The sequence below is a fragment of the Balaenoptera ricei genome, chromosome 1, assembly GCF_028023285.1.
Source record: "Balaenoptera ricei isolate mBalRic1 chromosome 1, mBalRic1.hap2, whole genome shotgun sequence".
Taxonomy (NCBI): domain Eukaryota; kingdom Metazoa; phylum Chordata; class Mammalia; order Artiodactyla; family Balaenopteridae; genus Balaenoptera; species Balaenoptera ricei.
In genome coordinates, this window is record NC_082639.1 from 152,233,308 (window position 1) to 152,374,090 (window position 140,783).

A 140,783-nucleotide genomic window follows, 5' to 3' on the forward strand; every position below is an offset into this window, starting at 1 on the left:
TGGCCCCGGGGGGTAAAGCCAGAAAGGAGTGGAGGCCAGGTGGAGCACTGCTGTTGGCGCTGAGCATGTGTGTGAGGTGGGGCTGCCCTTGACTGGACACTGGGTCTCAGACTGTGGCACAGCTGACATCACAGAATCCACTGTGAGGCTACGGCTGGGCTTCAGGACCTAGAAATTCAGAGAGAACACTGCATGCATTCTCAGATTGTATGGTTCTTTATTTAAATTGCAGTAAGGAAGCTGAAATGGGCTCTCCAGGGGTATTTCGCTGAGCCCTGGTCCCCTTTGCAGCTTCCAGCTCTAGGTCCTATTGATGGGCTTCAATGGTCACTGGCTCCATGGCCTCAGATGTCACACCACCAGTGATTTCCAGCCCCTGGCCAGTCTCTGCTGTCTCTATGATGGCCTCCATTCGGGTCCCTTCCACTGCCTTCGCCAGGATGTTCACACCTTTATCGCGTGATGAGCCCGCTGTCTTTCTAGTAAGACTGGCTCTGATATTCCTCAAGAAGGAGCTGATCCTGCTGAATATCTTGGTGGCGGAACCTGAACTCGCTGTAGATAAGCTCCTGCCCGGTTTGTGCGAGGTCCTGGGCTCGTTGGTGATGGGAGCACGGCTGACGCCTTTGTGACCAGTGCCCTGCTCGCTGCCCCCCGGGCTGCCGTGGCCTTTCTCCTTCTGGTCGTCTCTAGTGGCTCTACGGCCGCCTGAGCACCGGCCAGCTGCTTTTTGGATTATCTTGTTCCCCGCTGCCTTGTGGTGGCTTTCCACTGAACTGCAGAGCGAGGGGCTCCTAAGAGCTCTCTCCTCTTCCCACTGCTCCCTGCTCTCCCTTCTTCCCTTGCGGGCCTGGGACACCCTCTGTGAGCTGCCATCCTGTTCACTCACTTGGCCTTCCTGTGGCAAGGTTGAGATGAGGGTCCCCTCGTCCTCCTTGTCGGCTCTTCCTCTGACAGTCTCGCTGGTAGGTTCTGCTCCGACCGCAGTCCTGCCGGCCTCTGGGGAGAGGCTGGTGGACGTGCTGGAAGCGTACTGTGAATTGTCCGCAGCACCTGCCAGGGCCATTTTCCTGCTCCTCAGGGATGTTCCGGCAGTGCCCCCAGTGGCTATATTGGTTTTGCTTCCTCCTGGACCGTCGCTGGCTGTGGCCGCCGTGGCGGTGCTCTGCTCTTCATGGGCAGGAGACTTGATCACTGCCACGCTCAAAGCACCCGCTGCGGTGCCTCCTGCCACCCATGCTGTCTCCACCTTTGTCGTTGCCCGCAATGCTGACTCTTTGTCAAGCACCGTAGGCTTTGCTTTTGCAGTGGCCACATCGGGCACGGTACCGGGCTTGTGGGAGTCCAGTTGGATCCCCTCCCCCCCAGCAAACGCTGCAGACGTGGCCCCGGCCACCTCAGAGCGCACGTGGAGGCTCCGGATGCTGACCTGGTCCTGATCCCACTCTCCTTGGAAATCCTCCCCTGCCGGGCTCCGCCCGTCCTCCTCCTCGAACACAGGCATGCCGATCATGTCCCCGGCTGGAATGGCATAGGTGCTGCTGTGACTGTCCACTGGTGGTCGCAGGAGGTAAATCAGCTTTTCCCAGTAGGCAAAGAGGTCTTCCTGCGCGTCCAGAGGGGGACACAGCTGCAGGTAGCAGGAGCGGCCAGTGGCAAACTTCACGCGCAGCTGTTGTTTCTCACGATCGTGAGCGGAGATCCTCACGAACTTCAAGGGAAGGAGCCTGGTGAGCTCTAAGGTCTTTGCAGCCTTGTGGCTCTTCCCCTTGGTGGCCTGGGTGCGCTCAGCCTGCTCTTCACAGCCGGTGGCCCATCGGGCCAGCAGCATGATGTCTGGGAGTGGGAGGACGGGGCTGCTGGATGCGATGCCCACGGTCACCATGCAGACACAGTTGTGCACGTCGATCACGTCTCCCCTCTTCGTGATCTGGATAAAGTCGCTCTCGAATATCGGTGCGTACCTGAATATGTCGTATTCGCCCTTGTGCAATTGCTGCTGCAGCTTCCCCATGGTGGTGTTGAACAGGCCCACCCCGGTGCTGCTCTGGGCCGTGTGATACGGGAGCAGAGAGTCCCCAGTCATGGCTGTCTTTGATCACGACAGGCAGCGCGGTTAAGGCGGGCCCCTGGCTCTTCCCTCCCTCGGCTTCGTTGGCAGAAGAGCGAGCTGCGGTGCTCCTGCGTCACACAAGCAGCCCTACGGCAGGTCTTCCAAGCCCACCCCACTGGCCCCCACCTTTGCCTCAGGGTCTCCCAGAGGCAGGGGTGTGGGTAGGGGCACAGATGATCACAGCGGGGACGCTGTAGGGCGCCTGGACCCCAGGCTAAATCTCTTCAAGTTGTAGAGAGGTATGGTAGGCTCCCCCTCTGCCTTACCTCACTTCTGCTTCTGGGTTTTTATCTCCCCAAGAGGCTGTGAACTTCAGTCCTAGTGAGAGAAGTAACCACTTTCTCAGCCTAACCCCCTGGCACAGCCTATTTATCCTCTGATGCCCTTTGTGACCTATCACTGTCACACAGCCCTTTGCCTCATCCCCCAGCTGCCCCCTCAGGGCAGGGCCCCCATCCTCTCCCAAACACCCCATTGCCCCCGCGGAGGACAGGCCCATCCTGCCAGGGACTCAGGTGGGTACCAAAATAAAAATGTCTTCAACTGGGAAAATTTTGTGTGGGTCCTTTTTCTTTTCCTCCCCCAAATTCAGCTACTGGATGAAATCTATAGGAATGTAAGATGATGGGATAAATTTGAACCATTTAAGCTCGTGGTTTAATTGTATTGAATAACGTAGAGTTGGCAGTTGCGACCCTTAGTCTGTCCTTTCATAAAATCCCAGTAAACGTTGACGATGGTGATTTTTAATAATAACATTAAAAATTGCTTCTCCTAGGCACCATGCTGCGTTCTTCACGTATGTTTGTAAGAATCCACTGAGTTTGGTACTGTTAACTACTGTTCCCAGTTTACAGGTGAAGAAATTGAGGTTGTATCTCCTGTTTAGATTCCCAGAGCTAATGGTAGCAGAGGCACTATTTGAATGTAGGTCTACCTGATTCTAAAGCCTTTGTTCTGAACCACTACAGTACTTAGCCTCACAAAGAAAGCTTGGCCCAGCCAAATGTTTTCAAACTGGACTGATTTAACTACCTTTAAGAAGACCTATTTGGTGCATTATTAAAAGTTGCATAATTAATTCTATGTGTGTATATATGTTATGGAGAGAACCCAAGACAGCAATTGGGCTGATGTGGGTATTAAATTATCCAGGGGATCACTCAGATCCTCCCTTCCTTTATGCTTGTGCAAACAGCCTGTGTGTGGAAACCTAGTTATTCTTATGACATGTCCTCCCCCAGTGAAACGGGGGGTGAGTAGCCTGAGATGTAAGCTTTGATTCCAAGAGCCTGCCAGATGCTGTTCTGTAGTAACCTCCCTACCAGGCAGAAGTGGTTTGGAAGCCTTGACACCTGTGGGGAGCATGTACCATTAGACATCCTGCCTCATTGCCACTCCCACAGAGCTAGTCACAGAATAAGTGATTTCTAAATTGTGACTTGAAACTTCTGAGAAAGGCCCTTGCTCCCAACTCTCTTATCTCCAGTTTGATGTTATGCTTGAAATCCCACCATAGAGATTCATTCCTTGAGGATAAAGGCTATCTTTCTGTTAAAATACACACACCTGTCCCTCAACAGATGACTGGGTAAGCAAAATATGGTCTCTCCATACAGTGGAATATTATTCAACCATAAAAAGGAATGAAGTACTGATATATGTTACAACATGGATGAACTTTGAAAACATTATACTCAGTGAAAGAAGCCACATATTGTATGATTCTATTTATAGGAAATACCCAGAAGAGGCAAATCCATTGAGACAGATATTAGATTAGTGGTTGCCTAGGGCTGGAGGGAGCAGAGAATGGGGAGTACAGGATTTCCTTTTGTGGTGATGAAAAATTCTGGAACTAGATAGTGGTGATGGTTACACAGTATTGTGAATGTACTGAATGCTACTGAATTGTACACTCTAAAATTACAGTGGTGAATTTTATCACAGTCATACACACACACACACACACACACGCACACACACACACACACACACACACACACTCCTGCTCAGAACCTTTATAGTTAAAAAACATAGCTTTCAGCTTTAGAGAGGTCACCTGTGTGACCTTGGGCATGCTACCTAGCTCTCCACTTCGTCTGTAAAATGGGGATAATAACAGTTGCTGTTGAGGATTAAAAGAGATAATGCATGTAAAGTATTGAGCATATTGTCTCACTCAATAAATGTCAGCTATTATTGGTATTAGTTTCAACTGGCCCTTTAAGCTTCAGTGTGAATTCCTTCCTGACAGCGGTTTTCTGTAAGACAAATAGAGAAGCTTCTGGGGTTAGAGCCACCATGAGAACTCAGAAGGATCCTCATTGGACAGACCTGGCCTCCTCTGAGGTTTTTTCTCAGGCAAATCCATGTAAACGCTTTACTCCACGGAGAAACTGCTTGAACACAACCAAAGAGTATGGGATGCGGAAGAGAGGAAAAGCTTGGTGTGGGTTTGGGTTTCAGGGTTTCTTCAAAGCCCGTGGGAGAAATTTGGCTAAAGATGGAAAATAGCATTTTAGCTCCTGGCAGAAAGTGGAAGTTTCAACTCCAGAACCCCTGTCCTGGGCCAGAACCCTTTACAGCTCTTTATTCTGAAGTAGGTGTCAGGCCAGATCTCAGGGAAAGGCCAGGGGACAGGATGAGGGCAGGAGACAGGAGGGCGGGTGGGCTGTCCATGCCCTGCCACTGTGACATCACAACCCCAGCAGGTGGTGGCCCAAGGAAAGGACCTTGTCAAGCCAGGTGTCTGACTCTGGCAGAGATCCCATCCAAGTTTATTCTTTCACAGCCCCCAGTTTCCCTCTCTGTCGAACGTGAAACTAGATGAACTAAGCAAATTGATGGTAAGTACTTATTAATCCTTTTTTTTAAAGTATGGAGACATAAACTTGGTTACAGAAAACAAAACTATTTTTAATGCATTTGTTAAGAGAACTTACAGTTCCACTGATGATTTACATGCGTTTCCCAGATCAGTTTTTCTTGCCATTGCCACTTCCCCCTTCCTTCCTCTCTAATTCGTTGTTGTCCATGGCAGCTTTAAAACTGTCTTAAGTTTCATAACAGCTGATTGGTGGCTCATCCAGAAGGTAAATGCCAGGAAATTCATCCCCCTCCACTAAGACAAGGAAAATAGATTATCTCCTGAAAGAAGTGGTAAATGGTACTTCCCCCAGATGCTCTGTGCAGATTAGGAACTGCCCCTGATATGTAGTTAAAGCAGCAAAATTAGGATGCCTGTGTCACAGGTGACAGTTTAAAGGAACTATACATGAGTTCAAAGGAGCAGGCATGCTTCATGTGCATGAACATTCAAGGAAGCAAGGATCTCTCTGAAAAATGGCATTGGTGGCAGAGTAGCCAAATTTTATTCCCAGCCTGTGAGTGTTACATATGTGCACAGGGAAAGAGCAAGGGACCCTGGTTCTGTTCTAGACCTAAGGAATCATATGCTCTGGAGATTCCAGAAAATTAGGTGGACTATTTTCTTTGAATTATCACACCTATCCCGTCTAAAGTTATACTCTCTCTTCCTCCCCATCCTCACTGCCATTCTTTTCCAAATTTGAAATACCTATTTGCAACAATGAGACACAAACTTGGATGTTATAAGAGATGTAATTCAAGTGAACACGAGGAGTTCTGTGACATTGTAAGGTTCAAGTTGAGCAACAGGTGTACATTTTAGGCTTTTGTATATTCAGAGAAACTGGTAGTTGAGGTATTCAGATTTTATATCAAAATTCTATCTTTTTTTAATAAATGTATTTTATTTTTTTTTGGCTGTGTTGGGTCTTTGTTGCTCTGCACAGGCTTTCTCTAGTTGCGGCGAGCGGGGGCTACTCTTCATTGTGGTGCGCGGGCTTCTCATTGCGGTGGCTTCTCTTGTTGTGGAGCACGGGCTCTAGGCACATGGGCTTCAGTAGTTGTGGCTCTCAGGCTCTAGAGCGCAGGCTCAGTAGTTGTGGCGCACAGGCTTAGTTGTTCCGTGGCATGTGGGGTCTTCCTGGACCAGGGATTGAACCCGTGTCCCCTGCGTTGGCAGGCGGATTCTTAACCACTGCGCCACCAGGGAAGCCCCCAAAATTCTATCTTAATACCAAACAATCTAAAAGATATGCTTGCTGCTGTGCCCTAGGGTTTGTCAATGAGAAATTGAGCGTCAGAAACCACAGACTGAGGAACAGGATTGAAAGTCAAAAATCCCACCTAGTGGCACCCCAGAGAACAAAGAACAACACCTGAAGAATATTTAAAGCTCGAGACCACCCCCTACACCACCGTCTCCAAAGGAGAGGGGAGGGGAATGGTTAGATCTCAACAAACAACCAATTTAAAAGAACACAAACCAGCACAGCACTTAAGTTCACCATGTCTTGGTTCCAATATTTATTATATTGACAGGTTAGGAATACTAGGATAAATAAGTAATATCTTCTTTTACAGAAAATTGTAATGATACTACTGAGTAGGATTAAACACTCTGAGGATTTCACAGAAACGTCAGAATTTAAACAGACAGTAGCCAGAGTCCTCATGGCCAGTGTGAGTGACTGTCTCACAGCTATAAATGCTCTGGGCCCGATTTCTACAAACATCTGCATGACAGAAACAATGCCGTTAACATCTAATAATGCTAAAGCCTAGGCATCACCTGGCTTCAAACGCATCTCCGCTGATTGTGGTTTTCAACCGCAAGAAAAGGAAAATGGAATATTCTTTGGCTCTTCCGGCCTAGAAAAAATTCCTGACCTAAGTCACTGAGCAGAGAATCCTAACCCTTTGGAAGCTGGACTCTGTTTCTGCTTTCTTCCTATGACATTATAACTGAGTTTGCAACAGAGGACCTGCGTTAATGCTTGGGTGCCAAGGGGGAGAGGCCTTCTCTGTTGGCACAAAACTGCACTCAGTCCAGGCTGGCACAATTCTGTTCTCCCGGGGCTGACAAGCTCCTCTGGCCACCTGAATACTTTGCAAGACACTGCACGTGCTGATAGCCCCCCCAAATTCTCAGAAACCAGATCTGAGGAAAGTCACGAGAAAGTCACAGTGGTGGTGTACTGCGCAAACATCAGAAGAGCACAACGCCTAGTTTTGAAACGAACGCCTTGCACACGGTAATTCCTGTACAGAACAGCATATTTGCTAGAAAGCACAACCCTGGCCATCGCACAACTTCACAAAATGCCATTCTCACTCCACGTCCCCTACAAGTGACAGTGGCAGCGGCAGCAGAGGAGGTGGCCCCACCCCACCCACCCGAGGTACAGATGCTTCTTCTGCATGAATCCTAATGGTGGGAGGCCTGGTTTTTGCAGAATCCAGATGAAAGGCAGGCAGGACCCTAACCAGGGGCCATCTGGAGAATCCAAGGATGGCCAAGATGTTAAGGCCTAAATTCTGGAGTTGAGGAAAAAGATGCCCTTGTTGCCCTGGTCCAAAGTCCACTCTGGGGTAGAGTGGAAAGGCCCGGCTGAGTCACCGAGGGCCCTCCCGCCTTGATGGTTCTTTGCTGCTGGGATTCAAGAGGTGCACAGGAAGTCAGATCTCCAATGGCTTCAGGGTTTCGGATGTAAAAGGAGGATTCGATGAGGACTCCGCAGTTGCCCCATACCACGGCTGCTTAGCTCTGCAGTGTTCCCTCTTTTATCTGTTGGATAAAAAGGTTTCTCTCATCTTCTGGAGTCCTCCCGTTCTGAGCCCGGACAATGCATGTGGGCCGGTGCAGGTTGAGCATGTATATCAAATGCTGCTTCTCATTCTTGAGCTCCTCAATTTGGGCCTTCAGTTCGGCATTCACGCTCTCCAGCTTCTCTGACTCCTGGGGGGCAAGCAGCAGAGGGATTAGGAAGGGAAGCCACGGGCCAGTGAGGAACGGGGTGGCCTGCTGGTGGCCCCTGGGTGGCGAGGGGTAACAGCTGGGACGCGTCGGGGCTCATCAAGCTGGGAATGGCCGCTGGCTCCCTGCTACAGTGCCCCACAAAGCCGGGACAGCAGCATTAGGTTTGGGAGAATCCAGAGCCTGGAGAAGCCTTTGAACTTGGAGGCTCCTTCAGAGATGCCTTGAGTTTCCACTCAAGGTTGAGGCAGGTTGTGACCCTGATAGTAACGAAACAGCAATAGAAGCAACGGCAAAGAGATCTCCTTTGCACAAGTACAACAGCCCATGGGCAGGTCTTCTGGACCCGAAAGGGACCTGGGGACTGGAAGGCAATCCAGACTCATGGTGCTTAGTCTTCTGTGAGTCACTGATTTCACTGAGAAGCTCATCTCCCCAGAAAGAATGTACATAGCGATAAACAAAATGTCTTAATTTTCACTGACCCCCTGAAGCAATTGACAGAACCCTTGGGGACCTGTGGAACCTGGGTGAAGACTCTGCCCAGGCCTTTCTACACTCGGGAGAGGGGACACAGCCACTGGAAAGACCGCATCACGGCCTGCTCCACCTGCCCACAGATGCCGTTGCCACTGGTGCTTCTCCCTTCTGGAAGGGGAGCCGGCTGAATGCAGCTGGGAGCACAGACTATTGGATGCACCAAGGAGAAGGGCTGCAGAGTTAAGACCGAGAGAGGAATGCAAAGAAAGTGTAACCTCTGCCTGTAGATTAAGGAAATAGCTTGTTTGAAGAGATTAATTAAAGGCTTTTCACAGTGAGCCAAATGAGAGGTGGCAGCTTCCTTTTCTGAGGAAAATGGGCGAGTGAAGCCTCTTTCACTGGACTGACATATCCTGTCACCCGGAGGCTTCTGGACGTGTATGGACCGGCCGAGGGGGAATATGGGCACCAGATGATCTTGTGGTTTTTAATTCACACACCTGTTTCTTACACATCCAGAGTCACATTCATTGTGCTAACAGCTTTGCTACTTCGTCGTTCTGCAACTGGCATTTCTGCTACCAGCTACAATGCCCTTCCTGGGAAAGCACTTCTGGGCAGGGGCTTTCAAACTCCCCTTCCTCACGTGACATGAGGTTGGCGGGGAACAGGCGTGAGCAAGAGGAAGGAGCAAGGCACACAGGCACTCACTTTCTGCAGGCACTCTGTCTTCTCCTTCTTCTTGTTTCGGCACTTGGCAGCTGCAATCTTATTTCTTTCCCGTCGCCTCTTTTTCCTTTCATCTTCTTCAGGGGCTACCTGTAAAATTCAAGAGGCACAAGCTTAATGGGAGGCTAGAAATTCAATCCACCTCAAATACACTGCCTTTTATTTCCAGCTAAAACTGGCAAACCAGGGCAGCCCTAAAGAATTCGGGAGAAGTAAAGCCCTAGACTTTTGCATGAAACCTCTACATACACACACACACACACACACACACACTCAAGAATGAATAATGAAAAATCAAAGAACAGTTAAAATTATATTGGCAATATTAGTAAATTAAATTTATTTTACTTTTAAAAAGCATTTGGATTTTAAAATAGGAGTTTGATATTCAAAGTGATAACTATTGGTTATCAACTAGAGCAAGAAACAGATTTTGTTCAGTAAATATGTCCTTTCCCCTAGAACCAGGAATGACCTCAGGAATATCACCTTGCCACTCACTCCCCCTGCCTCTTCTTTGATTCATCTCTGTCTTCACCTGGAACATCATCGTAGCACCTCCTTCCTAAATTCAGGAGAAGCCCGTGCAGCTCCTGGAGAAGAGGAACCCAAGCCTATTCCCCAACCAGAGTGGCGTTATCAGCCCATGGCTTGGTGCCACCTGTGGGTGGAGAACTAGAACCGTCCATTGATTCATCCAAGAAGTTGATATTGATCTCTTCCTCTGTGCCCCACCCTGAGCCAGCCCTGCGATCCTCAGAGAACAAAACCCTGTCCTGCCTCACCATCTGGTCCTCTGTGAAGTTCACTCTGATCCTGACTTTGCCTAAGGACTGGGGGGGAACCAGCAAAGTCTGGCTTCTGGACTTGGCTCAGAGACCAGAGTCCAGTGGGAGTGAAGCACTCACAATGAGCAGAGTGGGTGATGGTTTAGGCCACTAATGTCAGAACTTTGTTCATGTCACTTGTCACTGCTCCAGACAGCAGGAAAGGCCATGGGAGCCTCACCGCAAATCCAAGAGATCCTGGGACGCCACGATCACCTCACCTCTGACTTTGGATTAGATGACACTGACTTAAGGTTGTTGGGCTGAGATGGAGGCTTTACAACATAGGGAAACAAAGCCCAAGGGGGAAATACAATGAGAGGCATTTCTACCTTTTATGTCTTGGATCCCAGAACCACACAGGCAGACATTGGGTTTAGACTAAACTACCTTTGAATCTCAGCTTCACTGCCTATTAGCTGTGAGACCTCGTGCAAGTTACTGTGCTCTTAGGAGCCTCAGTTTCCTCATTTGTAAAATGGGATCAATAATCTTACCTACCCAATAGGGTTGCGATGAGGGTCAAATTAGTTAATCTATGTACAGCCCTCTGCACAGGGTTTAGGTGCTATGGAAGCTTTAGTTATTATCATCATTAACCTCATCATCAATGTCTTCATTAAGAATTCCGCAAGTCTAGAATTTCCTTTGCAACTAACTCTACAGATATTTTTGGATGGGGGGAGGATTCAAAGTATTCTCATAAGAGGAAGTACTTGAAAGTAGAGCAAATCTCAGAGTCACAAACTGTCAGACATGGAAAAGCCTTTCTAAAGGCCATTTAGATCAATCCCCTCACTTTATTGATGTGCAAATGAGGCACAGAGTGGCCAAAAGTAATGTGCCGAGGGAGGCCCAGGAATCACCAGCTCATGGTCAGCAGACCAGTAGGCTACAACACTGGATGTAAAACCCAGGCCTGTGGCTCCCAGTCCTGTGTCCTCTCTTGGCCACAGCTGCCTCATTCCACCATGCTGCATTCCCAGAGGTGCCTGGGATCTGGGGAGGGGGCTCACGCTGCCCAGACACACAGGATGCCCGTGGGTTTCACAGGCTCAGCGCCTTAAGTTGAGAATTACAGCCACCAAGGAGACCAGAACATTCAGCTAGGTCATTTGGTGCATTCTCTACCCAGGAGAAAAATCTACTTGTTAAACTGACCTAAGATCAGAAGGTCACTTGATGAACAAAAAATCACAGTACGTGAGTTGGATGACTTTAAGGAGTGCTTACATGAAGCTGGATGCCTGCTTCTTCCTCTGGAGAACCCTCCAAATATCCCTCCCAAATGCTTTCCTTCCTTCCACGGCACCCCACTACTTCCACTGCATCCTGTAATTTCAAGATTTAATTAGAAAAAATTTTAAAAAATTTTTTCCTTGAGTGTCCCATGTTCCACCCTGCACTTTCCAATATTGGACTGGGCACCAGTGACTTGCCCTGAGGTTAACTGGGGTACAGCCAATGCCCCTAATGCTGTCTTAAGGATATAGCATCGTATAGTAGTCCTGCCTACCATTCACTGAATGCTAACACTCAGCCAGGCCCTCTGCTAGACCCTTAACAAATACCATCTCATTTAACCCTTAGATCAGTTCTATACAGGAGTCATTATTTACCCACCCACCCACTCCCCTCCCTTTTATAGAATCATAAAGATTCCTAACCAACTTCCTTTAAAACTCAGTTCTCTTCTGGCCAGGTCCACTACCTCTTGCCTAAAGGCAGTGATCATGCCGGTTAAGTGAGCTTGAAACACTCCCATCTTTCATCCGTGAGGGGGAGGCGACAAAACAGCTGAGACCTCAGCTCTGAAGTCCTCGAACCACCACAGCATTGCCAGCAACCACCTCCCAGACTTCTCACCATGCCTGTTACTCTGGGTGTCTTACAAAAGGTTGCCGAGTAGAGAACAGCACAAGCGTCAGAGACAGAAGTGAACTTGGAGCAGAACCTGTACCGAGGCTGTGAGCACGGCCGACTGGTCCTTGCTCCACAGCCTGGCCACCTGGGTTCTCGTAGTGATGAAAACAATCACCACACTCTCTGCTTCTTCAGAACAACTAGACACAGAAGGTGATCTCATACAGACAGACTCATGGCTTTCAATACCATCCATACGCTGATGGCTTCCAACTCTGTATCTCTGGTCCCGACTCTCCTCTCAGCTGCAGACCCACGTATCCAACTGCCTCCTTCACACCTCCACTGGGGCATTGAACAGGATGGACGCCTGCTCTTGTCCCACCCAATGTCCTGCAGTCCCAACCTCAGCAGCAAATAGGCTCTCCATCCTTACTGCTGGTCAGGCCAGAAATTTTGGGGTCACCATTGACTCCTATTTGGAGTCATACCCGATGTGTGACTCCGGGAAATCAGCTGTACCATCAAGACAGATCCAGAGGCTGACAACTTCTCAGCCCCTCACTGCCCTCATCCCGATGCAGACCCTCTGGTGTCGGTACCCTGCTTCTGCCCTCACTCCTACTGCCCATTCTCGACACAACAGCCAGGGTAATCATTTAAGAATATTAGGTTAGATCATGTCGCTCCTCTGCTCAGAAACCATCCCAGGGGCTCCCCACCTCACTCTGAGTACACGGCGTATCTTTACAATAGCCTACAAGACCCAACATGATCTGGCCCCCACCCGTGAGCTCAGCGCCTGCCTCACTCCCCACCCCACACGCCACCCCAGCCCCTTGGCCCTCCTTGCTCCTGGTCCTGTGCACTCACCACACCCCTCCCTCAGTGCCCTTATTCTTGATCTTTTGCCAGATACCCATATGGCCCTTATCCGCTCCTCCTTCGAGTCTCTGCTCAAAGGCCATTCTATCAGCGAAGCCTCCCCTGAACTCCTGGTTTAAAACAGCAACTCCACTCCTACCCCACTCCCCTGTCCCCCTTTGCTGCTTTATTTTTCTCCTTTGCCTGTCTCTCTTTTATGTATTTACTTATCTTGTGTGTTGTCTGTCTCCTCCCAGTGGAAGGTAAGCTCCCTGTGAGGGCAGTGATTTTGTTTTATTCATGGCTGAAGCCCCCTGCCTAGAGCATGCCTGGTGCATGGTAGGTGTGCAATAAGTAAGTGCAGAAAGGGCGCCCCCGGGAGAACCTACCTCGGCTTTGGTGACCGACATCTCAAGGGGTCTGCCGCTGATGGTGACTGACTCCAGCGCCGAGGACATCCGGTGGCAGAGGTGCTTGCTCTGGATGGCGAACCTCAGCTCTTCCTTGACAAAGGGTGTCAGGTTAGCAAAATCCTCAAACACCAGTGACCCAGGAGGGGACAGGCAGGGGACGATGGCAGAGGCACTGACTTCCGAGGCAGAGACCTGGCCTGGGTGTTGAAGCATCATTTTGCTGAAAGACACATCAAAACCCAAACTACTTCAGGGATTTGGGGGCATGGGATCAAGGACCCCCCGCACCTGTGACCTCCAATACCTGAGCCCCACCCCCAGAAGAAGGTCCCATTAGCCCTCGGCCTTCTGCTTTGTTTTCATTTCACACCATCCTCATCTTGAGTAAAACAGGTTCTTAAAGTACACAGCTCAGTGATGTGGATAAAATGCCTAGTTGAAGTTTATAAGGGGTGGCGTTTCAGGCTATTCTGAATTCACAAGAGTTATTAGTATTGGCTGGTGTGCATATATGCAAATGTAGCCTCAAACAGTGCTGAAAGAGGAAGAGCGTTAAAAAAAAATCAGTGAGACTATTATGTAACCCCATTTGCAGTCTCCTTTTCAAAAAAAAAAAAAAAAAAACTTGGAAGGTATCTGAAATCAAGTTAAATCTATCAGTGAGTGGAAGTAAAAGCAAGGAGTGGGGGACCCTTGAATTTAGCAAATATATCTCTGAAGCTTCCCCCTCGGGATGTTGGATCCAAGTCATTGAGAATGAGGACAGTAACGTCGCCCCAGTTTGGCTGGGGTGTGGGAATTCAGGTCACGAGGGACTAGAGTAGCCCTTTCTTAAGGTAAAGGTTGGGGAAGCAAAAGACCTCAGAGTAAAGAAGAGTGAGGAGCTCAGAACTTGGACCTCTTTTGGGGAGTGTTGTTCAGCCCTGTGATGTTTGGAAGGGCCTGGGCTGGGCTCAGAGGGGGCCTGGGACTGGCTCTGGCACTAAGGAGTGGTGTGACCCGAGCTCTCTGAGTCTCAGCCTTTATGTGACAAATGTCTGGGAGCTCCTACAGCACCGGGATGGAGTCTCCACTGTTGCTCTTTCCAGAGCCTGACCCAGCCCCTGGCACCGGCTTCTCCCAATGCCTGCTGACTGCTGGAGACTCTCCGACTGAATACATGAAATGAGGAAGGGGCGGTTAAATCAAATGGCCTCTGAGGTCCCATCTACCCCCTATCATTCTACAGCCCAGGGAAGACAAAGGGACAAAAAAAAAAAAGAAAAAGAAAAAGAAAAAGCAAGCAAGAAAGGGCAGAAATAGTAATGGTTCCATGGTTCCGGTTTGGAATAGCCCTCCATAAATCTCTTCCTGCTGTATACTCCCTCCAGCAGTGGCATCCCCCCTCATCCCTGCTTTCAGTTCTCCAGGGGCGATGAGTGTGGGGATTCTCAGGGCAGGCGATCCCCTTGGAGCATCCCTCTCAATCTGGGGACCTGAGGTCATTAGCTAAATCCAGACAGACAAGAAGCCCTTTGGCAAGTCGCTAACATTTCACAAGTGCCTCCTTCATTCCAGAAACCTTATGTGCCTTATCTCACTTAATCTTCATGAGAACCCAGTTAGGTCCTAGTCCCATTTTATGGATGAAGTAACTAAAATTTAGACAAGCTAAATAATTTGTCCAAAGTCATAGAGTTAGTATGAGGCAGCGTCAGGATTTGAAATTAAGTTTGACTCCAGAACTCATGCCCTTAATTTACAGAACATAGAATATTATTCTAAATTGTAAAAGCAAACAAAAAGCCAGAGCAAACTTTTCTTGAGGGTTGGGAGTAGGCATGGGGATGGGTGAGGGTCCTGGAACTGAAGTGATGGAGGTGAGACTAAGCAAAGAGCCATGGGGAAAATGTGAACTCTGTATTGAATTCCTGAGCTTTCTCTGCCTGGGTGCACACTCAGACTGCCGCCTGCATTCAGGGAGTATGTGTTACTGAATCTTTTATCCAGGAATTCCCAGTCTGGGGTCAGAACATCACGATTTGAGGCTCACTTCCTTATGCGTCATCATCTTACCTCCCAGAGCCTTCTCTTTCCTCTGTAAAAGAAGTCTAAAAACAACCACCCTATTTTCCCAGAGTTGTGCAAGGCATTGAAGAAATAATACCTGAATATGCCCTGGAAAATATAATGCAACTAGGAAATATGTTATTATTGGGCCTCCCAGGGATCTGTCCAGCCCAGGGCTGGCTCTCCAACAGATGCTCTGTGGGGTCCAGGTGGGTGGGTGGTTGGTCACTGTCTTTGATCCCAAACGCTTCTGAATACAACACCCTGACCTCTACATCCCCCTTAAGATCCAAGATACACTGATGGTGGCAAGAATTCCAGGCCAATGAACGCCACCATTGTTGACTATTCAGAGAAACCCAGGAAATGTATGTGATTCTCTTCCCAAAGCCCTATGTCATGAGTCAGAACTGATATTCTTCTATCAGTTGAATCCTGTAATCTTAGGATGCAGGGAGAAGACTTTTCCGATAAACTCTGAGAAACCAGCTTTCCAAAGCCAGAGGCTTAAGATTCTCCCATGCAATTGTGTTTTCCCTCCCTTTCCAACATTATTAAAAACCCAGTAGTTCAGGGATGGAATTCAGAGCTACCACTGGGCTGGCCTTTGTCTGAAGGACTGCATGGCTCCCTTCTACACAGGCAGTTTGAATTCCACCACAGTTGAGCGTAGTTCCATTTCACCTCCCAAGTTTATTAATGAGCTTTCAGGGCTTGGGGTCTGCTGTGTGGGATTTTTTCCCCCCTTCTTAGTGTAAAGTCAGCAGTCCTGATGAAAGAAACTGAAGAATGCCAGTGGTATGGAATGTTTTTAAGAAAAGCATTGCGTGGGCTTACTTGAGGATGGAAACAGGTTGTAAAAATGTTTAAAAGCCTTTCAGAAAGTAAAGCAGTTGTAACTGTAACGATTTGGGTTTTTCCTGCACTCAGCTGAAGTTCAGTTTCTTGAGATACTTTCTAGTTATTTGTTGCCTCATTTTCTTAAAATGTGATCAGCCTAGACTCAGGCTGTGCCCCTGCAAGAAAAATGAAGTTAAACTTTCAGTTTTTCAGAAAGTTGAGACCCTTGAACATCCCCCTTTGAAGAAAAAATTTTAGAGGCTTTTCTGAGCTGACTTTCTATACTGACCTTAAAATTGTCCAGACTTAATTACAAAGAACCTGCATTTTGCTTCTGCTTCATTATCTCTAATCAGAAATCGTGTCATATAATCGGTAGTTTCATCATTTTCAAGAAAGTGAAACTTTACTCATGTATTTCTTTAACTGGAAATTCAGCTCCCAGATTTTATTTCCTAGTAGCTGCTACTACCTTGAATTTTCACTTTTAATTTTCATTTCTTTCCACTAAGCACTGCTCATAAAACATCTTATAGTAAGTAGCCAGTTCTTTCACTAACTTCCTGTCTTGGTCTTTCTCCTAGCCCGCTGGAAGTGGGTATATAGACACTGCAGTTGTAGGTGTAAGGCTAGACATGAGGACAGAGATGACACTTGCAGGCCTATCACTACCACTCACACGCTGAGCACCTGCTGACATGCTTTCTGGACCTCAGTCACCTCATGTGTAAAATGAGACCAATACCGCCTGCCCCAGTTCCCTCCCAGGGCTGTCAGGAAGATCATATGAGATATGTGAAGGTGGATTTACACACATCCTGGGTAGCCATTATTACTGTGATTCCACTTTCCCCATTTCAGGGGGGACTCATAATGTTGCTGTCAATGAAGTTGAGCCCCATTAATCATGAATTAACCTGGAACCCTCAAGAAATTCAGGTCAGTTACAGCTTCTTTTGCACTTTGACCTCTGGGCTCTTGGTGCACCAAACCAATTCCACCCCACTATGTGCTGGCCCCAGCTTGTCTCCACTGGTCTTAAGTACTTGAGAAATGACCAGGTCTCACACATGAAACCATTTCCGGTTCCTGTCGTGTCCTGGCTGTGTACTTCCTCCTCCCCAGGCCGAGTAACACTTGGAACCACTGACCCTGTCCCATGCCCAGCCCATTTGAAAAGGGAAGAAATCATGAGCTCTATCCAATGGGATAGAACACCCAATATTGGAGTCGTCTAGGTCAGATCTTCATTTTGTAATTGAGTAATATGGGGTCCAGGAAGGTAAAGTGACTTGCCCAAGGCCATAAAGCTGGTGGGTGGCCCAGCCCAGGCCAAGCTGTTGACCATCCACCTGCTGCTCATTTTGCTTCGTCACCAACAGAGATTCAATGCCGCGAGGATCAACCAACGAGGCAAATGGAGAACAGAGCCATTGGTCAGGTAGATGAAGGGTCAATAGTCCTAGGAACCTGTACCCACCACAGAGGAGGCTTTGATAGGACTAAGACAGGGAGGGAGTATAGAAGAAAGAGGACAATGGGGAAAAAAGACCAAGAGGGGGAGAGAGAATGGTGGGGTTAAGATAGGAAGGATCTGGAGGCTCCAACAGCTGCCACAGGTGCTGGGTACTGTATATTATTCACACTGTGTGCCTCGAGTGCTGCCTGTGGTGTTACCTCTGAAACCACCCAGACAATAATAACTGCAAAACCCACCCCCACCCCAGTCTTCATCCAGGATATCCTCAAAGCAGTAGCATTATTCTACAAATGCTACATGCAAAACAAGGGGACAGTCATACCAATTTCTCCTTCATTTAAAGTTAAGAGACAGAGGCCCCAAACATGTGACTGTCACCCACACTGAAACAGGTGCATTAAGAGAGCACCCAGATTTTCTAGCACCCAATTTTTTTTTTTTTTTTTGGCTCCATCAAGGGATTAGCAACTCCTTTATTTGTAAGGAAGCATGTGCGATTTGGAAATGAAATTAGGGAAAACAAAATGGTTAGAAGGAAAGGAAGTGATTCGATCAGATGAAAAGAGGGTGGGCGGAGCAGAGAAGGAGAACCATTCCAGTGGAAAGAACGTGGGGAAGGGAAGAGATGCCCCACAGACAAGTCCCTTTTCCCCCACTGCCTCGGAGGCCGGCCAGTGACGTCCAAGCCCCTTCATTCAAGTCACTCAAGTCCCCTCATCGGTCCCTTGTCTTTCAATTACACCCCCCTAGAATCTGAAAACCTTCGCCCAGACAGGACCGTAATGGTTGTCCAGTCCGACCACCACCTCGTGCCCGCAAACAGGCAGAGGGGCCAGGAGTGTCTATATGCCCACATTTCCCAGCTGGGGATATTGAGTGAGGCCCAGGACATCAAGTGCAGTATAAGCTCTCAGGGTCCTGGCCCCAAGACCACAGAGACAGTCTCTCAATTATCTGAACTGGCTTCGCACTCTCGCTTCCCCCCACGGTGGGTCTCCCCGGATGGAAAGCAGAGAAATCCGCGAAACGCCAGAGGAAGAGCCAGAGCTTGTCACAGGTACGAGAGAAAAGCGTGTGAGAAACTTGGGACAGGAAGTCTCCGGCCCAGAAACTCGGCATCTGTGCCGGGAGCCCTCTCCGCCTTCTGCCCGAGGGCAGCCACATGAGCGCGCGCCACCTCCATAAACTCACCCAACTAACTTTCGCTCCGGGCTACCGGCGCTGACCTGCCGCCCGGCGCTCCGGGGCGGGCAGGGCGACCCCCAGCGGCGGCGCGCGCGACCCCGGCTCGCCCGTTCTTTCCCCATTCATTCCGTTCCGCCCCTGGGGCACCCCTTCCGCGAGCCCCGGCCTCCGCGCCTCTCAGGAGGGCTGGGCTCGCGAGTGGCAGTGCCCGCGCACCGAGCGAGGGATGGAGCCAGTCGGCGAGCCCGATAGGCTCGGACACCCTGAGCACCCACCACCCGTCGACCGCTCCCAGGGGGTAAGTAAACGCGAAGGCGGAGAGGAGCTGTGCTCCGACGCCAGTCGAGGAGCGGGAGCCCGACCTCTCGGTTGCCAGGAACATTTCGCGCCCCAGGTCAAAAGAGAAAGTTAGTTCTTTGCGATAAAGTTTCTAAAGCGCCGAGAAGCAGTGGTGGCTGGGAGAAGTTCAGCCAGAGTTCTTTCGAAGCCAGAGGCTGGGGGCAAGTGTCGGGGGTGCGCGCAGGGGTCGGCGACTGGTTACTAGAGGGGCGCAAAGAGAAGGAAAGCGAGCCACCCTTGCCGCGCTCACTCGGCTTCCAACGCTCACCTCCTGGCTCCACTCGGGGCGCCCAGGGTCCGGAGGGCGGGCGGGCTGGGTCGGGGTGGGGTCGGGCTGTTTGTCTGTGGGGCCGGCGGGCGAGCACAGAGGGCGCACAGCCGGCGCGCGGGCTGGCGGGTCCGCTGGAGCGGCGGCGCGGGAAGAGCGCTGGGCAGTGCGCGCCTCGCTGTGTGCGACTGTGGTTGGGAGCGCGTTGCATCACCCCTTTTATAGCCCTCGGGCTGGCGGCGCGCCCTTCTCCGGGTTACCAGTCCCAGGCTGACGTAATGCTATTAATAGCTTCCCCCGAGAACCAGCCGAACTAGGCTGGGCGAAAGCCGGGGTGGGGTGGGGGCCGGGGAGGAGGGGCCAAAGAGGAGGAGGGGAAAAGAGGGACCGGTGATGCAAGCTCGGGGAGGAGCCGGCCGGGGAGCGTTCTCCCGGCCTCGCACGCCGGGAGACACGCACCCGCCCGCCCTCTCTCTCCATATCAGGACCTTAGCCGCCCGGGCTGGCCGCCAGATGTGCGTACTCGCCGCTGCGTGTTCCAGGCATGAGCCAATGGTGCCCAAGCCAGCGGCATGACTCCACCGCGCTGGCATCTCTCCCTCCGCTAAGTTGGGGAGGGGGGAGTTTGGAGAGGCGGGTCCTGGCCGCTGCCCAGACTAGGTGAGGCTGGAAGCGAGCAGCGACCTTTCTCTAAAATGCGTGGTCATTTTCTGGCGCTTCGGAAAAATACTCCCTTCACAGTCAAAAGCCTCCTTCTCAAGTAGGGGACGGGATAGGAACAGAAGGATTATTCCCCAGTGTGGGAGAAGTGCTCAAAGGCACCCCTGCGGTGAACCCACACCGTTACCCGCCGGGGGTGACCTCTGTGGCGGGGACCGTAAGAAGTCTGAGTTAACCCAAGCGCGGAGAGCTCCGCGGGCGCTGTGCGCCCACGCCCGTAGCCCCGGCACACCCCACACGGGCGCACATGCGGAACCGTCTCCCGGCAGGTTGGGAACCCGACTGTGAGGCCAGGCCTAGTAGTAGGACCCTAGGGGGTTAGGATTTTTTTTAACAACCCCAAAGCGTTTGAAACTGACAGCGAAACGAACAAGCCCGTGAAAAGATGAGCGACCTGGAAAAATCAGAGGCAACTCAGAGAGGGGCTAAGAGTAAGGCTGAAGCCTAGAGGCCAGGGAGAGGAGTAGAGAGAAGGTGCTTTAGTCTCCGCAGGCGGGGCGGGGCGGGGCGGGGGTCTCCTCGCTCTCTGGCAATGTTGAGGGAAAACCCATCTTCGGCTTTTCCTGTGTTTTTCTGCGCCCAGAGAGGATTGGGCTGGGACCGGACGGCCTGGACTGGGGACGCACTAACTGCAGCGGAAATAAGGCCCCGCAGCAGAAATCCTTTTCGCCCTAAAGCCGGTGGCGGGAAGGGCGGGGTCTCGTGGCCCAGATTCGAGCCGAGGCTTCAGCAGAACTGGATTTGAACCTTAAAATCGATTTCCCAGTTCCGATTCCCCGACCTCAGCTGTCTAGTCTTCGAGAGCGGCAGAACCAGAGACCTTGTCAACTGCTCATGGACTAATACAGGTGAACGCGAGTGTGGCCGCCTGGGAGGGAGACCCGTGCGCGCCCGTGGAGTGTAGGGGCACCTGCTTCCACCTGCCTTTAGGGAGGGAGACGGCCCAAGGCCATAGTTTGGTAATTTGGGGTAGGAACTAGAAGGCTCTCAGAGCCCAGATCTCTCCCGCAGCCCCACCCCACCTGCAGCCCTCGGCTGTACATAACAGTCGTGAAGGAGGGGGGTTGTCTGTCTCTGTCTCTGTCTCTTGTCTCTCTCTGCCTTACACACACACAGGGTCCCGCACCCTCGGGGAACCTGTCCCTCTCCCCAGCCTCTCCGATTGCCCAGCAGCCTGGCATTAGATATCCTCAGAGTTACAGGTAAAACTGAGTCCCCCGCACCCAGGTTCCTCTCACCCGAATCCGAGCCTCACCGGGACACCCCCCCCCCCAAGCTTCGGGGCCCAGGACAACGCGGAGAGCCGCCTTGAAAGTCCCCCCGCCCCCGGCCCGTCCGGGAGCGCAGAGGTTCCACGTAGGATCCCGGGATGTTGCCCGGGACCTCACCGGGTTTCCAGCGAAGTCACACGGCCAGAGTGGGGCCGTTGTTTTTGCTTTACTTTTCACCCTGGTAACGGACCTCCTGGCCTCAGCCCACGCTCCTACACTCCGCCCTCCTAACCACGCACCTGCAGGTAAACCCCGGGCTGGCACGTAAACCCCGGGGCGTGTCGGCACAACCCCTAGAACACCGCGAGAGCAGAAGGAAAGGCGTTTGTAAATTTACATGAAAGTTATTTGGGGTTATCTACATATCTTTCCTATCTACTTGTCCGCTGCCCTCGAATAAATTGCACCATTACAAAGCGAAACATGGAGATGGGGGAGAACACTTGAAAGCTACCCCCGCCCCCCCCCCCTTTTTTCCTTTGTGAAATGCCTACAGGAATCTTTAACCAGTTTACATTTTAAACTAGGATTCCGTTAATAAACCCAAGCCAGATTTGTGGAGGTTTTGGTCCTGTAGTTAAGGGGAAATTCGGCTTCGGGCGTAGGTAAACAAACAGCCAGACCATCCTCCACAAAACAATGCACGAGAAGGGTAATTGAGACAGAGAAGTTCACAACCGCTGGTATTACCGTGGTACCTCCCGTTCCTCTTATTAAATCTGCTTCATTCTAATAATTCTTGGTTTTGAATCCCCAAGTCACACCTGGATAGAAATGCTGTCAGCTGTTCGCAGAAGTCTGAGCCTCGCTCTCCCACTGAAACTCTAAAAGCGATAAGAATCTTGACAGAGAAGTTAAGTCCACTCCCTTGTGAATGAGACTCTTATCCAAGGAAAACAAAAACGACCGCTGCCTGCCTCCCTGCCTGCAGCCCCCAGGAGAGCTGTGAAATCTGCCTAATCGAAGAGAGACTGGGAAAGAGCAGGGGAAGGGAACAGCCCCAAGGTGTGTGCCCCCGAGGCGTGATCAGTATGAGTTCTGTGCGTCCTCATTTCACCCTGACTTTGGACCCACCGTTGTCCAGCCTGCACACTCGGTATCATCTAGAGGAGGGGCAAGAAAAGCTTCCAAGACCAAACTGCTTCTCTACACAAAGGCAAAGAATGCCTCTCCCCTCCCTGAGAAGCAAGCCCTGGGTAGGGTTATTTCAGGGGTTAATCCTCAGTGAAAGAGGGTTAAGCAGAGACTTGAATATTGCTGAGGTTTTACTCTGGAGAACTGCCTGGGGAATCTACATTCAGACCAGCCCCAGTATGTTTTGCTGAGTGAGATAAGAATTGGAAACTTCATGTTGGGGCATGTGCAAAAGGAAGGGAAAAAAGTTAAAAGGGGAGGGGATGGAACTAGGCAGCTAAAAACAGCCCACTGTGGCAACCGAATCTCAACATCAAAACATTGCAGGGAGCCAAAAGAGAAAAAAAGAAGTTCAAGAGATATTTAAAGGTTTTAGCAGTTTCTTAGTCCAGGGAACAGTCCCTTCCCACTCCTTCCCCCACCCCCATTATTCTTCATCAAACCTCAAGATTGTATTTGCTCACAGATCTCTAGAGAGGCAAGTGAAACACAAGTTAAAATCAGTCAGGGTACTAGCAGCTCTATCCTCCTGGCTCAACCCACTTCACCCCAGAAAAGGTGTGGGGTAGATGTTTTTTCTTCTTTCTTCTGCTTTCCAAAGCGCACACTTTCTATAAAGTGAATTTGAATGTGGGGATTACTAATTTAAGAGTCTTCGTCCTCAGGAACATGGAGAAGCAATGTATAGTGGGCTCTGAAATGTGGAAGGTGGCGCTTTGATTCTGGATTCAGCACATAGTGGCTGTGTCATCTTGGATAAGTCATTTCACTCTCTGTGCCTAAGTTTCCTCAGCTGAAAAATGGCCCTTGTAAGAGCATCTAACACATAAGGATTCACTGAGGATAAGGCACACAGCCAGTCCTCAGTAGTGGTATCATGAATTATGAATCAAAGGAGGCATGCTAGGGATACCTGTGAAATCTCTCCCAGAGCCCATTCTGTCCCCCTAGTCAGTGGCAAAGAGTTGTGGATGAAGTTGAGCTACGTTCAGGAATGACCATCTTCAGGGGAGTGGGGATAGGACTCCATGAAGAAAACAATGAGAGCAATCCCCATTTTCCTTCCACACAACTCTGGCACACATCTGGGGCTCTCCTCAGTGCAGGGCGGACCAGTGCTAAGTGCCCCCCGCTAGGATTGGGGAGTGCGGGGTGGGCTGGGAGTGGGGGGGGGATCTGGGTTCTGGTCTGGTTCTGCCTTTGGTATTCCTGAGCAAAGGATCTTCCCCTCTCTAAGGCCCCACCTTTTCTGAAGTGAGGAGCCCTGGGCTGAGCTCTAAGGGTCTTGAACGGAGACCTTCTGCAGAAGCCATCCTACAAGTCCCTGGCAACCCCTCCTAAGAGAGCTGGAGGGAGAGAAGGCGTCAGGCGGAAGGCATTGGAGAGCACGAGGAACAGACTCATTTCAATCATCTCTCTTCCCCTCCAAAAACTAGAGTCAAGAAAAGTTGTCCAACTTTATTCTCAAACACAGCCTGTGGTCCTGACAACCTTCCTTTCTCCTCCTCCTCCTCCGCCACCTTCTTCTCCCTCTTTTGCTTCTCCTCCTCCTCCTTCTCCTCCTTCTCCTCCCCTCCCCCTCCTCCTCCTCCTCCTTCTTTGCCTTCTTCTCTCTTAACATTCCTAGGGAATTTTACCCATGGACTTGGTGCCTTGCTAGGTAGGAGGGGCTGTGAGAGGAGCACCCCAGGCAGAGAATGCATCTTTGGGGACCTTCTGGTGTGTAGTCCATCTTCTATGCCATAGACACCCACTTTGGACCATAGGACAAAAGCCCAGGTAGCAGCTTTTCCCATTTAAGAGTGGAGATCCTAGAGCCCTGGGGCATCCAATTCCCCGCAGCCAGGGCATTAGCAGGACTCAGGAGACCTGGGACCCGCTCGAAGTTTCCCCTCCAGCCAACGGAGTGACTTGGTGCAAGTCATAAACCCTTCATCTGTGTTCCAGTCCATAAACTTTATTTCATATTTAATATCGACTCCCCCCAAAGTGTTGTTGTAAGAAGCAATGAGATAACAGGTGTGAGAGTCATTTGAAAATAATTAAAAGACTCATACTTTTAAAGATTCCTTTGGGGGATTTAGTATAATTTTTTTTTTTATCATTATGAAAATTTGGGAAATGGGCAACAGAAAAAGATTACCTGTAATCTCAACACTGTTAGCATTCTGGTGTGTTTCCCTCTGGTCTTTTTTCTTATACATATGATTTTTAAAAACAGAGTTGTGATTGAGATTGCAAGCAGCTTTGAAATTTGCTCTTTTGCTTATTACTCTGAATTATATGTGGTCCTTATTACCATAATTTTTTCTTCTAAAAAATGTTCATTTTAGTGTGAAATGTAGCATACATACAGATGATTATAGAACATATATATTCATTTTAATAGTAAAACAAACTTCAAGAACCTACCATTCAAGTGAAGAAGTAGACCACCACCTCAAGTACTTAGAAGCCCACATGCGACCGTTTTGGATCACACCTGCCTCTCTCTACCAGCCAGAGGTCACCACTATCTTGACTTTTATTACCGTAAGTTTTATTAGGCTATGGTCGTGATATGATTTACTTAGTCATTCCCCTACTTTTAGCAGAGTGTTGCTAGCGTGCTGTACAAATTTAAATCTTTATTTTGGGTAGGGGCATCAAATTCCATCATTGCCCAGGTTGTTTACATGGAGTTAGAGAAAGGGTCTTGATATCTATCTTCAAGTGCTGCACGGGGCATAGTGGAAGATGGAAGGATCTCGAATGATCATGACTACCAGTGCATTTTCCTTGTTTCCTAACATCCAAACAAAGAACCCCTGCAGGCAGTTTTCTCATGAAGCATCTCCTTTAATCCTTCCTCTCTCTATTTTCCCATCCCCCTTTATTTTCTGTTTGTCCACCTTAGAACAGACAATCTAGTCTGTGGCAGGGGTGAGTAGTACAGAGGCAGAACAGCTGGAGCAACGCTTCTGCCTGTGCCCTCCGGGCAACTGCTCACTGTGGTTCAGGAGCAGCTCGGCTCTGGCATCTCTATGCCAACTCGGTGGCATGGACAGCACAGGTGGTATGGATGATGCCAGGTAGGTGGCCACTGGAGCAGGTTCCTAGAGTCTGGTGGTACTGATTCTCCGAACTACACAGCGTCAGAGCCAAAAGGACCCTGGAAATCAACTACTTCCATCAAAATGGGCATAAGCATGTACATGGGTACGCCATTGTGCACCAGAGCCAGGAGATAAATACAGGACATCTTGCTGGAGTGTCTGTCTTAATTAATACATGCTTTAAATATTGTTTTATGTTAAACAAATATGGATATGTTGAATTGACATATGTTAAATATGTCACACAAGAATTTTTAAGGAAAGGAAGAAGACATCAAATACATTTTGGGCTTGAGATGGGCTACCAAAAGTTATACTCCTAGGACCCTGGGGGGATTAGTCCCCTCTCTTCTGCCTTTAAGTGTAAAATAATATGAGCAAATGCTGTGGTGTAGCACTCACAGCGTTCCAGACTGTAGGCTAAGCCCTTTACATAGAGTTAATACCTGTAATCGTCATAACAATCCTACTAGGTAATTACTGTGGACATCTCCATTTTGTAGATGAGGAAACTGAGGCACAGAGAGGGTAAATAATTGCCAGAAGTTACACAGCTAGCGAGTGGCAGAGCAGGATTTGAGCTCAAGCAGTCTGGCTCCCAAGTCAGGGTGCTTGGCCACGACGCCTACTGTCTCTCAACAAATGCTCACAGGAAAACTTGGGGAGTTCTGACACAGTTCAGTGTGCTCACTGGATAGGTGGGGATGTTGAGCTCACAGAGGAAAAGTGGCTCTCCTACAATTCTCCAGAATCATAAATTCTTTTTATTTTATTGAAGTATAGTTGATTTACAATGTTGTGTTAATTTCTGCTGTACAGCAAAGTGATTTAGTTATACATGTATGTATATTCTTTTTCATATTCTTTTCCATTATGGTTTATCATGGGATTTTGAATATAGTTCCCTGCGCTATACAGTAGGACCTTGTTGTTTATCCATCCTATACATACTAGTTTGCATCTGCTAATCCCAAACTCCCAATCCTTCCCTCCCCCATTCCCCCCTCCTCCTTTGCAACCACAAGTCTGTTCCCTCTGTGAGTCTGTTTCTGTTTTGTAGATATGTTCATTTGTGTCGTATTTTAGATTCCACATGTAAGTGATATCATGTGGTATTTGTCTTTCTCTTTCTGAATTACTTCACTTAGTATGCAGAATCATAAATTCTTATACCAAGGGACTTCCCTGGTGGTCCAGTGGGTAAGACTCCATGCTCCCAGTGCAGGGGGCTTGGGTTCGATCCCTGGTGGGGGAACTAGATCCCGCATGCATGCCGCAAATAAGAAGCCTGAATGCTGCAACTAAAAGGTCCCTCATGCCACAACGAAGATCCTGCGTACCAAAACTAAGACCCAGCGCAGCCAAAATAAATAAATCTTTAAAAAAATAAATAAACAAAATAAATTCTTACACCAAAAGGAAGCTTAGCAGCAGACTTCTGAGCCCCCTGTTTGCCCTTTGCTCCAGAAGATGCTCCATTTGCTAAGATGGGGCCAAGGTGAAGAACAGGTGCTTGTGAGAGGGATGGACCACCTTTCAGGGGTGTCCTGTGCTCGTGGCTGACCACGTACAACACCCCTGGAGCTGAAAGGGTGAGTGGCAGAGGGGTGGGAGCCAGGGATGGCAGAAAGAACCTTGGATCTGCACTTTTTTCCTTCCTCATGCCTTACCCTTGAAGCTAACACATCATAAAGAACCCTGATACATCAGAAATGTCTAGAGACCAATGGAAAGCGCCATCTGTCAGGCCAACTTAATGACTGATTTTAAAACAAACAAAAAAATCAATGCGAGGCTAGGTCATATTTAGTAATTACTATTTACTGAGCACATGCTACATGCCAGGCACATGGTAAGCACTTTTAAAAATACCCAGTATCTTATTTCATCCTTGTAATAACCCGGTGAGGTAGGTATTATCATTTCAGTTTTACTGATGAGGAAACCAAAGCTCAGAAAGGTTAAGATAATTGCTCTTAGGCACTTGATTCAAACACAGGTCTGATTTCCTTCAAAACCTCTGTTAAGCTCTACTATCCCCCAAATCTTAGAGAGCTTTACACATGCTTACTTTCCTTTAGCCTTGCCTTCTTCTTGAAAAGGGGCACCCCCCTCCCTTTACCAAAGTCTTGTTGAATGCATGGAACCTTCTAGTATGCACCTTACCATACTCCTAAAGTCTCAGAAGACTCCCACGTGACAAATTCCAGATTCCTGTGCCCTCGTGATACTATCCTGTCTGCCAAATTTGCAATTATTCCATACTTTGCTTTAACCACAAACATAAGCCCTGCTATTGACTGAGTAAACCGAGTAGGGCTTTTTGGACTTTTATTCTGCTTCCCAAAATATGATGAACTGAAATCCTCTGATGATGAACTTGTACTTGAAACTGGAGTGGCTGAGGGTGGAGTGAGTCACTCCAGTGAGTTTATACCTACCAGTCAATCCTTCAAATTCTGTCCTGTTGCCAGATCCTGTGCTCAGCAGTGTGTTTAGACATCTTGGGGTTACAAGGGCAACATAAGAGCATCCTTTGCCCTTGAGGAGTTTAAAATCTTGTTTGGGTGGCAAACTAAGATGCATGAAACAGTATCCAGCACATAGCAGTCGCAATATGTATGTATATATATATATATATATATATATATATATATATATATATATATATTTCAGCAAGCATTTAATGGGCACCTACTCTGTGCTGGTATGTGCTGGGTGGTATGTTGGGAGTTGCAGATACACAGTGATGCTTCCCTGCCTGGAAGATGCTCACAGGGAGATAGACTAGCTCATAGGGAGATAGACTTTTGACAACAGGTAGGCTGATGTAATAAGGGCTAAAGTGGTGCAGGAAAGCTCTGCCCAGGAGAGCTGGCAAAGGCTGATAGACAAAGTGACTTTTGAGCTGGATGTTGAAGCTGAGCATTTTCTGGGCAGGGGAGGAGGGCAAGCATTCCAGGCATAGAGAGAAGCATATGCAGAGGCAATGGGTGCCAGAAAGTCAAGGACTGTGCCCTGCTCATCTCTACATTCATTCCCAGCTCCTTGCACTGTTCCAGACACATGCTTGGCCCACAGTAAGTGTGCATGCCATGAGTGAAAATACAGAATTGTGAAAACCTGTAGCAGGTCTGGAGAATGGTGAAGCAGCTGTTGAGCAGGTGTATGTGTGGAGGGGAGCAAGTGGGCAAGGAGCAGGCTGTGATAGGCCTTGAAGGTTGTAATAGTCAGTTTGAATTGTGTCCCAGGACAAAGGGGAGAGGTGGGCCACAGGGTCTTTCGGCAGCAGATGGACACAGCAGATGTTGTTTAGGAAAACTGCTGGTGCAGGGTTGAGGGGGGACTGGATGGGAGAGGAGGATGTGGGAGGAGGCGTCAGGAGGCTGCAGCACTGGTCAGGGGCGGCGATCAAAACCACGTGAACTGAGGAGATGGTGGTACCCCACTCCCATGTGTTGTTTATTCAAAATAAAAATTATCCATGAAACATAATGCTCTTATGTGTGCTGAGAGTAAAGTTTGTCCCCTTGATCTTGCAAAGTTCAAGATTTCTTTATTAAAGTCAAGCTTCTCCCATTTGAGGGGCTGTGCCTCACTTTACCTCATATATATATATATATATATATACACATATATATATATGTGTGTGTATATATATGTGTGTGTGTGTGTGTGTGGTGGTATTATAAATTGTGAAATTTTTTCACAGTTCTTCAATTCTCTGATCTTAAGCTCTGTGTCTACAATCGATGACGATGAAGATGATGATCATGATGGGGATATTACACTTTAAAAGCCCCTTTTCTCCTGTTGTCATTCCCTGTTGACCAAGGGTTCTACAGAAGAGACGTGTACCTGGTCGCATAAAAGTTAATCATGGAGGAAGCCCCATGTTATCTCCGTCAGCCTGGGACACACCTGCCTGGATAGACTATCTCTTTCCCTCAATTTCCAGCACATAGTCTTGGCCTCTGTTTCCTGATCTGAAAAGTTGCCATAGCCACATTGGATTACTGTGGGGAATAAATTCATTCACTTATTCATCAAATATTTATTGAGTGCCTGCTACATGCCAGGCATTGTTCAAGGTGCTAGGAAGACAGAAATGAGCATGGCAGACAAGGGCTCCACACTGGGCACTTAGCAGATACCTGAACATTTATTTATCCTCTTACATTTAATTTAAATTAAAGTTAAGTCTGGTGTGGAAACCCAAAAAGATTCTCAATTCAGAAGGACCAGTGTTGTCGCTTTCGCACTCTTTTAAAGAATTAGGGAAAAAATATTGACCTTTACCAGTTCATCGTCCGTGTGTTGGATGCAAGCCAACATCTTCTTTTCCCTTTCATTCTGGCCTTGAAAGGGGAGAGCCTGGGAGAATGGGGACCATGTACTTTCATTCTTACATATAAAGCTTTAGTTTTAATTTTCACATTCCCCACAGCACACTCCTGCATTGGCTCCACTTCATGTACTGACATGTAGAACTAAAAGGAAACGTAAAATGAAAATGAAACAATGTTCCACCTGAGTCACTGTGTTTCTCCTTTATCACCAAAGCAATGCACTCCCACACAATTGAGGCTTGTTCTATTTAGGTTTTAAAACGTCATCCTTGTAATTAAAGCGCACTATTATTGCTATAAAGTAAACAACTGGAAAACACGTTCTTAGAAACATCTTTCTGATTCATAAATATTTGGATGGTGAAGTCACAGAGGTGGAATGCTAACCTTGCTAACATGCTGATGATAAGGATCAGTAGACGCTAATATTACACAGTGAAAAGTTAGCCTTAGTCTAGAGCAGAAAAATAAGGTGGAAAATTGGGCAGTTATTTTTTTTTTTTTAAACTTTTAAATTTTATTTATTTATCTATTTATTTATTTATTTTTTGCTGAGTTGGGTCTTTTGTTGCTGCGCGCTGGCTTTCTCTAGTTGCAGCGAGCGGGGGCTACTCTTCGTTGTGTTGCGCGGGCTTCTCATTGCGGTGGCTTCTCTTGTTGTGGAGCACGGGATCTAGGCGCGTGGGCTTCAGTAGTTGTGGCACATGGGCTCAGTAGTTGTGGCTCACGGGCTCTACAGCACAGGCTCAGTAGTTGTGGCGCACGGGCTCTACAGCACAGGCTCAGTAGTTGTGGCGCACGGGCTCTACAGCACAGGCTCAGTAGTTGTGGCGCACGGGCTTAGTTGCTCCGCGGCATGTGGGATCTTCCCAGAGCAGGGCTCGAACCCGTGTCCCCTGCATTAGCAGGCGGATTCTTAACCACTGCGCCACCAGGGAAGCCCTGGGCAGTTATTTTGTAATGCTCAGTTGGAATCATATAGGTTTTAAAAAATAAATACTTTTTTCTAATGTTGTAATTCGCTTGTATTTATTAATTCATTTAAGGAGTATTTACTGAGTGCCAGCCTCCTGGCTTGACACACCAGGTCCTTCCCTGCCCCCCTTTCCAGCTCAGCTGGAGCCACTCCCCACCAGCACTACAAGCCCCAGCCACTTGAGGCGCTAATAGTTTCAGTTTCTCACTGAGCCTTTCACGTTGCTGCATTGTTGCCTGTGCTGATCCTTCTGCCTGGAATTTCCTCTTCCTCCCCACAACCCAGCCCTCTCCGCCTGGGAAATTGCAATTTTATTTTATCTTTCAAAATTCAGTTCCAAAGTCACTTTCTCATCTATGTAATTTTAGTCACAACCAGGATTAGCTATGTAATTTGTAATGTAAATGAAAACATGGATCCCCTTGTTCAAAAATGATTAAGAATTTCAAGCTGTTGACAGCAGCGCATTAAACCAAGTGTGGGGCCTTTAAAGAGTGGGACTGCAGATCACATGCTCATGGAGCCAGCCCTGGTCACGTCCTTTTCTGTGTTCCCATAATTCTTAGTCGATATTGTTGTATCTTGGCCATTCAACATCTATCCACCCCAATTTAGGTACTGGTTTCCCAGTGTTCCTCTGGGAAAGCCATTCCCCTCACACTCCTGGCCGATGTGCTTTGAGCGACCAGTTGGAAAACCATGCCAGGAGCCAGGGTGATTGGTCCAGGAATGGGCTTGGTATCCAGTCGAAGCCCAGGAGCTGCTGGAAGCATTTGGCTGGGGCTGCTGGAGACTCATTCCCTTTCCTGCTGGACTTGAATGTGTGAATGGGGGACGGGGGCAGGGAGCTGTGAGCCAGAGGTTGCTGGGGGAGTCACATGGAGCAGGAAATAAAGGGCAGAGCCAAGACATGAGAGGCTCTGCCGCAGGGGGGCCTGCAACCACTTTTCAGTTATCTGAGCTAGTAGATCACCCCTTTTCGCTTAAGCCATTTGGAAATGGGTTTTCTGACACTTGCAAACAAGAATCCTAGGGAATACACATCTATCTGGTCCTTATACATTTTTGTATGTGTTCCCTCACTGTTCTATGAGTTCCTTGGGAGCGAGAAGCTTGTTTTTTTCATCTTACCATCCCTGGGTCTTTGGGATAGTATTAAAATATCCTTTCAGTTTTAAAATAAATAGAATGATTGTGGTAGTGGATGGAAAAACAACAGTTGGTAACTTTATCTCCATTACCCCAATTTTTGTTGTGCAATAACTGGTCTTTAGCATCAAGATACTTGTGGGCCCCTGCCACGTTTTCATTCAGTTCAGTACATGCCAAGTCCAGGTGAGCAGGTGATAGGTTGGTAGGTAAATTCTGCTCACAGGAGCTGGCCACACTCTCTTCTTTCTCCTGAGGTGGGAGCCTGTGAGGGGCCTACAAAGCACATTCACACTCATTAGCTCCAGTGTATCCCATACAACCCTGAGAAGGGATCAGGACAGGGAGAGTTATCTCTGCTTTAGAGAATGGACGTTGAGAGAAGGGTCTGAGCAGTTTTGTCCAGACCATCGCTGTCCAATACGATAGCTACCTGCCGCATATGGCCATCGAGCACTTGAATGTGGTTAATCCAACTAGAGATGTGCTGGAAGTGTAAAATACAACTGGGTTTCGAAGCCTTAGGACAAAAAAAAAAAGAAAGAATGTAAAATAGCACATTAATAATTTTTACATTAATTACGTGTCAAAATGATATTTTGAATATATTGAGTTAAATAAAATATATTGTTAAAATGAATGTCACTGATTTAATTTTACTTTTATTAATGTGGCTACTAGAAATTTTAAAATTATATATGCGGCTCACATTTGTGGCTTGTATTTTATTTCTTCTGGATAGATGATCTAGTGCTAGCATCCTGGCTCATGCTCTGTTTCTATCTATAGACTCAAGCTCCCCTCTTCCCTCTGGCCACCCTCATCTGAGGTTCTTCTGCCCCACTGTTTCTGCTCTGTCTTTTCCCTCCATCCTTCCTCCCTAATAGGACAGAGTGTGTAAGAGGTAGACTGACGTTTTAAGCCTGATGCTTGTTGCTTTCTGCTAATTTATAAGGGCACAAAATAAGCACAACATCAACTTTGAACTTTGGAAAGTTTTCAAGGTTTTTTTAGTTCATATTCTCTGAATATTTACTTTGAAAAAATAACTTATCTGTATTTAATTTTAAAAGAAAAATAACAAATCCTAGCTGGGAAGTTGCAATAAAACATATTCCAATCCTTGCCAATCTTTAGTTAAATTAATGAAGCACGTAGGCTACCTGGAATGGGTCTTAGCCTCGTGCATCATTTCCCCAGCCCCCATATGCAAGGTCTGCTGGCCACCTGCTCTTCAGCCCCACTGAAACCTAAACTAGAGGAAATAATAGAATTCAACTGCGGGAAGAGGGCTAGATTAGACAGAAGGAAGACTTACTCTCGTGAGAGCTTAGCCATTAGAACAGGCTATCAAGGCTGTGTGGCTCTGAGTGGGTACCCATTTGTAGACTAACTGGAAATAGAGAGCTGTCTTGGGTAAAATCTGAGAGCTCAAGAATTCCTGGAGTGGCTATTCAGTGTCACAGATTGAGCAGGGACAATGGGGAGTTTAGAGAATCTACAGAACAAATAGACGACAGATCTAGGCTGAGGCTGGTGACTAATATAAATACACACACAGAGACATAGATATGTATGCTTAAGATCACTTGCAAGACTTGAGAACACTAATTTTAAAATGCCATATTATCAACGAGTGGATCAGGCTGGCAGCACCCGAACCCACTGATCTGTCTTAATATCCCTAGAAGTGGGACCCCCAGACACCACGTACCTCTTGCTGTGATGTAATAGGAAGCACATAGCCCATCAAGGGAAGTGAACTTGAATCTACTAATGCCCAAATCTGACCATTGGTTTTCAGTATAAGGGATAGAGGAAATGTTCAAACAATGCTATGAGGATGCAACCAGCAAAATCCAGAATGGGGGAATTCTGTGGGTCAAATTACCTTGTTGCTTCAACAAATAAATAGCATGAAAAAACAAAAAAGGAAGAATTATAATAGATTAAAAGAGACTGAAGACACATATCAACCAAATGGAACACATCGACCTTGTTCGGCTGCTGATTCAGTCAAACTGAAAATGACAGAGATAATTTTGGAAATGTGAACATAGGCTAGCTAATTAGATGATTGTTAAAATTATTGTTAATTTTGTTAGGTATGTTGTGATTATCATTTTAAAAGTCCTCATCAGTCTGAAAAAGGAATGAAATTCTGATACATGTTACAGCATGGATGAACCCTGAAAACATTATGCTAAGTGAAATAAGCCAGACACAAAAGGATGAATATTGTATGATTTCAATTATATGAGCTATGTAGAATAGGTAAATTCACAGGGACAAAAAGTAGAATAGAAGTTACCAGGGGCTACGGTGAAGGGAGAATGGGGAGTTATTGTTTAATGAATATGGAGTTTCAGTTTAGGATGGCAATGTTCTGGAGATGGATGGTGGTGATGGTTGCACAACAATGTGAATGCCACTGAATTGTACACTTAAAATGGATAAAATGGAAAATTTTATGTTTTGTACACTTTACCACAATTTTTTAAAGTACTTATCCATTAAAGATATACCCTGAGATACCTGTAATTTACTTTAAAATGCTCCTACCCTCCCCTCCCCCATTAAAAAATATGTGGAAAGATAGATAAAATAAGACTGACAAAATATCTATCATTGTTAAAGCTGGGTAATGGGTATGAGGATTTATATGTGCATGTTTGAAAAATTCCACAGTTAAAAAATTTTTTAGGGCTTCCCTGGTGGCGCAGTGGTTGAGAGTCTGCCTGCCAATGCAGGGGGCATGGGTTCGAGTCCTGGTCTGGGAAGATCCCACATGCCGCGGAGCGACTAGGCCCGTGAGCCACAACTACTGAGCCTGCGCGTCTGGAGCTTGTGCTCCGCAACAAGAGAGGCCGTGACAGTGAGAGGCCCGCGCACCGCGAGGAAGAGTGGCCCCCACTTGCTGCAACTAGAGAAAGCCCTTGCACAGAAACGAAGACCCAACACAGCCAAAAATAAATAAATAAATTCAAAATGCATTAAAAAAAATTTTTTTTTTAAATGCCTGGCTCTCAAGAGTAAATGAATACAGTGCAAATCTGTTGGCACATGTAACTGGGCCCAGCTGATTGGAAAGGCACTTGCAATGGACCGGGAGCAGGGCTGTGGAGAGCCTATTGTGCTGCATCCCCTGTGACTAATCCATAGGCCATCAGTGTCCAAGGAGTGCTTGCTTTTTTTTCAAAGCTGCATCCCTCAGTGACAATCTTTTCCTGACCTCTGCCGTTGGGGGAACACCTAATACCTTTCTCAGCCAGATTGATGAGTTTCTGGATTGTATTTTTTCCACAAGCATAAGCCAAGATATCACTTTAGATTTTTCCTTGCAATAGTGGCCTGGTGATAATTGCTGGGTGTAGTTAAAGAACCTCCATTGAGCAACAGGATGGTACCAGCTGGTAGGACCACTTGGGAGGGGCCCTCATTGCCTAAGGACCCTGAGGAGATTTCACTGGGGGAAGCTTCTTTAAAGAAAGTGAGTCTTAAAGACATACCCTTAAGACAATGGGGAAAGGCATTCCAGGTAGAGGAATCAAGATATTCAAAGGCATGGGAGCAGGGACCCAGAGGGAAAAAGAGGCTGGAAAAACTAGCTGGCATCAGATTGTGGATGCTCTTATATGTCTTGCCATGAATTTCAATCTTTCAATAAATTGAGAGCCTACTAAGGGGCATATTCTTTGCAAAGATGAGCACTTCCCCTTTCCCTCCTGACTAAGAAGTTTGATGGAGAAGAGGGATGATGAAGGGAAATGATTACCCACTGCACAACCTGAGACACCTGGCTGTGGGGTCCAAAGTGATTTGTTACACCTTGAGTCTCCAATCCTCCTTTAAACCCAGCTTTGCAGACGTGGGTGGGACCAGGGCAAGTAAGAGATACCTGCTTAGGTAATAAGATTCCAGACTATAAATAGGGCTTGGTACAGGGAACCAGGTCCATCATAAAGAAATGTTTCTCACTTTGTGCAGTCTCTCCTCTTTATCTAAGCAGTCAGCTCTCTCACCTTGTAGCCCTCAGTAAGAGCAATGAAAATACACGATCCTGTTCCCAGAATGTTGCCCAGATCCAATGCTAACTTCCTAAGTCTCTCAACAAGAGACCCATTAAGCTTATATTACCATTTAAAGAAGTGCCTGGAAAGTGTGCAATTTTTGAAGGAATAATAACACGTTATTATTTGCAACATAACAAATGTTGCAAAATGAACATTTGTAGTTTGGGCTCCTGTGTTCACACTGAATTCAACTTTTAAAAATGTGTGCACGAGATTAAAAATTTTCCAATAGTTTGGGAGTCTATTTAAAGAAAACCAACATTGTTCACCCCACACTCACGCCATTTTTCAGACACCACTACTTTCACCTGCCTGTTTTAAAAATTATTTTAAAAAATTATTTAGATTAAAAAAAAATTTCTTGGTCAGTTTAAGACATTGTCTATTGACTCATCTCCATAAAATATGAGGATGTTAGCTTCCTACTTCCCTGCCCCCAGCTTTCTGATTTATAATTTAGTTCTATTGGTTCCCTCTGTACCCTTATATGATATATCCTGTTTCTCTTCCATCTATGCACTACCTTTTAACTCCCCACTATGTGAGCTGAGGATATTAGCACAGTTCCCTTCTTTTCATCTCTCCCTTCTACTTCCCATTATCTGCCATTTGTGCCAGTACCTTTACTTCAGGAAGGAAAGCATCTACAATCAGCTCTGTCACCATCATTGTCATCCTTGCTTTGTGGGTAGTTTGATTTCGAGAGTGAAAAGCTAATAGACAGGGTTTGCATTATTATGACTATGTAAATTGGGATTACAGATCTTCCTCAACTTACGATGGGATTACATCTCAATAAACCCATCATAAGTTGAGAATATCGTTAAGTCAAAAATGCATTTAATACACCTAACCTACCAAATATCATAGCTTAGCCTCACCTCCCTGAAATGTGCTCAGAATACTTACATTAGCCTACAGTTGGGCAAAATCATCTAACACAAAGCTCATTTTATAATAAAGTATTGAATATCTCATGTAATTTGTTGAACACTGTACTGAAAGTGAAAAGCAGAATGGCTGTAAATGTGTCAGTTGTTTACCCTTGTGATCACGTGGCTGACTAGGAGCCGCGGCTCACTGCCAGGGCCCAGCATCTGGAGAGAGTATCATGCTGTGTATCACTAGCCTGAGAAAAGATCACAATTCAAAATTTGAAGTACGGTTTCTATGGAATGCATATCACTTTCAAATCATCATAAAATTGAAAAGTTGTCAAGTGGAACCAACGAAAGTCGGAACTGTCTGTACTGCGATGCCCAGGGGCAGGCTAGGATTGTATTTCCTTCTCTGCCAGGTCAAAATCACCACCTCTCTGCCACTAAAAGTAGAACATGCTTAGCAAAACCAGTCACCTGGATTTTCTCTTTTGCTCAAAATGATGCTATGTTTTAGTTGGCTGCAAATTGGGACAATAATTTTCTTTTTAAAAATATAACTATGTCTACATATTTTTGAAAAGGAAGCTTTGACCACCTATGAAGACTACTAAAATGTGGCATTGTATTGAGCATTTGAAGAAGAGATTATGCAGATGGTGGAAGAAGAGAACTAAATCCAAAATGTCCAGAGTTGGAATCAATAGATAACGTCCAAAAATGGAAAAATCAGGAAGTTAGCAGAATAAGCGTATTATTTATAAATACAGAGAAGAAATGGCTAAAAGAATGGAAAACAATTGCTTTCAAGGAGTGGAAATCAGGGATGGAGCTACCTGGTCTGGGAGACTGCTGTGTTTTTCATTTTGGAGCCTTGTAGTGTTGTTGGACTTTTAAAACTTTGTACAGGTATTACTTTGATAAGAATTACAATTAAATTTAAAAAGAGAGTAACTATCCCTTTCATCCCACTCTCAAGATAATCACTGCTGACCCAACCTAACAGCTGAGACTGAGGCATTAAAAAGAGGATGGGGGCTCTTTGTGTGTGGGTGAGCCTCATGGTCCGGTGGTAATGCCCCAGGGTGATGCGATGGGATTCTTCATTGGAAGACCTCAATGTTATATACCCTATCTTTTCTCTAACTTCCCTCTGATGGGGACTGATGGAAACCTGCCTGGTTGGGGGCTGTGAGCAGGGTAGGAAGTGGGCCGAGTGTCCCAAAGTTCAGAATGTGCAGAGTCTCATTTAAACCCCTCATTTTCATCCAAGTCCACACCCTGCCTGGAATCTTCATGTCCTGAGCCTCTCCAGTTTCAGTTTTCCTTCAAGAGAAGCTTCTCAGGGTGGGAGTGTAGTCCTCTGGCTACAGAGGGTAGGGTAAGCTACTTAGGGGGTCACCCTCTTGATTCAGATTTTTTTTTTTAACATCTTTATTGGAGTATAATTGCTTTACAGTGGTGTGTTAGTTTCTGCTTTATAACAAAGTGAATCAGCCATACATATACATATATCCCCATATCTCCTCCCTCTTGCGTCTCTCTCCCACCCTCCCTGTCCCACCCCTTGATTCAGATTTATAAGTAGTCCCCCTGGTTTCAGCCTCACCCCTCACCTCCTGCAGGTACTGGTGCCCCCAGATCCTGAGCCCCACAGGGCTCTGTAGAGAGAGCTCCATCCCCGGCCAACAGGCACCTCAGTTGGGCTCCTTCTGCTTTGCTAAATTAATTACATGTGCCCCAACCCATGCCTGCTTTCCATCTTCTACAATTCTGCTGATATCTCTCGTCTGTTATTATCTATCCTCCTGTCCTTTCTGTCCTTATAAGTTAATACTTTTTTTTTTTTATCCCTTTGGTGTTGTTTTCAAGGGGCTTGTGGAGAGAGAGATACATGGAGATACCCATGGTTTTTTTGGTTTTTTTTTTTTTTGGCTTCTAACAACAATCAGTTATTATCCCTTGCAAGTTTTCAGGGTTGGTGGAACTAGATAAGACAAGGAAGGGAAGTTCTAGACCAACTCACATATATGCAGACAGTTGAAGACTGGCTGTCTGGGTTGGGTTGGAGCCCCTGAGTGGGGCTCGCTTTCATGTGTCTTTTTTTTTAATGAGTGTGTGAATGAACGAATGGTTAATGCTCCATTTTAACTGAAGTTGCAATTGATTTTAAAACAGCGAGGCTGGATTTTATTTACCATTTTTTGCTCTCTGTTGTGAGCTCACATTCTGGGGTATTACCCTGTTAGCAATACTTTGTCCCTCGGCCAATGGCTACTTCCCTGAGCCGAGCCTGTAGGCTTCTAAACATGTGGGTTGGTCACAAGAGGCCAGGCTAGAGACTGTGGTTTGTGTCATGTAACCCACCCTTATGGCAGTAACCCTAACTTCTGCACAACTCCAGTTGAAGTCAGTTGTTTGGAATGCAAAACGTATTTTTCTATAGAAACAATATAATAAAGGAATATTTTAGCTCCCAGGCCAGCTTTCAAGAGTCATTTTTAAGCTCATAGTTATGAATATTCTTTATTTATTAATGTACTCATGTCTTAAATTTATTGAACACCAGTTATGTGTGATTTGAGCTTTATATTATTATAAGAGCCTATCAAACACAATCGTTTAAATACATCACTTTGCTCAATTATTAGCCTCCACTGTTTTTAACTTCCAAATGGTCATATCTTTTCTAAACATAATGCTCTTCATCTCTCCTTCCCCTGACTCACCCACCCCACCTTCAGAGAAAAAAGCGAAGCCTGTGTCAGAGTCAGTGCAAGTGTTTATTTGTCAGAGATGGAAAATCCCCAATGATTCTCGCTGCACCCAGAGGGCTCCTCTACCCAGGGAAGGGGCCTCCTAGAAAGTAATCATAATGCTTTCTCCAGGGCACTGCAGTGACTTGGGCGAAACTGGGAATTAGCTCTCCATCAACTGCCTTTGGGATTTCTAAGTCTGTAGCACTGACATGAACAAAAAGTCACTTTTTAAGGCTTATCACCGATAACTGTTGGTTATTTTTTGCTTTCCCATAAAATTCAAAGGTGATTGGAGCATGTTGCCAGTGCAGCACTTCATATGTTTATTTTCTTGTGCTCCGATTCACCCCTGGCTTGCAGAGAGCAACGCTCTCGCTCAAGAGGAGAGGGGACAAACTATTCCGCGGGGGACATTTGAAACTCTCACCAAACTAAGTTCTTTGGCACTTTCTCCAAGGTTATTCTGGGCAGGTGTATCATCCAAGATAGAAAACATACAGATACAGTCGTTTGTCTATGTGTTCTTTCACTCACCAAATACTCACTGAAGGCTTACTATGTGCCAGGCACCGTGCTCAGGGCTGCGGATGCCCTCCTGGATCTACCTCTGCACCATCGACTCTGTACCATGTCCCAAGAATAGTATTCCTTCCCACTGACCTCCCTCCCACCCCAGATAAAGCTCTACCAGCTTGGGAGAGAAGGGAGAATCAGGAGAGGGAGAAATGGTGGGAGCTGCCTGTGTGGGTCTCCCTCCATCTCCAGTCTGGCTCCGGGCTCAGAAGATCATAGAAACCCCATGAAAGTTTGAGTAACCTCAGAACAGAGGAGACTTGTATCCCCTACCACAAGTAACTTCCCAGAGAAGCCTGTGTGTGAGGGTAAAGAGGCATGGCTGAGTGACGCATCCAGGTGGATGGACCCAGAGCAGCCTCATGGCATGGTGCACAAAGAGTAGCCAAGACCCCCGCTGCCCACAGGTGGGACCCAGGAGAGTCGAGAGAGGCTGGAGAACCCAACAAGTTTGGGGAAAAGGAAGATGCAGAGGGCATGGGAAGCCACAACAAGACCTGGGTCATTTAGGAGGAAGTCAGGGGGACGAATGCCAATGATCAAAGGCTAAGGGGACCCTACACCTTAGCAAAACCATTATTTTGAGAAAGAGACCCAAGGCAGAATGCTGAATTTGACTGAATGGATAACCTGAAATGATTCCATAATCATTAATCTGGCCGAGTCCATCCCAAGAAGACTAGATTATGATTCCTGTGACAGAGAGATTAATAATTATACAATATAATTGATTACATTTTATGCATAAGAGTATGTAGCCTATGAAATTTGCTCCTGCTTCACAAACAAGTAAATTGAAAAATCACACATCTTCATAAATTCTCTGGGGGAAACAAACAGGTGGTAAAATAGAGGCTGAGAGGGAGGATCTATGTTGGATGTGTGGTGTGAGGAGGGCCCTTTAAAGAGGGCTCTCGGTAAGCTGAAGCCTGAAGGATGAGAAGGAGCCAGCCACGCAAAGAGGTATAAGAGGCAGAAGGAACAGCATGAGCCAAGGTCCTGAGGCAGGAAAGAGCTCTTCTGTTTGAGGAACTACAGGAAGTTCAGTGTGACAAGCATAGCGAGCAAGGGAGAGAGCAAAGATGAGTTTGGAGTGGTGGATAGGCAGGTGGATCCAGCAGGGCCTTTGGGTCCTTCTGTACTTAGCAGCCCCAAAGCCACCACAAACAGAAAAAGTCCTTCTTCAACCCCTGGTTTCATTCATAAGCCTCCCTCTTTCCCCACTATGCTTGTGGTCCTGCCTCACTACGGAGGCCCATCTCCCCTGTGCCTTTGGAGGCCTCCCTGGACCTCAGAACACACCTTCCCTTGTAGAGTTTTCTTCACCTCCTCCTGTTGGTTTCCAGCAGGTTGGAGAGGGGCCACCATTTGATGGTCAAAGGGCTTAAAAATGGGCAGATTCCTCAGTCTCCCTCCCAGGCACTCTCATGTAGGAGGCCTGGCTGGGGCCCTGCAATCTGCACAATTAACAGGCTCCCACAAGAGTTTGATGCAGGTGGCCTGGGAGTCACACCTGGAGAAACTCCAGGTGAAAGAGAGGAGTCAGATTTAGGCAGGAAGGAGACAGAGAGGGGCAACTTAAAGAATTTTTGACTCTAGGGCAATGTGATGGTTAATTTTGTTTGTCAACTTGACTGGGCTACAGGGTGCCCAGATATTTTGTCAAACATTACTCTGGATGTTTTTGGATTAGTTTAACATTTTAATCAATAGATTAATTGCCCTATTAATGTGGGTGGGCCTTATCCAATCAGTTGAAGGCCTTTGAGCTAAGACTTGAACTGACACATCAGCTCTTCCTGGGTTTCAAGCCTGCTGGCCTTCAGACTGGAACTATACCACCAGCTCTCCTGGGTCTCCAGCTTGCTGACTGCTGATCTGAGGACTTGCCAGCCTCCATAATTGTGTGACCCAATTCCTTACAATAAATCTATCTATCTATCTATCTATTATCTATTTATCTGTCTATCTATCATCTATCTACCTATCCATCTATCTATCTATCATCTGTCTATCTACTTTTGGTTCTGTTTCTCTTGAGAACCCCAACTAATACAGGTAGTAACAGCTGTTTTCTCTTTTCAGGATGCTCAGAACTTCGTAGTACAGTGGGGAAAACAATGCCTGATGGTAAAAGTTGTTAATAAATATTGTTATGAGAAATTGAGAAGTGCTATGTGAGATGGGTTCTTTGGGAGACTTTAAAAAACAGTTGTAGCTACTGTTTATGAGTACCCTCTCGTGGTGTTTTATCTCCTCCGCCTTGTAAATACTTATGTAACGTCTGGCTTTCTTTTAAGTATAATCTCCATGAGGGCAGAGATCCTGTCTGTTTCAGTCAACACTGAACCTGTGGGAGAGAGCCTGGCACACAGTAGGTGCTTGGTAAATACTTTCTGAGTGTGTCAGTCGATTTATTTCTCATCTTCACAACAACGCCACATGCTCGGTGCTGTGATTTCCATTTTTAAAAAAGCAAACTGACGCTCAGCTTGAGCGCTGTTACTCTCTGATTACAGTGCCCCAGCCCCGCCCCTTCCATCCATGTCCACCCTGCTCTGGGCCCTGGGAGGCTGACCTCTACAGACAGACAACCTGGGCTCCTGGCCAGGGAAGGAGAGGCCAAGGTTAGGACCTCTGTTCCAGGGTATGGCTCCGACAGTGGCTGCGTCCTCCAGGGCCACAGCTCCTTTTAGGCGGGCCCTGTTTTATGGTTCCAGCTTTCAACAGTAAAATATTCCCTCCTCTTCCCCTTCAGGCCTGGGGTGGTAATGGCTTCCTGCTATAACGGTCTCTCTGTATTTCATCCTCCCCTGTTGGTTGCCTTAATGCTGCCAAAGCCTCAGTTAAAATTCCCTCTATTAAACTCTCCTCAGTTAAACCCCTTTGTCTCTACCATCATTTTCCTGCTGGGATCCTGACTGATGAAGAGAAACTAGATAACAAAATCACACAGCTAAAAGGTGGTAGAGGCAGGATTTGAACCCAGGTGTGTCTAGCTTTGAAGCCTGTTTTCATTTTGTTATACTTCACGACCTTTCCTCTTCTCTCAGAAGTTGGTTAGAAATAAACCTGCTCCACGATATCCTATGATCTCTTCTAGAACAGTCCACAAGCCTGGCATTCTTTAGCCATCCCTCCTCCCAGAGAGAAAGACTGGTGGCATGGAAATAGGGCTTGGCCTTCTGCAGCCCCAGAGACCCGAATTTGTATCCAAGCTCTGCTAGGAGCTATGTGACTCTGAGCAAGGGGCTTGACTTCTCTGAGCCTCTGTTTCCTGGTTTGCAAAGTGGGGCCATACCACGGCACGCGGGAATGAGGAGTAAATAAATCAGTGTATTTATATCACGAGCTTGGTAAAGTTGGTGTCTCCTGTCCCTCCTCAGTTTGGGTCCTGTGGCAGCGCCTGAATACCTCCCTGAAATCACTCAGTCTCTTTTTTGGGTTAAAAAAAATTGCTGCTCAATCTCTGTGCAGGGAGAGCTGTCAGGGGTTCTGACTGCTAAAAAAATGTGGGCATGTTTCAGAAGGATGCTTCCAGAGTCCTCGGCTCAGGAGACAGATCTTTTCGCACAAGCTTTCTTTCAGCGTTTAGTTTAGTTTTGTTTTGTTTATAAAGTTTTTTTATTTAATTTATTTTATTTTTGGCTGTGTTGGGTCTTCGTTGCTGCGTGCGGGCTTTCTCTAGTTGCGGTGAGCGGGGGCTACTCTTCACTGAGGTGCACGGGCTTCTCACTGCGGTGGCTTCTCTTGTTGCAGAGCTCGGGCTCTAGGCGCGCGGGCTCAGTAGTTGTGGCTTGCAGGCTATAGAGCGCAGGCTCAGTAGTTGTGGCACACGGGCTTAGTTGCTCCGCGGCATGTGGGATCTTCCCGGACCGGGGCTCAAACCCGTGTGCCCTGCATTGGCAGGCGGATTCTTAACCACTGAGCCACTAGGGAAGCCCCAGGCATTTAGTTTTGACTCTCTCGTGACATGGTCCAAGGTGAATCTCATGACCAGTGTGTTTTTTCTCCAGCACTGACTGTGACTAAAATAGGGCCTTATGGGACCAGCCCAGAGATCCCTCCCCTTGGAGAATTTCTAGAGGTTGCACTGCTTTACAAGGGTGCAGTGGGTTTGAGATCCACTGGTTGGTGATCCTCGTCTCTTAATAAGCCTCACAACGTGTAATTGAAAACGCATTATTGCAAGCTCACTAATACAGAATTTGTGGAGTTTGGGGCAGAAGATAGCCAGCTTCTTTCCCAGAGATGGTGCAAAATGAGGGTTAAAAAAAAGTGAGGTGAGGTGGGTAAGGGCTGCCAGATAAAGTACAAGATGCCCAGGTTAATTTTATTTCAGACAAACAACAAATAGATTTTAGTATAAGTATGTCCCATGCAATATGTGGGATATACTTATACTAAAAATTCTTCATTTTTATCTCAAATTCTCATTTACTTGGGCATCATGTATTTTTATTTGCTAAATTGGGAAGCCCTATAGGTGGGGGGAAGAGAGATGTTTCACCAGCCTAGGAAAACATTGTTTTCTGGCTCCTCACACACGTTTTAGAAGCTCTCTTTTACTCAGAAATCACTGTGCTTTTTATAAATTGCTCCATTAAAAGATGACTCTGTATAACATTCTATTAGCTGAGTTCTAATGTCTATGTTCTTGAAAATAATAAAACTGTATTGCCTTAGGAATATGTAACCACAATATATTCCTTATCTAGAGGCCATGCATCTAGCAACTTCAAATATTAAAACACTGCCAAGCTTTCATTGTATATATGTGTAAGATAGTTCACATCCATGTATTAAGTATTCCTTGGGATACTAATTGTTTTATGCTTTAATTCTTATGGTTTGTATTTTCATAGCATAGGTCATATTTTGTTTATGCTGTTTATTTCCCTTAAGTCATTAATAATTATACCATAAAGTTTAATATTTATAGCAGGACACACATCTATGGAATCACAGTATTTTTTGCCTTTTAAAAGTAATGAATCAAAAAACAGCAACAATAACAACAGCAACAAAACAAACCTCCACGATGCCCAGAAGAGATGCCATGGCCTTTATGCACTTTTTCTCAGGGCACTGCTGAACTTTTTGTAGATATCTACTCAAAACTGAATTTTGTAGTCATTGTCTTTCTGCGTTCTTGTTTTTCATGTTTTCCACCTCGAGGGAACAGTGGGAAACAAACTAGGAAGGTGGCTGGGCTTTCCACTCGAGGCCGCACGCCACCAGCATCATGAGTAAGAGCAGAAGCCCCACGGAAACCCGAGACCAAGAACTCAAAGAGTATCACAGTCAGAGGGCATTTCCTGTCGGGGCCAGTAGACCCACACATTGTGTCGGCCCCTGCTGCCATCACTGAGTCACTGAGGCTTACGATAATGTTGCATGTCATTATGCAAAAATTAAATTATGTTCAGGTCAAAACTTTTGTCTTCCCATCTCCAGAAAGAGCACCATGACACTTCTAAAAATAGTATTATAGTTCTGAGGATTCTAGACAAATGTCACAGTTTTCTCAGAAAAGTGGAAGACTGCAAATGCGGGATAATTACTGGCTTTTAATGTGTTTGTCCTTAGTAATGAAAATAAAATACAATTATCATATTTACATACTAAACTGGAAATTGGGAAACAGTAGTGCAAAAAAGAGGATCCTCCCCTCAATAGATCTCAAAATCTGTGGAGAGGAGGGATACAGGTAAGTAATTGTATCATCAGGATAGCCAAGGTTACTTAGGTAACAAACAACTCTAAAAATCTCAATGCCTTAAAAACAATGACTTTGTTTCTCATTCACACTACATATCCGTAGGCTGGGGATTTGCTCTGTTATTCTCACTCTGAAATCTAGGCTGGTATAGCAAGACACCATCTGGGTAGAGCGTTGCCATCCAACCATGGATGTTTATTTTATAGAAGCGGAACTCTGGGTTTAAGATGATTGGGTAATTTAGCTAGGCAAGGAGCAGAGCCAAACTGAAACCAAGATCTTTTAACTCTTACACCAGTGGTCCTTCTCTTCTATAGATACAAGTTATCCTCTGAATTAGATGACCATGCTCCAGCGGGAGTGGGAGTAAACAAAGCTCCAGATTCAACTCCAAAGGTTTAATCATGTTTGCGACATATTAGTCACCATTCATTCATTCAGCTTACTATATGTTGGTATTATCTTACACACTCGGTATATAGTGGTGATCAAAATACATACAGTCCCTCTCCTAATGGAGCTTATGATTTTATGATGGGGAGGTACATGGAATTGAGTTTCCCAGGCTTGGGAAGAGAGGCTGAGGTTGCAGAGAGTTGCCTGGACTTTAATTGCTAGAAGTTGCAGGCCTAGGGGTATAGGAGGATGCAGACACAGCCTGCTGATTGGGAGTGAGTCAGTGATCGTATCTGCTGTGTCCCTATCATCACCATGTGGCAGCAACCCTGAAATGCCACCAGAAACTCTGGTTTGGGGTTGGGGAGCTGGAGGGCTAGGTGGGATAACTACAATACACTAGTGGAAGAAAAGGGAGGTATGAGTGAGGAAGAGAGAGAAAGAAAACAACAACAAAACAAACATGATTTCCATCTGAAATGAGCCTGCAACCCAAATTCCAAAATACACGGAGAAATCTAATGCTTAGAAAGACGACCAGCAAAGTTGATAATCAGGACAAGATTTTACTCCACGGTGAAACTAATTTTATAGATCAGCCTAACAAAGACTTTAGAATAAGTACATCTAAGGTGTCAAGAGAGAGGGATAAAAAAATATTAGAAATTATAAAACAAACTAGGTGAAAACAATACCAGGTTTATTATTTTTTTAAATATTTGTTTATTTGGCTGCGTTGGGTCTTAGTTGCAGCACACAGGATCTTCATTGCAATATGCAGGCTCTTTAGTTGCAGCATGCAGGATCTTTTCGTTGTGCCATGTGAGATCTAGTTCCCTGACCAGGGATCGAACCTGGGCCCCCTGCATTGGGAGCATGGAGTCTTAGCCACTGGACCACCAGGGAAGTCCCTATTATTTTTTCTTAAAGAGTCAACTAGAAATCTCAGAAATGAATAATACAATCACTGAAATTTAAGATGCCCTGAATGAGAAAATTTCTGGTATGAATAAAGTTGAAGAGCACAGTAGTGAGGTGGAAAGGGGTGCTAGGAACATGCCCAGAGTCCAGGCAGAGAAGAGAAAGTATTCAGAGATGTGGAGGATTGATTTAGAGGCACCGACTGACCATTATCTAAGGGGAATTCTGAAGGAAGAGAAAGGAGGGAAGGACAGTCAAGCAATATTTAAAGAGATCATTGCTAAGACGTTTTCAGAATTGAAGACTTCAAATCAAAGGTACATTTGGGTACCAAGCATGGAAATAAGAATAAATCCATACCTAAACAGATGGTAGCAAAATTGCAGAACATTAAGGAGAAAGATAATCCAAAGTTAACAGAGATAAAAGATGGATTCCCTACAAAGGAATGAAAATTAGTTTGATGGCAGCCTTCTCATGACAACAGTAGATTCTAGAAGACAGTGAGGATAATATGTTCAAAGTGCAGAGGGAAAGTAACTGTCAGTCCAGAATTCAATACCCTGACAAATAAAGACATTTCAGACATGCCAAGACCAAGAATTTACCAGTCATAGACTATCACTAAAAGAACTACTAAATTATATTTTAGCAAATATAGCTAACTATTGATTGTAAAAACAAAAACAAAAACAAAAACTTAAAAAAAAATATTTAAAAAGAGTGAAAGTACAACTCTGAAACAAAAATAACCTGATAGGAAGCAGGGTTCAACAGGTAACCAAAAAGTGCTGAAGCCTTTGTTGTGGTCAAGAGAACAATGGATACTAAATACCTTAAAAATATATTCAATAAATAAATAAGGATACTAAATACCTTAAAAATATATTCAATAAATAAATAAAGCGATTGACTTAAGAAACTAGCAACAGTAGAAAAATATAAACTAGAAATAAGAAAATAATAAATATAAGAGAAAAAAATTAAAGATATAGTATTTAGGGAAGATGAATAAAACCCAAAGTTGATTTTTTGAAACAACTTACAGAAATAGAGAAACCCTGAGCAAAATTTATCAAGAAAACAGAAACAACAACAACAACAAAACCCCACAAACAGAAAATTGGAATAAAAAGTGGTTAGAAATAGATTCAATGGAGATGTAAATATAAATAAAAGAATGCTATTAAAAACTTCATGGCAATAAATATGGAAATGTGGAAGAAATGGATAATTTATTTTTTAAGAAAAAATAAAATTTTGGTAATTTATTCAGATGAAATCAGAATAAAGCCTTAACCATTAAAGAAATTAAACTGTTAATCAAAAGGTTTCCTTCTTCCAAAGACACAAGGCCCAAATGGTTTTACCAGATCTTCAAAAAATAGATAAACACTGTTTAGAAACAAAAAAATAAACTGTTCCACAGAATGAGGGAAAAAAAGAAGAGGATTATCTAACTTATTTTTTGAGATACTGAAGTCAGACAAATACAAGTAAAGAAAATTATAATTTAATCTCACTTTTCATGTAAATACAAAATCTTAAGGAAAACATCATGACCAAATAGGACTTAATCTCAAATTGAAAGTATAATTCAAAATTAGAAAACCTACTAAAGACTAAAAGAGAAAAAAAGTTTCTCCTTTAAAAAAAAAAATTTTAGTGTCGTTTTGATAAATGCAGAAAAGACCATCCATGGAATGCAGAATTTATTCATGGTTAAAGAAAAATCTTTGCAAACTAGGTATAGAAGGCAACTTTCTTTACCTGACAAAGGCCATATACCAAAATTCTACAAACAAATATTATACCAACTGGTTATATTTTAGAGGCATTTCCATTAAAGTCAGGAATAACATAAGGATACCAGTTATAAGTCTGTATTTAGCATAGTGCTGAGGGTCCTGACTGATCTTCTTTGCAATAGCAAAGAAAGGAGAGAGACAGGGACTGGAAAGAGAAAGAAAACTGTTCTTGTTTGCAGAAAATGTGACTGTCTACATAAAGAATTCAAAAAAATTCACAGAGAAACTCTTAGCATTAAAAAGCATTCAGCTAGGACGCTAGATTAAAAAATCACACAAAAATCACTAGCACTCCTAGTAGTAGTCACTAATTCGAAAATATAATAGGAAAAAAAAAGAATTCTATTCACCATAGTAGAAATTATGTGGCACCTAGCATTAAATTTATTAAAATGAGTATAAGACCTCTATGAAGAAAACTATAAAAGTATTATTGAACAATATAAAGAAAGACCAAAATAAATTTAGAGAAATATCATGTCCACTGTTTAGAGTATTCAATAACATGAAAATGTCAATTTTCTCCATATAGATCTATGGGCTTACTGCAATTTTAATTTTAAAAATCCTCAAAAAGTGTGTTTATTTGTGTGTGATTCTTAATAATTCTGAAATTCATGTGAAAGGGACAAAAAGAGTCAAGATAATTCTGAAGAAGAAGAGGGTAGGGAGACTTGTCTTCTTAGATATTTACGTATTTTTAAAGACCATGCTGGTATTGACCTAGGGGACAGATATATAGATGAATGGAACAGAACAAAATCCCAGAAATAGCCTATACACATGAAGAAACTCTGTACAACGAAGGTAGCATCACAATGCAATTGGGGGGAAATGGTAGGACTTAGACAACTGGTTATCCATGTGGGAAGAAAGAGAAATCAGACTCCTACTCACCCAGCCATAAAGACTAAAGACCTACATGTGAAAGCAAGCTTGCAACTTTGAGAAGAAAATATAGGAAAGTACATTTATCATCACCAAGTAGGGAAAGATTTCTTATATAATATACAAACATACAAACAACCAAATAAGGGGTATATATTTAATTACATTAAGACAAAAGCTTATGCACAAGAAAAAAGACATGTAAACAAAATGGAAAGAAATTACACAACAGGAGAAGTTATTTGCAATGCATATAACCATAAATAGGAGATAATTTAAGATGCAGTAATTACACAAGCTTAATTCTTTCATCACAGGGCAATAACACTATTAATAAACAGAAATTAAAACAAAATAACAATTAAAGTATAAGAACATGGCAGTTAGAAGATAACTAATATGAGAACACCCCATATTAAAAGTTATGAAATGTTATTAAAGTATACTGAAAGGGGAAATTACAGTCTTCATGTTTTCATTATTTTCAAGGAAAGGAAAAATGAAAGTCTTCAACCCAAGGATTTATAACAACAATAAAATCCCTTAAAAATCAAGAGAAAGAAAAAGAATAAAGGCAAAACCAAAACTAAATGAATTAGAATATAGGAAAGTTTATAAAATTAATTCAAGAGCTTATTTAAAAAAAAATAAAATAGGCAAACTTTAGAGAAAGTAAAGAAGAAAAAAAACCTGTGAATAATAAAATTAGAAATATAAAAAAGGGATTCAACATCAGATGAGGAGGATATAGTTTAAAATAAGAGAACACTTAGCAAAATCATAAGTTATAAGTTTGAAAACATAGATGAAATGATCTTCTGGAAATACACACATTACAAAAATTAGAAGTATTAAACCTAAATACAGTAATCACAGCTGAAGAAACTAAGGGAAGAAAAGAGCAAAAGAAATCCCTCCAGAGGAAAAATGCCTAGGCCTAGAAAACTCTATAGGGAAAATCTTTCAACTCTTAATGAATACATAATTACTATGCTTTAATAATTACTTCAGAACATTGAAAAACTTTGAAAGTCTATTTAATTTACTTCACAGAGATAACCCTGATGTCAAAACCTGAAAAAGACAGCTCAAAAAAAGAAAATAATAAACCTATCTAAATTATGAACATAGAGAAGAAATCCAAACAGACAACAGAGTATCAAAAGAATATCCCCCAAAGGATTTAACTTAGAATGAAAAGGTTTTACATCTTAATATTTGAAAAAATCCAATAGTATAATATATCCACCAATTTAAAAAGAAAATCCAAATGAGATTCTCTCTCAATCCAAATGAGATCCAATGAGCTAGTCCTTATTAAAAAAATGATCATAAGTTTAAGAACTCCTTCTTAACATTAACAAAATATTTATTTCAAACAGTCAAAACCACCTGTGAGAATGAAATACTAAGGCAATATTATTAAAATCAGGAACAAAGCAGGGATACAGTTTATTGCCAACTTTATTTGATTTTTAACTGAAAGTTCTGACCAATTAAATAGTATACATACTGGCAGAAAACTGCTAAATATACAAAAGAGACACAAAAGTCAGTAGCTTTTCTGTATTGAAATGCTATCTAGTTAGAAAGTATAATAAAAAAAAATCAAACTACAATAGTAAAAATTAACAGTGATGACACGGAAAACCTCTATTAAATGCCTTGGAATAGCTTTAATGAGAATGTGAAGGATCCATATAACAAAAACTACAGAATGTTACTGACAAATACAGAAGAAAATTTGAATATTGTTCTGTGGCAACAGTGTCAGTATTTTTCAAATTAGTTTGTATCTCAATATACTTTCAACAAAAATCTCAATAAGATTCTTTTAGAATTTGACATTATCATTCTAATGTTTACTGAAAGAATAATTAGGTATAAACAGCAAAGAAAATGTTGAACATGAAAAGGAATGATGGGACAGTGGCCCTGCCAGGTATTAAACAATTTTAAGAAGCAAGTATCAATAAAACTGTGTGGAACTGCCACAAGAACATATGTATAAATGTTCAAATCAATCGCACATAATAGATATTCTGAAACAATATTATACACAAGAACTTAGTCTATGATAAGGAAAGCATCACAAATCAGTAGGGAAAAAAATTATTACTTAATAAACTATACTGGGTTAATTGGTTATTTAGAAAAAATAAATTTAGAGATTTACCTCAAATTATAATAAAAATAACTTTAGATGGATTAATAGGTGTAATTAGATATAAATACAAAACTATTAAAAAGACTAGAAGCACATGAAAAAATGTTCAGTAATTTTAGTCATCAAGGAAATGTAAATTAAAACTATAATAAGCTACCACTGCACACCCAACAGACAGACTAAAATAAAAACATGGACATCAAAAGTTGACGAGAACACAGGGACTTCCCTGGTGGCGCAGTGGTTGAGAGTCTGCCTGCCAATGCAGGGGACACGGGTTCGAGCCCTGGTCTGGGAAGATCCCACGTGCCGCGGAACAACTAGACCCGTGAGCCACAATTACTGAGTCGGCGCGTCTGGAGCCTGTGCTCCGCAGCAAGAGAGGCCGCGATAATGAGAGGCCCGCGCACTGTTATGAAGAGTGGCCCCCACTTGCCACAACTAGAGAAAGCCCTCGCACAGAAACGAAGACCCAACACAGCCAAAAATAAAGAAAGAAAGAAAGAAAGAAAGAATGCACCTGCCAATGCAGGGGACACAGGTTCGAGGCCTGCTCCGGGAAGATCCCACATGCCGCGGAGCAACTCACCACAGCTAGAGAAAGCCCGCGCGCAGCAATGAAGACCCAATGCAGCCAAAAATAAATAAATAAATAAATTTATAAAAAAAAAAAAGTTGGTGAGAATACAGAGCAACTTAAACTCTCTTGCATTGTTGGTGGGAGTAAAAAATGATACAACCACTTTGGAAAAAAGTCTGTCAGTTTCTTATAAAACTAAGTATATGTGTATTCTATGACTCAGCAATTCCACTCCTAGGTATTTCCCCCAAAGAAATGAAAGCATATGTCCACACTATGACTCAGCAATTCCACCTCTAGGTATTTGCCGGAAGGAACGGAAAGCGTATGTCCATAAAAGTACATGTACAAGAATGCTCATAATGGCCCCAAACTGGAAATAGTCCAGATGTCCATAAATAGAGGATTGATAAACAAACTGTAATATAGGCACATAATGAAATATTACTCTTGACAACCAAAAGAAACTTGAAACACACCAACACAGATGAATTTTTAAAATATTATGTTGAGTGTTAGAAACTTTACACCAAAGAGTTCATGCTGTATGATTCCATTTATATAAACTTCTAAAACAGGCAAAACTAATTGACAATGAAGAAACTAAACACTGTGGTTGCCTCTGGTGTAGAGTGGGAGTGAGGATTTATTGGGAAAGGACCCTCCGGAACTTTCTGGCATGATGCTAATTTCTCTCTATATATATACTTTAATAGCTTTATTTAGATATAATTCGCATGCCATACTATTCACCCACTTAAAGTGTACAGTCCATGATTAATATTATGTTAATATGTTAATATTAATGATTAATATATATTCATCAATATATGCAACCATCAGCTCAAAAAAACCCCGTACCCTTTGAATTTCTAAATTTTGGTAGGTTTATGCCTCTGTCATTTGTCAAGACTCACTGAACCATCCACTTAAGATTTGTGCATTTCACTGTAAATATGTAATATACGTAAACTTTACCTTTGAAAAAGGAAATACGAAACAATTTTCAAAGTTCTATGTGGAAAGGGTCATTCTTCAGAAAAGAAAATATTGATAGATTTGATTACTTTAAAACTAAAAACTTTTGTGTGTCAAAAAATATATAAATATAGCCAACATTAAAATACAAATATCAAGCCAGAGGATGATTTTTCTTTTTTAATATTAGAAAAGGAGGGTTTTGTCTATATATTTGTTACATGCATAAAACATTCTAAATCATTGCAAATATTAAGATACCAACAAATGTGTGGGCAACGGCTCTTAACAGAAAGTTTATAAATAGGAAATAAAACCTAACAAACAGGTGGAAATTTCATGTTTACAGAAATTAAGATTAAAATTAAAATTATATCAAGAGCAATATATATATATCAAAGGCCCTAGAAGTTGTATACTCTTTGATTTATTTTCCTTTGAGAAATATATTTCTTCTCCTTTGAAAAGAGATATTTAAAGTGAATAAGAATGGTTATGCACAAAGATTTAGCTACAAGAATATTTATTTAATAAATTTAATTTATTACAACACCATTTGTAATATTGACAAACCTGATATTACCCAAAAGTTTAATATAGAGTACTAATTAAATAAATTACAGTACAAAGATAATAAATTAACTCAGCACTCCTGTACAACTATTTAAAATGATGTTGTAAAATACTTAATGATGTGGAAATATGTTTAAACATATTGTAAACATCTTGAGTTTAAAAAAAAAGAAAAGAGGCCCAAACTTCCTTGATCCTGTTAGGCTAACCCATTCCCTTAATATCTGTGCTGTGGACACACAGGCATTTAGCTCCTGTCAACCTCCTCCCTTCTCTTCTTCCCCATTTCCCTTTGGAAGCTGTTCTGGGAAGAAGAAATAGGCTGGTATCAGAATTGAGGGAAAAAAACATTTTAAAAAATGAAAAGAGAAGGAGTATAAAACACTGTTTTGGTTGACCATTTTGTTTTAATTGGGAAAAAGTATATGTGTACATGTTAGAAACTGAAACAGTCAAAAAATGCAAATGATGAAAACTCCCTATCCAGTCCTAGGTGCCTTAGTTAGTTTTTCTTATCTTCTTCTAGATATATTTTTTAAGAAAGATATCTACGAAAAGGAACAAACAAAACACAAGAAAGAGGAAAGAAGGAAGGGAGGGAAGGAAAAATAGAGGGAGAGAAAAATAGAGGGAAGGAAGGGGAAAAGATATAAAGGGGGAATATGGGGAAAAATTAGAATGAGTTTATTCTATGAGGGGTCTAAACAGCTGAAGTTTATTTTAGAATATACGTTAAACATTTGGATCTCAAATGTTCAGCAACCTGCTACTAACTTAATAACACTATTACATGAATATTAAATTATTTACAAATATTTATAAAATAAATCAAGATCAAAAGTGAAGAGCCTTGGGCTTCCCTGGTGGCACAGTGGTTGAGAGTCTGCCTGCCAATGCAGGGGACACGGGTTCGAGCCCTGGTCTGGGAAGATCCCACATGCCGCAGAACAACTAGGCCCATGACCCACAATTACTGAGCCTGCGCGTCTGGAGCCTGTGCTCCACAACAAGAGAGGCCGCGATAGTGAGAGGCCCGCACACTGCGATGAAGAGTGGCCCCCACTTGCCGCAACTAGAGAAAGCCCTCGTACAGAAACGAAGACCCAGCACAGCCATAAATAAATAAATAAATAAATAATTAAAAAAAAAACAAAAAGTGAAGAGCCTTTTTACTTGAGATGCCTTAACGAATAGTGACTGTGTCATCCAAACCCAAATTAGGGTTCCTAGCCTGGCAAGCATTAGTGTACAGGAACAGTGGAGTAGAGCATGTGAAATCAAGACTGTCCTGGACTTGCAGCTCTGATAGAAAGAGCAATGGAAGTTCAGAACCTTAGAAGCGCTCCCAGCCTGGATTTACCCCACTGGAGAGCGTGTCTAGGGCAGAAGCACCAAATGACAGCCACTGGGAGCCCACATGTTTTCTTTCCTGGCATCATCTTCATATGTTAGGTATAGGACCACATATCCTGACTCTGTTTTACAACCATTTTGGATTGATTAGACATGAATGTATTGGTTTATATTTACTGTTTGAAGTAAGCCTAACAATATTATTTCAATGGGTGGGGAGAGGAGAGATCAGTCAATCCAGATAGTCCACCAAAAACATATCTGGGCTTCTCAGTTGAGGGCAGGTTAGGATTCTTAGTGTGTGTCTCTCCCTGGGGGCCACCCCGTTTTTTTCCATGATGCAAATGTAGAACATTCAAAGGTAGTGTAGTCAAGGGATGAGATTTGATAAAATTAATTTTTACTGCTTCATCAAAGACATTCCTGAGTGAACAGAAATATTTCTGTGTGTGATCAAGCTTGGTAGCTTAAAAATAATTAACAATTTATTTGCAAACAATTTATTTATAATTAGTTTAATACATGTTCTTTTTACATTAGGAAAAAAAAAAAAACCCTTACAGTATTGACCATTCACCATGAGAATGACAGTTGTTTAGAAACCGTTAGACAGTTTATGAGATGAGAAGGAATGCCTGGGGGGGGGGAAGCAACCTGGGAACCAGAACAGAAGGAAGGAGTTAACTTAGGGATGGAGGGAAGAGGGAAAAGAAGGAGACAAACGATCTAGAATCTGAAGCAGGAACGGAAAGAACAAGAGAACAGAGCTATCTTGAAGTCCTTATCAGAATTTGGAAATCTGTTCTCGCATGTAAAATCAAGTGAGTGTTTTTCCCATTAAAAAAAAAATAGCAGGGGGCTTCCCTGGTGGCGCAGTGGTTGAGAGTCTGCCTGCCAATGCAGGGGACACGGGTTCGAGCTCTGGTCTGGGAAGATCCCACATGCCGCGGAACAACTAGACCCGTGAGCCACAATTACTGAGTCTGCGCGTCTGGAGCCTGTGCTCCGCAGCAAGAGAGGCCGCGATAGTGAGAGGCCCGCGCACCGCGATGAAGAGCGGCCCCCGCTCGCCACAGCTAGAGAAAAGCCCTAGCACAGAAACGAAGACCCAACACAGCCATAAATTAACTAATTAGTTAATTAAAAAAAAAAAAAAAGCAGGATTAACCTTTCCTGATTTCTCCTTTTCTTTTGTAGCTTTCAGCATGTATCTGAGTGGAACTTTTATTTTTCAAGGGTTTATCCAGTCCAACTACTTATCTTTCACCTGCCATCACAATGTCCCAGACTAGGTTGACTTTATTGTTATTACACCTGCAGTGATGATTTCAGTTCAAGGTTCAGCAGGTGAAATTAAGCCTGACAATTCTCCTGATGTACCTCCAACATATAAACAAGTTAAATTTACTGCCATGTTTTTGAGTGAGCCTTTTTTAAAGGAGTTTCTGACTTCAGCGTTCTACTTCCATCTGATTTTAGCAGTTAGTCCCAAGGATGTGAGCAGTTATTTTTCCTTATTCGTGCTGTGCCTCAGTAGATGAGTCTCTAAGCATGGCCCCACTTGCTGAGCCCCCCAGCCCTGGGCAGAAGGAACTAAAGGCAAGAAGATAAAGTCAAGAAGACCAAATAAACAGAAGAACAGAGTTCTGATGTCCAAAGCTTTTGTCTCATTTATTAATTCTGCAGATACTTACTGAGCACTTACTATACACAAGCTCCAGGTTAGACACTGGGGGTACAGTGGTGGGCAGATACTGTTCCTACCCTCCCAGAGCTCAAGGCTCATCCTCTCAGGCAGGCAAAACAAGTGTTATTAATATTCCCATTATGAGACCAGGAAACAGAGGCAAGGGACAGACACAGCTTTGGAACAGGAATGGAGCTCAGCTTTTCTCTCCTGAGGTCTAAAAGTTGGCTAACGGTATTCAATGGCTCTCAAACTTTTCTCTTACTAATTAGACAACGGATCTTTAAGAAGGTATTCACCACCCACCATGGGCTTTTGCTCCCCATCTAAAATTCAGGAAATGATTTGTATCCCCATTCCTGTCTTAGAAGAAGTAGCCCATTTCTTCACACAACTTTAGACGATTATTATGATGATGATTAATACTGGCAATAAATCGGCTTTAAGAAATAAATTTGCTGAAATCTTTAAATCCATCTTTCTCTAGAGTTGGGTGTATAAAAACTAAGACTATGAAAAAGTTTGCTTTCATATAAAATGATCAGACATCCAGGTATTCAGATTAAAAAAATGCTAGCTCTGGATCCTTTCTCAGGGAACTCTGAGTTCACCTGCCTTTCAAGAAATCTGAATCCTTTCCAAAGAAGAGGAACCCAGAAAGAAAGGTTCTTTTCCTGAGAGCATTTTCTTATTCCTTCACTCCTTTCAGCTGTTAGCAGCAGCTGGTTCCCTCAGTGTGCTGAAATGCCCGCTGCCTTGTAAACATTCTCTCTAATACCGCGCATTACTCATAGTTTGAAAATCACTTTGACTCCTGAAACATAATTATGTTAATGTCAGATGAGTCAGCAGGGGGACAGCACGCTGCTCCTATGGCAGCCGCGCCTCCTCCCAGCCTCTCAGCGCCTGAGGCTTCAAAAACAAAAATTTCAAAAAGAGAGAAACGCCCTTTTGGTGGGAGAGAAGAGAAATCATGAATATGGCTCAAAGAACGGCTTCAAAGGAGTCGTCGATTTCATTTTCGCTGCAACATGAAAGGGAGAGTCGAAGTAAAATCGCCAACCCTAGGTTAATCCGTTTACGTGAAGAATAAACAGGAATTTGGAGAGTTTCTCTAGAAGAGCTGTGATTTTCCCGCAGGGATGAGTTGAGACAGGTCACTCTGGTGAATATACAGCCGTGATGTTATTTCCAGGGCTCCCCTTGGAGCTGTTTTCACACCCATAGGACGTGATCCCGGGCAGCCCAGGAGGTGCGCGGCGCAGGACTATGACCCTGGGGCATCCATAGGAAATGGGAGGGGGCTCATTCGTACGCGGATTCCAGACCCTGGCCCGGGTCCCCTCGGCCTCTTTGCTTTGGCGCTGTGCCCACCCCAGCAGCGCGACCCCTCAGAGAAGAGTTTGCAGCCACTCTCTTGGGCTGTTCTCAGCATCGCTTACGACCTCTCAATTGTTTTCCGTCCCCCAGCTGCTGGGACGCGAAGAGGAACCGAGTAGGACAGGGTTGGAGGTTTCAGGGCCTGGATTACCACACCGCCACCTCCCCCTTCTCCCAGACCCGGTCACAGTGCAACCTGCCAGTAACCCCAACCGACCCCTTCTCAGCCTGCCTTCCCCCTGGGAACTCAGGAAATCATTTAAATACATTTACATGGTGCCTCCCGAAGAGGCTTCCAGGTTCATTATCTCACCCATGTCTCATAAAAACCCCTATTTTTATTTTTTAACATCTTTATTGGAGTATAATTGCTTTACAATGGTGTGTTAGTTTCTGCTTTATAACAAAGTGAATCAGTTATACATATACATATGTTCCCATATCTCTTCCCTCTTGCATCTCCCTCCCTCCCACCCTCCCTATCCCACCCCTCTAGGTGGTCACAAAGCACAGAGCTGATCTCCCTGTGCTACGCGGTTGCTTCCCACTAAAAACCCCTATTTTATAAGTGGGGAAACTGAGGTTCAGAGAAGGGGTGTCCTTGTGCAAGGTCGCACAGCGCGTGGCAGAGCTACACACTCAGACAGTGGGGCCCTTTCTACTCCACCAACAACAGAACAGGGAATCCACACCTAGAGGACTGGAGAATGCCAGCTAGGGTTAAAGGACCCCCCCCCCCCCCGAGAGTACATACCTTTACAGACAAGAGGAGTAACCAAAATCTACAGAGAGGCAGTGACTTACCCAAGGTCACAGGCTCAGAAAGTGACAGAAGCAGCTGCCAAACAGGGTCTCCTGACCCCTGGTCCAGGGCTTTTTCTCTCCAGCCCCATTATTTCCTCACTCTGGACTTATTCCAGTTTAGACACAGGAAGAGTCCGCTCTCCACAGTTAACCTAGGCATCTACGCTGCTGATACAAAGCATTCTATCCCCAAAGAACAAGGCCGCGCAAGAGGCAGAGACGTCAAGGAGGAGAATTCACTGGAAGGAAGGGGTTAACCACATCCAGTGGCTTTCCATTATGGCATGACTGATCAGTACCCCAGATTAACTACGGCACTGATCAGTGGTACCCTCAAACCATGGCTTCATCCAGGCTCATTTCAAAGACTGAGACATCACTGCCTCAGTGGGCTGCTGATTTGGCCCCAGTGTAGTTATGTAACCTGGGAGGGTAAAATGCCTAATCCAACCTAGAGATTCTGCAGCACCCTAATTCCAGGGCTTTTAATCACCTACCCTCGGACCACTTCTTTGGGTGGCATATAGATATCATGTGATGGTGCGCGGAACTCACTTTCCCACTCCTCTCCAGGGTGGGGCTGACCCTGGCTGTGTTGGGTATCCCTCCAGCTAGAGGCTTCCTGACCAAATACCTTTTTCCCATGGCATTTCCCCTGCTTAGCCCCCAAAACAAAGAAAAGTCAAGACTCACATTTTGAGGTGGGTGCCGAAAATCCTTAGGAAGATGTGGAACACCCTATTCAGGGGAGAATTTCTCCACTTGTCATGTCTCCCTGTCTGGTCCCATCCAATTTATCCTTGAGGCATGGTTGGTCAAGAAAAGCTGACCCTGCCCCCTGCCCCCCAAAGCAACCAACAGCTGTTACTATATTGAGTGGCAATATGATGTCATATCATAGGTGACTAACCCATCGAGGCTTCCCTACGAGCCATCATCTAAATATGACAGCCTTCCATCATCCTGACCTTTTCACGGGAGAAAGCTGAGTGAGGGGCTTGATGCTGCGTCCCTGGGCTCAAGGCCACGTCTGGCATTCTGTGGCCAGCATCTGTGACTGAGCATGTGAGAACACACATGCCCACTCCCACACACAGATCCCCTTCCTAGTAGAAGGTCACTTTCACTCAAGACAGCTTTCCTCCACTGGCCTGACTTTGAAATTAGTAACCATCAGAATGTTTAATAATCATAATCATTAAGGGAGGAATTGGGGAGGGGTTGCATATATTTACTTGTATATCCCAAGTACTGGGTTAGACACTTTACATATAGTTTTTCATTTAATTTTCAAAATGCTCTGAGGAAGGCAGTACAATCCTGTGGAGTTAGAGAAACTGAGGTCAGAGGGGTTAAGAAACTTTCCCATAGTTACAGAGCTGGTCATGGTGGTGCTCAGATGCCAGCCCAAGTCTCTGTGACTCCAGTGTGGACTGAACTCTACATACAGAAGGGTGTTATCACCTCACCTGGATTAAAAAAAAAAAAAAGACTTTATTTTGTAGAGCAGTTATAGATTTATAGCAAAATTGAGCAGAAGTACAGAGAGTTCCCATGTGCCCCTTATCTGCCCTTACCCACACTCTCCCCAACTAGATGTACCAGAGTGGTACATTTGTTACAACTTACGAACCTACACTGACACATCATAATCCCCCAAATCCATAGTTTACATTACAATTCACTCTTGGGAATGTACATGCTGTGGGTTTGGACAAATGTATAAAGACACATTTCCATCGTTGGATATCATACGGAGTAGTTTCACTGCCCTAAAAATCCCCCGTGTTCCCCCTATTCATGCCTCCCTCCTCTCTAACCCTTTGCAAGCACTCACATTTTTACTGTCTTCAAAGCTTTGCCTTTTCCAGAATGTCATGTAGCTGGAATCATACAGTACATAGCCTCTTCAGGTTGGCTCCTTTGACTTAGTGATGTGCATTTAATGTTCCTCCATGTCTTTTCATGGCTCTATTTATTTATTTTTGGTACTGAATAATATTCCATTGTCTGATGTACCACAGTTTATTTGTCCATTCACCTGCTGGATCACCTGCAGTTAAAACTTCTACGGTGGTTCATATTAAAAATAGAGATAGCCGCAGGGCCTGGTCTTTCTCTTCTGGACCTCATACCTGCTTCCTCACTACTGCCACCCACACAGCACCTGTCAGGGGGTGCCACTTTGGCATTCCTTGTCTATGCATCATTTTGGCAGCCTGGGAACCAACTATTCCTCCAGGACTAGCACTAGGGCAATCTGAGGAGAGCTCACACGTGCACATCTGCCAAAAAAATCACACATTCCCTTTTCCCTCCATGCCAGTCATACTCTCGTGTTTGCCCTAGAGCCCCCAATACAGTCATTCCTAATATGTCTCACCAGTTACCACATGGGTTTTTTCTTTTTTTAATTCCAGCCATCCAACCACCCAAAAGTATTTATTGAGCACCTACTATATGTTGGTCCTAGATGGTAAGTCTTTAGAGGACATTGAATGTGATTATGTGAGTTTGTATGCAGAATCACACCCATCACAGCACCCCACTCCATTAATAAAGATTTTTGATGGGGTGTGTTTGTGTGTGTGAGTGTGGAGGTAAAAACAAAGACAAACATAGTGAGCAACTAAAAATAAGCCTGTGAGACCATCTGAATTAGCATCATCAAATTCTAATATATTTATTACATATAACATTATATTTATAAAATTATTATTATTATAAAACCCTTATATAGCCCTTTCTGTGTTTTGGTGCTTTTACATAGATGGTAAACCTACTTGTTGCCTGAAAAGGCTGTACAGGCTGAAATAAAAATAGATTAAAGAAAGTTTCAAATAAATTCTTGGAGGGCAGATCTATAACAAGTTATTAAAGTGGAGTTAGGAATAACCAGGGTGCATTCCTAACCAATGAGGATGATATCACGAAGGGTAAGTGCCATAATCTGGCCCAGCCATCTTAGTGGCTCCTCTGGAGGCTCGTGCTCCAGTGGGACAGAGCTCAGGGCTAACCTCACAGCCATTGCTAAGCAGTCACTATGGACTTGGGTCTACCCAGGGACCCCTGAACTTCCACTACCCTGGGAGCCTGCCCAATGGCTCCCTACCACGCCTCCTCCACCTCTGTCAGGCAAGAAGATGTGTTCCCTGTTTCTCCCCCCACAAAAGAAGCACTTTACTTTGTGTCATCCAGTGAGTCACTTGCACGGTTGGGAACAGACCCAGGATTCCTGCTCCTTTCTTTGCTAGGGCTGTTTGCTGGAGATCACAATCCTTCCACATTAGTGGCCAATTACATTTACGGCTCTTAACAACATTTAATGGGGCTTTGGGGATAGGAAAATGATGGGAAGTAAGGGCTGGGAGATAAAAAATCAAAACCTGAAATGACACACAAGATCTTGATTACGGAAGGTTTAAAAATGGCAGTCCATCTCATCATGTCATTCCATTGGGAAATGTTCCTAGGTTTGAGGAGGAATAACCCCCTCACCTATCTTGAGGCTGGATGGGAAGGAGAGGAAAGGAGAAGAGGAAGTAGTCAGAGGTCCTCAGAAATTGTATTCTCCAATTCTGCCCTACAATTTTATCTCTATTTATTTCAAGTCACTATTTGTCTTCCCTCCCATCATGTATATGACGTATTAGTTTCTCACGCACATTTGTGCTCACTGTTCCACCTGAGGCTCATAACAGAGGTGTGATCCATGAAAAGACCAGTGAGCTGGAAGTCAAGTGATTAGGACTCTACATAACAGGCAATGTGACCGCGGGCACGTCACCTCACCTGGACCTTAGTCCTCTAGTTGTAAAACAAGGGCTGGCCTGGTTGGCCTGAAGGTCCCATACTGCTCTAAGCTTCCTTATCTGTGCATCCAGCCCCAATACAGAGGGAGAAGCCACTGCCCACAGCTGAGGCTGCCTGTGGTTTTTTCCATCTCCTGCCAAGGCTGCGATGGGAGCACACACAAGGTGTTTGGTCACAGGCTCCAGAAAACCTGGAGAACAGGAAGAGCAGTGGGCAGTGACTTCAGCAGCATGATCAAGGGGAAAGGAGCAGGGGACACAAAGAGAAGAGAGCTTGGTGTTGGCTGGAGTCCTGGGATGAGGGGAGAGGGGTCAGTTCTAAATGTCACTGAGGGGTGAGCTGGGGGGAGGAAGGTACTCCTGGTAGATCTGGCAGGTGTGGCCTGAGGATGGGCTTGTGACACTCAGCCAAGGACCAATAATGATTGTCAGAAGGTAACAGTGGCTTCATTTCCAGTACACAGGCAGCATTATTTTGCTCAAAACTTTAAGAAGCTGTTGTCATCTCATTTGTTCTTGGCATGACTATACTGTTCCAATAGGAAATTTTCTGTTGCTTTATAGAGAGGGGATTATGATGCAGGAGAAACAAGGTGTTTCTTCTGCACTTGGGTAGAACTGGCCACTAGTGTGCCAGGCCAGGTTGCAGTAAGCAGGATGTCCTCTCTAGTTTCAAGAGAGAAAAAACAGTCAAGGGTAGGTGTGGCAGGGCTGGGACTAGGGTGCGGTGAGTGAGATGCCTAGGGCGAAAACCTCAAGGAGGCACTTGCTCTCAGGGTCCTGCAAGTACAGGACAGGCACCTGAGAGGGAGCGCCTTCTCACCAACCTTACTGTCTGCCAGGCCTTGAGGCCCAGCCCTCCTGCTCTGGGCATCTTCAGGAGGGGGTTACTTCTGAGTTACTTGTTCAGAAGCACTGGGATGCATTAAAGGGTGAAAGCTGTTCTATGGGACTCAATACACCCAGAACAAAACATACATTTCACAGCTCACCTTTATCACCAGAAACATTGACTTGGAGTCCAGCTGACTTGGAAGTGACTTTCAGTTTGCTAGTCTTTAGCTGTGTAACCTAGGGAAGCATACTTAACCCTGCTGTGCCTTGATTTCCTTCCTCATCCGTAAAATGGGAACAATAACATCCACCTCAGAGAGGAGACAGGGAGAGAGGATAACGAACATATCTGTCACATAGTAAACCTCAGTGAATTGTTAGCTCCCTGTGAGGATGTGACAGTACTGAATGATGAAGCACTGGACAGGGTTCCTACCTCTGGGAGCTTCCACAGGCAACATAAGCATAAAAGGAGGATTGGATACCAGTTCACAAATTTCACATCTAGAGTTTCTTGTTTCAGGTCACACAACTAATGAGAGAGTTTGGATACAGTCAAAAACAGTGACAAAAGGGCCAAGCTGGCCCAAGTTGATGAATTACATCAATAAACATTCAAACCACAGTCTTTCTCATCAGTAGAGGTGTTAAGCATATGGGCAGAGGCTATAAGCGAAGGGGTAGGAAGTCAAGGGCCACGGAAAACTTTCTGACTTTTGGGTCAAGATCAGATTCTGGTTAATCAAGGAGGGCTTCCAGGAGGAGGTTCTGGGGCTTCTGGGAGCCTCCGGTGAGGCTCAGTTGCTCTCGTTTTTTCATCCCTATCTCAACAATCAACTTTTCTCAGTACAAAGGGATATAAAAAGGGCTCCGACTCTACGGATGGGCGATTGGGGTCATCTCCCCACGTCTTTCACGATCTGAGGACTGGTCCCTTTAAGGCATCGAAACTCAGTGAACGTTCTACGGCTCGCCTAGCGGCCTTCCCGAGGCGCGCTTACGTCACCTTTCGGGGAAGCGGCTGACGTCAGCGCGTCCTCGGCGGGTGGGGGCGGAGCCGTGACTCACCGGGCAGCGGCCCTGGCCCCGCTGCGCAGAGTGCACGTGAGCGCGCGTCGCGCTCGTTTCTAATTTTAGCTCCGGCTGCCCTGGTGGGGTCCGGCGAGGTAAAGGCGGGCAGAAGGGACATGGGGGCTGGGGGCGCGGCTCTCCCGGTCCCTTGCTGCCCCGTTGTTGGTCCTCCTGGAGGACGGGTCCCGGCCCGAGCCGCTGGAACGCCGGCGCTTCCTTAGGCCAGGGCGAAGGGTCTTCTCCGCGTGCCAGCCCAGCCCTGAGCTCAGCGTAGGCGTTCAATAAACGAATTGGGGTTCCCTCCTGGATGCGACTCGGGACTTCCCAGAGAGGGCCAGGGTTCTGAAAAGTTACCTGGTGGATGGGGTGCGGTGTGGACTGAAGTCAGAAGAGGGCTCGGCGAGGGCTCTGGGCAGGCGGTGTGGACCGAGCCCATCGGGGCGTCGGTCCTAGGTGACCTCGGTGGGGCGGTCGCTCAGCCTTTCTGAGCGGGGCCCCGGGCTTGGCCAGCGTCGCCAACAGTGGTTTGGGGGGGCGGCCGGGCCCCCACTGAGCCGCCGTGTCTCAATAAGTGGCAGTGGTAGGGATGGTGCCTTCGGTGGTGTGAAGGCCGTCCAGGGGTCGGGCTAAGCACAGAGGCCTGAAGGTCACCGGTTGAGGAGCCAACGCCCATGATCAAAAACCCAGGCGCTGCATCCTGAGCCCTGGGAGTTACCGAGGTGACCTTCCAGGAATCAGATAAACGCTTCGTTTTAAAGAAAGCAGTGCCAGACGTCTTATAAAATCGACACTTTCCCGTTCTTTGGGGGCGGGGGGAGGCCGGGGGCGGGGAGGGAGTTCTGGAAAGAAGCTGTCAGCGTAAAGTGAACTACAATTTTGACTTTGCGGAGCGGTCTGCCGTATCACAGTGACCTGCTTTCTGTTGGTGTGGCATCCTCAGGTTTCACAGGGATTGTCTCTGTAGGCAGCTTATAAAACAGTGTTCAAGGAACCTTTGACCTTGTTAGGTGAAGGGTGTTAGATGTTACAAAAGAATATTAAATAGAATGATAAGCTGGGAATGTCAGATGGTAGTAGGGGAACATTTTCTAATTGTTGGATCATTCAAATTTATATTTCAAGTTTTTAAAGGCTATGACCTTAAAAATAAAAACCTTTTCGTATGCCCTTTTCTTAGAAAGAAATGGTGGAAAGTTGTGGAATAAAGGTAGCTTTTAGGATGATGACATGAATGAATGACAGAAATCCATAAATCAAATGTGTAGTTTTCATTTTTTTTTCCCAGAAATACCACATTGGCCTTGGTAAATTGGAGATTTTTCAGATATAAATATGGAAACTGCAAGAGTTTAGGGCATTATTCCTTACTCTGTATCCATCTTAACAGAGTTTAAAAAGGACTAACAGTTTACAATCCAACAACTGAATACATCCAGAGGTATGCGTAATGTTTTATATTCTATAGGAACAAAAGTCTCTCTGTCCTAATTTTGGGTAGTTGCTACCACATATTCCTCAGTGTAATGCGTATTTGGGGAGGAACTTAAATTGAGCAGGTGTGAATGATGATGAATCATGTTCTCAAACTGAGCTAATTCCCCTTTGTGTGGGTTATTGTTGTGTGTGTATATAATAGATTATAAGAACCTGAACGTAAAGTTTTCACGTTCAGAAATTAACGTTTTTAGTCTGGAAATTGAGTTCTTGCTTTAAAAATACTTAACCTTGGAATGGACCACCTGCACCCTGAAGACAGCCTGATAGCATTTCTGTGAAGTCTTCCCTTTCCCCAAGTTGTCCCTGCTTTCTTTGAGTCACATCTGTTATTCGGTTGTTCACTGTGCTGTGATTGTTCACTTACATGTTTCTCCCACTAGACTGAACTCTTGGGGCTATGAACTAGTATCTATCTTTGTATCTCTAGCATCTAGAATAGGGCTAGCATGTAGTAAGAGCTACAGTTTTGTTTCATTGAGTAAATGTGAGTTTTCCAAACCAGATTGCCCATTTTGGGAAGGGAGAGTTTTTTTTATAGTTGAGAGGACTGGGCAGTGGACCTATATTGCTGCTGTAGGGGACACAGTTCCCTTCTTTTCCAGGCCCACCTTAACCTCTCCCCCAGTCCCACCACCACCACCCATGAGGAAGGAGCCAAGGAAAATAAAACCAATGACCAGACTCTTAAGTTATTTTGGGATCTCAGTACTGTGCTGTAGTTTTAGATTCAAGATGATAGAACTTTGTCTGCTCTCCAGGCCAGAACTAATCCACACACCGCCATTAGTCAGGTTCTTTTCACAGAGGAGTTGGCCAGTCTTTACTCTTTTAAAAAATGGGAATTTCAGAACCTCAGCTGCATCTGTGGATAGTTAAGACTGGTTGCTAAATGAAATGTTTACATTTGAAATGGAAGCAGTTTCTGCACAATGATATTTCATGCTTATCCTGAGAAAAGATTTAAGAATATAAAATGAAGATATTCTCTTCCTTAAAATTGTCAAAGGGAGGGGATTTTTACAGTAAAGCGTTACTAGCCAAAACTCTTAGTAAACTGGAATTGATGCCACACTTAATTTTATGAAAGGCTGACTGCAAAATAAATTGCTATGAGAGATTTAGTTTTGAAAATACATCGTGCATTACAGTAATATTTTCTGTAAAAACTCAGTACCACTGCAACATCCTAAATCAGAAGGGCCACATTTTTACATCCACTGTGTTTAAGTCAAGAAAAAGTGATGTATATTTGGAAGATTTTTTAACAAGATTTTAATTAGGGTTTTAGAAAGTGGTTCAGCTGAATTTTCCCATACAAAGAGTTACATGAGAGAGATGAAACAGAGAAGTAGCTTTCGTGAAAATAGGGGAGAACACTAGAAGGAAAGAACAAGGGACTCTTTGCTGTTGACTAGGTAAAGCTTTGACAATTCCTACACACGTTCCTACCACCCTCACCAAAAATATATCTTTAGGTCCTGTTTTACCTGCATTTTTTCCTCAAAAGAGAGCCTTCTATAATAATAATAAAAATAATGTCGACAACAACTTCCATTTATTGATCACTATGTGTCAGATACTGTGCTCAATGCTTTGTGAAATTATTTCAGTTAATCCTTGTTACGATCCTGTGCTAAATGGATTTTTAATTATTTCCATTTTATAGGCTCAGGGAGGTTAAAGGGCTTGCTTAAGGTCACACAGTTATTAAGAAGCAGCCATGATTTGAACCCAGGTTGTATTAGGGTTCTGCAAAGAAACAGAACCAATAGGATGTGGATATATGTGTGTGTATATATAATATATACATATATAGAGAGATTTATTATGAGGATATAAGGAATTGGCTTATTTGCTTATGGAGGTTGGCAAGTCCCAAAATCTGCAGGGTGAGTTGCAATCTGGAGACCCAGGAAAGCCAAAGGTATCATTCCATTCTGGGTCCAAAAGGCGGGAAAAAGCCAATGTTCCAGTTTGAAGGCCATGAGGCAGGAAGAATTCCCTCTTAGGAGGAGAGTCAGCCTTTTTGTCTCTTCAGGCCTTCAACTGACTGAGGGCCACCTACATTATACAGGGCAATCTACTTTAGTCATTTACCAATTTGTGTTAATCTCATTGAAAACCCACCTCACAGAAACGCCCAAAATAATATTTGACCAAATATCTGGTTAATAAATAAATTATCATTCAGATCCATTTGATTTCCAAAGCTCATGCTTTTAATGTTATTTCACAATGTCTTCCTCCTACTCTAGGTTTCGCATAGTAGCTTTAACCCTGGATCTTTTCCCCCCTCACCTGGAATGTCTATCAAAGTTCACCCCACTCATACCAGATGAACATACCTAATTAGTGCAGGTGTTTGAATATCAGTAACCAACTCAGAATCCCTTTCCCAATAGCACACACAACACAGCCATTTTCTTCCTTAGAATAACTTACCAGCCTCCTAATTATACTCCAAGCATTCTGATTTTCTATGCGTGTAACTCTTTGAACTAATTCCCACCACACTAGCAAGTCTTACCTGACTCCTTGTTCATCCTCTTCCTTGACATCTTTGAAGACACCAAGCCCTGATGGTACAGCCCAGCGAGCCCATAAGCTTCCCTTCTCTCAGCTCCCTCCTTAGGACCAACCTTTCTTATCGTTTACTCTTGACTCCTGCCATCATTGTCACTGTCACTTTAGAACTCTAACCTCTCTACCCCTCCCCCCAAAAGAAGGAACTCACTGCAGGGATTTCACTTTGTTGAGTCTTGTGAACCCACATCCCAGAGATTGCTTATTTAAAAGTACTTCCATGATCTATGTACTTTTAATAAATACTGTTTATTAAATTTATTTACTTGGTTACCATTTTGGAAAGAATAAAAATTCTTAGAGTAATTTTTGCCTAATTGGCACTGTTCTCCTGCATCCTAGGACACCTTATACAGTTATCATGGATATCATTATGCCAATCCTTCAGCATTTTTTCATGAACAGTTTCAGAGCATTTGTTTTTAGCAAGTTAATTGTCCTTTAATATCCAGAACATAGTCATTCCTAACAAAGTAATGCTTTGCATACTTTCTGTCTCAGAGATATTTATGCTGTTTTTCATTGTTACATATTATTAAAGATGAAAACATTAGAAAACATTCAGAAAAACACATGGACAAAATCAGATTTTTATTGACATTCAAGAGATATAGTCAAGCCTGACAAGCTTTTAAACTGAAAATTTTAAGATAGATTTTGGAAGATGAGCTTCTTTGAGAGAGAGCAATTGTTACAGAGAGTTGTCACATATTATCACTTAAGGGATAGTTCATTCTTCCAAAAGTTAATTTACCAAGCACAACACACTTAAAAGGGTATTTTTATCAAAGCCACAAACAAAAACACATTCCTCTCCCATATTAGAAAAAAATCAGGTATGTATTTTTTGATTGACAAATGACATCTGCAACAGATATATTACTTTAATCAAGGCAAGAGAACTCTTCCTGTTAAACAGTATATTTCTTCTAGGGTTTCCAGAGCTTGGAATTACATTACCTCTCCTAATTTAAATTGACTTGGTGGCCTTTGGTATGTCTGGGAGAATAAAAACAGAGGGTATTAAAGTAGGAATCATAAAAATCTGAGAAGTTTGATGTGTAATTTGGTACTATTTTTACAAGCCAAATTCCAGTGGCAGGGAAGTGACTTTGGTCTCTAAAACAATTCTGAGGCTGGGTCCTTTGTAAATAGTTTCTTGGGTGTATTTGCTTCTATTGAAGCCTTAATAAAGAAGAGACATCACTTAATTACCCTTTCCTGTGTTCTTAATAGTGTTTTTTTTAAACCCAGTTTTGTTGAAAACAATCATTTCTTTTTCTTTGCCTTTTTTGGAAGCTGAGCTACAATTATGTTTTAGAACGCAGTTGAATCTATCAAGTAATGAAGCTAGCTGGTAATTTTTTGTCCTTAAGTATTAAATGAGGAGTTTTCAGCATACTATGTAAGCAGGATTTATGGTAGTATTCTGGAAGTTTAAATCTTTGAAATTTTTAACAGACTTAGATTGTTATTTTCTGAGATTTTTTAAAAAATAACATTGCTTTAACAACATTTTGGTTAAAGTAAGTGTTTTGCAATCCAAATCCTTATTTTTAAAAAATATAACATTTTAATATCCTATTTTAAAATATTGATATATTTATTGAATTATATAATATTGGATTATTAACATTATAAATAAATACAAAAAATTACTAGACCTCCTTCACTTATAAAAATAAAATTGGTCTTGTACCTAAATTGTAAATTGTGTTTTAAATTTTGTTTTATTTTTAGCTGGGTAGTTAAGAGTTCAGGCTTTTTTTTTTAAGTCGGGTGTGTACTGAGGTAATTTACATGTAGTAAAATTCATCATTTTAGGTATAAAATCTATGAATTTTGACAAACACAGTCATATAATCATTTCCACAATAAAGGCAGAACATTTCCACCACCCCAGAAAGCTGACTTGTGCCTCGTTGTAGTCAGTCCTTTTCCTGAAAATAGAATTTTAAATTAAATTAATGAAATAAGACTTTAAAAAACATAGCTGGTACACTGGTTTTGGGGCCATTATTGTAAGCTGGATGATAACTTTAGTGGGAAGGAAAATATAATGGAAACAAACCTAAGATTTTGAATATAACTCTAAAATGATTGGGTAGAAGTGTTACAAACAAAACATAAAGGCTTGATTTTATTGTGTTTTAGTCCATCTCCCTGATGTATGTTTACTTTTCTTCACCCTATGTCCATCTCCCCAAATATCCTGATGTGCCTAAATCCTTAAGACATTTTCTCTTGCTAGCTTGTATTTTAGTCTTTTCAGTGAATATTAAAAGTGGAATATTGTTTCTGCCAACCTGAAATAAGCAACGGCAAGGACCATGTCATCTTCATTTGTTTATTACCATCTCTTCCATAGAAAAGAAGCTGAAATATTTGTTAAATGGATGAAATTTTACTTTCACTTGGATGGTTTCAAGCTGAGCAGAGAGTGATCTGAGAATGACTTGGATTTTCTCAAGTAAATTTTGAGAGTATTGTTAATACTAGATTAAAACTTAAAACTCATTTAAAAACCTAGGTTTTAGAGTTGGATCTAAATTTGAATACTGCCTTTGTCATTTAGCTATGAAACTTCAGGCAAATTCATTTCTCTTAACATTGATTTTCCTATCTATAAAAATCAGAATAAAAAAATGAAACAAAATGCGTGTCTCATTAAAACTCTATGAGGGAGAATTTGAGATTAAAGCACTTGGCACAGTGTCTTGCTCATAGCCCAATTCTATTTATTTATTTATTTATTTATCTATCTACCTATCTATCTATGGCTGTGTCGGGTCTTCGTTTCTGTGCGAGGGCTTTCTCTCGTTGCGGCGAGCGGGGGCCACTCTTCCTTGCGGTGCGCGGGCCTCTCACTATCACGGCCCCTCCCGTTGCGGAGCACAGGCTCCAGACGCGCAGGCTCAGTCATTGTGGCTCACGGGCCCAGCCGCTCCACGGCATGTGGGATCCTCCCAGACCAGGGCTCGAACCCGTGTCCCCTGCATTGGCAGGCAGATTCTCAACCACCGCGCCACCAGGGAAGCCCTAGCCCAATTCTTTTAAAAAAATTTTTAATTGAGGTATAGTTGACTATAGTTGTGTTAGTTTCAGGTGTACAGTGAAGTGATTTAGCCATATGTACATTCTTTTTCGGATTCTTTTCCACTATAGGTTATTGCAAGATATTGAATATAGTTCCCTGTGCTATACAGTAGGTCCTTGTTTATTTATTTTAAATATCTTTTAAAAATATTTATTTATTTATTTGGCTGCACTGGTCTTTGTTGTGGCATGCGGGATCTAGTTCTCTGACCAGGGATCAAACCAGGGCCCCCTGTGCTGGGAGCGTGGAGTCTTAGCCACTGGACCACCAGGAAAGTCCCTATCTATTTTATATATAATAGTGTGTGTCTGTTAATCCCAAAGTCCTAATTTATCCCTCGACTACCTTCCCCTTTGGTAACCATAAGTTTGTTTTCTGTGTCTGTGAGTCTGTTTTTGTTTTGTAAATAAGTTCATTTGTATCATATTTTACATTCCACATATAAGTGATATCATGTAATATTTGTCTTTCTCTGTTTGACTTACTTCACTAAGTATGATTATCTCTAGGTTCATTCATGGTGCTGCAAATGGCACTATTTCCTTCTTTTTATGGCTGAGTAATATTCCATTGTGTGTGTGTGTGTATGTGAATATATATATATATATACACACACACCACATCTTCTTTATCCATTCATCTGTTAATGGACATTTGGTTTGTTTCCATGTCTTGGCTATTGTAAATAGTGCTGCTATGAACATTGGGGTGCATGCATCTTTTCGAATTAGAGTTTTTGTCCTTTCCAGATATATGCCCTGGAGTGGAATTGCTGGATCATATAGTAACTCTATTTTTCGTTTTTTAAGGAAGCTCCATACTGTTCTCCATAGTGGCTGCACCAATTTACATTCCCACCAATACAGTGTAGGAGGGTTCCCTTTTCTCCACACCCTTTCCAGCACTTATTGTTTATAGACTTTCATGATGGCCATTCTGACTGGTGTGAGGTGATAACCTCATTGTAGTTTTGATTTGCATTTCTCTGATAATTAGCGATGTTGAGCCCAATTCTTTATAGTTGAAATCTTCAGAAGTTATTTTTAAGTCAGATATTACAGCTGTCCGTGTAGAGGAGAGAATTGTCTTTAAGAATGCAGATGCAGGGACTTCCCTGGTGGTCCAGTGGTAAAGAATCTGCCTTCCAATGCAGGGGATGTGGGTTCTGTCCCTGGTCGGGGAACTAAGATCCCACATGCCGTGGGGCAACTAAGCCCGCATGCCAAAACTGCTGAGGTTGCGTGCCTCAACAAGAGAGCCCGCGTGCCACAGACTACAGAGCCCACACGCTCTGGAGCCCGTGCACCACAACTACAGAGCCCACACGCCCTGGAGCCCACACGCAGAACTACAGAGCCCACGTGCCTTGGAGCCTGTGTGCCACAACTAGAGAGAGAGAACCTGCACGCCACAACTAGAGAGAAGCCTGTGCACCTCAACAGGAGATCCCACGTGCCTCAACGAGGATCCTGCACGCTGCAACTAAGACCCAACACAGCCAAAAAAATAAAATACATAAAAGCTTAAAAAAAATGCAGATTCAGGGACTTCCCTGGAGGTCTAATGGTAAAGAATCCGCCTTCCAATGCAGGGGACGGGGGTTCAATCCCTGGTTGGGGAACTAAGATCCCGCATGCCGTGGGGCAACTAAGCCCATGTGCCACAACTACTGAGCTCGCACGCCTCAACTAGAGAGCCCGCGTGCTGCAAACTACAGAGCCCACGCACCCTGGAGCGTACGTACCACAACTACAGAGCCCACGCACCTCAAGGAAAGATCCCGCATGCCTCAATGAAGACCCTGCGTGCCACAACTAACAGTGCAGCCAAAAAAAAAAATTAATTTTTTTAAAAAAAGAATGCAGATGCAGGTGGCTGGATCTGACCTATGGGCTCAAGGGAATAATTACTCTCCTAATTTGTCTTTTGGTTAATTACGGGTCTTCATTTTTTGGATTTTTCTCAGAGAGAGGAAAGAAAGGAGAGTGGCAACGGAGAAGAGAAAGGAAACAAGATGGGGAAATTGAGAAAGGGAGAGATGTTTATTGTATGATGAATGAATGAGTCAACGGAACAAAATACCAAAAAAGTTAGTAATATTGTCCTGTATATGCCATCTTGTCACATGACATCTATAATAAAAAAGAGAAAAGAGTAAGGAAGTTAAACAACATAGAAAAATAGGTATCCAAATGTTTTGGAAAAATAAAGCCAGAACTCTAATGTTTCTTTTCATACAGTGTTAATTTTTATATATTACATAGTATTAAGGTTCAGATAAGTGGTTCAGAGTTATTTCTCTGTTCTGATAATTTAATCGGTGTGATAGTATTAGAGTAGCTAAATTATGAACATAATGAAACAAACAAAAAAGCCACGTTTCCTTGCCCAATTAGCACATAAAAAAGAATTTTCTGTGACCAGCTAAACTATCAAGTGTGAAGGTAGAATAAGATAATTTCAAATAAGCAAGACCTCAAAAAATTACTTCTCATTTCCCTTTGTCTCAGGAAGCTACTGGAGGGGGTGCTCTATCAAAATGAGGGAATAAACCAAGAGGAAGCGAAGAAGTGCTGGAACCAGAAACTCCAACTAATGTTATAAAGGAATAGAGGTAATTTTCAAATATTTTCATAATATGGAAGATTGAAATAAAAAATTGAAGGAGTACAAGTGAAAGAAAAAAATAGCCAAGAAAATAGAAGCTAGAAATAAGAAAAAGAGAAGTATATACTCTGAGCTTGTGCAATTTCAAGACTGGGATGGCAAATCTGGCCCTTAAATTTCCCAGCATCCAAAGCAAAAGGGAAAACATGGTCAGTTGCAAGTTGCATAATGTCCTTAAGATAAAAACAAAGCAGTTGTTTCCCAAATGACTTATTGTGGATCTTATGAAAAGCATCCTTTGCTCTCAATTTTGCAATAGAATATTGTGTTTCACGTGACTGTTTCTTATAGTATACCTATGACTCCAAACATTATTAAGTAAAGGCAGTTCTGTAAGGAATAAATAATGCTTTCTGAGGTGAACCAAGGGCATGTGAATGGCTAGTCAGGTTACTATTAATTGGTTCCCCATTAAACTTCCTGGGACGCTAGAAGGAAGTTGGCAAGTTAGTCTCTCTTTTATCCTGAACAACTGAGCTCTTGCCCCACACTGCCTCCTCGAAGCAAAGCATGCTCTTTTAACTGCACTTGCCCTGGTTTGGAGGCAGTTTAGCAACTGGTTACTGGAGCACATTCATTTGGGGTCTCATGCCCCACCCCAAATGGCTCTTCAGAGTATGCCTTCCTACCTTAATTTCTGAGAGAAGTTTTGGTGAATACAATTTTCTCTAATGCATTACATTTCCAATAATGTCTTAGTACCTTTAGACTGGATCTTCTGGCCCATCCATTAATCTAACTCTAAATACAATCTACATAGAAAACTTTCTGATGGCCCTGTTCCTGCAACAGGTAATATTCAGGTTATCAAGTCTCTCAAGCAGTCTTCCATAAGCATTTATTTCCTGCAGTCACGCTTATATTAATAATTAAGATTGCATTTAGTTAGAAGCTATAAAGTTTGGACAACTAACTAGAATTTTCGGTTATCTGTCACATATCATTCCCTAACCACTGATGAGAATTTACTGTACCACTTGTATAGTTCTCAATTTTGAAAAATTCAACCCTTTATCTTTTCATTTGATATACTTTCCATTAATTATAATTCTTAATGAAAAATCAAGTATAATTTTTATAATTCATTGAGTGTTTGCCATTATTTAACATGTAGTTCACTGGTTGTTGACCAAGCATTGGGAAGAAATATATTTTTTATTTTTTATTGAAGTATAGTTAATTTACAATGTGTGTTAGTTTCAGGTGTACAGCAAAGTGATTCAGTTATATATGTATATATATTCTTTTTCATATTCTTTTCCCTTATATTTTATTACAAGATACTGAATATAGTTCCCTGTGCTATACAGTAGGACCTTGTTGTTTATCTGTTTCATACATAGTAGCTCACATCTGCCAATTCCAAACTCCTAATTTATCCCACCCCTTTCCCCTTTGGTAACCATAAGTTTGTTTTCTATGTCTGTGAGTCTATTTTTGCTCTGTAAATAAGTTCATTTGTATCATATTTTAGATTCCACATATAAGTAATATCATATGATATTTGCCTTTGTCTGAGTTACTTCACTTAATATGATAATACATAGGCCATTCATGTTGCTGCAAATCGCATTATTTCATTCTTTTTTCTGGCTGAGTATTATATATATCTATATATCTATATATATATATATCACATCTTCTTTATCCATTCATCTGTCAATGGACATTTAGGTTGCTTCCATGTCTTGACTATTGTAAATAGTGCTGCTATGAACATTGGGGTGCATGTATCTTTTTAATTAGAGTTTTTTTCCAGATATATGCCCAGGAGTGGTAATGCTGGATCGTAGGGTAACTCTATTTTTGGTTTTTAAGGAAGCTCCTTACTGGTTTCCAGTGTGGCTGCACCAATTTACATTCCTGCCAATAGTGTAGGAAGGTTCCCTTTTCTCCACACCCTCTCCAGCATTAATTATTTGTAGACTTTTTGATGGCCATTCTGACTGGTGTGAGGTGATACCGCATTGTAGTTTTGATTTGCATTTCTCTAATAGCGATATTGAGCATCTTTTCAAGTGTCTGTTGGCCATCTGTATGTCTTCTTTGGAGAAATGTCTATTTAGGTATTCTGACAAGTTTTTTCTTTTCTTTTTTTTTAATCAGTCATCAATTTTATACACATCAGTGTATACATGTCAATCCCAATCGCCCAATTCAGCACACCACCATCCCCACCCCACTGTGGCTTTCCCCCCTTGGTGTCCATACTGTAGTTCTCTACATCTGTGTCTCAACTTCTGCCCTGCAAACCGGTTCATCTGTACCATTTTTCTAGGTTCCACATACATGCGTTAATATACAATATTTGTTTTTCTCTTTCTGACTTACTTCACCGTGTATGACGGTCTCTAGATCTGTCCACGTCTCAACAAATGACTCAATTTCGTTCCTTTTTATGGCTGAGTAATATTCCATTGTATATATGTACCACAACTTCTTTATCCATTCACTGCCCAGTTTTTGATTGGGTTGTTTGTTTTATTGATATTAAGCAGTATGAATTGTTTGCATATTTTGGAAATTAATCCCTTGTTCACATCATTTGCAAATATTTTCTCCCAGTCTATAGGTTATCTTTTCATTTTGTCTATGATTTCCTTTGCTGAGCAAAAGCTTTTAAGTTGAATTAGGTTCCATTTGTTTATTTTTGTTTTTATTTCCATTACTTTAGGAGATGGATCCAAAAAAATATTTCTGTGATTTATGTCAAAGAGTGTTCTGCCTATGTTTTCCTCTAGGAGTCTTATAGTATCTGGTATTACATTTATGTCTTTTTAAAAAAATTTTATTTATTTTATTTATTTATTTTTGGCTGCGTTGGGCCTCGTTGCTGCACTGGGTCTTTGTTGCTGTGTGTGAGCTTTCTCTAGTTGCGGCGAGCAGGGGCTGCTCTTCATTGTGGTGTGCGGGCTACTCTTCGTTGTGGTGTGCAGGCTTCTCATTGCAGTGGCTTCTCTTTTTGCGTAGCATGGGCTCTAAGTACACGGGCTTCAGTAGTTGTGGCATGTGGGCTCAGTAGTTGTGGCTCGTGGGCTCTAGAGCGCAGGCTCAGTAGTTCTGGTGCACGGGCTTAGTTGCTCCGCGGCATGTGGGATCTTCCCGGACCAGGGATCAAACCCATGTACCCTGCACTGGCAGGCGGATTCTTAACCACTGCACAACCAGGGAAGTCCACGTTTAGGTCTTTAATCCATTTGAGTTTATTTTTGTATATGATGTTAGAGAATGTTCTAATTTCATTCTTTTACATATAGATGTTTAGTTTTCTATTTGTAGACTTTTTAATGATGGCCATTCTGACCTGTGTGAGGTGATAATTCATTGTAGTTTTGATTTGCATAAGAAATATATTTTTAAAATAGATTTTGAACTAACCTTTAGAAAGATAAATTTTTGTGCTATTATCTCTTTTGTGTCCAGTAGAATATGTTTATTTACACATAAATAGCTAAATCACTGACATTCTAAAATTCAAAACCTTAAAAGTAGATTTCTGTTTGTATAGTATTATTAACTGTTCTTTTCCAGGAAACTTATTAATAAGATTATTTTTCAAAGTAATAAACTGCCTGCCTGCCACTTCCAGGCCCGTTATTTCTATGCTAGCATTTCTATTGTCTTTAGGAGAGTCTAGAAATATTTGAAATTGAAGCCTGGAAAATGCCACGGTAGTCCGATAGTGTCCTTGGTAACATTTTTATTCTCACCTGAAGTAAATTACTATATATTAAATGAAGACTCAATGAAATAATATTTCTTCACAGTTATGTCTACATTTAGCATTGCTATAAAAACATATCTAACCAGTTTTTTTTATTTTTCATGACTACTATTAATTTTTGGCTCTCTTTAAAAATAGAAAAATGTTTTTCTCAAATTTAATATGACTTATAAACAATGGTCTCTGAAGTACTGATTGACATATTCCTGTAAATATAACTCATAAATTTAGAAATAATCTTTGTAAGTGAGAAAATGTCACAGATTTTAAAGCGTTTTTTCCTTTGTAAAGTTTTCCCCAAATTTAGCAAACTATTTTGACTTCAGAAAAACCTATACATTAAAAATTTTCAGGAGTGACATCAGCAAGATGGCAAAGTAGGAAGCCCTGGCCCCTTCTTCCCCTGCAAACAAACACACCAATTCAGCAACAGTTCATGAACAAATTCACCTTGTGAGAAATCCAGAAATTAAATGAAAGGCTCTTGTACCCTGGGTGAGTGCAAAACCAGGCTCACCTAAGCCAATAGGGAGATTCAGGACACCCTCTCACCATCGTCCCTGCCCCCAGCATAGTGCCATATAATCAGGAAGAGACCCCATAGCTCCCAGCTTCTCCCAGGAAAGGGAAGGCATTGGTTTGTGTATCCAGCACCCCAGCTTTTCAAAGGGGGCTCCCCAGAGGACTGGCTTCTGTTTTGCAAGTCTTGGAACTCTAGGGGGTCTGGTACAGTCTAGCCACCCGAGGGAGAATGGAGACAGAGGCTTGGGCTCTAGATGTCATAGATCCTTTTTCCTGCTCAGCATAGAGTGAACAGATGAAAAATTCTAGCTCTCATCTACCCCTTGGGGAGGGAAAGAGTAGATCCATATGTCCAGAGCACCAACTTCTCTGGGGTTGACCAAAGAACTAGAATCTGTCTTGCCAGTCTTGGAACTCTCATAGATCTGATGCAGTCTAGCTGCTTAGGGGAGAATGGAGATAGGCTGTGGTTTGGGCTAATAGATACAATTGCTACCCCTGGCACAGCACAGAGCAAGTGGACAAAGCTGTAACTTCCTGCTTCTTCTTGGAGAGGGAAAGCAGTGGTACAGGTCCCCAGAATCTCTGGAAGGGCTGACTGATGGGAGTCTTCTCTTGTACAGGGCCAGTCCATGAGGACTGGGAGAGGTGCCTGCTTTGTCTATGCACGTACACCAATATAGAGAGACAAGGAAAATGAAGACTTAGGCAAAGGTTTTCCAAACAAAGGAGCAAGATAAATCTCCAGAAACCAACCCTAATTAAATGGAGTTATATATTTACCTGACAGAGAATCCAAAATAACTTTCATAAAGATGCTTACTGAGGTCAAGAGAAAAGTGCATGAACAACGTGAGAGTTTCAACAAAGACGCAGAAAATATTTGAAAGTACCAAACAGAAATCATGGAACAGAAGACACAATGATTGAACTAAAAAATTCACTAGAGGGGTTCAGGAGCAGAAGAAAGGATCAACAAACTCAAAGACAAGTCATTATTGGAAATAATTCAGCCAGAGGAGAAAAAAAGGAAGAATGAAAGAGAGTGAAGAAAGCTTAAGGGGCTTAGGGGACTTATAGGATAATCAAATAGATTAATATACACATTATGAGAGTCCCAGAAAGAGAAGAGATGGGGAGAGAAAGGACCAGAAAGCTTATTAAAAGAAATAATATCTGAAAACTTCCCAAATTTGGGGAAGGAAATGGATGTCCAGATCCAAGAAGCACCCCGCCCCCCAAAAAAGATTAAGATAAACCCAAAGAAATCCACACTGAGACACATTGTAATCAAATTGTCAAAAGTCAGAGACAAAGAGAATTTTGAAAGCAATAAGAAAAAAGTAACTTGTCGCATATGAGACTATCAGTGGATTTTTCAGCAGAAACCTTTCAGGCCAGAAGAGAGTAGAATGATATATTCAAAATGCTGAAAGAAAAAAAAAAAGCCAACCAAGAATACTCTGTTCAGCAAAACTGTTCTTTAGAAATGAAGGAGAGATAAAGATTTTCCCAAATAAAAGCTGAGGGAACTCATGACTTCTAGACCTACCTTACAAGAAATGCTAAAGGGAATTCTTCAAGTTGAAATGAAAGTGTGCTAAATAGCAACATAATAGCATAAGAAAGTATGAAACTTTGGTAAAGATAAATGTAAATAATAATAAATAAAGATGAATAGATATAAATTGTGACAACAATAACATAAAGTGTGTGGGGGGGAGATGTTCAAGTATGCAGTTTTTGTATGTGATTGAACTTAAGTTGTTATCACCTTTATTTTTTTATTTTTTAACTTTTTTGTTCTGACAGAAATATTTTCCTCATAAAGTGTGAATAGTAGTATGCTACTGTGATTTAAAAAAATTTTTTTATTAGATCTTTATTGGAGTATAATTGCTTCACAATACTGTGTTAGTTTCTGTTGCACAACAGAGCAAATCAGCCATATGCATACACATGTCCCCATATCCCCTCCCTCTTGAGCCTCCCTCCCATCCCCCCATCCCACCCCTCTAGGTCATGGCAAAACACTGAGCCGATCTCACTGTGCTATGCTGCTGCTTCCCACCAGCCAACTATTTTACATTCAGTAGTGTATATATGTCGATGCTACTCTCACTTTGCCCCAGCTTCCCCCTCCCACGCCATGTCCTCAAGTCCATTCTCTATGTCTACCTCTTTATTTCTGCCCTGCAACTAGGTTCATCAGTACCACTTTTTTTTTTTTTTAGATTCCATATATATGCATTGGCATATGGTATTTGTTTTTCTCTTTCTGACTTACTTCACTCTGTATGACAGACTCTACGTCCATCTACCTCACTACAAATAACTCAATTTCGTTACTTTTTATGGCTGAGTAGTATTCCATTGTATATATGTGCCACATCTTCTTTATCCATTCATCTGTCGATGGACATTTAGGTTGCTTCCATGTCCTGGCTATTGTAAATAGAGCTGCAATGAACATTGTGGGACATGTCTCTTTTTGAATTATGTTTTTTTCTGGGTATATGCCCAGTAGTGGGATTGCTGGGTCGTATGGTAGTTCTATTTTTAGTTTTTTAAGGAACCTCCATACTGTTTTCCATAGTGGTTGTATCAATTTACATTCCCACCAACAGTGCAAGAGGGTTCCCTTTTCACTACACCCTTTCCAGCATTTATTGTTTCTAGATTTTTTGATAATGGCCATTCTAACTGGTGTGAGGTGATAACTCATTGTAGTTTTGATTTGCATTTCTCTAATAAGTAGTGATGTTGAGCATCTTTTCATGTCCCTCATGGCCATCTGTATGTCTTCCTTGGTGAAATGTCTATTTAGGTCTTCTGCCCGTTTTTTAACTGGATTGTTTGTTTTATTGATATTGAGCTCAATGAGCTGTTTGTATATTTTGGAGATTAATCCTTTGTCTGTTGTTTCATTTGCAAATATTTTCTCCCATTCTGAGGGTTGTCTTTTTCTCTTGTTTATGGTTTCCTTTGCTGTGCAAAAGCTTTTAAGTTTAATTAAGTCCCATTTGTTTATTTTTGTTTTTATTTCCATTACTCTAGGAGGTGGGTCAAAAAAGATCTTGCTGTGGTTTATGTCAAAGAGGGTTTTTCCTATGTTTTCCTCTAAGAGTTTTATAGTGTCTGGTCTTACATTTGTCTTTAATCCATTTGGAGTTTATTTTTGTGTATGGTGTTAGGTAGTGTCCTAATTTCATTCTTTTACATGTAGCCGTCCAGTTTTCCCAGCACCACTTATTGAAGAGGCTGTCTTTTCTCCATTGTATGTTCTTGCCTCCTTTGTCGTAAATTAGGTGACCATATGTGCATGGGTTTATCTCTGGGCATTCTATGCCTTACCATTGATCCATATTTCTGTTTTTGTGCCAGTACCATACTGTCTTGATTACTGTAGCTTTGTGGTATAGTATGAAGTCAGGGAGCCTGATTCCTCTAACTCCGTTTTTCTTTCTCAAGATTGCTTTGGCTATTCGGTGTCTTTTGTGTTTCCATACGAATTGTAAATTTTTTTGTTCTAATTCTGTGAAGAATGCCATTGGTAATTTTTTTTTTAATAAATTTATTTATTTATTTTTGGCTGTGTTGGGTCTTTGTTTCTGTGCGAGGGCTTTCTCTAGTTGCGGCGAGCGAGGGCCACTCTTCATCGCAGCGCGTGGGCCTCTCACTATCGCGGCCTCTCTTGTTGCGGAGCACAGGCTCCAGACGCGCGGGCTCAGTAGTTGTGACTCACGGGCCCAGTTGCTCCGCGGCATGTGGGATCTTCCCAGACCAGGGCTCGAACCCGTGTCCCCTGCATTGGCAGGCAGATTCTCAACCACTGCGCCACCTGGGAAGCCCGCCGTTGGTAATTTGATAGGGATTGCACTGAATCTGTAGAGTGCATTAGGTAGTATAGTCATTTTCACAGTATTGATTCTTCCAATCCAAGAACATGGTATATTTCTCCATCTCTTTATGTCATCTTTGATTTCTTTCATCAGTGTTTTATAGTTTTCTGAGTACAAGTCTTTCACCCTCTTAGGCAGGTTTATTCCTAGGTATTTTATTCTTTTTGTTGCAATGGTAAATGGGAATGTTTCCTTACTTTCTCTTTCTGATTTTTCCTTGTTGGTGTATAGGAATGCCAGAGATGTATGTGCATTAATTTTGTATTCTGCAACCTTACCAAATTCATTGATTAGTTCTAGTAGTTTTCTGGTGGCATCTTTAGGATTTTCTATGTATACTATCATGTCACCAGCAAACAGTGACAGTTTTACTTCTTCTTTTCCAATTTGTATTCCTTTTATTTCTTTTTCTTCTCTGATTGCTGTGGCTAGGACTTCCAAAACTATGTTGAATAAGAGTGGCAGAGTGGACATCCTTGTCTTGTTCCTGATCTTAGTAGAAATGCATGCAGTTTTTCATCATTGAGTATGATGCTTGCTATGGGTTTGTCATATATGGCCTTTATTATGTTGAGGTAGGTTCCCTCTATGCCCATTTTCTGGAGAGTTTTTATCATAAATGAGTGTGGAATTTTGTCAAAAGCATTTCTGCATCTATTGAGATGATCATATGGTTTTTATTCCTTAATTTGTTAATGTGGTGTATCACATTGATTGATTTGCGTATATTGAAGAATCCTTGCATCCCTGGGATAAATCCCACTTGATCATGGTGTATGATCCTTTTAATGTGCTGTTGGATTCTGTTTGCTAGTATTTTGTTCAGGATTTTTGCATCTGTGTTCATCAGTGATATTGGTCTATAATTTTCTTTTTTTGTGATATCTTTGTCTGGTTTTGGTATCAGGGTGATGGTGGCTTTGTAGAATGAATTTTGGAGTGTTCCTCCTCTGAAATTTTTTGGAAGAGTTTGAGAAGGATTGGTGTTAGCTCTTCTCTAAATGTTTGATAGAATTCGGCTGTGAAGCCATCTGGTTCTGGACTTTTGTTTGTTGGAAGATTTTAAATAACAGTTTTGATTTCATTACTTGTGATAGGTCTGTTTATATTTTCTAATTCTTCCTGGTTCAGTCTTGGAAAACTGTACCTTTCCAAGAATTTGTCCATTTTTTCATGGTTGTCCATTTTATTGGCATATAGTTGTTTGTAGTAGTCTCTTAGAATCCTTTGTATTTCTGCAGTGTCAGTTGTGATTTCTCCTTTTTCATTTCTAATTTTATTGATTTGCATCCTCTCCATTTTCTTCTTGATGAGTCTGACGAAGGGTTTATCAGTTTTGTTTATCTTCTCAAAGAGCCAGCTTTTACTTTATTGAACTTTGCTCTTGTTTTCTTTGTGTGTATTTCATTTATTTCTGCTCTGATCTTTATGATTTCTTTCCTGCTACTGACTTTGGGTTTTCCTTGTTCTTCTTTCTCTAGTTGTTCTAAGTATAAGCTTAGATTGTTTATTTGAGATTTTTCTTGTTTCTTGAGGTGAGATTGAATTGCTATAAATTTCCCTCTTAGAACTGCTTTTGCTGCGTCCCATAGGTTTTGGGTCATTATGTTCTCGTTTTCATTTATTTCTATGCATTTTTTATTTCTTCTTTGATTTCTTTAGTGATCTCTTGGTTATTTAGTAGTGCACTGTTTAGCCTCCATGTATTTGTGTTTTTTACGGTTTTTTTCCTGTAATTGAGTTCCAATCTCATAGCGTTGTGGTCAGAAAAGATGCTTGATACGATTTCATTTTTCTTCAATTTTCCGAGGCTTGATTTGTGACCCAATGTGTGATCTATCCTGGAGAATGTTCCGTGTGCACTTCAGAAGAAAGTATATTCTGCCACTTTTGGGTGGAATATTCAATAAATATCAATTAAATCTATTGGGTCTAGTGTGTCATTTAAATCTTGTGTTTCCTTATTTATTTTCTGTTTGGATGATCTGTCCATTGGTGTAAGTGGGGTGTTAAAGTCCCCTACTATTATTGTGTTACTGTCGACTTCTCCTTTCATGGTTGTTAGCATTTGCCTTATGTATTGAGGTGCTCCTATGTTGGGTGCATAAACATTTATAACTGTTATATATATATAAATATATAAATATTATAATATATTAATATATATATTGTATATATAATATAAACATATATTTCTACTTAGATTGATCCCTTGATCACTATGCAGTGTCCCTCCTTATCTCTTGTAACAGTCTTTATTTTAAAGTCTATTTTATCTAATACGAGTATTGCTACTCCAGCTTTCTTTTGATTTCCATTTGCATGGAATATCTTTTTCCATCCCTTCACTTTCAGTCTGTATGTTTCCCTAGGTCTGAAGTGGGTCTCTTGTAGACAGCACTTATATGGGCCTTGTTTTTGTATCCATTCAGCCAGTCTCTGTCTTTTGGTTGAGGCATTTAATCCGTTTACATTCAAGGTTATTATTGGTATGTATGTTTCTATTACCATTTTCTTAATTGTTTTGGGTTTGTTTTTGTGGATCTTTTTCTTCTCTTGTGTTTCCCACCTAGAGAAGTTTCTCTAGCATTTATTGTAAAGCTGGTTTGGTGGTGCTAAATTCTCTTAGCTTTTGCTTGTCTGAAAAGCTTTTGACTTCTCCATCGAATCTGAATGAGATCCTTGCTGGGTAGGGTAATCTTGGTTGTAGGTTTTTCTCTTTCATCACTTTAAGTATATCCTGCCACTCCCTTCTGGCCTGCAGAGTTTCCACTGAAAAATCAGCTGATAACCTTATGGGGATTCCTTTTTATGTTATTTGTTGTTTTTCCCTTGCTGCTTTTAATATTTTTTCTTTGTGTTTAATTTTTGTTAGTTTGATTAATATGTGTCTTGGTGTGTTTTTCCTAGGGTTTCTCCTGTATGGGACTCCTTGTGCTTCCTGGACTTGGGTGACTATTTCCTTTCCCATGTTAGGGAAGTTTTCCACTATAATCTCTTTAAATATTTTCTCAGGCCCTTTCTTTTTCTCTTCTTCTTCTGGGACCCCTATAATTTGAATGTTGGTGCATTAAGTGCTTTCCCAGAGGTCTCTGAGATTGTCTTCAATTCTTTTCATTCTTTTTTCTTTATTCTGCTCCTTGGCAGTTATTTCCACCATTTTGTCTTCCAGCTCACTTATTCATTCTTCTGCCTCAGTTATTCTGTTACTGATTTCTTCTAGTGTATTTTTCATTTCAGTTATTATGTTGTTCATCTCTGTTTTTCTTTAGTTCTTCTAGATCTTTGTTAAACATTTCTTGTATTTTCTTAATCCAGGTCTCCATTCTATTTCCGAGATTCTGGATCATCTTTGCTATCATTACTCTGAATTCTTTTTTCACGTAGATTGCCTATTTCCTCTTCATTTATTTGGTCTTGTAGGTTTTTACCTTGCTCCTTCATCTGTGACTTTTTTTTTTTGTTTATGAGTGGGATTATGTTCCTGTCTTACTGATTGTTTGGCCTGAGGCTTCCAACACTGGAGTTTGTAGGCTGTTGGATAGAGGTGGGTCTTGGTGCTGAGATGAGGAACTCTGCGAGACCTCACTCTGATGAATATTCCCTGGGGTCTGAGGTTCTCTGTTAGTCCAGTGGTTTGGACTCGGAGTTTCCACTGCAGGAGCTTCGGCCTGACCCCTGGCTTGTGAGCCAAGGTCCTGCAAACTGTGTGGGGTGGCCAAAAAATAAATAAATAAAAAATAAAAGAGAGCAATAACAAAGTAAAAAATAAAATTAGGCTAGGAAACTAACAGATATGTTAGAAAGAATATAAAAATAAAAATATAGATGAATCAACAACTGGAAGGTACATCAGTACCACAATAGTAAGAAAGAGGAGGGAAAAGAAAAAATAATTGGGGGGGGGGGAAGGGCTTGGCTGTGGAGGGTGGGGCCTAAGCAAGGGCAAGTTTTGGGCAGTGGGAGGGGCCTATGCTTAGGACCCACAGGGCTGGAAAAGGCCCTGGGGGCTGTGGAGGGTGGGACTTAGGCTCAAGGAACAGAAGGGGCCCAGGTGTGCCCCCCACCCCTGGTCTCAGAGGGCAGGGGACCTCACCTGGGAGCCCAGCAGGCTTCCTGGGTTCGAGTGGGCAGGGCAAACACCCTCCTCTCCTCTCCTGCTCCTCCGGTCTGGGAGGGCCCCTCCTGCCTGCCTCTCCTGATCTCCCCGGCCTCCCTTCTATACCCTCAGGACCAGTGTGGCCAGAGGGGAGGGCCTTGGAGGTCAGGGGACTGGCCTGGTAGCTCAGCAGGCTCCCCGGGCCCCAGTGGGTGGTGCAGATGCCCTCTGCTCCTCTCTCACTTCTCCCAGATGGCTCCTCGCACCTGCCTCTCCTGATCTCCCTGGCCTTCCTATTATGCCCCCAAGGATCCACTGTAAGATATTTTATGTAAGCGCCAAGGTAACTACACACAGATAAAAAATTCCTATAGAAGTTACAGAAAAAAAGAGAAAAGAATCATGGCATAGCAATACAAAAAATCCAAATACAAAGGAATACAAAAAGAGAGGAAAAAACAGACAAAAGAATTACAGGACTAACAGCTAACAAATGGCAATAATATATTTTCCCCTGTTAATAATTATTTTAAATGTAAATGGCACAGAGTAGCTAAATGCATTAAAAAAAAGAAAGACTCAGCTATGTCTGTGTACAAGAAACTCACTTTAAGGCTGAAAATGAAGGGAAGGAAAGAGTATTCCATGCAAATGGTAACCAAAAGAGGGTGGTGGTGGTGGTGGAGGGGTGCTATACATATATCAGAAAAAATAGACTTTAAGTCAACTGTCACAAGAGACAAAGGACATTATATAATGATTAAAGGGTCAATCCACTAGGAAGATATAACAATTATAAATATATATGCATCCAACATCAGAGCACCTTACTATATAAAGAAAACATTGGCAGAAATGAAGGGAGAAATAAACAGCAATACAGTAATCACAGGAGACTTCAATATCCCATTTTCAATAATGGATAGAACATCCAGATAGAAAATCAGTAAGGAAACAGAAGAGTTGAACAACACTATGACAAATGAAACTAATAGACATATGCAGAACATTCGACCCAAAGCAGCAGAATACACATTCTTAAGTGCACAGAGATCTTTCTCCAGGATAGATCACATGTTAGGTCACAAAACAAGTCTTAGCAAATTTAAGAAAATTGAAATTGTATCAAGTTTCCTTTCTGACCACAATCGAATGAAACCAGCAATCAACAGTGGAAGGAAAACTGGAAAATTCACAAATACAAGTTTCCCTCCCTATCTGACACTATAGTGTTCCTATGAAACCTTTTGTAAGCCAAAATGGTGTAAAGTGAAGAAGCAGTTACCTTAGGACAAATCTTGCTAATGGATGCACAAAATAAATTAAGATAGAGCACAGATGCTCACAGGCACAGTTCAAAGCTGTGGTGGCTTGATGTCAAGATGCTGAGTAAAGTTTCCAGGGAAGAAGCTTTGTGGTGCCTCTCTCACTGCTTGGGATGCGCACTGCCTCTGTAATGGCTCACTGAAAAACAAATGCTGAATGCTATTTTCACTTGTTACGTTTTTTTGTTTTTGTAAAAGTGAAAACCCCCTTCAGATTTCTTTAGGTTAGTGAAAACAAGTACTAATGTAAGTCTTTCTTAAAAGTGAAGTGGTGTAAAGCGAACTTTCAAAAAGTTGGGGATACCTGTATGTGGAAATTAAACAGCACATTCTTGGACAGCCATTTGGCCAAAAAAGAAACCAAAAAAGGAAATTAGAAATACCTCAAGATAAACAAAAATGAAAATAATATACCAAAACTTATGGGATGCAGCAAAAGAAATACTAAGAGGGAAGTTCATAGTGACAAATACTTACATTAAAAAAGAAGAAAGATCTCAAATAAAAACCTAACTACACTTCAAGGAGCTAGAAAAAGAATAACAGACTAAGCCCAAAGTCAGCATAAAGAAAGAAATAAAATTTTTAGCAGAAATAAACAAAAGAGAAAATAGATAAACAAGAGAAAAGTCAGTGAAACTAAGAGTTGGTTTTGTTTAAAAGATAAAATTGATGAATCCTCAGACTAAGAAGAAAAAAGAGAAGAGTCAAATAGATAAAATCAGAAATGAAAGAAGAGACATTACAATTAATGCTACAGAAATAAAAAGGACTATAAGAAACTACTATGAACAATTATGTGCCAACAAACTGGATTACCCAGAAGACATGGATAAATTCCTGGAAACATACAATATACCAAGACTACGTAATGAAGAAATAAAAAGTCTGAACAAACTTGTGACTGGTATGGAGATTGAATCAGTAATCAAAAACTTTCCAACAAGTTTGGTTTCACTGGTGAATTCTACCAAACTTTTTTTTTTTTTACAGCATAAATTCCTTTTATTTATTTATTTTTATATCTTTATTGGAGTATAATTGCTTCACAACGTTGTGTTAGTTTCTGTTGTACAACAAAGTGAATCAGCTATAAGTATACATATATCCCCATATCTCCTCCCCCTTGTGTCTCCCTCCCACCCTTCCTATCCCACTTCTCTAGGTTGTCACAAAGCATCGAGCTGATCTCCCTGTGCTATGTGGCTGCTTCCCACTAGCCATCCATTTTACATTTGGTAGTGTATATATGTCAGTGCTACTCTCTCACTTCGTCCCAGCTTCCCCTTCCCCCACCGTGTCCTCAAGTCCGTTCTCTACGTCTGCATCTTTATTCCTGCCCTGCCTCTAGGTTCATCAGTACCGTTTTTTTTAGATTCCATATATGTGTGTTAGCATACTGTATTTGTTTTTCTCTTTCTGACTTACTTCACTCTGTATGACAGACTCTAGGTCCATCCACCTCACTACAAAAGACTCAGTTTCATTTCTTTTTATGGCTGAGTAATATTCCATTGTGTATATGTGCCACATCTTCTTTAATCCATTCATCTGTTGATGGACACTTAGGTTGCTTCCATGTCCTGGCTATTGTAAATAGCGCTGCAATGAACATTGTGGTACATGACTCTTTTTGAATTACGGTTTTCTCAGGGTATATGCCCAGTAGTGGGATTGCTGGGTCGTATGGTAGTTCTATTTTTAGTTTTTTAAGGAACCTCCAGACTGTTCTCCATAGTGGTTGTATCAATTTACATTCCGACCAACAGTGCAGGAAGGTTCTCTTTTCTCCACTCCCTCTCCAGCATTTACTGTTTGTAGATTTTTTGATGATGGCTATTCTGACCTGCGTGAGGTGATACCTCATTGTAGTTTTGATTTGCATTTCTCTAATGATTAGTGATGTTGAGTATCTTTTCATGTGTTTGTTGGCAGTCTGTATGTCTTCTTTGGAGAAATGTCTATTTAGGTCTTCTGCCCATTTTTTAACTGGATTGTTTGTTTTATTGATATTGAGCTGCATGAGCTGCTTGTATATTTTGGAGATTAATCCTTTGTCGGTTGCTTCATTTGCAAATATTTTCTCCCATTCTGAGGGTTGTCTTTTTGTCTTGTTTATGGTTTCCTTTGCTGTGGAAAAGCTTTTAAGTTTCATTAGGTCCCATTTGTTTATTTTTGATCTTATTTCTATTACTGTAGGAGGTGGGTCAAAAAAGATCTTGCTGTGATTTATGTCAAAGAGTGTTCTGCCTAGGTTTTCCTCTAAGAGTTTGATAGTGTCTGGCCTTACATTTAGGTCTCTAATCCATTTTGAGTTTATTTTTGTGTATGGTGTTAGGAAGTGTTCTAATTTCATTCTTTTACATATAGCTGTCCAGTTTTCCCAGCTCCACTTATTGAAGAGGCTGTCTTTTCTCCCTTTTATATTCTTGCCTCCTTTGTCAAAGATAAGGCGACCATATGTGCATGGGTTTATCTCTGGGCTTTCTATCCTGTTCCACTGATCTATATTTCTGTTTTTGTGCCAGTACCATAGTGTCTTAATTGCTGTAGCTTTGTAGTATAGTCTGAAGTCAGGGAGCCTGATTCCTCCAGCTCCGTTTTTCTTTCTCAAGATTGCTTTGGCTATTCAAGGTCTTTTGTGTTTCTGTAGAAAATGTAAAATTTTTTGTTTTAGTTCTGTGAAAAATGCCATTCGTAGTTTGATAGGGATTGCATTGAATCTGTAGATTGCTTTGGGTAGTGTAGTCATTTTCACAGTGTTGATTCTTCCAATCCAAGAACATGGTATATCTTTCCATTTGTTTGTATCATCTTTGATTTCTTTCATCAGGGTCTTATAGTTTTCTGCATACAGGTCTTCTGCCTCCTTAGGCAGGTTTATTCCTGGGTATTCTTTTTGTTACAGTGGTAAATGGGAGTGTTTCCTTGATTTCTCTTTCTGATTTTTCATTGTTAGTGTATAGGAATGCAAGAGATATCTGTGCATTAATTTTGTATCCTGCTACTTTACCAGATTCATTGATTAGCTCTAGTAGTTTTCTGGGTACCAAACATTTAAAGAAGAATTAATACCAGTCCTTCACAAACTCTCCCCAAAACTGAAGATTAGGGAACACTTCCAAATTCATTTTGTGAGGCCAACATCACCCTGATGCCAAAGGCAGATGAAGATACCACAAGAAAAAAAAAAAAAAACTAAATGAAATATCCCTAATGAATATAGATGCAAAAAATCCTCAATAAAATACTAGCAAATCAATCCAGCAGCACAGAAATAAATCTATGCATATACAGTGAACTGAATTTGACAAGGATACCAAGAATATACCATGGCGAAAGGATAGTCTTTTCAACAAATGGTGCTGGTAAAACTGCCTATCCACATGCAAAAGAATGAAATTGGACCCGTCTCTTACACCATACACAAAAATCAACTCAAAATGAATTAAATACTTAAATGTAGGACCCCAAACTGTAAAACATCTAGAAGAAAACAGAGGCAGAAATCTTCATGACACTGGTCTTGGCAGTGATTTCATAGATATGACACTAAAAGCACAGGCAGCAAAAACATACATACATGCATACATAAAACTACATCAAACTAAAAACTTATGCACAGCAAAGGAAACAATCAACAGAGTAAAAAGGCAGCCTACAGAATGGGAGAAAATATTTGCATACCATATATCTGATAAGAGGTTAATCTGCAAAATATATGTGATAGTTAATTGTGTCAACTTGACTGGGACAAGAGATGCCCAGATAGCTGGTAAAGCATCATTTCTGGGTGTGTCTGTGTGGGTGTTTCCGGAGGAAATTAGTATTAGAATCAGTAGAGTGAGTAAAGAAAATCTACCCTCACCAATGTGGGCAGGCATCACCCAATCCATGGAGGGCCTGAATAGAGCAAAATGTGGAGGAAGGGTGAATTCTCTTTCTTCTTGAGCTGGGACATCCATTTTCTCCTGCCCTTGGACATCAGAGCTCCTGGTTCTTAGACCTTTGGACTCATACTGAATTATACACCAGCTTTACTGGTTCTCCAACTTGCAGGGGGCAGATTGTGGGACTTCTTGGCTTCCATAATCATGTGAGCCAATTCCTATAATAAATCTCCTCATATGTATCTATCTGTATTTGTATCTATATCTGTATCTATATACTATTGGTGCTGTTTCCCTGGAGAATCCTGACTAATACAATATATAAGGAACTCCTACAACTCAATAGTAAAAAACTAATAACCTGATTAAAAAATAGGCTGAGGATTCGAATAAACATTTTTCCAAAGAAGCCATAAAAATAGCCAACAGACATGAAAAAATGCTCGATGTCACTAACCATTAGGGAAATACAAATCGAAACTACAATGAGCTATCACTTCACACCTTTCAGAATGGTTATCATTTAAAAAAACAAAAGACAAATGTTGGTGAGGATGTGAAGAAATTGGAACCTTTGCATACTATTTGTGGGAATGCCAAATGGTGCAGCTGCTGTGGAAAACAGTATGGAGGGTCCTCAAAAAATTCCCAATAGAACTACCATATGATCCAGCAATCCCACTTCTGGGTATCCAAAAGAATTGAAATCAAGATATCAAAGAGCTATAAGCACTCCAATGTTCATTGTAGCACTATTCACAGTAGCCAAGATGTGGAAACAACCTAAACTTGTTCATCGACAGATAGATGTGATACATACATACACATGTAATGGAATACTATTCAGCCTTGAAAGAAATTCTGCAATCTGCAGCAACATGGATGAACCTTGAGAACATTATGCTAAGTGAAATGTCAGTCACAGAAACACAAATATTGCATGATTTCACTAATATGAGTTATCTAAAATAGACTTACAGAATCAAAGAGTGGAGTGGTGGTTGTCAGGGGTTGGGAAAAAGGGGAAATGAGGAGTTATTTATCAACAGGCATAAAGTTTGTTAAGCAAGATGAATAGGTTCTAGAGATCCTCTGTACAATAGTGTACCTATAGTCATCAATAACGTACACTTAAAATTTTGTTAAGAGCACAGGTCTCATGTTGTGTTCTTACCACAATAAAAATTTTAAACGACTTTTTAAATGTAATTTTCAGTTGTTGGAATCTTGTATTTTCTCCATCAAAAAGTTCTGAAGCTCTCTGCTATATAAAAATTAGCACTTAAATCAGTAGAGAAACTAGTTAACTTGGATGTAAGGAGAAAATCTATAGCCATAGGTGCTTATAGCTAATAACTGACTCATTGCTCTCCACAATCCCATCAAATTCATAAGTATATAATAACACTTCAGTTAAACTAGCTAAAGGCTCTCTTGTATGTCATCTACTTATGGGCAGAACCAATAATATTCTTTGTTCAACTGACTTAAGTTTCTCAGTGTTAAATTCATTTTGTGAATGGAATAGAAATAAAATATTCTTAAACATTTTAGAAACTGGTAAATTGAAAAACTGTTCAAGTACAATGCTTTTTCAGATCTTTGCTTTCTAAAAATCAACGGACCAGCTACCTGAAATGTTAGCATGTGGTACCAAATCTGCCTGCTGCCTCTACTTCTCTTCTCTCCTAGATGGTGAGCTCCTTAAGTGAGAAGTTGTGTTTTTTCACATTTGAAACCTTAGAGCTTAGGAAACAGAGATAGCACCCAGTAAATTCTTGAGTGAATTTGGTTGACCAACAAATAGCTACAAAAGGTGAATTATTATCACCAGTATTTTGGAATGAATCAAATAAGGCTCTCTACTCTTATCCTTGCTCCTACAATCTCTATTTCATAGCCTTGAATAAGCATGGTTTGATTTTGCCTGGATGCTTGGTGTGTGTGTGTGTGTGTGTGTGTGTGTGTGTGTGTGTGTGCGTGCATGTGTGTGTGTGTAACATGAATGTTTCAATGAGGTACCCACTTTTACACACCCACCCTCTCTTCCATCTCTAGTTTAGGATCTTTCTGATACATAGTTTATATGTCCATTGAATATTTTCCCCAAGTAAAGATATATGATTCCTTTATATTGAATTTACAATTTCATACAATTAATTAGTAGAGGGAAAAGATAATCATAAACTACTTATTTATTTATTTATTTGGCTGCACTGGGTCTTAGTTGTGGCACGTGGGATCTTGCTTGCAGCATGCGGGTTCTTTAGTTGTGGCATGCAAACTCTTAGTTGCGACATGTGGGATCTAGTTCCCTGACCAGGGATTGAACCCAGGCCCCCTGCATTGGGAGTGTGGAGCCTTAGCCACTGGACCACCAGGGAAGTCCCTAAAACTACTTTTAAAAGGGGACATTGGCATAGGATGGAGCATATATCAGACTGCTAGCAATAAACATTCTAAGGGAGTAGGGGAAGGAGTACAACCTGGGCATGGACTTGGGAGACCTGGATTCTGGTACTGGTGCCCCTCTGACTAGATCTGAGATCTATACTGGTGCCTGGGTCCCTGTTTGTGTCCTCATCTGGAAAATGAGGGGGCTCAGTGACCTTTAAGATTCCTTCCAATTCTGTGGTTCTATGCTTCAAATGACTTTTAAATAACAGAGTACTTGATTTGCCAAAACTTAAGCCTTAAGCCTTTTTTGCTTGGCTCTATTGTGCCTTTACCACATCATTGTGATGTAAACATGAGTTTTCAGAGTTTCCATTTTTCAGTTGGGAGTCTGAGCCGGGTGACTTTGGGTCATATGATAGATTGCCTAACCTCATTTTAGGCGGTTTCCTTAGATCATCATATGTTTAGGAGGAAAACAAGCTAGTCTCATCAAGACAAGAGAGCTTATTCTACCCACTGTTATGTTGGTCTCATCAGTTATTCCCTAACTTTTTCAGCCAGATTAAATTGAGTAATCCCACTTTTCACATTTCCCCCCAGCCTCTCTTGTTTGCAGTGTCCTTTAGAACAACTGCAAAGTAAAAATCCCTGTCCATGCTTCATGGTATAAGGTCCTATCATTACTCCCTTTTTCCTCTGCAAGGAACTCCCAAGTTTTGTTCCCTTTCCAATAATAGAGCACTCTTCTGGATTCTTGATGTTTACCCACCTCTTCTCCACCCTGAACACTGGATGACTACTCCTTCCATCAGCATTTTAAAAGCTTTGAGGGACAGATCACTAGGTAAAACACAAGGACACCAAACATTGCCCAACTACCTACATATGTTAATCCTGGTTTTTCAAATAGAAGAATGAATGCATGTGCAAACAAATTCAGACAGTGGAAGAAGTCTTCTTTTCACTCCAGACCCTGAGTACTTCTTTCCAGAAGTAAGGCTTTTGAGTTTTTTGCCATAATTTCTATTTTTCAAATAAAACACACATTATTTTTGTTTTGAGCTACTTTCTCTAAGTGAAAATTACTAGCCTGTTTCTTTTGAGCAGTAAACACACACCTGATATATTACCATTGTTTAACACTTTTACATGCTCTACTTTAATTTTTAAGATGAATAATAGATAAAAATCAAAATTATATTAGAAATGAAAAAGGATGAGAGGACACCAAACTGAAAGCAAAGCTTGGTTTTGGTACAGGCTTTACACCTTGAACCAAATAGTTTATAGGAGCTGTCCACTCAGAAATCATATAATTCTGTGACTTTCTACTCTGACACCAACATTTAAATAATAGAATCCTTCAGAATCACAGTGATCCATGTGAGTCTTCTCTTAATGAAAGGGAGGTATGAAGCTTTTTTTTGGAGAGTCTAACATACCCCAGATCTAGTGCTAATAATGAGACATAATTACCTCATTTAGCTTTTTTTTTTCATTTAATAATGCAATTCAGTCACTCTAAGTTTCAGGTTTTAAAAGGGCTCAGACTTTCTATACCTCATTTAGTTTTTAAAGAACTTTAGGAGATAAGCTTGTTCTATGTGTGATGAAATATCTTCAAGATAAATTATGTTTAAAAAAAAAAGATAAAATACAGATGAGTGTGAATGACATGTTCCCATTAATCTTTTGTGTGTGTGTGTGTGTGTGTGTGTGTGTGTTTTTTAAAGTAGGTCCTTGTATATGCCTAAAAAAATTCTGGAAAGCTACACAAGAAAATGTTAACAATAGTTAATTCTGATAAATTTACTGGGGGTTAGGAATAAAGAAAAAGATTTTTACTTGTCATTTTATATTCTTTTGTACTTTTTTTGAAAACCAAGGGCAGGTATTAATCTAGTTCTTATATCCCCTTTAGGAGAAAAGAAATAAGAGGAAAATTTGAAGAGCTAAGGGAATCAGTATTTGTAGTACAACTCATTTTATTGTTTTCTTCATGTGAAGAAAATATTAAAGTAGAAGAAAAGATGGTTGCCTAAGTACAGATAAACCCATAAGGTTTTCTTATAGAGGGGTGAGAGGGGAGAGCCTAGGTTGTCTGCTCTGCCTTTGGAATCTAACTTCCAGTTTTTGGCAGATGCAGCCCAGAGGTAATTGGAAGTGGGTGAAACAAAGGCTTGCATGTGCAAGTATGATGCAGTCACAGTGATTCAGTTCTTGTTGCACAATGTAAGATTCATTCATTTCTTTATTATTCTTTGCTTTGATGTGTAAAATGTGTTTTGCATTTGAATAAAATGCCCTCAAGTATAAGAAAAAATTCTGAACCCCTACATGGTATTCATAATCTAAGCCAACTCTAAAACACAAAGATAATAATCCAGATATAGAGTTGTCTGAGAGACGTAGTATGTGATGTTTACTTTAAATAAAATGGCAGTCCCCTCTTTAGTCCCAGGCAAGAGAGGTCTCTGCCCTGGATCCTGGGCTTCAGAGGGCCTTGCAAACACACACACACACACTGTACTATAGGATACATGGGTACCTCTATCTCAGGATCTGGTGCTCAGCACAACATGGACTAGCCTATAACCCTAAATATCTACTCTAGTAACTAACACAACTCAGGTCCCAGGGAAACACCTCATCACATCTCCTGCTAGAAGTTTTGTAAACTACACTGCCACCAACATCAGAGTCAGACATTCTGCTGGGTATGAGGAGGATTTGAGTGGAAGCAGTAAGTTCATTAGGTAATAGAAAAGAAAAAATTCACTTGTCAAATCCTTCTCAGATACCACGAATACAATAGATTCTTCCATGAAGAAGCACCCTTTCTTCCCCTTCCAGATCCTGAGTCCTTCTTTCCAGAGGTAATGCTTTTGAGTTTTTTGCCACAATTTCTATTTTTCAGGTAAGCCATATACAACTATTTACATAGCATTTATATTATATTTGGTATTATAAGTAATCTAGAGATGATTTAAAGTACATGGGAGGATTTACATAGATTATGTGCAAATACTACACCAATTTATATTAAGGGACTTGAGCATCTGTGAACTTTGGTATCTGTGGGCAGTCCTGGCCCATGGATACTGAGGGACGACTATATGTATTTTATTACTCATCCAACATTGTCAGCTCATCAACAGAATACCTAGGCATATCCAATAATAAGGAAATGCTGTTGTCTTTCATATTTTGCCCATATGAAAACCACAGATTTCACCTACTTTTTCAACTTGGGTGTTGGATTAGTCAGCTTGGGTTGTCATAAGATACCACAGACTAGATGGCTTAGACCAGGGGGGTCCCCAACCCCCGGGCCAGGACCAGTACCTATTAGGAACTGGGCCTCACGGCAGGAGGTGAGCAGCGGGCAAGTGAGTGAAGCTTCATCTGTATTTACAGCCGCTCCCCATCGCTCACATCACCGCCTGAGCTCCGCCTCCTGTCAGATCAGCTGACAGCATTAGATTCTCATAGGAGCGTGAATCCTACTGTGAACTGCACATGCGAGGGATCTAGGTTCCTTATGAGAATCTAATGCCTGACTATCTGAGGTGGAGCTGAGGCGGTGATGCTAACGCGGGAGAGTGGCTGCAAGTACAGATTATCATTAGCAGAGAGGTCTGACTGCACAGAGACCATAATAAATCAATTGCTTGCAGACTCATATCAAAACCCTATCAGTGAGTAGCAAGTGACAATTAAGCTGCATCTTACGGAGTAGACTGGACATAAGCAACACTTCGGGTGTCACTGTCTCCCATCACTCCCAGATGGGACCATCTAGTTGCAGGAAAACAAGCTCAGGGCTCCCATTGATTTTGCATTATTGTGAGTTGTGTAATTATTTCATTATATATTACAATATAATAATAATAGAAATAAATGCGCTTGAATCATCCTGAAACCATCCACCCCCCGCCCCAAGTCTGTGGAAAAATTGTCTTCCACGAAACTGGTCCCTGGTGCCAAAAAGGTTGGGGACCGCTGGCTTATACAACAGACATTTACTTTTTCATGGTTTTGGAGGCTGGAAGTCCAAGATCAAGGTGCCACAGGGTTGGTTTCTGGTGAGGCTTCTCTTCTTGGCTTGCATATAGCTGCCTCCTTGCTGTGTCCTCACATGGCCTTTCCTCTGTGTACTTGCAGAAAGAGATTTCTGGTGTCTCTTCCTCTTATAAGGACACCAGTCTTACCGGATTAGGACCTTTTTGACCTATTTAACTTTAATTACCTCCTTAAAGGTCCTGTCTCCAAATGCAGTCTTATTGAGGGTTAGGGCTTCAACATATGAATTTAGTGGGGGACACAATTCAGTCCATAATAGGTGTTATGAAGGTGTATTTGTCAAGGTAAAAATTTGGAACATGCTTTAGTTAACAGTTTTTTAATTTATATACCTTTTACATAGTTAGACATATGGCATGTGGTCCTCCGTTTGTACTTTTGGACCCTGCAAATGTAAGGGGCAGGCCTACAACAAAGAATATGCTACAATTTGTGCCTAAAAATGGCTTCCATCAAACCTAGCCCAAGGGGTATTTCCAGAAGAATTTGTCAATGAATAAAGCTGTCTTTCAAAGGGATGAGCTATATTATGATGTAGGTAAGAGGGCTCCAAGGGAAATCCCTTTAAGATAAATACATGCATATCAAAAAATATAGGAAAAAAAAATATAGGAAAACTACAAAACTTTCAGTGGAAAAACGAGTTGGAAACCATAAAAGGTAACTTCATTTGCTAAACACAGACTGTGTAAGGAACTGAAACACGAAGGAAAAGGCACCAAAAGTGGAACTTAGGTCAAATCCACCAAGAAGAGGAATGAGGCAGAGCAGTGCTGAAGACTCAGAGTGATAAAAGCAGAAACCCCCAAACAGGAAATGAAAGTCAAATGACAAAAGATAAAGGGAAATTAAGAATTCTTTATATAAGGAACTAGAGGAATAAAAAGGAAAATATCGCCTTATTTGGTGCTGGAGGGGGAAATGCACACTTACTAGCCTAGTCAACACAGAGCTGCCGAGGGAGTCAGTACTGCTCCATGGAAACAGGCAGGCCTCCTGGCTCCCAAGAGGCCTCCCAGCCTGGCATTTGTTACGGGGAATTATCTCCAAAAGCCCCAGTTTCCGGAATTGTAAGTTGAAGGTAGTAACAGTGGTTCCTGAAAGATCAAATCAGACAGTGTTCATAAGGTACTAAGCATAATACTGGTTCCTAATAAATGCTGGCTATGTGGTAGCTGTTATTAATGTCATTACAAACTTATTACTCCAATTTTTTATTCTTTCCTCATGCTATTATTTATTACAGATAATAGTATGGTAGTTATATGACCTTGAAATACACAGGTAACTACCGTCCCACTAGATAAGGCCATCATTTGTAATAATCTGTTTTCATCAACACCCTTGACAATGAGCCATTAGTGACAAACTTTACTAACTCAAATTTATAAAAATGGAACAGAGCAGCTTAAGCAATATTGCCAATGTGATACAGTAAATCAGTGACTTAGCTGAATACAAGACTTGCATCTCAGGATCCTGTACTCTAGCTAGGATGGCCTGCTAGGATAAAAACAGCTACTTAGTTATTTTACATTCTTATTTATAAGCAATATCATGAAGCATAATCTCAACAATGATTTAGACTGATTTAATTATAGAAAAATCTATATTTGCCTGGTGGTATTAAATATTTCTTAAAAGGAATGCCTAAAGCACCATTTATATTTGCAAACTAAGGACAGCCAACATTGAAGGCACAGAAGCATTTAATAACTAATTATTAAATATTATAACAAAAAGTATTATTACAAATTTTTCACAAGTTGATACACTTATTAAAAAAACCTCCTGATCTTCCATACCTATCACACTAGAAATGTATATGTTTTATATATTTGGCCTTATTTTCTGCCCCTCCATAATACTAATATAAATACTAGTGATATTAATAGCTAATTTTATTCCTTTTTCCTTACACCTTCCCTCCCTTGAAGATCTCCAGCTTTCACTTATAAGACATTACATAGAAGAAGGATATAAATTGGTGAAGAGTCTACAGAGTGAACATTTATCCATCCCAAATACCATAGTAGGGACCAGAAAGGCCAGACAACTAGAGGCAGTAAACATCCAGACTAGGGGTTCCCAGATTTAGGGTTCAGGGCTCAATAAATTTTCAAAAAATTGGGGGGATGGGCATCGAGATGCCACCATCTAATTTGCCAAGTAAGGACATTTAAAACAGCAACTACTACCATATACTAACATTCTTTACTAATAGAAAAAATGTGAACTTTAAGAAAAACCAGGTAGGTCGGACAAAAACATCAGAGTAAAGGCAATTAACAAGAAATGATAAGTGATAACCCTAAATCTTTTTCTCATTTTGTTGGAGACCAGTGAAAATGAACTGGCCTAATTCTGTGGACTGGTCTCTGAGAGCTGCTCCAGAGACTTCTAAAGAATCATTTGGGGGCCAAATAAGTGTAAAATACAAACATAACCAGAGGACATTTATTGAGGGGTCACGCTGTTCCAAACCCTGTGCTAAGGAGAGATGACCTACTGCGGTGTTTGCGTAGAGGGGCCTGCCCCTGCTGCTTTCTGATTCAAATCACCAGGAAACCATTACGACCCAAAAGATCTCACTGCTCAGCTGGTGTTTCCAAAAACATGATCTCTATATGAAATTTTTTTTTCTTTTTTTTTTTAAACATCTTTATTGGAGTATAATTGCTTTACATTGTGTTAGTTTCTGCTGTATTCTATATGAAATTTTAAAACTCCAGTATAACAAAGACTTGAGCGGCTCTTTGGAGGCCATTGCAGCAGGATCTAGCCACAACTAGGATTCAAAGTTCTTTCACAAAGGGACAGAAGGTTACCAGACTTTTTACCACAAGCTTCTGTGCTGTGACAAAGCACTGCTTTGACCAGTGTACTGGCCCTGGTCTGAGACCACAAGAGCCAGCCAGTTATGACAAATCAAAAATAGCCCCATAATCTAAATCAAGACACATGGAGAATGATCCCCCTGAGTCACCCAGACCCATTTGTTACATACTTTATTTTTGGATAACTTTAGTGGGTATAGAAAGTGTTTCATTTGCTGGTTTTTCCTCTTCAAATAAGAGTACAAAGAAAGGAACTAAGTCGTGTGGTTTTGTTTAACTTACGAAGAAGGTTGCATCTAGTATGGATGATGTGATTCCTCAGCTTTGGAGAGCCCATGGCTAATTGGTTGGGATGATGTGTCTCTCTGGACTCCCTAAACTGCCAGAAAGATTTTGGCTCATAATCTGTTGCATAAGAAAATTTTGTTCCCAGGAATACGTGTTTATCATTCCAAGATCTTTGTTGCCTTTCAGAGTGAGAAAACACAAGTAAATGAGAATGTTGATGTGGAACAGAATGTAGTAGAGAGCTTGTTTGCCTTATTTAGGCTTATTTCCTATTTGAGATTTGAGTTAGTTGTATAAGTGTTTATAATTTGCATTGTAAATCTTTTTTTTTTAATAAATTTATTTATTTTTATTTATTTATTTTTGGCTGTATTGGGTCTTCATTGCTGTGCGCGGGCTTCTCTAGCTGGCGGCAAGCGGGGGCTACTCTTCGTTGCAGTGTGTGGGCTTCTCACTGCGGTGGCTTCTCTTGTTGTGGAGCACGGGCTCTAGGCATGCAGGCTTCAGTAGTTGTGGCTCACGGGCTCAGTAGTTGTGGCATGTGGGCTCAGTAGTTGTGGCGCATGGGCTTAGTTGCTCCATGGCATGTGGGATCTTCCTGGAGCAGGGCTCGAACCCATGTCTCCTGCATTGGCAGGTGGATTCTTAACCACTGCGCCACCAGGGAATTCCCTGTAAATCTTCTAAATGTTTCATTTTAGCAAATGTATTATTATCCTTGTCCTTAAAAATGATTTCCGTGTTTCTTCACCATCATCTGGTCTTCCTCCCACTCCAACACATATCCTATAGTTCTTCTTCCATTCACTGCTGGTCAGCCTTCTCTTTGTTCTTGTAAAATGCCAAGATCCTTCTCACCTTAGAGCCTTTGCGTTCGCTGTTTCCTCTGCCTGCAGTGCTCTCCCTATCATCTCTACATAGCTGGTTCCTTAAATCTCCGTTCAAAATACTTCCTTGGAAAAGCCTTCCCTGACCACCTTGGCTGAAATAACCCATCCCTATCAGTCACTCTCTAGTGCATTGCCTTATGTTATTATCTTTACAGCTCTTATGAATGTCTGAAAAGATCTTGCTCACTTATTTGTTAGCTTACAGTTTACCTTCTCTAGAATGAAAGCCTGTGAGAATAGGGAGATTGTCTTGTTCGTTCCTCTAGCTCAGCCCTGGAATAGTGTCTGGCACATAGCAGCACTCAATAAATATTTGTTGAATGAATGAACGAAAGGATAGAAGAATTCACCAGCTTTTTCATATTTTGTGACCTTTATCCTGGAGAGTTCATGACTCAATGGCACAAAGGCTAAAGTACGTTCCTCAGTTCTCTTGATAATTGTATCAGTAAATATAGGCCAAATGACTGATGATGTCAGTTGTCTGGCATGGCTGTCTGTGATTGGTCATATCACTAAACAGTTGTCACATCTTCACTTCACTGAAATTATATGCTCAGTCTGAGAGAGCAATCAGATAAGAACACAAATAAAACTTTAATATAAAAAGGAAAGATTAGATACTGTGATTTAGGATAGATAAAGACTTCTTTTTTTGGTCGCAGCTTGCGGGATCTTAGTTCCCTGACTAGGGATGGAACCCATGCCTCCTGCAGTGGAAGCATGGAGTCCTAACCACTGGACTACCAGGAAAGTCCCAAGACTTCTTAAAATAAAAATATCTAATTTAAATCAACAGGTAACCTGAATACTATTTGTAGAAAAAAACCCACTGAAAGCAAAAGGCCCATTCTTTTTCATTTGTAAAATATTGATATGGAAGTTCCAATCAGTTAGAAAGGTAAGAAAAGGAAATAAATGATATAACTATTTTAAAGTAGAGACAAAATTATCTTTATAGATAACAATTATCTACCAGGAAAACTTAAGATAATTTTTTAAAAGGACTAATAATGGAGTTCAGTGAGGTACAGTTAAGAAATTATAAGCAGAAATAGTTATTTAGGAAACATGAAGAAAAAAATAGCTAAAGAATGTTATAGATATTACTAGACTAGCTACAGTTTTTTTCTTTTCCTAGTGTCCAAACATGGCATTAATCTTAGACTGCAGAATATGACTGTGGATTTTAATATAATATTGTGTTTCCTATGAAAAAGCATAACTTATCACTTGTCATTCTGCTAACATTTATACTTCTACTCTATTTATAGTTCTGTACCAAGAACTATGTAGAAAATAAAGGTAAAGGAAGAAAACATGGTCCCTGTTCTTGAAGACTTTATAATCATGTTGGAAAGAAATAATGTACACATGTGAAACTACTAGAAAATTTCTTCTGGTAACATTTATTTAGTAAGTACTTATTCAGCACCTGTAATGAGAAGGTCCCTTTGCAAGTTGTATGTGGATCAGTGGGTGGACTTACCATAATTATGATTAGAACTCAATCATTGCCATCTGTGCAAGCCATTAGGGGGAATAAGGCACAAACCTTTATAATGATAAAGCAATTAAGCTGAATCTTGAAAGAGGAAGGAAGGCTTTCAGTGAATAGAGATAGACCAGATGGCATTCCAAGTGGAGGGCATGACTTTGGGTAAGAAGAGAAAGTATAGGACGTGTTTGTGAACACTGAGCACGCCTGTTTGGCTGGAGCACAGGCCGACAGGAAAGGCAACTGGCAGGTAAGACCAGAAGGAGAGATTGGAGTTCAGGTCTCAGGATGGGGGTCTTGCATTCCTAATTGCAGAGTTTAGATTATAATTTTTGAGCCTTCAAATATTTCCAAATAAGGAAGCAACCTTACAGCTCTGTTATAGGAATATTTGTCTGATGGCAGCATATGGGTTGAATCGAAGCATAAAGAGACAGAGGATGGAGGGTCTGTTAGGAAGCTTTGGAAAGATAAAAGAATAAATAAAATTTTAACGTATAAAGGAAAAGTTAGACATGATTTAGGATAGACAAATACTTCTTTAAAGTATCTACTTTAAACTAACAGCTAACATGATAATTACCAGTAGAAAAAAATATAATACTAAAGGCAAGAAGCCCATTTTTCCCATTTAAAAAATATTGATCTGGAAGTTCTAACCAGACCTGAATTAGTCTGGAGTAGACCTGAGAGACACTGCAGAGGTGATACTGAAGGACTTTGGCACCCAGAACAGTGCCTGGCTTTTAATAGGTATTCACTAAAAATTCATCAAATGAATGCTTTTCTGTCCTCCCTTTGTAAGTTCTCAGGGGTAAGACCAATTGCCTCTCTCTCTCTCTCTCTTTCTCTCTCTTCTTTATTTTTTCCACACTACACCCCCCAGAGTCTGGCATTCAATGAATGCCACCTCCTTAGAGATGTTGCCTCATTAGAGGTGTGTCCTTAATGAATGTCACTTCATTAGGTATGGGATTGAGAGAGATGGAGGAGTGCAGAAGTATTCAGTTTTGAACTTATTTCAATGTTAGTGGCATGTTTTCTTTCACAAATATTAATAGGGAATTTAGGAGAAGGGGCTGGTTTGGGGGAGATGATTTGTAAACTTTTAAACTGATGCATTTGAAAGGCTAGGAGAATTATTTAGATGATGCGATCCAGTAGATGGTTGAAAATATGAAGATAGAACTCTGTAAATAAGTTGGACTAGGGGTAAAGATCTGGGACTATCTGCATAGAGATGGTAATTGAAACAGTAGGAGTATTTGAGACCACCAGAAAGGAGGTATACAAAAGGAAGAGAAACTGAGTTGAGGACAAATCTTGGGACATAACTGTGTTTCAAATGAGGCAAAAGAGGAGCCAACTGAGGAGATAAAAGTAAGTTAGAGTTGGGAGGCAAACTGTATTCCAATTGCTCCACAAAGGAAGAAAATTTTCGAGAGTAGTTCACAGCTGCATCAAATTCATTAGGAAGATTAGTGAGGATAGAATTCAAGAAAAGCTGTTACATCTGGCAGTTAGAGTGAGCATTTCAGCATCTGCATATGTGTGGAGGGAGTATAGGAAACAAAATCAGATTAGAATGGACAAGGTATGAGATAAAGGGAGTAAAGATTACTCTCTCAAGAAATTTGGTGGGAAAGGGAGGGAGGAGAGAGAAAAGATAGAGGTGTTTGACTAGTTTCTTTGTAGATGCCCCACCATTAAGTGAATAACTTGCCCAAATTTTCAAACTACACACCAGTGCTGTTTAGCGTCTATCTGTCTATAAAGTCCCGTGATATAGTCTGTCGCCAGCAAATAGTTGCTGCTGACCTCCTGGAGCAGCAGCATGGCCTGGGCTCCGTGGAAGAAGACGCCAAAGTGTAAATATAAGCACGGCAAGAGATAGCAGGTTGAGAGAAACTACATATGAAGCAGCAAAGAACCATACAAAGAGCAGAGCCAGAAGTAATCAGCTTGGTTCCTTAACGTCACTGACCCCGTGTTCTGTGCCAGGCACTGGGATCTGGTTAAGGGATGAGTCTGGAGGGCGAGTACAGTCTCTGCTTCATGGTGGGATGAGTCTACTAATAGCTTCTAACCTGGAATAGTGAGGGGCTGGAATAGGGAGAGGTGTCCCTAAGCTGAATTTGAAGGTTGGCTTTAATGAGTCAGAGGGAGGAAGAGAAGGCAACTTTCAACCTGTGGGACCCACTTGAAGACAACACAAGCACAAGGACTGCCTTCCTGTGGGCCAGTGAAATCCCCTCCTGACTGCAGTGGATGTGGAGGGTTTAAAGGCGCATGAGATTACAAAGGTGATCCTGAAAGGTATTCATTGACTGTGAATAGCTACCCCTCCTTAAAGCCTGAAGAAAATGTTTCTTTTCTGCTTGTTTTTGTCTCTCCCCCACTATTTCTCTGAGTTGAAAGCAGAACTGTTCTTCTTTGTCATGGTCACACCACTGGTTACGAAAAACATTTTCTGCCAAAATAAAAAATAAATACGTGTTCACAATCTATGATCTTCACGTGAAAGTCCCTCCCAAGATGAGGCAGTGCTTGGCCATTCACCTTTTTGGAATAGGAAGAAGGAAGAGCTCACCATAGTCATCAGAATCCACCCACTCTTTTACCCACAAACTGCAAGGAGGGTACAACAGCCTGCCCAGATGCCCTGTTATCTTTTGTCATCTTTGTCATGAGACCAAGACAGTGCTCCTTGAAGACCCACGTGATTCAAAGAAGTTGGTTGAACTTTATCCTTCTTAATACCACTTGATATCAGACCCTTTTCTTAAGAGCCATTTCATTTTTAATATTAGGGTTAAGCAAAGTGACTTCTAAGATCCCTTCCAAGTTTAAAAGACATTAAAGGCTGGGTGTTAACTAGTGAACTCTCTCGAGGGGCACTACTAGCTTGTTTACTCCACTAAGATAAGTCTAAAATACAGGGACACGAGGCTTCCAAAATTCAGGAGAGCATGGTTGTAAGGAAGTGACTGTATAATGTTCTACCACAGGCCCTATTTCCTCAGGATAAACGAGGAGCAGAGATGTCCACTGAGACTGAGGACTGTGGGTCTAGGCAGTAATTTAGAGGACTCACGGGAGTTCTTTCACCTGTGATATTCCAGAATGACATCCTTGAGCTTAATGCAATACTTTGCACATCTTGTTTGATTAAAAGTTTACCAATGAACACAAATTTTCAGGAAAGTTCTGAAGGCTTGGAAACTGTGTAATTAGTATGAGATATTCAGTGAAGAGTGGCAAAGAATCCTGTCATCCAATCAGTCTTTAATATCTGTGAAATGGATGTGCTAACAGCTGCTGTCTAGAAAATCACAACCATTCCAATGAAGGTGCCAGGTTAATGAGTTTTGAAGAATCCACAGCATGACATTTCTATTCAGTATGGATCAGGTAACTAACTTTTGGGATTTCTCTGGGGTCATATGGGACTTTTAGTGTATAAACTCAAGGGGTGGATCTAGGAAAAGGCCTAATGTCCAGGAGCAAAAACAACATAGTCTTCTTAGGCATCTCAGCATAATCATCTCAGCTCTGGAGAAGGGACTAGCTAGGCGGATGTGTGTTTCTGGTCTTCAGTTTTACCCAAAAATTTGTATCACATAAGACTGTAGAGCCCATCTGGCTGGAGTCTCTCCCTTGCTGGCTGGAATGGCACGCTGCAGGAATGGTGGGTGAACCCTCAGGAGGAGCTGAGGGTCCTCCTGAGCCAACAGCTCGCAAAAAAACTAAAGCTCTCAGTTCTATAACTGCAAGGAATGGCTGTCTGCAACCACATGAGTGGTCGGAGAAGCAGATCCCTCTCCAGTCAAACCTTCAGATGAGAGCCCAGCCCTGGCTGACACCTTGGCTGTAGCCTGTGATACCATAAGCAGAGAACCAAGTCAAGCCATGCCCTGACTCCTGACTCACAGAAACTGTGAGATACATGCGTGTGGTTGGATGCTGCTAAGTCTGCAGTTATGTTGTTACACAGCCATAGAAAACTAATACAGATTCCCCCGATGTCTGCTGAACCTCCTCCCTCAGGCCTACGTTGACACTAGAGCCCCCCAGGGTATGCCCAAGGGGATTATGGAGAGAGAAATAACGGGGGAGGGGAGGGGGCAGGTGAGAGAAGGGAAGCAATAAAGGTTAGTCACCCACTCAGCTTTTCTAAAATGGAATGGGTTAGAGCATACTTTGCTGAGGCTGTGAGAACAGCCTTGTTTCACCTCAGGATTACACTGAGCTCCAGGCCATGACTAACTGCTCCTCTGACCCCAGTCTACAGAGGCTTATCTCCATCTACTCCCCAACAGAGAATTAGGAACCTAAGATCACCCAGTTCAGGAAAGGCTAATATGTAACACTTATATCACCACTTTCTAATGCAGCACCCGTGGCAGACATAACTAATCAATCACGGTCCTTCCAACTGAGCCCCTTCACAGAGGACCACAGAGAAGATGGGATTTACTCAAGGTCACCCAGCAAGTCACTGAATGATCTAAGGCAAGAACCCAAAATAATAAAACAAACAAAAAAAAGAAAAAGAAAAACAAAATAAAATAAAATGATTTTTTGAAATTAAAAGATAAGACAAGAAAAAAATTTTTGTATCCAAGACTCAAAAGCAAATGGTGCAGTTGTGCTCTGGTGATGCACACCCTGGAGACAGAGAAAGATTTCTTTTGGCATCATTGTTTCTGGCAGCTATGGGCTCATGGCTCAGGTAGGCAGGTTGCTGTCAATGAGATGAACCAAAACCATACATTTTGTGAAAAGTGGTGTCTGTTCCTGAGTATCATCTAGATTCCCTTAGCAGAGGCTAAAGCCAGGAAGAATTCTCACTTTCATTTACAATGGGGCATTTTCTGATTCCTCTACTTTTTTTCTTCCTCCTTTTAAGTTAAGTGTACCACAAAATATTTGGCAAGAGTCAGCTGTAGTGTAGGGACCCACAGAGCTCTCACTCACTGTGTGTTACAGGTTTCTCACAGGCTCTCTCTCCATGCCTTACAGAGAAAGCAGGACCAGGGAGAGGGCCTTCCACCCTCCACCCTACCCAGTCGCCACTGGAGACCTTACCCCTCCCCGTTCCAGACTACCTGCTGACCTTGTGTTGTTTATTTTCTCCTCCCAATTGGTGCTTGAAGCTTACTTTAATTCAGTTTCACCTGGATACAAATGTTAATGGGACTACAGCCCTATTTCTAGACATGAGAACTTGAATCTTTCACTCTGTCCAGATCTCGAACATAAGAACCAATGGAGATGTGGCAGGGGAACAGTTTGCTCTGAGTGAAGCTTTCCTTGTTCTCTTAGAAGAAGGTGACTCTTGGGTTTGCTCTGGCCACCTGATCAAGTCTGGAGTTCCAGGGTTTCACCTTGCCACCTATTTCAGTGTGAGCTTGATAAATCCACGTGAATTCTGAGAGATTACCGTATTTCTAAGATACTCAGTTACTACCAGTGTAAAAGGGGGAATAATGTTCCTCCTCTTCTGGGGTTGTTATGAGAATCATGAGCTAAGGTATTGGAAAGTGCCTGACACAGTGCTTCTCAAGAGTTTGGCTTTTGTCAGCTTTTCTTTGAGCTTCTGAAAGCACTCTTTCTCCTGAAAAATGCTTGAGGATGCCAGTTCAGAGTGACACATTCTCTTAGTATCATGAGGAGTACAGTTAATGGGAAATGACTTCAGTTTACTGCGTCTGCTAGTAATCCTGTGATGCCATCGCAAAACAAAAAGCACATGACTACTCGTAAGCCTGTGGTACCTGAAAAAGAAATTGGATTTGACTCAGAAAATCAGGCTGTACAGCTAATCGCTCTGATCCAATAATGCGGCCCTGCAGAATGGCATCATCAGCCCTGGGACACAGAGAGGAGGAGGGAGGGCGAGCAGGGAGAGTAAGCACTCAGGGAAGGGAAGCAGCTGCCCGGTTCTCCAGACACACAAGCCAATGAAAAATTCATAAGGAGATGTTTTATATCCAATGTCTGATACCACTGCTGGGTCACAAGCTGATCTGAGCCAATCAATAGTATTCATCATCCTGAAAGGAACTAGTGATTGCATGTTTATGAGAACTGGGATGTTTTCCAAGCCAAGGCCAGTTTCTGGTTACTTGGAATGTGTCACCCTTAGAAATATAGAACTTATTTTGAAAATGGAACCCAAGACCTTTTAAAAAATTATTCAGAGAAGAGGAGGAGAGGTACTTTTCAAATCTAGGGGGAAAATGTTTAAATTCATTTTTAAGTCAACTGAAGGACTAGTTTTTAAATTGAAGCTACTTTTTTGTTTCAATCTTTGGTGGACAATCTTTATATATGATTCCTTTTTACTTAGATCTAGAATTTTTTCTTTTTCTTTTTTTGGCTGCGCCGTGCATGGCATGCAAGATCTTAGTTCCCCGACCAGCGATTGAACCCGTGCCCCCTGCAGTAGAAGCACGGAGTCTTAACCACCAGACCGCCAGGGAAGTCCCTAGAACTAGAATTTTTAAAATAACACTTTAGCGTACGTGTTAAACTCCTCCAAATACAAGTGGAAATGTATGAGAGTGAAATCATAAAAAGAAAAATAAATGGAGTCAACTTTATCATTATGCATCACTAAGTTCCAGGTTGGTTTGATTTTAAAAAGCTTTTAAAGATCATAGAACTTCAACTTGAGTTTCAGAGTTTGCTTTTTACACAGGCAATGATTTAAAGGCAGAGGGAGGTAGAGACAGCAAGATGAGTCTTAAAGGTTATGTGCTCAGAAGTCTGCTGAGGATTTCAGGGGAAACCACACCACAGTCTGGTTAGATGGGAAAAGCACTGAGAAAACCAGGGCTTCCAGGTGTGGCTAAATTAGAGCCCTCCCTGAGGTCTTCAAAGTAGATCCTATTAAACACCATCCCCCCACGCTCACTCACAGGTGCATTAAACATCAGGAGCTCACAAATGGAAAGCCTTGGAAAATCAACTTGTGAAGGAGGAAGGTAGGAAATGAAGGTCAGAATGGGATAAGGCTTTCATCCTCTCCCTGGTGATCGTGTCAGGAAAGAAGCTGTGCCCTTGCATCTGTGTAAATAAATAAGATTTCTTTTAATAGCTGTGAAAATAACAGAAGACCATTGTAAGACACAGAAAAAAAAAGTAAAAAATAAGACAAGAAAAATCATCCATAATCCTACTGTCCTGAAAAGTCTATTTAACAAGATGGAGTATTTTCTTCCAGGCTGTTATATCTCTCTAGATATAGATATAGATAAAAAGATATAGTACATTGGAATTTTACTGTAAATAGTTTTATATCCTGAGTTTTCAATGCATATTTATTTTGTAATCATTTTCACATGTCAGAATTTTCAGATGTGGTATCTCATTGTTCAGTTAGGAATCTGTTAAAAGGATGTGCCATGCATTTGCAAGCCCCAAGAGTCAGTTCATGCAGGCATTTATAGCCTGCCCATCTCTGTGCATTGAACCCTTACTTGACTGTTTAGTTCTGATGCCACCTACACTGAAGCCTGCCCCTTTCCCCACTTACCAATTATGTGACTTTGGGAAGCTTCTTAACTAAGCTTCAGTCTCCTCACCTATAAATGGGGATAATTTTATAGAGTATTAATATAATGATCGAGTAAAAGAATATATGTGTTAGTTTCCTCCCCTCTACCCTTTCTTGGTTTTCAGGCTTCTCCCAGAAGCAGCTATAGAGTAGTGTTTAAGAGCTTGTGCAAGTAACCTAGGCTCTCTGTGCCTCAATTTCTTCACATGTATTTTGGGAATAATGGTACCCATCTCTGCATTCATAGGTTTTTAGGGAGGATTAAATTAGGTGATCAACATAAGGCACTTTGTGCCTGCACAAGTAGGAGCACAATAAATGTTGCTTCTTCCTTTATAATCTTACAGGGTCTTTCACGAACGTCACTTCATTGTTTTCACCAGAGCATGAGCTCCTCTATGGCGTCACAGTGGACGGTAAGTTTCCCCTGTGGGCTGCCTCTTGGTGTCACTGTCCAGTGAGCCTCCAAGCAACCCAGAACCCAGGGCTGGGCCCCTCCTCACTGTAGCCACACCTTGCAGACTTCCCTAGCAACCCCTGCTTGTCCGGTACCGGAACAGAGGAGCCCTTTGGAGGGAGTGGCTTGAGAGGGAGAGACCACCTTAATCGCAGATCAGCATCCAGGTATTAGCCGGAGGGAAGAAAGTCTGGCTATGAGAGAACTTCCTGAGAATTGACTGAGTCAATTTTCAGAAAAGGCCCTGAGAGAGAGATAACCTCAGGGAAAGGCCCTAGCGACTTTCTCTTCTTCTTGGGCCTTTCTTGGGGGAGGTCTCTTTCTGACAGGAGGTGGTAACAACCTTGCTTTGGTGCCACCAGGCAGGATCACAGTGAGAGGATAGAATTCACCCAGAAACCAGGGTGTGGTAGCAGTCTTGGAGGGTGTCTGCCCTGCCCCCAGCCTGCATGTTGTACTCTAGCAGAGGTTCTCAAAGCGTGGTCCCCAGCAGCAGCATCACCTGGGAACACGTGAGAAATGCAAGTTCTCCGTCCTGCCCCGGACCTGCTCAGTCAGAAACTGGGGGATGGGCTTCCTAGCAATGAGTGGTTTCATGAGCCCCACAGGTGATTCTGATACACTCTCAGGTTCAAGACCCACTGCCCCACGGGGATTGATGGGGAGAGGAGAGGAAGTCTGGACGGATTCCTCTTTCCCAGGCCCTCTCTGAGGACTGGCTAAGTTCCTGCCCGACATTCTTATCTCCACTTCTTTTGTTTGCTTGAGCTGATTTCAGCAGATTTCTGAACTAAAGAGTTTTGAGTAATAAAGCAGGGGTCATTCAAAGAAAAACCGTAAGAGAAGCAAAGCTTTGAGGTGCCTATGCCCCCTGCTTCAGCATCCCCCGTTTTGGGTGCCCCAAAGCCGCTGATCAGGAAGCCTGGTCGTGACTAGTGCCCGCTGTCCCTTCTTTCTGGGCAGAGAGACAGACCATGCCAAAGTGCTTTGTCCCTCAGAATTCTGCCCAACGGAAAAATCAGGTATGGGCACAAATACTTATGTACAAAGATGTTCATCACAGTATTATTTATACAGGACAAAATGGAAGGGTGGAACAACCCAAATAGCCAGGAGTGGAGGTCGAACCAATTATGGCATGTCCGTATAACGGAATATTATGCAGCCACAGAAAATGACGTTTTTATAAAACACTTGGTGTCAAGGGGGAAATGGTATCAAATAATGTTAAGTGATAAAAGATGAATACAAAACAGTATGTACGGACTAAACACACATACATGCATAGAAAAAAATCTAGAGGTAAACACAGAATGTTAACAGTGGTTATCATCTCTGGGTAATAGTAGCGTAGAGTCTTTTTATGTTTTTCTTTATACTATTTGGTATTTTCCAATTTTCCACAGTGAACATGTATTACTTTTACAAATAGGAAAAAACGCAATGACAGTGTGTGAACTTGGTTGGTCATTTTACCCCTGCAAGTCTCCGTTTCTTATACTTCCGTGGCACCTGCCTAGGAACCCTCACCCTGCCCCCCGCACCCAGGGGAGAGAGTGTGATTATTGGCAGCTCCTCCCCGACAAAATATATTCTTCTTTAATCTCCACTTTCACCATATTGTTTATCAAGAATCAGATGGATCTAAGAGCTGTGTCATTTCTTTCCCATCCTCTGACCACCTTACTTTGGTGACAGCAGTGACTAGCTACATTGTCATAACTGGAACAGGCTCAGATGTGACCATGCCAGGCCCAGACTGCAAACAGATCTGGCAGAAAAGGAAAAGAAGCAAGGCACGAGTGGGCCATTAGTGCACAGGGGAAATGGAAAGAGGTTCAGCTGCGCCACTGGGGCTGGTCTGAGTCGGCCACAGGCAGCTCTGCCATGGTGCCCTGGGGACAGAGCAAGCTCTGGCAGCCAGTGATCCTTGGAGGTCAGCTGGCCCAGCCGTAGGCAGATTCAGGAAACCAGAAAATAATACAACAGCCCAGTACAACACCTTGCGTATAGGGGATACTCAATAAATATCTGCTGAGTGGAGGAATAAATGAAACTTCCTCACAGACTCTGGTGATCAAGACCCTCCATCAGAGGATGCCCTCAGGGCCAGGGGTCTGGGCATAGACAAGCTTGCAGGGAAAGGGGGCTGGGGAGAGAGCTCGGCTATGCATAGAGAAATGGTGCCGGTGGGGAAAACAGGAGCCTTAGAATCCAACCCAGATTTGAATCCCACCTCTATCACTAAGCGACTGGGTAGTCCAGGGCAGTTTACCTAACCTTCCTGGCCTCACTTCTTCGCTGGCTACCTGGGGATAACTCTCCCCACCCTGAAGGACTGTTTTTGGATGTTTCCATGAGATAATGGAAGGCATGTGAAGGACTGTTACAGGTGTGCTCCCGGGGCTCATCCTGAGAGCAGACTAAAGCAGGAGCTCTCCTGTGCTCCAGGAGCCACGGGCTCTCCAGGAACATGGGCAGGTCGCTGGCACCAGGCACCAGCTCTAACTGGCCACAGAGGCCACAGCGTCTGCACTGCCTGGTTCAGAGGCTGGCCAGGTCCAGGCCTGGAGAAGGATCCAGCAATGCACTGGGGAAGAGGGACGCTGGGACGCCGGGAAACGAAGAGGGGGCTGGCTCCTGAGGCCAAAAGAGTAGGAAACAGAGTAAGGTGAGGGCGTGGGCACCCAGCAGGATCCTCAGGCAGAGGATATAAATTTGGTTTTCTCTTTCTCAAGGGCAGATTTGGAATCTTGTTTACTTGAGGTGACTTGTCTCCATGAGGAATTTGTACAGCTCTTTGTTGGGTGTGCTTAAAGGCCACTCAGACCTCCTCCTAGGTACATGCTGTTTTCGGAATGGCTTCCTAATGTCATAGCAAAGACCTGAGGCAGGTTGTCTTCAGAGATGAGAGGTACTTACCCCCACACACGCAGTCCTTCTTCTCACACCCACTGGCTCTTCTTCCCGGAGCTTTCTTGTTGCCAAGTCCTGCCCTCACATCTCTGGGTTTATCCTTGGAAAGCACACTGTATTCATTGTTACCTGGCTAATCCACCAACCCTGTCATTCCCGCCTACATCTTGGGCAAGATATGCCGGCGCAGCACTTCCCACTCTCTCGTGGCTGCCTTCTGACATAGCCTGTACCAGACCGTGAGCTTCCTCAGCGTGGGGGTCGTGTCTTATCATCTGTCTGCCCTTTGCAGATCTTAGCGCAGTGCCTGTTGCACAGCAGGCGCTCGACATCGGCTGGGTGAAATAAAGAGCAAAGGGGTGTAGCAGACACTGTGGATCGGCTGCCCAAAAGCCTTTCTCGACCTTCTTCCCTTGGTTTCTTCTACTGAGGGGTTGGAAACAAAATGCATACTCAATTTTCCCAGCTACCCTTACAGCAAGGGGTGGCCATGTGAAACAGTTCTGGCCAATGAGATGTAAGTGCATGTCTTCAAGGAAAGCTTTCTCTCCAGAATAAGAGGCAAACCTCTCTAAGAGAAAGGCTTTGATCCTTTTTCCCTTCCCTTTTCTTTGTACCTGGAATGCAGACATGACACCTGGAGGTGCAGTAGCTATCTTGCAACCATGAGGCAACAAGCAACATTCAGAAGGGCCAAGTGAAAAAGAATGAAGTATTATGATTCTTGATGGCATCACTGATGACCATTATTGCTAGGCTGACCAACCTCATGGTTTGTTTGGGACTGAGGGGTATCTAGAGATGCAGGACTTTTGATGCTAAAACAGGAATGGTCCTGGACAAATCTGGACTTTGGTCCCCTATCCTATTCTACCCTAGCCCTGGACTGCTTATTTACAGAGACTTTTTATTATATAGTGAGAAAAATAAGCCCTGTTTACATCAGACATTGTAGTCAAGTTTTTCTGTTATTTGTAGTCAAAAGCGTTCCAGTGGGTGCACGTGAAAGTTGGTATCTCTAAGATTCAACAAACAGACATGCACAGAGTTGCAGGTCATTAAGTGCTAGCTGCCTTCACAGAGGTTATCTCAGTTGAGTTTCATTATGATTCTTCATGGTAGGTTTTGTTATACCCATTTACAGATGAAAAAACTGAGGCACCCAGAAGTTTAGCCCACCTGGAATCCAAGTCCTGTACATTAATGCCATGCCCTTTTCCCCCATAGCCACTCTGGCTCATTTTCTTTTAACTCAATATGTGATTACTTAATGTTATTCTAGGAGTGGGCATCCTTCTTTTTGAATGAATGAAGTCACTGTGAGATGCAGTATTGCCTTCTCTTTATGGTTTATTTCTGGATAAGTCAAAAAATCCTGGTGATTCGACTTGTTTCTCCATCATTACTGTTAATGAATAAGAGAGAATTGGTTTGCATAGATTTAAAGAAGTTTTTAAAATTATTCTTGAGTGACTCAAAAGGTACAAAGGGGAATGTAGTAAAAAAGTCTCCTTTCCACCCCTGTTGCTTTATAGATGAATATTAGCAAAACTTCCATCAGTTTTAAATTGATGGTTTTGAATGTGGACCATAATGAATAGTCCCTTAAATTTGTATTCAGCTTTTGAGATTACAAAATACTTTCAAAGGCACAGTCTCGTTTTCTCTTTCCAGCTGAGTGGGGAAGTTTTCTTTAGACTCCATTCCCAGTCACAGCTCCTGGCAGATCTTCGTCCCCACCCCACCCCCTGCCCTGCCCTATCCCCAGGGGCCAAGACTTCCCTCTGGGTCCCTTGCCCCTTTTGTAGGCTATCTGCCTACGACCGAGGCCACACCCTGGCTGGTGCTGAGTCTGCTGGGGCCTCCTGGGTACTACCGTAGGCTCTTGATGTGTTCTTTGTATCGCTCACTGCACCTGGAAGAGGCCTCTCCCAGAAGATGCTCTGAAAACGCTGTTGATGGGCCCGCCGACTGGCCAACCTGCTCTTGCACATGTGTAGCCTGTGAAATACCCTCTTCAATCAGCACATCTGACTTATTTTCTCTGACAGTTTGCATATTTATTTATAGCTTGCCCCTTATTAAGAGTAATGCTTATGAAGTCTGTAATATCATGGGAAGATGTTATTACATTAATTGAAAAAACATAATATATCTATATCTATGTATACCTACATCTATATATATCATATAATAAGACTCTCATTACAAAGTCTAGGTATAGAACAATTTCTGGAAATAACTCAATTTTTCCTCCCTCTCAGCTCAACTGTACCTCTTCCCCCAAATTTCCTCATCTCAGTTGGGATCCGCCAGTTCCCAAGCCAGGCTCCTTAGCGTTCTCATCCTCGATTCCTTGCCTCCACCCCCATGACCAGCACAACTGGCCACCTGTCAATCACAGCTGTCACTAAGTCCTGTCCATTCTCCTCCTTAGCTCTCCCAAATCTCTCTGCTTTTCTCCATCCCCACAGCCGCCTCCCTAGTTCAGCCCTCACCATCTCATACCCAAGTTTCGGAAACATCCTTAAAACTAGGCTCCTGCCTTCTAAATCTTTCTCTACCTTGATCCATTCTCCACATTTCAGTCGGGGTCCCTTTTCTTTAAAAAAAGAAAAAAAAGGAGTCTTGCAACACACCGTGCTTACAGGTCTGATTGTGTCCCATTGTCCTCAGGAAACCGTTGACTTCCCTTCACAGTCTGGCTTCTGCTCACTTCCCCAGCCCCTCGCTTGCCTTTCCAGACGCTGCCCACCGCCCACTAGCTGTTTCTGAACCCCTCGCCTCCAGGTCCCGCACGGCTGCTCTGTACTCTGTGCACCCTCCCCTGGGCTGACTCCTGCTGATGCCTCAGGTCTCAGCCTCACCAACTTTCTAGAAATAAGGTTAAGACAGAAAAAGTCAACCAAGTTAGCTGAATAATGATCCTGGGTTTTCCTCATGATGTATATAATGACCCAGTCAATCCATCAACCATTCATTCATCGAAGAATCATTAATTCCGCTCAGATTTATTAGACGTAATACATCTAATGTGGCCCAGGGCACCACTGGTTCTAGGTGTCAGCCCACATGTCTCTTTCTGCAGGTTCGTTCATTCAGTCAATCTGCATTTCCATCTTTCATTTGTATTTACTCAACAGATGGCCATGCAAAAATGAACAGAAGGGTCCTCAAGGGTCATGATGGGGTGGAGAACACAGGCTTACAAACACATCATCATGCAGCGTGGTCAGTGCCATGAAGAGGAAGGCAAAGCACTGCGGAAGAGCAGAGACAGTCTCACAGCAGAAGTAAGGCTAAGTTGACAGGTCTTAACAGGAAGATAGGGCATGAGAGATCAGGGGACAAGGAATCAAGAGAGGGAGCTTCTTTCCAGAAGAGGAAATAGCAGGTACAAGGCTTAGAGAGTCATTGAAACCTGGCTGTGCCAGGACCCAGGTAGTGTGTGCAGAACGACTAGGGTGCTGGGAAACATGCACGCCCTACCTCCTGCCTGCTGCTGGCACCTCTTCCTCCCTCAGAATGGAGGCACTTTCTCCTTCCTCCTTCTCCAAGTCCTATCCAGTCGCAACCCACTCAAGACCTACTTCCTTCATGAAGAAGCCTTGTTGGACTGTGAACCAAAAAGATAGGCATTTGATTCCATTCTGTTTTGTACATTGCCACTTAAAGATTTCATAACAAATCTCAGCTTCCTACCAAATTGTAAAGTCCTTGAAGAGAGGGACTATGATTTATACTTATTCTTAAATGCCTCTGGGCATGCAGGCAAGAAACCTAGAGCTTCTCTGTGAGAGCTCATTGAAGCAACCCTCCAGGCCTGGAAAGGCAGCCCTAACCTCAAGCAGTTACTGGTGAGTCTCTTAATACATACCTTCCGTCTTCATTCATCATCTGCTGTGATGCCGATTATAGGCTTGTGCTGAGGGCTGATTAGATGCCATTAGCGTGCTTTTATGATTCTTGGAGAAGAGGTAAGTAACGATGCTACCAGGAACTTAGGGGGATTCCCATTAGAAGTCCCTAGTTCTAATCAACCTTTGAATTTACTGTTAATTAACTTCTCACCCATGGGAAATAAAAAGTGTCATCTGTGAAGCCCTGAACTTGTAGGTAGAAGAACCAGGTCTTTTTGTTCCATCTCTACCATGAATCAGCCTTGTGACCTTTGACAAATCACCTATGCAATTTTTAACCTCAGTTTCCCCCATCTTTAAAATGGGAATAATAATACCTCACAGGGTTATAACTGCTCTCACAGGGCTATTGTAAAGATTAATTGTGGTAATGGATGTGAACTTGATTGGTAATATGTCATTTAAAAATCAGAGAGCACTTTTATCTTTATTATAAGTGAAAGTTCTCTTCCCTCTGTTTCATTCTCAGCATTCACAATCCAGACATAATCTCTCCACAGGGAAGTAAGTGAACTGTACTGATCTTTTAAAATATTTATTCATTTATTTATTTGTTTGGCTGCGCTGAGTCTTAGTTGTGTCGCACGGGTCTTAGAGTGCACGAGCTCAGTAGTTGCAGCGCACGGGCTCTCATAGTAGTCATGGCGTGCAGGCTCCAGAGTGTGCGGGCTCAGTGCTTGTGGCACGCAGGCTCTCTAGTTGTGGCGCACGGGCTCTAGAGCGTGCGAACTCAGTAGTTGCAGTGTGCAGTCTTAGTTGCCCCACGGTATGTGGGATCTTAGTTCCCTGACCAGGGATCAAACTTGCGTCCCTTGCATTGGAAGGCAGATTCTTAACCACTGGACCACGAGGGAATTCCCTGAACTGTACTGATTTTAAGGAGAGAGTGTGTCTTTCATCTCGTATCTAGGAGATCTACTGTAACCACCTTCTCAGGCCACGATAGATGTTGGGATAGTTGTGTCTGCCTTACTTGGGATTGTAGGTCCTCAGGGCAGGCGTGCTGCACACCATGTGAGCTGCCCTATCACGCTCAGACCACAGTGGAATGGCACCCACTAAGGAAGCTGCCCAGGCTCAGCTCTTGGAACATTAGTTTTTCCCAGGGAGAATTCTCTATGCCAGGCTGTCCTCTTCCAAAAGACAGTTCTGCTTAGATTTGTCAGGGAAGGTGGTTAAGAAATACAAACAACAAAAGTGGGCCCCAAACCTAAGACCCTAAATGAGAAGGGGAGGAGGGGACTCTGGAGGGAGAGACAGTCACGTCTACACAGCCGGCACTAATCTAACCAGTAATCAGAGGCCTGGACTCAAAGCCTGTCTCTGATACAAACTGACTGTGTGACTTTGGGAAACTCACCCAACCTCTCTGAGTCTCTAAAGTTATACCCTGTAAAATGAGCATAGTAATGCCTATCTTTTGGTGTTATTTAAGGATTAAATTTGTATGAGTTTTACCAAATGGAAAGTGCCATGTGACTATGAGCTGACTATAAATTTATCTGCCTAAAGGAATCATTCACAATAACCCAAATGAATTGTGGGTCTCTAGGCCTCCATGAGGTTGTCCATTAAGGGGCTTTAAATGCGATTCTAAGAACCACCTCAAGGTCTGAAAAGGCATCTGTTGCAGATGAGGGGTGTGCCCTGAAAGCCAGTTGGTTTCCACAAGAAGCCGAAGGCCACCCCCGGCTGCCTTTGTTCCCTGTACACAGCCCCTCCCTGGAAGAGCACAGTTGCATCCCCTCATGCCTACCTGCACTCCATGCTTTATGGTTCCTAAGGCCCTTCCACTCTTTTATTCTTCCAATAAACCTGTTAGGTTAGCAGAGCAGATACACCCTCTCTTCGCCCACATGCACTTTTTATGGATCACTTGCCTGAGGCCCCAAAGCTCAAAAGGATAGTTCCTCTGCAGCCTGGAACCCCCAGCTTGGAGGGTCAGCTGGGATTTGAATCCAGGTTTCTAACAGCCTTGCTGCCCATAGCCCAAGCCATGAGCCCAAGTTTAACAAAAGCCCTAGGGGCCGCAGTCTTGAGGGTAAACAGACCCCCTACATTAACATAGAGTTCCTTGGCAACCCTTGCTAGACCTGGGCACCTGCTTCCACCCACGGGTTTTTATTTTCTTGCATTTGTTTCCCAGGGAACCAGCAGGCGCTTGCTCTCCCAGCTTTGGTCCTTTCTCCCCCGAGTGTAATTGGGAGCGCCCTGCTGGCCTTGCGCTGCATGAATGGGCTTCCTCAGGCAAGCGGACAGTGCCTGAAGCCCTGCCAGCATGTGGGCCCTCCTCTGCAGCACCGCACTCAGATGCGATTAGCCCCGAGCGTCACAATGCTTGGCAACAGTTCCGGGAGGCAGCGAGGCCTTTGTTCAGGCCACTGTCCTGTCAACTGGCTACAGTTCATTTGGCTGCCAGCCTGCTTGGCCTTTTGCATCATCCTGGCCTGCTCCCTCCTCCCTCAGCTAGTGGTTAGTCCATCATCCCAGATTTTTCAGGGAAGATTTGGGGTGTGCCTGCGAAGTTCCTGTGCCTTCCCCTAAAGCAGCTTTGGAATTATCTAGACCATGAGCAAATGCTGCATGGTTTAGGAGGAAGGCTCCTGGGACTTCTCCTGTTTGCCAGTGCAGAGGAGGAAGGACCAAGTGTGGCAGAATCTGGCCGAGCACCAGGCACTTGGATCTGTACAGCCAATGTTGGTGGGCGTGGGGGGTGCTCGGCGTTTGTTGCTTCAACGTGTTTTAATGGAGCACGTACTATGCGCCTGGCACGTTCTAGACCCTGGGGATAAAGCAATGAGCAATCCAGATGAAAATCCCTGCCTTATGGGGCCAACATTCTGAGGTGGGAAGGGGAGTGAGGAGAAGAGACAGACAAATAAACTTAAAAATAGCTATGTGAGGGACTTCCCTGGCGGTCCAGTGGTTAAGAGTCAGCACTCCCAATGCAGGGGACGCGGGTTCGATCCCCGGTGGGGGAGTGAAGATCCCACATGCCGGGCCACGCAGCCACGTTAAATAAATAAATAAATGAATAAATGAATGAATGGCTCTGTTAAAGATTGCTATGGAGAAAATTAAAACAGGCAAGAACCTGGCCGCAGGGGACCCTCTTCCCAGCACCCACACAGTGCACAGCATAGAGTGGGTCCCTGACTCTGCCCTGTCCAGCTCGTCAGGGCTGGGTCTGAGTCCCACACCTTCCAGCTGCAGCCGATGGGGGCTGCTAGGATGGGAAGCGCTCCTAGAATGACCCGCCAGTCCTGCCGGCAGGAGTTATGCCCCAGGAGGCAGACGCCACCCAGTGCAACTCCCTCCACCCAACCCTGCCAGGACGTCCTCTTCTGCTATATTTTCTCCTCCTCCCTCCCCCAAATACTAACTATCTGAACCCAGCCATTCGGACCTGCGTAGTCCAGTGCAGGGACTAGTGGGGAGACCAACTAGCAAACAGACCACGATAGTACAGAATGCTGAGATCCGGCGGGGCCTGGGTAGGGTCTCTGGGAGCCCTGGGGCGGGGCTAGGGCAGAGTTTTCTGTAGGGGGCTGTCCTGTGTATTGTAGCACGGTGGACGGCATCCCAGGCCTCGACCTGCCACATGCCAGTAGCACCCTACCCCCAAATCAGGACAACAAAAATATCTCCAGACATTGCCAAATGTTCCCTTTTGCAAATTGCCCTTCACTTGAGAACCACTAGTTTAACTCAACGTCACTCAACTTATTTGATCAAGAAGCACCTTTTATTTGGGGGGAACATCTGTTAACACTGCACGTGACTGTGTTATTCCGAACACTCCGGGAAGTGCTGCATCCAGATAAAGCCCACGTTCCCTAACGCAGGGTCAGGGACTTGGGATATGGGCCCTGTGTGGCCCTCTGGCCATACCCCACACCACATCGGTCTCTACTTTTTACTTCAGTAAAGCCCAACAGTTAGCAGCTGCCTGTACGCACTCTGCATTTTATGTCCTGGGCCTTTGCTCGGGCTGCTCCCACTGCCTAGAACGCCCTCCCGACCTGTCCTCGCCTGGCTCACTGAGTCATTCTTCAAGGTTACACTTGGGCGTCACCTCCTGCAGGAAGCCTCCCCTGATGCCCAGACAGGACTGAGGACCCACTTTGCTCATGAACTCCCATCACACCTGACCCATGGTCTTTCCCTCCTCTGAGACCCGAGACAGGACCTGTGGTCCTCTAGCCTTCCAGTCCTGTAGTGTTGGTAGTTTGGGGTTATGGGCCCACTTCTCCCACTTGACCTTCAAGGCAGAGACTCTGTTTTCATCTCCAGAACGTGGCAAAGAGTCTGGCACAGAGTAGATGCTCCATAAATGGCAAAATGAATTGACAAGTAAACAGAGCACAGAGATGGATGAGATACAGAGAGTGAGGACAAGAGAACACCGGCTTGGAGGAGGGTCAGAGCCAAGGGGCAGTCATCTTCCTACAGCAGAAGGACAAATGATGAAGTGGCCCGCCCCTCATTCCTCTTTCCTTCAGGCTGAACACTTCAATTGCCTTAACCTTTCACCCCGCATCCACCTCACTTCCCAGCCCTCTAATCATCTTTGTCGTTCACATCCCTCCGTGCCTTCTCTGCACTTTCCAAGGGCCGCTTTTGTGTTTAATGTGACGCGTTCAGAGCAGCAGGAACGCGAGCCTGTTTCCCCGAGAGCATCACTTCCACTTAATTGGCTTGGGATTCCACAGTTCCCGAAGCCTCACCGCCACCGGCCTGGTGGCTGTGGGAGCAGCCCTGCCTCTGGGCACCAGCAACTTGTTCCCACAGAGAAGTGAGTGGAGAGAACTGAACTGGTGATTATGCGAATGACTTCCTTTTCTGTGTCAGGACTGCTCCACAGGGAGGCCGGGCTTCCGGGTCTGGAGGGCAGAGGTGCAGGATGCGGAGGGGGTACCAGGCCTGGAAAGACTTGGTGCTCTGAGCTGGGGTGTGGAAAGTCCACACTAGAGGAGACATCTGAGGGATGTGGCATCTTGGCGGAGTTAGTGCCTTCAGCTGTGGCGGGTGCAGAATAGGGGTCCAGGGCCTTCACAGATTCAAGGCTCTCGAATCCACAGCAGTCCTGCGAAGCCGTGATGGACAGATGGAGGGACAGTCCCTAGGTACCGGCTAGGAGCTAGAACACAGGAGCAGTGAGGAGGTCATTCCAACCCAGATCTTGTTAACTCCCAGTCCGGAGGACTTCCATTACCCCACAGCCCTTTCTCCTGGTGGACTCAGTGTCAGAGACAGAGGAGGTAGTGCTGGGGGCAGAAGCCCTTTAGCAGCCCTGATAGCACATGACAGAGGCCCAGCGCGTGGCCAGCCAGCCTTAGGCTCCCAGGCTGCGGCCCCCTGGCCAGCCTGTCAGCCCCTCTCGTTGGCAGTGGCCTCAACCAGTTGGAACCTGTGCTTTCTGGAGTCCTCCTCACGTTCCTTCTGCCCAGCCTGCCTGTGCCGCCCGCCTCGGCTCTCCACATGGCAGCTGCCTCGGGAGCCACGTGGACCCCTCACCCGTTAATAGCCCAGCAAATTCCTGCCACGTTGGCTGCTGTTTATCACTGGGGCTGGCTGGTGTTCGTCAGTCAGACCATCATCGGTCAGTCAGTCCGTCAGTCAACAAATGTCTGTTGAGGGCCAGGCACTGTTCTGGGTGATGGAGAGACAGAGGAGAATGAGGCAGAGCTCCTGCTCTCAGGGAGCTTGTTCCCGTCCTCAAGGGGTGGGGTGGGGACAGTTTAGTGCAGGAAGAGGCAGGGGACCCTGTGCGCTCCAGGACCTGCCTCGCTCTTTAATGAAGTCCAGCTCCACTGCAGATACTCAGAGGTGGCTTTTAGGTGGGCGATCCTGAGGAGGCTGCTGCCTGGGCTGATGCCCCCTGGTTCCCCAGGGTGCGTGGAAGCAGCAGGAGATGCCCCTCACTCACACACACACACACACACACACTCACACACAAGCTCAAGGATGCTTAGTAAGAGGCCTGGGGGCTCCTGAAGGGACACAGGGTCCACCAGTTCTGCCCCTGCTGGTGGGTTGAGGTCATTTAGCCTGGAAGTGGTTTCCAAAATTGACTGCTCTGGCCAAACTTCATGCCACGTTGATGGGAGGCACCAGGTGGAGAGATGAACAACACAACTGGACACCCAGGTGCAGGCTGGGGCGAGTGACCTGAGCCCTCTGTGAAGTAGGGACTGCCCTAAGCCTGGCTCACAGGAGTGTGTGTGTGGATTAAAGGTGCACAAAGTTAGCACGGAGGGCACATGGCAAGGGCTCAGTAAATGGCAGCTCAGTTGCCTCCCTGCCCCCTCCAAAGGAAGCCTTCTCTCTGCCTTCTCGTTCACACCTCCTTGGCAACTGTCCAGGGTCCCAAGAGTGAGCTGCCTGGGAAGAATTCAGTGACAGAAATACTAGGTCACATCCGGAACTTCCCCGCTGGCAGCTGGTCCTGGATCCTGGGCCTCCCCTGGGAGCGCTGTGCTGCGTGTTGCTGGCTCTGTCACGCCCCTGGTGGTGGCCTCGGGGAAGTCACCCAAACTCGCCCAGCCTCAGTTTCCGCCCCGTCAGCTAGGGATAAGAGTATCTCCCTCAAATGCTAGTTGAGAGTGTGAAGTAATACAGTGTAGGAGTGGCCACCTTTCTTTATTCTGAAGAAAGCATGAGAGGACAGAGCACCAAAGGAGAGGACAGCAGGAAGCCAAGTGGAGGAGCCAGGAGCTGACGGGGGCGCGTGGGGCCCGGCCAGAGTCAGCACAGAATCCTAGCAGCCGCACGCGGGAGCTCTCACTGCCTGCTGGCGCTGTGCTCAAAGCTCTGTACCCACCGTGCCTCACTGAGTCTTTACAAAAGCCTCACGGGTTAAGTATTATCCCATTTCACAGATGGAGAAACGAGAGGCTAGAGAGGTTAAGGAAGCTGCCTAAGGTTGCCCAGCTTGGAACAGGCAGAGCCAGGATTCAACCCCAGCTGTCTACCACCACGGTCCCTCCACAGTGCTGCCAGCTCGGGCGAGGGGCAGGGTCTGTCCCAGCTGGGCCTGGAGGCCCTGAGTCACTGCATCCCTCATCTGTGAAGTGGGTGTGAGCATTCCAGCTCTAAATGGAATGTATGACATTGACTTGAGGGTCCTTGCCCCTCTCCAGCCCTGAGAGGGAAACACTCTATAAACAGGGGATTACCTATTGGCCCTGCTGCCTTGAGCCAGATCTCTTGTCCTGCCAAATTGTTGGAATGGTTCAGTGACAAGTGTGTTCTTAGGAAGAAATTTATGATGCCTTTTTCAGAGTGAGTCACCGAATCCCTGTGGTGAGAGGCACGGGGGAAGGGCCTTCTGCAGAGATAGGCTAACTTGCCCTGGGCCTGGCTGCCTCCTCAGGCCCAGCTGAGGGTGAGTGCCGTCCAGTGAGGGTGAGGGCAGCGGGGAAAGGGAGAGAGCCTCCAGCTGGGGAAAGTGAATGCCTCGCAGTGGATTTGTATAGACCTCAAAGGGCTCCAGAATTCACTTTCTGCCTGCCACCGAATTTCCTAGGGTGCTTCTGAGTCAGGCTCCAGGTCACTCCCCGAGTCCTTTCCAAGGCTTTTGCATAACCCTCCCAGAACCGGGTCAGCCAAAGAATATTTCACAGTTTGGGTGACTCCTCTTCTCTCTGCCTTTGAATCACAAAAGAGGAAGGAGATAAAAACTTAAACTTCAGAGAGAGGAAGATTTAGCTTAGGTGTTGCAGTTCTGTTGGGATTGTTTTTTTCCCCTTAAAAACTATACACTGCCATGTTCATGAGGAAAGCTCCAGCCTTAAAAGTTGACTCTTTCGGTCATAAATGTGACTATGTTAGAAGGACTAGTATGAGAAAATGTCTGTCGAAGAATAGCAGGTGATCTCCTTAGACAGATGCCACTGAAGGTCGCCAGACGAGGCCGACCCTCCCCCGTCTGCTCCTGGGTGCAGCGTGGGGACTGCTTTGATGGACCCAAACCCACAGGTTAGGATGGAGCACACACACACAGGGCTCAGGATGCGTGGTCTGCAGACACTGAAATGCCCGTAGCGTGGACACTGTGAAAACCAGCTCACTTCACTGGGGGCCACCTGTCTAGTCATCCACATTTTGCAGACAGCTAAAGGTCAGGATGCAAAAGCAGACCGCTGGGCAGCAAAACTTGGAGTCCATAGTGTCGTTCACTGTGAAGCTCACCCCCTCTCCAACAGGAGAGCCCATCTGGCTTTTTCAGGTACTGTTGACTCCTACTTTAATCGTAATTCTAACATGATAAACGCTTCTATTTCTCAACCCAAACCACATCAGAAGGATATAAGTTGGAAGGACAGAAGAGCCTCTAGAGCTGAGATGTTCGGTATTTTGAGGGTTAATGACCTCTCTGAGAATCTAAACTGTGAACTCTAGCCCCAGAAAGATGCTTTCACACCCAGTGTGTTCTGTGCAGTACCAGGTGGTTCTTAGCCCCTGAGGCTCAACCATAAAACCCAGATTAAGAACCCCAGCTGTAGAGACTGGCACACCTGTGAGCTGACCGCTCGGCCCTTGGAGAGCGGGCACAATGACTCTGACCCTGCTGTCTGTCCCCCGCCTGATGGAGCAAACGCCGCCATCCCTGACAGGTGGTGGTGTTCCTCACAGTGGCCCTGTCAGAGCCCAGGTGCGCTTGACGCACCCACCTAAGCAAGCAGCGCTGCACGTAAAACACTTGCTGAACGTGTCTGATGTGTCAGGCACTCTTCTAGGTGCTTTATCTGTTTTAATTCATTGAACCCTTGCAACAGCCCTGGACGTTATTTCTGTAAAACCCTGGACTTAAACTCTTTTTCTCAAATTCCATCTCCAGTGGTTAAATCATTAGAAATGTAATATTTTCCCAGAAAAATCACTTACTGATACTATTGGACACTTGCTTTGTGTCAAAACACTGTGCTAAGTATGGATTTTACATGTGTTAATTCATTTATTTTACATTTTTACAGATAAGGAAATTGAGGCTCAGAGAGACTAAGTAATGTGCCTAAGGTAATAGGGCTGTAAGTAGTGGAACTGGGATTTGATCCAAGTTTCTCCATTTCTAAACCCTTCGATAGGAGTTATTGTGCTCTACTCCTCTCTCCAGTGTGGGGTTATAGTCTGTATACTCACAACTACCTAGAACGATGGAGGTTTGGTTAGCAAAGTTCTGTAAAGAATGTCCAGGGCAGTTCCTTCAATGGATCCGTCGGGGCCTAGCAATAATTTGCCCACTGCTCACCCATGCTGTATGATCTGCCCATCCAGGACACAGACCCTGGTGGTGTGGGGTGATACAAAGAGCAAGGAAGACTTCCAGTTCAACATGGAGGCTTGATCTCCTGCATTTATTTTCTCTCCCTCTATCATAGAATTTTTTTGGTAAAGATGGCTGCAACAACTTTTCTTATTCTTGCATACATACCCCTTTACAGTGCAACTTTGCCGCTCTTCCCACCAAGAGAAAAGGCCTTGAACCTGGGTTGACTTGCTTTGACCGATAGAATTCAGTGGAAGTGGTACGGCATGACTTCTAAGGCTCGGCCTCAGGAGACCTTGCAGCTTCTGCCTTGAATCTTTTGGAACATTGCCCTGAGATCATGTCTTAAGGAAGCTAGTCTAGTTTATTGGAAGGTGAGGGGCCAATGGAGGAGAACCGAGGCATCTCTGTCAACAGGTAGCAGCAGCCACCAGGCTTATGAACAAGCCAGCTTGTGTTTTCCAGCCCAACCAACTGCTAACTGAATGCAGCTGCATGAGCGAGCCCAGGTGAAACCATCAGAGGAACCACCCAATTAACCCACAGCATAATGAAAAGTAGTAAATTATTGTTGTTATAAGCCACTAAGTTTTGGGGTGATTTGTTATAACGATCATGGATAACTGATACAGTCCTCCTAAATTCTACTTCATTCACCTCTTTCCCCAGATAGCCACTAATAGTGGAATTCCAAAAGCCAAAAGGGTGAAGAGAAGAGAGAAGACCATTGCAGAGGGAAGACTTCCAAACCCTTTTCAGATGGGCATGTGGGTAGAGGAGCAGTCTCTGAGTGGAGCTGGGAAAGGCACAGTCCACATGTGTACGAGAGAGGAAAATGATGAGAAGTGGACCAAGGAGCCCCACAGAGTCTGCGAGGGTTGGGTGCTAAGAGGTACCAGGTACCACAGAAGACAGGAGTGAGGCCCAGGGCTCAGAAATGCAAGCACCACCCCCTGCAGGTCTCTTTTTCCATGCGAGAGACCAGAAGCCATTATCTGGAGAAGATGACTTGGAGATGCTCTGGACTCCAGGACTAGTCACAGCAGAGGGTGGCAGTGAGGTAGGAGCTGGAAAACTGGGAGAGTAAAATCAAAAACTAAGTAAATTATGGCCGCTCAGACTCTCTGCCTGCTCCCAGGACACCAGCAGCTAAGTGTCACTTCCCTTCCAGGCAGACGATGGAAGATTCTTCTCCGGATAGATTGAATTCTTCATCACCCCCATCCTCTGTTCCTAGGAAAGGATCTCCACAAAACGTTATTTGAGGTTTCCCAGTAAAACAGCCTTCTAGCCATCTGGTCACCCTACTGTGACGTCTACTAGACTATAGGCTTGCCTTGCTCTTTAATATGGAGGGTGATCAGACATTTGAAACGAAAGAGAGGTCAAAACAAACAGAAAAGAAGGAAACAACATGTAGCAAGCAGAAAAACCTTAAAATAACCTTTTAGAAGAACCTATAAAGTAGTAACCTCAGGAAAATATGACATAAAAATAGAATTCCATGAGAAAGGAACGGAAAAGAAAGAGTTCTTGAAAAGTTTAAATATGATAACTAAAGTAAAAAAAAAACTCAACAGAAGGTGCCCAACACAGTAACCAAAAAACCAGTTCACCCCAGAAGCACATCAGTATCAAATTTTAGAACACAAAGGATAAAGAGAACATCACGAAAGCCCCAGAAAGAAAAAAAAAAAAAAAACCCTAACAGACAAAGGAAGGGGAATTAGAAGGGCATGAAACTTCTCTCCAGATACACTGGATAGAACGTAATGGGAAAATGCCCTCAAAATTCTGAAGGAAAATTATTTCAACCAGGATTTTATATTCAGCCAAATGATCAATCAAATGTGACGGGAAAGTAAAGACACTTTCAGACATGCAGGACTCAAAACCTGGGCTCATCATGAAAGAGGAAGCCATGACATCCAGGAACGGGGGCTCCAGCAAAGGAAAAGGGCAGAGGGAAGTCTCAGGACCAAGAGCAAGGAGCCAGCCCAGCCTGAGCAGTGGGACCAGCACGGGGAAGGGAAGTTTCCAGGCCAAGGGACCCAGGGCAAGGACCGGCAGATCGTACAGCACGGGTGAGCAGTGGGCAAATTATTGCTGGGCCCCGATGGATCCATTGAAGGAACTGGGGGAAATTGTTATATGTGGAAGAAACTAAGAAGTGGGAAAAGGGTGGGGGATTATTTTTGAAAAAAATGCATGAGAAAAGGTATTTAGGTGGATATTTTGAAATCTAGAGTAAAAAGCAGAAAAAAAGAAGCTACTGAGTTGGAAGTGGTTGCTTCTGGGGAGCAGGGCAGAGGAGTAGAGGGGGTTGAACTATGGGCCACTGGCTTTCACCATGCCTTTTAGCCCTGTTTGATGTTTAACTATGGGAATAGGTCACTTTAATCAAATAAACATACATTTTTATGCAAAAATAAAGAGCATGGGCTCTAGAGTCCAATTACCTGGGTTCAGATCTCTCTTAACTCTCTTACTGATGGCAGGGCCTGGGTTGAGCCACTGGCCTTCCTCAGTTTCCTTATCTACCTTGTAAAACTGAGGTGAGGGTTAAACATAATTTCTGTAAAGGGCCTGGCACAGAATATATGATCAATAAATCATAGCCATTATGATTTTTAAGACTTCTGAGAAATTCCACGGTAGACTGAAAGCAAACTCCACTGCCCCATGTTTGGGAGGAGCTGAGAAAACCTGGATAAATGTCACCTTTGCATTTGCCAGTAAGTTCTCCAGCTGTTGTAAAGCTGCAGCCATTCTGCGGGCTCCCACCCCATCCCCTCGCTCTCTCGGTCATTAGGGACGTCACAGTCACCTTCCAGACTGGCTTAGGAGAAGCTGGGCATGCGGCAGAGAGTGGCTTTTCACATAAAGGCCCAATTCACTCCCAGGGGCTGCTTGCAGGTTTTCCTTCTGAAGCAGTCGTCCCACACAGCAAGTTGCCTCCATGGGAGGGATCAAAAAGCAGCTCCAGGTAGGGTCGTTCGTGCAGGGCAGGCAGAAGGCAGCTCCAGGCTCTCAGTTAGGGGCGGGGAGCACGTGGGCATCAGGCAGAAAAGTCCAGTCTCTGAACTGCCAGGGTCCTGGGCTCAGAGCCACCACAGTGATCTGGTGCCCCACCCAACTAAGGGGGCCTCCAAGGAGGGCCTGGGGCTGCGTTTGCTGACCCCCTGGCCTAAATATATACACATACATATTTAAACAAACATATTGAATGGGGAGAAGTCTGGAGAGAGAGAGGTACCCTAAGATGTTAACCAGCATTCTCTCTAAATGGTGGCATTTGAAGTGATTTTCATTTCTTCTTACTCATCTGTATGTTTCAATTTTGGTAAAATGATCATACATTCCCTTTGTAGTTTTAATTAATAATAATGACAATAAAGAACAAGGTGATGAATCCCTGAAAAGGGAGTGGGTACATGAGGAGGGAAAGTTCTGTGGCCCCTAAAACACACGAATGACCTTCAGCCTGAGAGACTTGGTAACAGCAGGGAAAACGCCAGTCCCCTGCCAGCCAGTGTTCCAAGAATTCAGAGACCCCCGCTTTGGGAGGGGTGCAAATGGGTGGTGGCGGGGCAGAAGGACAGAAAACAGCTAAAGCCTCAATAACCCTTAATGCCCGCAAGGTGCTGCTCTGCGCTCGAACTCACTTAATCCTCACAGTGACCTCTTGAGGTAGGGTCACTTGTCATCCAGCCTTAGTTTTTCCTTTTCTCCTTCACAGGTCCAGCCAGATAAGAGTGACTTGCTGTCTCCATACGTGACCCTTAGTTTCCACTTCCTTGGAATTTTGTCTCCATGCCTTTGTTCAAGCTCTTTCCTCTTCCTAAACACTTCCTCTTCTGTTTTCATGTGCATAATCTCTCTCTGAGAGGGAGAGCAAGGCAGGATACTAACTCTTTCCTCAAGTAACCTCCGCCCCCTCTGAATTCTTAGAATTCTCACTTGGTAACACCATTCTGCCGGCTTCATAATTAGTGCTGCAAGTTATGTTATAGTACATCAGCCCGGGTGCTCGGAAGAGGCATACAGGGTGGGGCAAGACGTGGTCCCGGCCCTGAGGGGCTTTCTGCCAGCCTAGGGAGAAGACACAAACACAGCCAAGTACCTGCGATAGAGAAAGGCCTTTAGACTAAGTGCTAGGGAGAGGAAGAGGGTCTGGGTTCTGCAGGGAGGCCTCCCAGAGGAGGTCAAGTGAACCAAAGGGGCCTTGAAAGGTGCCTGGGATTCCAGCAGGTGGAGCGGGAGAGGGAGGGCCCCCAGCGGGGGAGACAGGAGGGGTGATGCTTGCTGTAGTTTAGGGCGCGTGAACTGGTAAACCCCGAAGGGCAGGATTCCCGCCGGCTCATCTTTGCCTCCCCCGAACGGTTCCTGGCCACAGGACACGTCTCTCCTGGCCCATGGTGAGTGTCACAGGGCCAACCACGGTGAGCATCAGAGACACCAGGCTGATGCTCTGCCCTGGGAAGAGCCTCCCCAGCAGCTCACCAGGTAGTGCCCGTAGTGTGTAGGCAGCGAATATCTATAAATGAGCGGTGGGCAGCCCATGAAAGGACTCCTGGGCCTGCTCTCAACCGTCAGGGCCCTCTGTGAGCTGCAGCAAGGCACGTCTCCTCTCCGGTCCTTGGTTTCCCCAGCCGTCAGGTGAGATGACCTCGAAGGTACAGGGACTCCTACGGCTGGGGATGAAGCCCGTCGGCCCTGGATCCAGCATGCCTGGGCACAAATCTCCAGCTTCCTGAGTGACATCAGTAAGTAAATCTCTCTAAGCCTCAGTTTCCTCCTTTGTAAAAGGGAACAATAATACTGCAAAACCTAATCAGGACATCATACGTAGGATCCCAAGAATTCAACTGCACAAAACTTGGAGTCTCGTTACAGTGAGGATTAAGAAAAGATGGGGCACTTGGAGCTAATCGCGTGTGTCTATTCAATTATTATGAGGTGTTATAGTAGGATTCTTGTGGATTAAATGTGTGTATATATATATATATATATATATATATATATATATATACATACAATATATGAAAATGTGTTAATATATATAAAATGTGCAATGTACATTTTACATTGTACGGTGTAATGTACACAGTCCATGTGCAATGGAAGTAACTAGCAGTAGTAAAACAAGAGCTCCCCAGCTGGCTAAGTGCGGCCTCCCTGAGAGAGGAATAGTGGGCTGGCTGGGAGCACGTCAGGGTCAGACTCTGGCAGGGCTGCTGAGCCCGCGCTCCCTGAGGCCAGGAATCCTGACAGCCCGGCTGCTTCCAGGGCTGGTTCCGCTCTTCCCAAGGTTAGATCCTAGAAATCCTGGGGAAAACTCTGACTGGGACATTACCTCTGGGCAGGCAAGAAATGTTTTTCAAGCTCCCATGAGATAACTGGAGGACAGAGATGTCAGTTAGAAACCACTCTCCCCTTTTTTGTTAAAAATACTCAGAATCGTGTGCGTTGTTAGTATCCCAAGCACTTATTCCCCTGTTAGCATCTATCACAAGGGAGAAGTTAAGCTCTTTTTTCCACAGAAGGAAAGCAGTGTCCGAATAAAGCCAGCTCCTACCTCTCCAGCCCTGGCCCTGGCCGTCCCCCCTCCCTGGGCGGGGACTGCAGAAGGCTTGCGGGGGGGGGGGGGCAGGGCGGCCAGCCTCCCCACTCCCCACCCCTCACCGTGCCCAGCTACCTCAGGCCATCTGCAGATGCCCCCATGCCAGGGGCAGCTCAAGTAGGAGCCTGGATCCCACATGCATCCTGGACAAGAGCTAGGAAAGGGTTTCCTGCTGCCATCTGGGCACAGCTCCATTCTGCATCTTATAAGCACAGGTATCAGAGTGGGAGAGGACCCTGGCAAGCCTCCCCTTTTATTAAATGGGCTAAAGCCTAGAGAGAGGTTGTCCATGCCTCCCTGGCTCTCTGTCCCCTTTGCTGGTTCCTTCTCACCTCCCAATCTCTAAATGTTGGTGTGCCCCGGAGCTCAGAGCTTGGATCCTCCCACACCAGCTCACAGACCTCACCCAGGCCTGCAGCTTTATGTACCATATATATGTGCCTGCTGACAACTCTCAAATGTACGTCTCCATTCCAGACTCTATTCTGACCTCAAGACTCATACATTCAACTACCCACTCAGCTTCTCCACTGGGATGTCTAATAGGCATCTCGCTCCTCATGGGTCCAAAACTGACTTCCTGATCTTTTCTCCTCCCATAGTCTTCTCCGTTTGAGTTCATGACAGCTCCATCATTGCTCAAGCCAAAAACCTTGGAGTCACTCTTGGCTTCTGTTTCTCTCATACTCACGCCCAATCCATCAGCAAACCCTTCCACATACATATAGATTCTGATCACTTCTCCCCATCTCTCCCTCACCCTGCTCCAAGCCACCATCAGTCCTGCCTTGTTTTCAGTAGTCTCCTTGATGGTCTCCCTGCCTCCACCCTTGTGTCCTGTAGTCTGTTGTGAACTATCCCAGGGGGCAGACTATCCTGTGAAGATAGGGGTCAGCTGAGGTCTCCCCTCAGCACAGTGCCCTCCAGGGGTGCCCCATCCCATCCAGAGCAGTGGTCCATCTTATCTTTCCATCTGCGCTCATAGGGTTCACTGCCCGCTCGCTCCACTCCAGCCCCAGTGGCCTCAAACCCACCAGGCGCTCTCCCACCTGAGGCCTTGGTGTGTGCAGCTCCTCTGCTTGGGACTCTTCCCCCAGGTTTCCGCGTGCTCACTGCCTCCCGTCCTGGGCACAGCCTCGTTCCTGTCTGTATGCAAATGCCACCTTTTCGGTGAGGTCTTCCCCAGCCTGCTTAGTTACAATTGCACCCCCTCCAATTTCTGTCCCCACTTTTTACTTTCTTTTTCTCCATGATGCTTATCACTGTCAAACATACTATAAACTTTATTTATTTTGTTTATTATGTATCTCCTCTAATGGGAATGTAAGTCCCCTAAGGTTAGAGATTTTTATCAGATACACAGTAAGTGCTCAACATTTATTTGTTAACTGAGTGAATGAACAGGAATCAGTGGTTCTGGTGCGTCTGCATCAGCTTTTCCCATGAGGACCATTGCACTTAGCCAATGAATGGAAGAGCAAGAAAACACCTAGATCATCAAGTTCAATACCTTTTTCACTTGAGGGACACTGAGATTTAGCAAGGAGGAGGATATCCCAACACATCACAGCACGTTGACTTTAGAGCTGGGGCTGAGAATGGATCCTCCTGTCTCCCAAACAGAGCCTGTCCTCTGGTCCCCCTGCCACCCACGGAGGTCACTCCATTCTGACAGCAATTTCCAGTCTCCTGAGCTATAAAATTAGAACAAGGAACCTACAGAAAACAAAGAAATGAAGTATGGGGCAGGGGTATTTTTAGGCTCGCTGGTTTCTAAGTGCATACCTATATAGAAAGGTCTATACACATGGCTATATATAGGTATTAAATCAGGAAGTAAGTTGAGTGGTGGGTTAGCTTTTCTGGGGGTGGCTGAGTGAGGCTGCTGCAACACGGACAGTTTTGAGCCAGAGCAGCTGATTCCAAGGGAACTGGCCCTGCTGAGTCATCTGGAAGCCGCATACCTCACACTGAGTGTTGAGAAAGAGTCTGAGGAGTTAGAGCCTTCTTTTTCTTCTCCTCAATCAGCCAGAAGAACCAGTGAAACTCCAAGGCCCACCCAGCATCTTATGGTCAAAATCTCCCCAGTGCTGGCTTGCCGTCTTTGGGGGCAAATGGGGATTCTGAAGGGGGAGTCTGAGCAGTAACCTGGGGCCTCTGTGTCCCCAGCTGACCAGAGACACCTCCTGGGCTCTGGTCCCTTTGTCCACCAGGAACTTTCCAAGACTTCAGACCAGGCCTAAAAGATGAGACCTGGATTAGCATAACGCACTTCCTAATGGTCAGATGTTCTGTTTATCATGTAGGGATCTCATTTTATATAACAATTTACTAGGGAGGTACTTTTTAAATTGTCTCCATTTTATAGTTGGAGAAACTGAGGCACAGTGTGGGTAAGTGATGTACCCAGGTCTCTCAGCTTAAGTGGCAGACCCAAGCGGTCTAGCTCTACAGCCCATGCCCTTAGCCATCAGGCTATGCTGCACTGGCAAGAGGGCAGGAAACCTGGGTATGTGTAGAGCGTTTCTGGGGCTCTGAGATTCATGGCTGCATCCAGGTTTTGATGCTGCCGATCTTTGACTGGACTTTGAGCTAAGCGATGAACGTGTAGCAAGCACATTGGTTGCTTGTGGAAAGTGAATGGGGGCAGGCCTGTTCCTCTCACCTGGGGCAATCCAAGGGAAGTATCCCGATTGATGCGGTAGAAATAGGAGCCAGTGTCCCTCTGCAAGGCAGGAAAAGGACCAAGCGCTAAAGCTGGGGCAGATCCCTGCCCTCATGTAGCTTATGTTGTAGTTGCGGGACACGGACGATGACCACAAACAAATAAATGAGATAGTTAAGATGGTTATAAAAGCCCTAAACAAAATAAAACAAGGTAATGGAATGGTTATGGGTTCAGCTGTGTTCCCCCAAAAGTTATGTGTTGAAGTCCTAAGCCCCAGAATATGACTTTATTTGGAGATAGGGTCTTTTTACTGAGGTAACTGATTTAAACTGAGATCATTAGGGTGGGCTCTAATCCAACATGACTGGTATCCTTATAAATAGGGAAAATGTAGAGACAGGTACCCAGGGAGAGCACCATGTGAAGATGAAGAGAGATCAGAGTGATGCACCTACAAGCCAAGAGCACCAAAGATTGCCACATGCCACTAGAAGCTAGGAAAGAGGCATGGAACAAGTTCTCCCCACAGCCCTCAGAAGGAACCAACCCTGCTGACCCCGTGATCTTGGAAATTTCTAGCCTCCAGAACTGTGAGACAATAAACCTCTGTTGTTTAAGCTACCAGTCTGTGGTGCTCTGTTATGGAAGCCCTAACAAGCTAACACACAGACAAAGAGTGTCTGGGGGAGAAGAGGATTAATTTAGCTAACAGATTCGGTTAGGTCTATCTGAGGAGGTGACAACTGGGCTGAAGCCTGAATATTGACAAGGAGACGCTCATGTGAAGATACACACCCCAGACATGGAAACTAACTTGGCATATCTATGGGAGAGACGGAAGGCCCATGTGGCTGGACCAGGGTGGGTGAGGGCAGAGAGGTTCAAGGAGAGGGAAGATAGGATAGAACCTTCATGGAACGTGCTGGGAATTGGGATTTTACACTAATTGCAATGGGAAACCACTGGAGGGAGTGACGTGAGACCCGACTTTCCCGTTTCAAAGATCCCTCTGGCTGCTCGGTGGAAAAGAAATTTGAGGATCTGGTAAGGGGAGACCAGTTAGGAGTGTGAGGTTCACGTTCAGATGAGAAATGAGTACACTTGACTTAGGGCACTGGCAGAGGATGGGGGAGAAGTGGTCTGGTTGGTGATAAACTCTGGAGAACCCCAATAGGACTTGCTGGTCCTGGGATGAGAGAAAAAGGAAGGTACCTACGACGACCCCTAGGACCTTGGGTTAAGTAGCTGAAAGAGCAACGGTGCTTCTTACGGTGGGAGTGGATAGAGTAGGGAGTTTCTTGGAGAGAAACAGCCAGTCAGCTCCCACCCGAATGAGATTTATAAGCTGAGGCCAGAACAAAGATTAACGCGACATAGTCCCTGTCTTAGAACTCGGAGCCTGAAGGAGGCAGACACATAAACGAATAATACCGACACACCGTGTGAAGTAGCTGGCTACACTCAGCTACAGGAGTGACTCTGGGGAAGTCGGACAAAAGAGGAAAAGGTTTCTGTTTTACTTTTTGAAAATAATTTCGGACTTAGATAAATGTTGCAAAAACAGTACAAAGAATTCCCAAATACCCTTCACCTGGTTTCCCCAAATGTTAACATCCTACAAATTTACAGTACAGTCATCAAAACCAGGAAATTAGCATTAGCTACAAACCTCATTCAAATTTCATCGAGTTCCCCATTAATGTTCTGCATCTTATCCAGGAGCCAAACCAGGATCACCCATAGCACTTAGTTATCGTGTTTCTGTAGTCTCTCTGGCCTGGGATAGCACCTTCATCTACTCGTTCATGGCCTTCATACATTTGAAGAGTACTAGCCAGTTATTTTGTAGAATGTACCTCAATTTGGGTTTGTCTGGTGTTTCCTCGGGTTGTGCATTTTGACAAGAACACCACAGAAGTGATGCTGTGCCCTTCTCAGTGCATCATGTCAGGTGGCACATGAGGCCGATATGTTGTGGTACTTGTTATGTTGACTGTGATCACCCGAGTAAGGTGGGGTCTGCCAGGTTTTCCACTGGAAAGGTACTCTTTTCCCCTTTGCTACTAATAGGCATCTCGTAGGGGACTACTTTGAGATGATGTAAGCATCCTGTTTCTCATCTTATTTTTACCCACAAATGTTTGTTTCCGTTGATGAGTCTTGCTTAAAACAATCACAACCGTGGGTGTCTGCCAAATGGTGGTTTTCTATTTCCTTCACACCTTTCTAATGTTCATCAATTGAAATTTTGCTGTAAGAAAGGCTTTTCCCTTTTCCCTTACTTGTTTATTCAAACATTTATATCAGTATAGACGCATTATTTCCTATTTTTCTCTTGTTCTATAAGTTATAATTTGTTGTGATCATTTTTTTTTTTTTTTTTTTTTTTTTGCTCAAATTATCTCAAATTTGGCCATCGGGAGCTCCTTCAAGTTGGCTTCTGTGTTCAACAGGAAAGTTTTGAGCAAAACTTATGACAAAGTTATGACAGTGAGGCATAGGGACTTGTAAGGAGAAGGGAGAGGAGAGGCTTCTGGGCCTGGAGGGCAACCGTGGGCTCTACACCCAGTGCTCTCTGAGGATGCTTGCCAGCCTCTGGGCTGGCTACTCCTGACCATGAGGGCCAGGAAGATGCAGCCACGTGCCTTGCTCAGGTAGAGAGACCTCCACCGAAGGTGCCCCACCTCTAGCACGACTTTCCCAGGGACCAACCAGCAGGCTGCAGCTGCTACTGCACTTGGGCTGTTAATGCATCTGCCTGGCTTTGCCCAAGAGGGGCCCTCCACCATGTGCACTGACACCTCCACCTCCAGCCACCTGCTGCCTGCTGCTGCCCCGCCAGGCCTGCCATCACCCAGGGGCGTGGGGTCCCCACTGCTCAGCCCCTAGCTGACTGAAGCGTGTTCCTGTGACCTCCTTGCCTGAAGGGGTTGTATCCAGGGAGGTGACGAGGCTCTCAGAGCTATGGAGTGACAAAACCACTTGGCCTGGAGACCGTCTAGGTGAGACTGGCTATCGTTTTGACTGGCTAGCTGTCGTTTTTTCAATCCAGGGTCTCTGTGAAGTCTTGAGGGGATGCCCAATAGGTAAAGTCGGTCGGAGCAGGCGAAGGGGCGAGGGAGTGGCAGTTGGATGACCATCAGTCTGGTCCAGGCCCCTGTTGACAGGGATGGAGCTGAACCCCAAAGGGAAAATGGCTTATCTAAGGTCACAGGGACAGTTGGTGGCTAGGCAGGACCAGGACTCAGTGTCCAGAATCCTTGTGTCCTCCTCACCATTGCACATTCCCAATCTGCTCTGCTTCTTGTTTATCAATGACTGATGAGGCCGTAGTCTGTGTTTCCTTGTCCATTTCCCTTTTTCCCATGGCAGGCGGAGAGACGGAGGCCAGTCTTCCAGCCCCGTCTGAGGCAGGGCCTCTAGGCACATGAGCAGCACTGACCCTTCACCCCCAGGGAAGGGGAGCTGTCCTGGGTCATTTAGCAAATCAAGGCTGAACTCACCTTGTAATCTCTCCTGGCTGGAGGCCCATGACCTCACCCAGACCCATCACTGAAGGGCTAGAATCTGGCCACCTTTTCTTCCTTCTCTCCCTTCTCTTCCTTCAGTTCAGAATGGGAAGCCTCCCTTTTTTCCTCTTTTAAATTTCATATTAAGCTTTAAGATAGGGTAAGCATTCACATGACTCAAAATTCAAAAATTACAAAAGTTACACTGTAAGAAGTCTCCTTTCCAATTCTGTCTTTTGGACTTCCCCTCCCAGGGGCAGTCACTGTGGTTCATAGGGTTGCTGTGAATTAATCCACAGAAAGCACTTAGAAC

At 43.7% G+C, this 140,783-nt stretch overlaps 2 protein-coding genes across 4 annotated transcripts; both read right to left on the reverse strand.

Moving 5' to 3' along the window:
- Window positions 1-278: 278 nt before the first annotated feature.
- GARIN4 (golgi associated RAB2 interactor family member 4) lies at window positions 279-2,086 on the reverse strand. Its single transcript, XM_059904307.1, has one exon. The coding sequence runs from the start codon at window positions 2,084-2,086 to the stop codon at window positions 308-310; it is 1,779 nt and encodes a 592-aa protein (XP_059760290.1). The 3' UTR covers window positions 279-307.
- Window positions 2,087-5,011: 2,925 nt separating this feature from the next.
- On the reverse strand, window positions 5,012-60,329 carry ATF3 (activating transcription factor 3). 3 transcript variants are annotated; one of them, XM_059938392.1, is made up of 4 exons: window positions 60,223-60,329; window positions 13,107-13,354; window positions 9,150-9,253; window positions 5,012-7,940 (listed from the first exon to the last, which is right to left on the reverse strand). In XM_059938392.1, exons 2-4 carry the CDS (start codon window positions 13,348-13,350, stop codon window positions 7,743-7,745), a joined length of 546 nt encoding a protein of 181 aa, XP_059794375.1. In that variant the 5' UTR covers window positions 13,351-13,354; window positions 60,223-60,329; the 3' UTR covers window positions 5,012-7,742. The 3 variants fall into 3 exon arrangements, with proteins under 3 accessions (XP_059794375.1, XP_059794366.1, XP_059794356.1); XM_059938383.1 differs by lacking the exon at window positions 60,223-60,329 and adding an exon at window positions 19,296-19,511; XM_059938373.1 differs by lacking the exon at window positions 60,223-60,329 and adding an exon at window positions 18,695-18,756.
- Between the last annotated feature and the right edge of the window lie 80,454 nt (window positions 60,330-140,783).

Bases quoted from the DNA above. Each gene is read 5' to 3' on its own strand.
- GARIN4 (XM_059904307.1), bottom strand. From the start codon at position 2,086: ATGACTGGGGACTCTCTGCTCCCGTATCACACGGCCCAGAGCAGCACC.
- ATF3 (XM_059938392.1), bottom strand. From the start codon at position 13,350: ATGATGCTTCAACACCCAGGCCAGGTCTCTGCCTCGGAAGTCAGTGCC. The intron at 9,254-13,106 runs GTTCTCCCGGGG...TTTTACAGGTAG, and splicing joins GGTCACCAAAGCCGAGGTAG to CCCCTGAAGAAGATGAAAGG. The intron at 7,941-9,149 runs GTGAGTGCCTGT...CTTGCCCCCCAG, and splicing joins AGACAGAGTGCCTGCAGAAA to GAGTCAGAGAAGCTGGAGAG.